At 40.4% G+C, this 144,179-nt stretch overlaps 1 protein-coding gene across 1 annotated transcript; it reads left to right on the top strand.

Annotated features, from left to right (window-relative positions):
* The first annotated feature begins 30,050 nt into the window (after window positions 1–30,050).
* Window positions 30,051–114,953, top strand: ARHGEF28 (Rho guanine nucleotide exchange factor 28). Its single transcript, XM_054288140.1, has 32 exons — window positions 30,051–30,217; window positions 31,431–31,611; window positions 34,806–34,878; window positions 38,556–38,602; window positions 40,111–40,171; window positions 60,276–60,406; window positions 62,881–63,182; window positions 65,639–65,783; window positions 67,076–67,187; window positions 71,461–71,500; window positions 72,042–72,165; window positions 73,487–73,619; window positions 73,997–74,052; window positions 75,545–75,596; window positions 76,128–76,275; window positions 76,385–76,506; window positions 77,383–77,523; window positions 77,987–78,237; window positions 79,137–79,259; window positions 79,652–79,769; window positions 80,645–80,899; window positions 81,770–81,846; window positions 82,490–82,668; window positions 83,337–83,431; window positions 84,314–84,496; window positions 86,830–86,961; window positions 87,591–87,673; window positions 91,005–91,043; window positions 91,133–91,180; window positions 92,980–93,459; window positions 96,671–96,971; window positions 113,625–114,953. Exons 1-32 carry the CDS (start codon window positions 30,069–30,071, stop codon window positions 113,783–113,785), a joined length of 4,542 nt encoding a protein of 1,513 aa, XP_054144115.1. The 5' UTR covers window positions 30,051–30,068; the 3' UTR covers window positions 113,786–114,953.
* Window positions 114,954–144,179: the final 29,226 nt, after the last annotated feature.

The raw sequence follows: 144,179 nt of genomic DNA on the forward strand, positions 1-144,179 counted from the left end.
TGTGGCTTGCTGGAGGCTTGCTGGAACAGCCACAGAGCACAGAAAAGTTCAGTGAAGTTTGTGCAAGCGACTGCTGGATTGCAGAGCAGCATCAAAGCCAGAGTGCCATCTTTACATTCTCTGTCTCTTTCTTCTGCAGTGATATGCTTTATTTACAGGGAAGAGGAGAGAGTTAAGTCACTGGTTGTGAGCTGAGTTGCTGTAGGATCAGGAAATGCCTTTCTGTGTTTAGGAAAATGCTGCATAGACAGTAAGTGCTAGGACAGCCAATAGTAGTCGCAGTGTTGGCTGGAGGGTCACCTTGTCAACTGGTAGAAATGCCTTTCTGCTGATAGTTAAATAATGCTTCCCCTTATTTAATTTCTTGGTGTGTACAGAATAAAAATGTTTGATAACTGACATCTTATAATGCAGTTAAGTAAATAATGGATGTCTTTATTTTCCATGGGTTTATTTTCTGACTGTAGTCCTTCTAACATATCTTGATAATTGGGGAACCCATACTGTAAAATGCTAAAATTTATAATGTTGAAAAAATTTGAATATATGACAGTCCCATAATTGACAACCAATAAATAAAATATTGGGTGAAGAATATCGGAATTACATATTCCAGCTATGAATGAAACATCTGCTGCAAGTCTTCCCAGTTTGCACCATATCACAACATATGTTAACATATTAAATTAACTGCTAAACTGGATGCTGAGAAGGTTTTTTTTTGTGTGTATAGATGAATTCTGCTACTGCTGTCATCGGCAGTGTGGGCAATGCCTGAAACCAGACCTGTTTGTTAGATGTCCGTCGTGCTGGTTTCTGTGTCAGAGGCACAGATGTCAGAGGAAGGGATCAGGTGTTGCTCTGTGAAAATATGTGCATTCATGATGTCGGGAGCTTGACCCTGCCCTTGCTGTGTGGGGCAGGACTCTGCCTTAGCACTGGAGAGGATTTGTCTGTGTGGCACCTTGTGTGCTCTCCTGCCTTTTGGGGACGCGGGCAGTTCTTTGGTGTACAGAGGAGGTGAATGGTGAGTAGTAAGCTGCATGTGTGGTGTCTCTTTCAGTCCCAAGATCTGAAACGGAGATTGCACAAGCGCTGTGCCGTAGCCAGAGCTGAGTATTTCCTCCCTACGTGCATCCTCTTCTTCCTGCCTCTCCCAGCCACTTCCAGCAGCCAGGCTGAGTTACTGTAAGCCCCAGACAGAGGAAAGACGTGAGCCATACACGTCGAATTTTTTCTAAACAGCCAGCATTCTTAAGAGTGTGAGAAAAGCAAAAGAAGCCACTTAGTGCTGTGTGTTGATATTTATTGATTCTTCTGCAGAAAGCAACAAGTACCATTAGATACTCCTTTGCATCCAGGAATCTGTTGTAAGCTGCTTTGTCAGGCAAGTACACAGAGAAAGTACTGATACTCTTTCAGCATGGTTCTGGTCAGTGCTGTATTGATTATGATGAGCTTATTCATCTACTCAAGATTCATGTTGAGCTAGGTACTTAGTATTTCCAATTCCTCAGGCTCCCAGGGGATCCACAGTGTGATGCAAGCAAAGGGTGGAGGGAAGCTAGGACGGCACCACAAGTGAGTTGTGCTTGTATTTGCCAATACAAAACAACTTTGTTGTGCTGGCGATGGAATTTTTATCCTCCAAAGGAAGAGCTAAGTTATGTTTTCTTGCTCATGCTTTCTGTAGAGTAGGTAGACTAGACTGAGTACCTGCCTATCTCATCCTTGCAGAGGAGGCAGATGTTGAGATACATCTCTTAAGGCTTTGGAGGTCAGAATAATAATTTGACAAAAGCATCCAAGAGTAGTTCTTACTCCCTTGGCATGGTATAATGACTGGAATGTGGTCATGTTTTCTTGAGAAGAGAGGAGATGGTGGATTTTAGTTCGGATGTGTTCCTTTAAAGATTGAGAACCATTGTAGGTGGAGGAGTTTTATACGTAGGAATAAAGCAATGGTGTCGGGTGGCTGATTGATGTGTCTCTTGTTTCAGACAGCCAAGAAGTAATGCCCACTTCAGAAAAGCAGCCGTAATTGTGAGGCCTGGGATAGATATTAATGTGCGTCATCTATTCTGTCAGCTAACACTTGTGGAAGGCTCTAGCTTAAACTACTCCTTGTGGAACTAAGGTTACTGTTTCTTAACTTCTCTTGTAACCCTGTTTTCTTCTGTACCAATAGGGCTGTGCTTCACAGGCTGGTGCTCTTAAGGCTGGGCTCAGGATGCTGTTGCTGGAAGCTGCAGAACTTTGTCTGGTGAAGTGAGATGCCTTGGAGTCAGCTGGAGGATACCTCCTTTCTGCACAGAAAATAAGAAACCCCTCTGCCTGAATCTTGCTGCTGAATAGGCTGGCTGGATTAGTGTTCGCCTTGATATCTTTTTCTTACAGTATGAAAGGTTTGGTTGTTTTTTGGCTGAATCTTTGTGATCAGTGATTTTGTAAGGGACTTTGCCTTGTTTTATAACTGCAGGAATGTGTGGATTTGTGAATGTACTTGAATTGATGGGCACCCGAAGATGAAAATTAACAAATTTGAGGTTTAAAAGGACTATATGCATGGATGGTAATCTTTGGCTTCAACTGAAGCCATGCATTTAATTTCTGCATTTGTAGGCAGGGAACTTCTCAAATCCTATCTGACTCATACAATGCTGTGTATATACATTAGCATGCAATGAGCTGCACAATTGTGTTGTTCTTGGAAACTGTTTAGCTGTAAAAACAAGGCCACATCTGAGCTGAGACAGCCCTCTCTTAAGACAGGCTTCTTTTGCCCACCTTGCTTCTCTGGTATGCTTTTCCCATTTGAAAGGAATACTACTTTTAGACTATGAATTTTGAGGGTGTAGTGAATCTCAAATATAATTATGGAAATCAGAGTTGCTGTGATGACTGTTGCTGTATTAGATCTGGTGAAGACTTGTCTCAGTAGTTTGCTGTTTATGGTGGTTAAGGTAACCTGCCCTGGGGATGACTTCTATCAAGTTGCTGAAAAAAATCAACACCAGACACTTGGGAAATTGGTGGGGAGTAAAAGTTGCTACAGTGCAGTTCAAGTTCAATTCTTTACTTCTAGGGATAAATGCTGAAATTCCTGCTACTTAATTGGCTGCAGCTAGGAGTGTCTCAGCAGCTGGGCTCAGCCTGACCTGTTTTGTTCACTGTTTCTATTATCTGAAATGCGACATGTTAACTAACACCAGCCACCCCTCCTCCAACCTTACGTAGGCATTATGTGACTCTGGTGAAAACCAGTGTTTTCTCATTCTGGGGAGATGTGGGGCAATTGATAAGCTTAACATCTTTTCCCCCACCTTGCCCCCCCCAGTTCTGGAAGATGTTGACCTAGTTTGCAGACATGAATTGCACATTATATCAAGGCCTCATCATGGGTGTGTAATAATTCCACTGGTTTATTCTGTTTGTAGATGCTGTGACAATGGAGTTAAGCTGCTCTGAAGTACCTCTTTATGTAAGTCCTACAACACTAGGCTTCTGCCTGGAGAGTTGCTTTCTTTCGGGTAATAGCTCATTCAAAATCATGATGAATGAAACTAAAGTCCATTCTCTGTTTTTCTGAGACTGGAGGATGTTGAATGTTGCTGTCTGGTGACACACATGTGAAAGTGATAGTTTCCAGTAGTGCAGTTCAGCTCTCTGAAGGAAGTTTTAAATTATTTCTCTTTTGTGATAATTATTTTATTCTCCTTCAGTATTCTCAATTGCAATTTTCAAAATCAGTTTTACTGCCTGTGAAGAGACACCTCTCATTTGCTTTCCCACAATTTTTGGTTGTTTTTTTCCTTACAAAATTCCAAATTACTATTCTCTCAGTTTCCACAAAGCAGGAAATTTTGTGTTATGTAAAAAAATAAGTTGAGATTTATAATGAAATGGATTTTTTTTCTGCAAAACCATAATTGCTTAATTGCTTAAAATAGATGTAAAATAGAAATAATTGCTTAAAATAGATGAACTACAAGTTAAAAAACAAGTAGTAGCATGACTGAGGACATACATTGAATAACTTAAATTTTTTTTGTGCCTTCAGGGGGATGTGATTGTGAGTATTAAAACTTGGGAACTCTTAACAGTTATTATTTAAACAAGTTATTGTGTTTTTTATACCTGTTCTGCTTTGCAATGAGGGTAGCAGGGATACACGGATGATGCCTAGTGGAAAAATGAGAGAACAGTGAATGGTTTTCAAAAGGGTGGCAAAAGATGAGACAAAGAAACAAAACAATTATCTGCTTATTGTGGTGAGATGGGGATGGGAAAGGAGGAGTACAAATAATCTGTACCCTGGAGTATTTAAGGAAAATATGATTGGTAATGCACCAGCACGATTTTTCGTTGTTTTGGTCAGCTTCAGACTTGGAACCTCAGGCTTGCAAAAATTAGATGCAGTATCTTTAAAGACATTGGTAGAAATGTATTTTTGAGGCCTGCTCATGTGATGTTTGTTGTGTGATGCAAGGCTTTAAAAACAAATGTTTACAGGAAAAGTAGTAAGGGACATGGTGATATCTGATCTGACTGATCTGGTATCTTCCCATAATAATGTAACTGACCACTTTGCAAAAGGCAATTCAGTGGTTTTAATCCATGTTGTTGAAAATGAAACATTTGGTACTGTGTCTCACAGGAAATTCTTATGGACAATAAAGAAGGGGAAGATTAATATAAAGAGATAAAGAGGTATGGGTACTGCAAGAGCTCTTAGGGTAGAGAGGTCCTTAAGTGTCATCCTTGAGGCTACTTTATTACTTTGATTATAACCCTATGAGTCAGATGTAGGTTTGCAAAATATATGTAAATTTATTGACATCGTAGTTTTGGGAAATGCTGGTTAGTACCGAAAAGAATTCAGTGATTATGTGGGAAGATTGAATTTTCCCACCTGTTATTTATGCCAGTGAGAAGTGCAAAGAATGATACAAAACGGTGCATTTGAAGACTAATAATGGTACATCTCTTATGAACAAGGGACTCACCAGGGGAGGCTTGGAATGTTTTAGTCACTTGTAGTGTGTTGGATGAGAGAATGTGATTTCAGTTGAGAACATTCACCCCAAGCTTTGCACAGGTGAGAGTCTGTACCAGATCTAAGGTTTGCTGATTGTCGTCCTGTGCTTTGGTAACTTTCCAGTTGTGGTCTTCAGCCTCTCACCAACCCAGGTGGATAAATTCCAGAGGGAGCTCATAACTTGCTAGAAACCCAGTGAGAGCAGTTTGAATTGTCACCAACTCATTTTCTTGTGGGGGCAGCAGATGGAGATGGTGTCTTTCTTGTGGGTCCCCAGTGTCCTAACATGCCTGAGGTTAGTGGAGAAAAATGGACTACCAGGGACTTGCAGTGGGAGCACCTGGGGTGAACTTCTCAGAACCTGGGATTGTAGTAATTTTTTAACAGTCTCCTATATTTATTTCTGTGTGTATGTGTCGGAAAGATAGAGAGTTTTCTTTCAACCCACATCTGAAACTTGGAGAAATCTTAGGAGATCTTATACTGACCATTTGAGGTTGATGTAGTTAATCTAATGAGTTGGTGCCTGAAAGTGTTGCAGCTTCACAGTCTTGCACAGCGCAGTATTGTTCATAATGGAAGTGCCTTTGCAGTGTGTTTGGGAAAATCAAAGAGTTTTGAGTGTCCTGAAAAAGTCCTTGAGTAAGGGCAGTTATCTTCTTTAGTTAGATCCAGTTATTCCGTAAGTTCTGGAAATGCCTTCCAAGTGTTTCTGCTTTATTTAAGTGACTTTGTCGGAAAACACAATCAAATCAGCATTTAAGTTAAACATGAAGGCCCTTTCTGATTATTCAGTTCCTTTGTCAGTTTTTATTAAGCAGTTCTTTGACAAGCTGAGCTTGTCTAAATACTGTTCCATCTCCACCGCCTGAATGTTGCTGCCATGTTCCATAAGCAGGGATAGAGAAAACATCTCTGGAAAACTGAGGAAACAAGACAAATATTTGCCCTGCTGTGAATTTAGCTATCTGTCTGATGTATTCCAGTCCCTTCTAAAGGGCCACAGCAGAACTGCAGAATACCATGTCATGGCAATTGCACACTGTTCACACGTGACTTCAAATATGTCAGCATATGGTTCTAACACATTGTTTTTCACAAGAAAAGTGAAAGACATCGAAAGGTAGGAAGTAATGTCTTCCTTCCAGCTTCTGTGAAAGCATAGGTTTTGTTCATTGAGGGAGGGAGAGATCTGCTGTATGCTGGGTCCAAAATTAGGATTCTTTTCACACTGTGTGTACACATGCTTAGCATCTATATCCACTGGATTTTACCCTCTTCTTTGTGGTAAGGATGCCTGTTTTGAGAGGTTTGTATTTCATGCCACATTATCTGAGAATAACTGCAGTTTTGTGTTTATAATATGCATTTTTAAAGATTATATGTAGGATATTTTGTTGATTCACTCTATGTGAGCAGCTGTTAACACAGCTGGAGCATGTGTCCATACAGTGTGGCTTCTTCAAACTGTCACACTTCAGCATGAAATGTGACACTGAATTACTGAATTTCTTGGCAAATCTAAAATAGTATGTGTAATCTTGTTGGTCTAGTGATGGCTGTTCTGGTTTGTTACCTAAGAGGGAATGCCTTCCAAAAGCTCAAAGATCTTGCTGATTTGATATAATTTTTGTGAAATATCATTTAAGAATACTCTATACAATTCCTCTATTGTGAAAATGCATTATTTAATACACTTCTTCTGTATTTAATTTTGGTGGCAGCAGTACATTAAAATCTAATTACAGCACACATCGGTGCCATGATTTAAAAACAAAAGGTAATGAAACAGAAAATCAAGCATTTGAAGCACATTTCCTCAGTTAATTTGAAGAGCTTGTTTCTGCCTTCTAGGCAGCAAATTACTGTTAACCACTCTATAAAGTTACTCTTTACAAGCCAATCTAGTGTTCAGGACTGAGGACACTGACGCAGTTCATAGTTCATCGTTTTTCAATGCTAATAATACATCATTTAAGTATATAGAACTTGAACATAAGTAGCTTTTGCCCTCCTAAATTATGCTTTTTTAAACCAATACAAATAAAAATATATATAGCTAATTCCATCTGTAAGAGGAGCAGCAAGCTGAGTTTTTAATTTCATTGTGCGCATAAGACACAATGTGGAATAAAACCTCACTATCTTCTGGAAGACACTGGTCTCATTGTGGATGGAAAAAAGGCTATTCATGAATGATGAAAGATAAAAGCAAAATATTTGATGAATTATTCTTCAGATATTTAAGAATTTATGTACGGCAGTTGTTCCTCCTATTGTAAGCAGTTTTTAGTGTGGAGAAACAAATCTCCCTCATGGAAAAGCATTCCATCTTATTTAATGGTAAGTAACTGGGTTTTGTTAGTTTTAAATAAATGTTATTGATTACCAACTTTGATCTTTGATGTTGGCAAAGAAATACCTTACTGCCGTGGGGCAAACATACTGTGGAAGTAGTGAGCTCCCAAGAGCAGTAAATAAGTGTTCTCAGCAGTTTGTAAATTATTTTCTGCTGGGAGCCTTAGAAATGTTTCCCATGGGAGCAGGAGAGACAAATAAATAAATAAATAAATAAATAAATAAATAAATAAATAAATGCTGAGCCACAGGGGGTATTCCCAGCAGTTTTGTGGAGACACCAAAGGGACCTCATCTCCCCAGGAGATGGTGCTGAAGGGTATGTATCTGTCTTTCCAAAGGAACTTTTGGAATTCTCTGTGAAGAGGCAGAAGAACAGGCTCCTGCCTTAAAGACTCAAGATCTCCTGGAAATTAGAACTTTTCATTTGCTCTTGTGCTGCAAAGTGCTTACTATTCTCAAAATGTACACTCCTAAGGTATCACATGTTCCTGTGTAACCACTGGAGCTGGCTTAAAGTCCTCAAGGTTTAAGCTTAATTACCTTCTCTTGTGTTCTGTTATACAAAGTCTTCCTCTTAAGGTGCCTGTGCTCCAATGTTTTTACTGGGGGACAGTTTTGTTTCTGACACTATTACATCTTCCTGGGCGAAGCATGAGGTGCTAAGGAGAGAGAGGTGCTTAATCCTGATGTATGGAAGTATTCCTACAGGGAAGTTTTGGAGGGATTCTTGGCTGGGTTGGGAAGGGCAGAGAGTAGGATGTGGCACCAGGCTGCTTGCAGCTACAGTGTCTGAGGGCCTGGAGACTCTCAGACTTTGGGTAAGCTCTCAGTGATGGTCTTAGCCTGGGCTGGGTCTGCAGAGTGCCAAACTCTATTCCAGCATGATTTTGTGTGATTTGGGTGGGAAGCAGCAGTAGGACTTAGGTATTGATTGTGAGTAGTTGATTGTCTCCCTTGCCCAAGCTGTCTGCCTTCCCAGTTCCTCCATGCTGTAGTTGATGTTTGAAGAGGGGTGGAAAGGGATGATTTTCCATGGTTGAATACAGCTTGTGTATTTGCTGCTCTTGCCAGCTAGTCGGTATCTTCTAGCCAGCCCTTTGTGGAAAGAAGATGGTTTCTGGCCTGTCTTGCCCCTTCTGTGCTTTCACATTCTTTGCTTGCAGCGGGTCTGGCCCTAATTCTGGGCCTGTCTGTGTGTTCAGGGAGGCTGAAATGACTGCCTTACTTAGACTTCAAAACACAAAAAGTAAGTGTGGTTTAAAATGTGAATTTGTATTGGCTTTTCAGCATACCTTTGCTAATGCACAGAGCTGTGTTGCACGGAGCTGATCCAGCTCTGGCTGGAGTCAGGAGCAATTTGTTGTTGTCTGCTCTGGGAGCCTGGTCAGGTCCATCATGGAATGCCTGCATGGGGATGCACAAAATAGTATGCACAGGCTGGCCTTTGGATGCAGGCTTGCTGCCAGAATGAGACTGAGAAAATGTACCTGAAAGTATGGGACCTATTTTAAAAAATATGAAAGAAAAGAATGGCTGCTTCCAAAGGTGTCCATCAGCAGACAGATAATTTTTGTTCCACTGGTATATTAATTTTTTTCCCCTCAGTCCTTAAACTGAGATTTTTCTGGGCAAGGACTTTGAGTTTACATGTTTTTGTGTAGTGTCTGCAGCAGTAGAGCCCTGATATTACATAGGACATGAGAATAATAACTGGTCTGATTTGTATATTTTAAACCAAGTCAACTGAAAAAGATTACTCCTTTTCTTTTAGTCAGCAGTTGCATGTCGGAAGGGAAGTTAATTTTCTTATTGCAGAAATTTTCTGACCTATGTTAATATCTCTTTATTAAGCTTCCTAATTCCACCATATTACTTTATGCATGAACATAAGTGGTGTCCCTGACAGCAAAACACTGAATGATATTTTCAATGATAGATGAGCAAGAACAATAATGTATGTTTAAGCAGTGGGTTTAAAATTTTTTCTATTTCTTCTGCTTTCTCCCCTCTCCTTTCTGATAAAAGCATTCCAGATATTTTTATTTTTATCCAGTGTTTCCAGAATGAAAAGATATACCATTTATTTATTTATTTATTTATTTATTTATTTATTACTTGTTTATGTTATGTTGCTACCAAATAGGACTCTGAAAATTTTTCTCCAACTTTGCTGCTGTCTCATTTTGATAATTAGCTACACACAGCTTTAAGACTGGGGGTGGCAAGGTAAGGAAAATAAAGTCAGTTTGATGTAAAGTGCTGATTTGCTGTAGACCTGTGCTGCAGTTCAGACTGTTTAAAAACACTGGTAGATTAATTCTGCATGAATGGTCAGTTCCATGACTGCTGCTGACATAGAGCAGTCGCAAAAAGCACAAAGCCAGCAAAAGCTCTGTATCATATGCTCTCACTGATGCCTTAGGATTTTAGCTTTAATATTTTTCATGTATTTGTAATCCTGCAATTCTTTAGTGTATAACTCTAAACTCCATATAGAGTGCTATTTAGTGCTTTCCCATTTTGATCAGACAAAACAATTCCTCTCCAGGCCTGGGGATAAAGAGTTACTCACTGTCTCAGGCCCTGAGAAATGTGGACAAAATGTGAACAAAATGTAGACAATTGCAGCTGCAAGTAATGAAGTCAATGCTGGGCAAATAGGGGTGGGAGCAAACTTGGGGTAAATGACTTCATTACTTGCAGATGTAATTGGAAGATTAACCCCCAAAATGCAAACAGAGCAAACTTATATAAGTACAAAACCCTGTGACCCATTGTCCATTTTGGGTGTAGTCCCTGGGGAGGCCTTGTCTGCCCAAAATGTACCTGAGGGCCCTTCAATAAATATAATTGCTTTTTCTTCCCTTAATTTTTTCTGGTCTCTGTTTTAGGTAGCTCCAGCAGACACCATCACTAATTCAGCAAAAAAGAGGTTGTGTACCCAGGGTCTGACATGAGTCAGGTTAGTGTGACTGGATGTTGCTTATGGTGACGTGGAAGTGGTGGTGGTGCCAGCTGTATCTTAAATTGAGTAAAGGACTGGTTGAGAGGAACAGGGGTTAAACAGAAGAAACTCCTTAGAACTGAGGAGGACAATTTTTTTGTGGTAAGATAATGCCATAGAAAATAAAGATCTGGAAAGCATCTGGACATGTAGCATGTGCACTAAATGAAAAACATATGTCTAATACATGATTTTTAAAGTGGGTAGTGTTAGAGGCAGCTTAACAGTGCACAGTAGCATAGAGACTTGCAGACATATGTATGTTGTGACCTGTTACTTTCTTATTAGAGGAATTTTTTTTTCTTCTGGTTTTTTTTTTTTTTTTTTAATTCAGTTGGATTCTAATTCCTTTTGCTGGAGGCAAATCTTGCAGTTGTCAACAAAAGCCCTTGTTTTTCTGTCTGTCTCTGAAGAGAGCAAACCTTTGTTGAGGCTAGTGAGGAGGTAGAAGGTGTAACTCATTTTGAGACATCAGCTTTGTGTAAAAGCCAGTGTATGCAATTTCAGAAACTCCCAATACATCGGATGCATTTCAGTCTGTCACTGAAAGGGGAGTATTGCAGTAAGCTTGACTGAAAACCCACAAGGTTTAAGGATGGCCTCCTATTAAACCCCAGCAATATAAAACAATCCTTTCTCTCTTCCCCTGATCAAGGCCAAAGACTTGTTAAGCCATTAAAGAAGCACAAAGTTTGTACCAGGCTGAAGAGGTGGGAGAGGCCGGACAGGGATTGTTTGGGTGGGAGGAAGTTCACAGTGCTCTGTGTTAGGGGACTGTGTGAGTGGTGTTTTCAAGCAGGGTGAGGAAAATCCATCTCTGGGGAGTAAACTTGGGCAGCTTTTATCATACTGTGAGGCAGGGGAGTCAGCTAGTTAATTTGTCAGTATCTCCTCCATCCTTCTTTGCTTGGAGTGTACTTTTGTGGTCAGTTTGGATTTAACATAGTACTTAATTTTTTTCCAGTTTATGTGGGCTACTTACTCAAAAAGGTGGCTCCAACTTCTACCAGTACTTACTTTTTCTTTAAAAAACTCACTTCATCTGAACCAAAATGAGGAGCTTCCTGCTTTTTCATATCAAAAGAGGGAAGCTTATTAGGGAAATTAGCTTAATTAGGAAATTTCTCTTTCAGTGCTTTTCTATTCAAGATTATGCTGGGGCCTTGCTAGAGGCATCTTTCAGCTTTTGATTTGGTGGTCACTGAACACTTTCTTTTCTCACTTTTTTGACAAGAACAGAGAGCTGCCTCAGCTGCTAGTCAGTGGACTTCCTGTGTGCTGTATTGCCTTGAGCAGCTGTGGAGGTGATGCTTCTTACTTGTGCTGGAGATATCTGTGCAAATGCATCCTCTGCATTTCTCAGAAACCTGCCACATACTGAAGAAATACCTGCAGGTGGTTGATGCATAAAGCTGATGTGGTTTGGAGAATCTGCCATGGTGCACTTTGGATATTTTTAGCTGTATAGTTTGAAAGCTAATGCTTCTAGAGAAATTAGAGAAATGTTCAGCTTTTCTCTCTCCTTTTTTTTTCTTTTTTTTTTTTTCAGTTTGTAACTTCTTCCCTTCCCTGAATGCAGTATTGCTGTTTGATTGTGTGCTGAATCCCATTGCATTCAATTCAGTTGCAGTGCATGCTTTTAAAGCAATTCCATAACTGCATTTGCTGCAATCTGTAGACAAGGTCTGTCTGGTGGACACTATAAAAACATCACAGAACATTGGAAAGGCATGTTTATAACTTTTTTCTTGCTATTAATATTTTGAATATGATTGATTTGGATTCATTTAGAATTTTCCTACTGCTAAAATTTCTGTATTTTAGCATCTTTTGTGTAGAAGTGTTCACAGTTGCAGGTGAGTTGCAGAAGGGTCATTAAAACTATATGGCTGCTACTGTTCTTGTCCAGGCACAAGTAAAATATAAACATTTTCTGAAGTGAACCTTCTCAACAGTGAAAAAATGTGTATGTGAAATTGCAGTGGCCAGTAGCAGCTGACATAGAGGAAAATATTCCTATTATTGTTGGCAATACTTGGAGGTTTGCATTTGCTTCAATGTGTTGGGACTTGTGTTTTGGGAACAATTAAGCCACTGTTTTACCCCAGCGCATAAATATTTTTCTTACAGCATGTAATTACAAAGCTGGTATTTGTTTGTCCTGTTACATTTGGAGATGATATTCTTGAAACCCTGGGTAAAACATTACTTCTCAAGCTATTACACTATATGCTTAGTTTGGTAAGGAAATTTTTAGCATACTTTAGAATGTGTTATTTTTCTGGTAAAAATCTGCTGGGAAAGTAGATTTTTCCAGGCCATGTATACGTGGATACGTGTATACGCAATTGTTGAAATTAAGCATGGTGGCTTGGATCTGGTAGTCCTGTAAAGATCTTTTTGTGCTGCACCTGTTTTGCTGGGGCAAGTTCCTGGTGAGGAAGATGGTGGTATTCAAAGTGGAAGAAGCACAGTTCACATTAATGGCCAGTTATTTGTTGAGGCATGAAGTGTCTTGCAGCAGGCTGGGGATGAGGCATAGTGGAAGTGCCATGGTCAAACCTTCAGCCCCTCCTGCCTGCCTGGATGCTGCTGTGTTTCAGCTGTGAGGGATTCCTACCCACACTGCCTTCTTCTTCTCACAAAGCCTGCCTCAGTCCCCTTCAGGGAACAGGGTCATTCCTCAGACCCTGTTCCCCCACAGAACAGGGTCAGATGGGTGTCAGGAGGTGGAAGTTCTCCCAGGTCTGGCCCTTGCTGTTTCCTACCCAGGACAGGGGTTCAGTGGACCCTGCTGCTGCACAGCTGACGTGGTCAGTTCTCAAGTGCCCTAGACAAACCAAGGGGAAATGTGTGTCTGGAAAACCTGATTGGTGATGCTGAAAGAGTGCATAGACCTATAAATCCTACTAAAAATACAAACCTTGCTAATCTGCTCCCTGGTGCCAGTACCAGGACAGTGCCTTCCCTGGTAATGAAAGGTAGGCTTTACTTTATGGATCCCAGAGAGACAAAAATCAACACTTCCTCAGCCACAGGTTTAATGTGTTTGGAGTTGAGTCTGTGTCTCACTTAAGGTCCCCCCAACTACAAAGTCTTCTCCCCAGTTCCTGTGTATGCTTTTCTGGTTTTTATTTGAAGGATTACAATGACAATATTGGCTTTCTTTAAATTGATGTCAAAACTCCTCTTGGCTGCAGTAGGCTGAGGACTATAGGTTGAGTCAAAGGTGTTGCTGCCTGAAGTTCTCTTCTGTTACAGGTCTGAGTGGTGTTTGAGAGATCTCCAGTTTTCATGTGCTCCTGTGGTGATTCTCTAGAAATGAATACCTTTTTTTTTAGCCATGCCTGTGTAAATCTAAGTAAGATAATGGCTGGTCAGTGTCAGTAAGTGCTCTTTGACTTAAAAATTTGTTTTCTCTACAAGACCATCAGAATCAACACAGTGTGAGCTTGAGGCAAGGACCTTCCCCTGCACCTACCTGACAAATGGGCTGTGGCCAGGGGCTGTGATTATTTGCTGAGATGGTGAAGTGGCACATCCTTCCTCTTGCTTTGATTAAGTGGGGACTGAACTATCTGAGGTTCACAGGGACCCTGAAAGCATGCTTAAGCATACTTACACGTAGAAATCAAGCTCTTTCTGTTACATTTTCCCAAGTCTATGAGGATGCAGGTAACCTTATTAAGGCAAGGAAAGACTTGGGAGAGATGTTAGGCTGTTGTTAAAAGAAAGAACCTGTGAAAATGGTGTCAAAGACATCTAGCAACGGGATTGTCAAGAATCTGGCTCTTCTGGATCCATGCTCTCACAGCTGCTTTGTATTCAGTGTATTTGGCCACTTTTCCAAAGATGAGGTGCCAGTGTGACTTATCTCATTTGGGTTTTGGTATCTGGAGGATGAGCTTAAATTTTATGTTTAGAAACGTAGAAGAAACAGTTGAGATGTGTTTCCAGTTTCAGTGTCTGGAACTAACTCAGACCAAACAAAATTTTGTAGAAAGCCAGTGTTCTCATTTCAGGTGGTGTGTACACTGTAATCTATTTCTGTTGATTTTGCTCTTTTGTACTGATATGTGAGTTAGGGCTTAATTACTTACTTTTCAATGCCAATAACTGTAATTTTAGTTTCTTTGTGCTTTATTAGTAAGTCAGCGCCAGGGCTTTTTTTTAGACTTGAGATGGTGCATTGATCACGCCTTGCAGAACAGGTTGTGAAGCAGTGGAGAAGGCTTGCTCTCACTTGAGGTGACAGTGATGCTGGGCAAATGAGTTTCGTAAGTATGAATTTCTCATGGAACACCTGGAAAAGTGTTTCATTGTTGTTTATGTAGACCATTTAATTGCTGTAACAGTTAAGTGAATATGCTTTGATAGAAAACCTGGATTGAGCACTCTGGCTCTGTCAGGAAGCCATGCTTTTACAAAAGAGGTGTCATTTCCCAAAACCTCCATGAAAGCCTTGTGAAGCAGACAGACATTTCTTTGGTAGAGGACTAAATTACTGCATCTCATTGCAAGATCTAGCCTGCTCCCCTCTTGATTGTGTGCCTTGTTAGGGAAGGAGAAGGAAGAAGGGAGCTGGAATTGCTCCCACTCCTGTGACTCTGAGTTAATTTGTCTGTGGTGAAAAGATCTGTTCAGGTAGTTCCTGCTGCAGCCTGCCCCTGGGGCTGGACTGACCTTGCATGAGGGACTCAGGATATAAATACTTCTGCAGGGAATGGGTATAAAACTTGAATTACATTCTCAAAGTATTTTTCTACATAGGAGTTTTCAAGAATGGACTGCAAGTGATCTTTTTGGAAAAAAAAAGTGATTAAATAGGTCCTGTAATATATTTGGCTTCACACAGAGACAATTTGAAAGTAAACTGATACATGTTTTAGTTGCAGCAGTGGCAGAAAGAAGAAATATTTTTGAACAGAGCAACATGAAACAGGAGTATCTGAAGGCAGGGTAGAAAGTGCTGGAGATGATGATAGGAACTTGTATCTGATGTCAGGTGTGATAACCATACAGCATCAAAAATAATATTCCACTATTACTTTCTGTGTTGTCTCTGAATCTTATACTGTAATATAGGGTTTAACCTCTTTTTGGATAATTTGGGACTTTCCAGTTGAATCACTTAATTGTTTGGCCAGATACAAGGTAGCTGCCAATTTCCTTCTTTTTGTAAAATCTTTGCTTAAATGACCATGACTTGAATTTTCTTTAGTGTTGCAAGGAGTGAGCTCTGTAGAACTTTTCTTTTTATTACGTATGCACAAACTTTCCACTGTCTTTTTTCCTCCAGACAAGGATTTGTGAAATTCTCTCTCATGCTTACACATTATGTAATGTAATTAGTTTGAGATATTTCTCTGTCTTTTGTGAACCTGCGTTAGCATTTTTTAAAAAGGAGCAGTATGGCTAAAATTTGGCTTGAATTTTTTTCCCTGCCAACAGTGGCTAATTAAGTGAGAATAGTTTCCACAGAATATCTCCTTTGTTTTGCATAGTTAGGGCAAAGAAAACATGAAAACTGTGTGGCTGTGTACTTTCTCTGACTCAGGGGTCCAGAGGGCATAGAGATGGTTTGGGAGCTGTGGCCTCAGGCACCCATGTGGAAGAAATTCTGCTGTGCTCCTGTTTACTAGGCAGCTGAACTCACTGGGGCACACTGTGGAGGATCTTCAGAGACTTACCCTATTCCTGTCTCCCCACATTATTACTCAACAGACCAAAATGGTTATTCACAAATACAATAATTTCTTTTAAAAGAAGACTGTTTTAATAACAACAGTAAAAGCAGCAACTGCAATAATCGTAACACATTCTGGTTATAGTAGTGCAAAACCCAAAGACAAATAGGAGAAACACTTTGCAGCTATAATAACACTTCAGGCCTCTTTAAAAAGGGGTGTTTTCAGTGTTTGGGGATAACAGGCATGTTTGCTCTTGATACTGAACTCATAATGTTGTTTCCATTTGTCCTTACGGGAAGAGTCCTATCTGAGGAAGATTTTGGGTTTGAAACCAGCCTTTGCTTCTTGACCCCAGTTCATTAGATTTGTCTGCATTGAAGAGGAAAACACCTGCAGAGTTTGCATTGTTTTGACTGACGAGAAAGATGTCCTTGGGGAAGGTAGGCTGAGGTGTGAAGTTGTTGAGGGTGGCAAGAGTCACACTGCAGTGAAGTGTTTGGCTTATAATGACCAGGGTAAGGACAGTCAGAGGTGTAAGTGTGGCTTTCAGCCACCGAAATTTCTGTGTTACTGTGTTATGCTTTGTTTTTTACAAGACTTGTCTGTCGAGCTGGTGGAGCCAGTGCTGTGGTAACTGTTTGAATAGAGCAGGGCAGGCATCTTTGGAAATATGGCTCAGATATTCTTTTGTAGCATGCTTTCTGCCAGATGTTGGGGCAACTCTGCCTTATTTCGAACAACTGTGGCAGTCAGGAACTATGCTGTAGCACATTATCCTCCTCCTCAAGGAAATGCAGCTTGATCTAAATTTCCTCCCTCAGATTTGTCAGGCATTTGTTATTGTTTGCCCTTTCTTAGATCCTTTTCCTGTTCTTTTTTGAAGCTATTGTATGACAGGTTTTTCTTGGCCGGTTGCTTTCTATTTACTATAAAGAAACCCACAGACAAATATCTGGGAACTAGTGTTCTTTGAAACCATTTGTAGAATTGCATTGGTGCTTCTTTTTGAAGACTGAAGTCTAAGGTAATTTAAATAGCTTCTGAATTTTTAAAATTTTTTAAAACAAAACTTGCTTTTGTAAATAACAAAATATTTGGGTTCAGTTATTCTGATGCATTTTAAATAAAAAGCCAATTGTATTTGTGTGGGGTAAGATGGAATAAATTTCTTTAAAGATATTATTTAAAAAGCATTTTTGAAAATTAACTTTGCTGTTGCAGGCATAAAACCAGTGTTGTTTTCTAAGTGGAAGTAGGAAATGGAAGATTTGTCACTCTATCAGGGCCTGTGTATAGCAGAGTTATGAAGATTACAATAAGCTTAGACCTGAATTACACACCAGTGGGTCTGTTGAAAATGAGAAATTTACGGGATGTTTCAGAATGCACTTTCAATTTCAGGAATGAGTGACTGTATATGCAAAATTTGACAAAGACATTTACCTCCCAGTGGATGCTGATTTTCTTTTTTTACGATGGATCCCTGAAGATACACATAATGTTTGCTGAGTGAGTTAGTGACAACACTCTTCAGTCCATAGCTCCAGGTGAGCCTTAGTTCATGTTTATATTTTTCCACTCTTTGCTCTACCCCAACCCCATTTCAAAGCTCAGCATGACTGGACAGTTTGATAAAACTGTTTTATGTCTCTGTAATGGAGAAAATGCAGGGATTTGAATGATGGGCTTTAGGATCCAGGTTGAGTTTGACTCTCCATAGGTGATCCTACCTTTTGTAGCAATCCATGCCAACGCAGTATCGGATTAAGTTTTACTGGACTTGCACCATGGGGTGTGCATTAAAGTGCAGTCTTCAAGGATGGCAGAATTTTTAATGTGACTTGATCCTGTGCCACAGCCATTTGCCTCTGGTAGTCCTAACACCTGCAAAAGTCCTGTTATTTCTGCGCCTTCTGCTGGTGCAGCTGTCAGCCTGGCTTGCAGGACCCTCCTGCTGGTGATGCTCAGAGCTCTGCTGGAGCTGCACATGGTACAGAAGGGTCTGGGAAACTGTTCCAGGGTGCCTCGCTGGAAACAAGGGACATCTGTGTTGCCTCCCAGCTGGCTCTCTGCCTTGGGCTTGTCTGCCTCATGGATGTAACATATACCCTGCTTGTCACCCTTATTGTGTGCTTTGTGACCTTTTCATTTGTGTGAGTAGGAGGCAGTAAGATGTGGTGTACCTGTGCAATTGGATCTTCTTGTTTTCTCTTGTGTTCTAAAGGGGATTTAGAGTCTGAAAATAAGTGCAGAGTATAAAAAAAGGGAAGTTCATTGCTGTTACATAGTGACTCCTCTGAACCTGTAAATGCTAAATAGTTGTCATGGATTACAACTGGGAAAAATACAATGCTAGACTTGTTCCAAGTGGGTTTTAATTTTGTTTTTAAGATCTCAGCATATTGTGTGACACTATTAAATGGTTGCTTCTGGGGGAGGAGCAAAATCCAATGGCTACAGGCAGCCCTTAATCATGACAGAAGCCATGAACACATTACAATAAAATGTGAGGTTAAACTATATCCCTGCTGATATTAGTGTTATTTTATGGTAGCCAAATTGCACATAAGGGAACACAGAACGCTTTAAAAACAGCTAGTTGTGGCAAGTACATGCTTCCTCCTGCAGTTACTAGATTGCACATATACTCATAGCTTTTCAGAATACATTGGAAAATTTAAACTTGGGCCCTTAGTACATTGTATTTAACTCTCCAGTGAGAGGTACAGCTTGCATCTCATTTAGATATCCTCTTTTAGGCGTCCACCCTGCCTTAGATGTCAAAGGAGTAGGAGAGAAAGACAAAATGCTGATGAGGTTAAAGGGATAAACTCCCTTGGACTGGGAGGGTCCCAGCTGTAAGTAATAGAACTGATACAGCATTTAATCAAGTTTGCCAAGACCCTGAAGAGTGCATTAGTTAAAAGCTTTTGGGTTCTGGCCTGGGTAAATGCAAAATTAGTTTTAATAAACAGATGTATTACTCAGAATTAATTTTGCAGGCCACAACCCCACTCTTTTCAAGAGCATCTAATTTTTCTTAATGCTTATCCAAGAATCTTTATTTCTTTCTAGTGTGGTTGAAGAACCCTCACCTAAAAAGACTGGTTCTAGAATTAATCAAGTTGGTATAATTGGGAGGACTATCAGTTCAAGTCTAGTTGAATCCAAGTTCATCAGTATAAATTCTTGGTGGATGTCTAAGACGAATCAGTGTAATGAAAGGGAAGAACAAAATAATTCTGAATGAGCAGCCACAGCTCTTAGATGCGGATGAAATGAAAAATAACTGATGTATTTTCTGAACACAGATGATGTTAGTGATTAATTTACATTATAATTACAGGCCACAGATACCAAGAAGCAGTTTCTGTGTCTGTGTCAAAGTACACAGTGGGTTTCTCACCTGTGGTCCTCAGCAGCTGTCCCATCACTTACAGAGAGAATCTGTCATGAAAGTTGTCTCGCTTTCTGGTTGATCATGCAGAATGTGTCACTGCCAGTAGTCACAAGATGTTGCTGGATAAGTGTGGGCTAAGGATGAAAGATCTGCAATCACTGGATAATGACTTGATGATGGCTGTTGCTTATGAAAAGTTGCCTTCAACTTGGAACATCCTTGGAAGCTGTCCAGAAGGTGGTAGAGTTTTATTTGAAGTTAGAAAGCTTTTATCAGTGGTTTGGTGCACAGTTCAGAGCAGAATATCTCACTGTTTGGTCCAAATTCTCTACTCTTGTGCTTTATTTTGTGGTTAATGTGAAAAATTGTTCAAGTGCGAGAGGGGTAATCAGAGATTTGGTTTGTGCCCAGAGAGTTAAAAAGGATGGTTGTTGTACCTCTGTGTCCCTAGAAGGTTTTTCTGCCTTGACTCACTCTGAACGCAGTTCTTTATTTACAATTAAAGCTGTTTAAAAGAAGCAAGAACTGGATCATGAAGCTTTGCAGCCATAATTCTAACCAAGCGAGATATTTTGTCTTGGGAGAAAAAGGTGATAGAGGAGAGTATGTTACCGTAGGCATTCCAGTGTGCAGAATGGACATAGTTTTTGCCATTGTTCTGTCAATGTTTATCCTTCATTTATGATTGTGGTCATTCTTTGGGGAAAATATCATTAAATAAGATTCTAGTGTTTGTTTGGGTTTTTTTTTTTTTTTTTTTAGTTGTAGGGGAAGTGGAATGAAAATATAGCGTTTGCTGAAGAGTTTATTTTTCTTTTGCAGAGTCAGCTGATTTATAGCTGAGGGTGGAAACTGTGTTATACTTGCTAGCTTCACATGTTTTTCACTGAAAATTTGGTAGTTTTGGCTGTTTTCCTTTTAGTACTTTAAATTGCTGAAAATTAGAAGACAGGCAGTTTCCATGTCAGCCAAACTGAAAGAGATGCATGCAAGCTTTTGGGAAATAAAAACATGTCAGTTAAGCTCATTTCTTTGGGTAAGGGCTTTTTTCACATCTTAAATCTTTCTAATTCTAAATGACAGATAACTTAAAATCTGAAGAATGTTTTTTGTCTGTCTGTTGCAAACAGTTGCAAAACCAAATACCAAGTCTCATTCAAATATTGGCTAGACAGGAGAGAAAAAAAAGGCTGTTAGTTGTTTCATTTTATGTCGAGTAAATATTTGCTCAGCTTCTGGAAAAACTGTTGCATTTTAGCAGTGAGGACTTTGTATCAAAACCTGAAGAAATCAGCTGTAGTTTTGGTCACAGGCTTATCTAAGCATTTAATCAGCTGAAACCCAACCCAGAAGCATCAGCAGGATGTCAGGGGTACTGAGAGATGCTTGGGCATAGCCAGCTGGGTACCTGCTTGCTTGAAACATGGGGAAAGGTTATCCTGGTTGTGTTGTGGGCCCAGAGAGTCAGAGATCATCTCAGCCGGTGTCTCAGAGTAAGCTCTGCCAGGGCAACTGCTATCCACATAGCAAAATTGTTTAATTTTCAGTTGTGCTAATTGTTAATTTTCAGGTGTACTGCAATGTTTATATGGAAAAAGAATATGTTGCCCTTGCAAGACTTTTATAGGTCTTATATTTTTTGTTTCTATGTATTTTTCATACTTTGTTCACTTTTCAGTTTAAAATACTATACATAAATGAAATTTCATTGCAGCCAAAAAAGCTGGGATATGTGCCCCTATTGCCATACAGAGTCTTTGTGAACATCTGAAGTGTTAGACAAGCATGTCTTCAGCATACTGGGGTGGGGTTGCCTCGTGGGCACGGTTGCACTTGAAGAAGTGACATCTCTTTCTGTACAACAGATGCTGCGCTTAAATGAAACCGGGGTCTTTTGCCTGGTTTCTGAATAAACTAATTCCTGGGACCTGGTAGCAATGCTCATTTACAGTGGGAGTGTACTCCTGCCTGGGCAGTGCTTGGGCCCACCTCCTTTCAGGGGGACTCCTGAAAGCTTTTGGACAGCTTTTCCTTCAGCCCAAGGGAGGCTACTCCTTCCCGTGTCTCTCTCTGAGGTCCAGGCTTGGGCTGGGCCTCATATCTATTTTGCTCTCCCCTAGACAGTTTGTATAATATTTCTTAAACTTCTGTATCCTTTCTTTTTCCTTTTGGAAAGTATAGTTTTGATCCTCTCTCCTGGCTCTGAGAAGCACCGACTGGAGTTGCTTCCTTGTGCTGTCCCCGTCCCTGTATTTTTGTCCCCAAAGCCAAGAAAGCCCAGCAAAGCTGAGGGCTGTCTGTGGCTGAGGGAGGCCTGTGCACAGAGGGGAAGGACGGGGAGGGAGAAGGGGATGGACTGAGTCTGGAGAGCTTCATGCTCAGCACATGAGGAGAAATCCTTCATTTTCAATAGTGAGCTAATCAAAGGTTATCCCTGTACTTTTCTACATGCTCTGAAAGTTCAAAATGGGTGAGAAATAGGATCTAGAAATTTATGAGTATTTAGAAGTAGAATGAGAACTTTCCCTTCCTGCTGTCCCTACGACTCCTCGTACCAAAGATTGGAGATACCTTGACACTTGACATTGTCAGGATGTTCTTTTTAATATGAATGTTATAAAATATATGGGTGCTATCATCCAGCATTACTTAGGGCATAATACTTTTGTGATTCAGTCAGTTTTCAGAGCTGCAGGGCTATTTTTGTTGGAAAAAATACTTTTGAGTGACATGTTGCTGGAGAAAACTATTGCACTATCTGCTGTTTTTTGACCTCATTGATTTTTATGAGGATTTAGAAATGTAAGGGTTGATGGAAAGATAGGGGAACTCTTTGGTCATGGGAGTTTTGGTATTCAGGAAAAATGTTTGAATTCATTTATAAGGTATAAGAAGGATTGGATAAAGAGAGCCAAAAGATTATCTAGAGAGCATTGCAAATAATTCAGGAATTTAGTGTAGTTGCACAGGTCAGGAGTTGTTTGCCACATTATAGAAAGCTGGACAAAAGAAACAAGAAAGCATGACCCTCTTTGTAATCCTGACTTGTAATAGATGTCTGTGTGACAGCTGTGACAAGAGCTGCTCACTCCCACACAGTGGTCAGATGCTGAGATCAGCAGCCTGGTGCTAGAGAAAACTGGGGACTCAGCAAATGTGCTCTGCTTAGATATTTATTTGTTGGTGGGTTTCAGGAAAGGGGAAGGAGGGGTAGGGAGGGAGGGAGAGGCCAATTTTGCTTATTGCACCCTGATAAAGGATATTTTCCTTCTGAACCAGATTATTGAATTTATGGAGACAATCAGTATTAAATAATAAGCTAAAGAAATTGCTAGTGCTGCCAGAAAAAAAGAAGAGAATTTTCCCACAGTATTTTTGTTTACAAAAAAAAATTAAAAAAAAAAGGGAAAGATGCAAAGAAGGAAGGGAGGAAAGAAAGATTAAAAAAGAGAAAGAGAGAGAAGGAAGAAATAAATCTGAATGAGAAAAATGCTTCCAAGTAACTCTTTGTTTTCTTAGCATCATCAGGTTATGGCACCCTTCCAGTACTGGCAGTCCCAAGAACCATCAGACATAGGTTCAGCATCTTCCCTGCGGCTTTTTTATCCTTACAAACCTGTGTTTACCTTTCTCAGCTGTCAGAAGCAAATGGGAGCACAGGAGGGCACTTTGCAAGCAGTGCTCTTTGTGGACAAGAAACTGAGGGCATCTTAGTTTCTGGTTGTTTTGGAGGCGCTGTCAAGAGAGTGAGTTCCTGTTGTCTGGGTTACTTAACTGTGCTGGTAAACAAAGAACACTTGCTGCCAGTTTTGCCACCATTTACAGTTATTTTCCAGAGGACTGCTCTTTTAGGTTTTTGTCTATTAATGGAAGCAATAATGTTACAGCCTGAATTAAGAAAACTAATTGTGGATCGAAGAGAAGGAAACAGTGTTTAGTTCCCTTTTGTGAACAAGGAGATTTTCAATTTTTTTTCATAAATGCATTGTAATTGTTTTCTAGGGATAGGTCTTGCGGAATGAACTGAGCTGCCGTGTTGCTTTATTGTTGCTTTAGAGTCTGCCTTTGGGGGACACTTTCCCATTTTCTGTGGCACTTTTTCCTTTATAGCTCTTTCCCTCCCCTTTTCTTTGTAATTAATGCTACTCTTTTCACTTGGTAGTCTTTCTAAAGTGCACAAGCTCAAACCTGACTGATGCATGTCAGGATTGTGTCGTAAATTAAAGAAAATTCTGTCTGTGTCTCCTTTCAGCTGGAATTTTAGATTACTTTTTTTTTCCATTGAAGGAAATGGAAAGGAGTGCAAAGTGCTTGTTCTCCTTCACAGAATTAGAAAAACACTGGGAACAGTGGATAAGTGTGTCTGGGTCTGGTGAGATTTGTGAGGACAGGTAATTGTATTTTGGTCAAAGAATTCAGGAAGTTAGAGAAACAGATAAATCCTTGTCCCAGTTGGATTTGTCCTTTTGGAAACCGTGCCTGGCAGAGGGAGGAGGATGCTAGCCTGTGCGTTGTGAAGCAGATGTGTGTCTTCTAGAGCCTGCTGCTGACCCAGAAACCTGCATGGGGCAAGATATTGTCAAGCACATTATGATTCTCATCTCCTGTTCAGTGGAAACAATGGCAGAGAGGAGGCATTTGGGGTCCCTTTGACCATGAGGAGGCTTTTCTGGGAAAAGTACTGAGCACTTGGAGATACACAGAATGACAGGAGAGTGACTACTCTAAGAGATACAGAAGATAAAGTTTCCCATTGAGGGCAGTAGAGAGAAGTGGGGCTCTGGAGCCACACTGCTGCTGAAGATACAAAGCTGTGCTCTGACCCAGACCAAAGCCTTCAATCAGCGCTGGGCTGGAGCGTCCTGCTCTTCTCCTGGCTGAAAAGGGGTCCCAGCTGGCACTCTGCACTTGGATGGTGCTCAGCAAACAAGTGTCTTACACCAGACACCTCGGGGGAGTGTTTGGCTGCAGTACTAGAGGACGAGGACTGTCCCTCCCAGCAACAGACACCATCTCCTGTGGTGTTTTGCATCCTAGCTGGGGTTACCCAATCAGTAGAGTCAGGTGGAACTCCATCTGAGGCGTAGGTGTGGCTCCATGACGCGTGGGGCTGATGGATGGGAGCCTTTTCTGGCGCCCCTGCTGCTAAAACTGCTGGGGCAAGACTCCCTTTGCAGTGGACTCCCTTTATCTTCTCTCCTTTTCTTCTGTAGGGTTGATGCCAGTCTCTGGGAGTTGGTTCACGTGGGTATGCTCTCAGATGGTCTGTCACGTACCTGACTTCAAGCATTGTAGCCTGATGTCCCTCAACAGAACCACTTGTGTGGGTTTTTGCAGAAGTGGGATGCACTGGAGACAACTTTATAAATAATCTCATTCCTAACAGAGAAATGAAAAAAAATAGCAGTAATGTATAAAAGTATGAAGCCAGGAAAAAAATTCAATTTGTTAGCCAGTTTTGATGTCACCTCCTGCTTTTCAGTCTTGGAGTTTTTAGTCTCCTTTCAGGAAATGAATGAGATTCAGAGCCCAGAAGGGGCTTAGTCATTTCTGTCAGAGAGAAATATTTGGTTTTAGTTTGTTTTTTTGGACAGAGGAAGGGATTCAGGTGCAAGGAAGAACAAAAGGATTTTTTTTAATGTTGAAAACAGACTGTTTGAGTCAGCTCTGTGTAACCCAAAGAGAATGTTTTGGCTGGAAAACAGGGATGCAATGCAAAACAGTCTTGATAGTGCCTGTCATTTACAGCCCCACCTACCTTGCAGTAGCTGACCCTGTCTGAATCAGCCAGCAGCATGTCCTTCAAATCACAGAAGTGGTTTTGTTTGTACATTGATGGAAAATGGCATTTTATACCATTGAAATTAAATAGCATTTTATACCATTTAAATATGAATATGTTGAAGAAGTCTTGTGCTTTCCTTCTTTTCCTTATTTTATTCTTGCTTGCCACAGAAGGCAGTTGAATTATGTTGGGTTTTTTCCACAGTATTGGTCTATGTGTATGTTTATTTCTGGATAGTTTTCTTTCTGTTGTGTTTTCTTTGTGGTTCCCCCCTCCCTGCCTTTATGCCACACTTGAATACTTCCCTGGGGTATGGGAAAATAAAGTGAGAAGTGTAGAAAAATGCCATTTGTTCTGCCACAGTGAGGAAGTATAAGAGAAGATGGTAAAAGTAGAGAAATTGTTCCTAAGGGGAAGAATTGCTAACCTCCTGTTGTTTCAGAACTTTACCATCTTTTAATGAAAATATTTTCTTTATAGGCAGGTCTGTTTAAAAAGCTTATTATCCGTCATCATGTCTTTTTGAATTTTTTTTGGTGGTTTTTTTTGTTTTGTTTTGGTATTGCTGATTCTGGAATAGGACAACAGCAGATTTTGGATGTAAGTGTCCCTGGAGGTGGCCAAGCCCAGTGTTCCTGGACGTGATCTGGTCCTACCCTCCAGTTGGAGCAGGGCTAGCTTTGGGGTTGTATCAGGTTGCTAAGGATCAGGTTTTGAACGCCTCCAAGGACAGACAGTCTGTAACCTCTCTGGGCCACCTGTCCCAGTGCTTCACCCTCCTTGTGGTGAAAAATCCTTGTACTGAAAAGCATACTTACCTTTCCATTTATCCTTCAGAGTAGACAGCGCAAATTTCAGATTTTCCTTTTGTGAAGGTATTAGTAATTGCTTTATGTCATCGGTTTCTGTTCACTTCTGGGCAAGACATGTGGGACTAGTAAGAAGAGAGTAGCCTAGCAAATACATCATCTAGAGAGATAAAGGACGGGGAGGAATGTGAGTGTTGTTTCTGACTAAGTATATCAGGGCTGAGAGCAGACTCTGAACCTGCAGGGTGGCTCGGCTACCATGTGCATTCAAGCTGGCCATGAACAAATTTAGCATAAGGTTAGATGGAGGTTGTTAGGTTAGGCAGATAAAGATCAGTTACTAGACTATTTGTGGTGAGATAGTAGAACTTATTGTTTTTGATGGTGGTTTCAGAAGACAAAGATTAATTACTGTTATTTTTAAAACTTGTTCTTTTGCAGCAGACTTACTCATACTGCATTGTTTGTAAGATTTGGCTGCCAGAAGAGTAACTTTATTTGCTGCAGTGTTGGAGCAGACAGAAGGCTATTCCTCATCAGGGCTATCTAAGGGCTCCCTTTTTTGCTGAGTGGGAAAGTGCTAATCTTATCATCCTCAGAGCAAGCTTATCTGGCTTTTTTTTTGCATTGTTATAGTATACATTGAAATCCAGTGGCCACAGGCCAATGTTCAGAGTAAAGTTTACCTTTTTGTTTCAATGCATTTAGTCTGAGGATTAGGGTTACATCTACAGATATTTGGCATGTTTAATATTGAATGATGTATTTGCATGTGTTTTAATTAGATTAGTGTGTCTGCTGTCTTATTACTAACAGTGTAGTGTAGTGTAGTATGGTCTGCTAGAAGCATCTGAAGAACACAGCTTGACATCTAAAGTGTTGGCACTTTACACATCAAGACTTTAGCAGAGTTTCAGTATGCCAGATCAAGAAGCAATTCTGAAATTATTTTTTTTTCCTGTGAATGCATAATATTTGTTCAGGGTCTGCATTTTGGACCACATAATTTTCTGTGTATTTAAACATGAACTCCCTGGTGTACATATAAACACTCCAGACAAGGTTTTCTGCTGGGCTCCAGACGGGTAGCACAGCCTTGAGTCTGCTGAAGTCCTTTCAGGGGAGACTCTGAAGTACAGAAATAGCACTGGGGCCAGTGCTGAATATGCAAAGCACACATGATGTTATCAATCTGTATTCAGATAAACAGCTAGGGAAAGGGAAGATACTGGCGCACATTTTCATACTGTGACTGAATTGTTAGGTCATTCTCTGAGTGAGTGAGAGATCCGGGCTTTGAGCATTGTTTTTCATTTCTGACAACAGTATAATGAGAAAGGCATCCATGTCTAAACAGCAGAGACTTCTAGCTGATTGTTGCATTGTAGTTAGTCCGCTAGTTTCTTGCTTTGTGCCCTGCATCCCCTGGATTTCCCTCTGCACCATGCCCTATTTTCAGTTACTCTGCAATGGAGGGAACATGGTATGCTTCCATCAGATGAAAACAGACTATTTTTTTTGAAGAAATTTGAAGATGTGTGTGTTCAAATCACATCTGCCTGGGGGGGGGGAATTGTACTGTGGTCTCTCATTTTTCAAGTAGCACATCATCCACAGGTTTTGAGAAGCCTTAACTGTGCTTATTTAAATGTCCTCCATAGAAGAAGGTCTCAGGTCCAAGCAGACCATGGTGTTTGATGAGGAGTGTTTGACTGGGCTTCGAAACAGTGAGTTGCAGTCAGATCTTCTGGGCTGCATTGGTCAAGGCCAGGTTAGATGGTGCTTTGAGAAACTTCCTCTAGTGGAAGCTGTCCCTGTCCATGGCAGGGTCTTTGGAGTAGGTGGTCTTTGAAGTTTACTTCCGAACCAGGCATTTCTGTGGTTCCATGTTGCTTGTGGTTCCGTTAAGCAAAGCAGTCTGCAAGGGCTTCAGTTGGATTCAGTGGCGTAAAGATTGCACATGCTCAAAAACTTTGAAACATCTGTGCTGTCTTGTTTCATAGATGTGTAAACGCTATAGATCATATTAGTGTTGGTAACTAAAATGTAGCAATGATCATCCTTTCCAAAGACTGAAATAAGAAACGTTTTGTAGACCTTGGAGGAAAAAAACTCCCCCATGATTCATTACTTTCCTCTGTGGCTCTGGATCCTACAGCAGATCCTGTGCCCAGATGGACATATATTTTCCTATAATCTGAAATGGGGAGACCAAGAAAAAATTTTAAAGACTGAAACCTGTGGAGAAAATTGTTGCATAGGCAGGCTAGCAGGTCACATATTGGCTAGCCACCGTAAGATGAACTTTAAAAAATAGTGGTGTGACATTTTATATGTGTGTTCCACAAATATTTAGGTACATATTATGTAAATGTTTAGCGATATTCTGATATAAAGAATTCTCCCTGTGCCTTGTTAATGTGTCCACTTCTGTTAGAACTGCAATAAAAATAGTTTTCAGACACTACATTCAGGTGTGCTGGCTGTTAAAGTGCTCAAGTGCCCTGAAGCTCCCTTTTACTCTTATGCCTGGAATTTCTTTCATTTATTGAAGGAAGCATGGTGTCTTTTTCTGGGATTTAACTGTCTGGAAGTTTTGATTCCATCTGAAATGGAAGGGTAAAGAGTCTGGATAGGTTGCCACCAAATACTCAATACCAAATACTCAGATAAAAAACTGTATTACCAGAGGAGATCCAACAGTGATTTTCCCTCTGTAGTGGTAGGGAAAGTTTCTTAAGTTCCTTGCAATTCTGGCTCTATGGGATGTGGAGATAAAGGATTTTTTGGAATATAATAACACTCTTGAGTCCAACATTTTTGAAAGAGGCTAATGACTTTTCCCCCATTGCCTCCAGAGAAGACATTCAGCTTTGTAGAACACAACTCTTCTGTTAGAATGTCCAGAGAGGATGTATTTGGCTGAGACATGACAGCAGCCTTCAGTTATGCAAAAGGAAGCTGTGAAGGGGAAGAAATGAAAATTTCAGTGACATTTATTAAATCACTGGAAACCTAACACATTTTAGCTGATTATTCTGAAATCTGTACAGTGATGGTCCCTAAATAATTGACTCTCAGGGAGGAACACTTGTGTTTAACTTCATACCAAAATATCAGTGTAAGAAACTGGTTGAGTGGCACTTGAGAATATTTTATTTATTGCCCTTAAACTGCAGAGACCTTTTGTTTGAGAATATAGGTATTGAGGCAAATAAATCCTTCCTTGGAAGACAGGCCAGGGAATGGTGTGAAAGATGATTCAGCATCTAGTGACTAAGTCATGGTTGTGTACTCCTTTATTTTAAACTTCATCCCATTGAACTTGATGATTATGTGCTAAAAAAGTGGAGAGGAGAGAAAGGATTGACACATGCAGTTAGCTTTTGAGAAGAGAGAAGCAGGAATTATCCAGCATATTCTATGTATGTGTGTGTTATTTTATAGATTTCTTACTGTCCTGATAAGCAGCCTGCCTTGAGAAATCATATCCCTTGTTTAAATATTTTTAAATTTTTTTAGTTTAGATACTTGGCTGTGCTGCTGGATTCTTTGTGTTGCTGAGGCAAGGCAGATTGCAGGAAAATTGCTTTTTAACTATTTTCTCCATTGGGGCATTTACTGGTCCTGAGTGCTATATTACGTACAGAGAATGAGAGAAATAATAATTAATTAACAGCTGGAATTATCTAATTTCAGCTGATTTCTTTGATGGAAGAAATTATATAGCATTTAGCTATTCTTTTGCTCTGCATATGCAATTAAGTATGTAACTGGTGTTTTCAGTGAAAGACCTAAAATCTTCTGCCAGAAGGATTTTGTAGGTCTGAACCTGAGCTATATTATTTCTGCAGATGATAATAAGTGTCTTTTGATGCTTCCCAGCAAGTAAAATGCTGGGGTTTGTTACTGAAGATTTTGATCTGCTTGCTGTGTTTTTTTTAAGAGCCTGAACAAAGAGAAACTCTTCTCCACCTTGTGATGAAGTTGGGCTTGGTTAAGCTTTCCTTGTTCTTGGCAGCCCAGCCTGGAGGGTCATCAGCCTTAGCATTACCTAATGAGGATGGAGCAGCACCCTTAGATTTGGCCTTGCAGAATGGACACTCCAAACTTGTTGAGATCTTTACAAAGTGTGTATAATGCTTTCTTTGCTCTTTTCTATGAAATGAAAATTATTGTCATATAAGGGATGTGGGGAGTACTGTTATTTATCTGGAGAGAGTTGCCTATTTTGTGCTGGTTTCTGCTGCTTTTTGCCAGTATTATAATTTTAAATGGTAAATTTGCATTTACAATTGTAGGGAGTTTATTATTTGTGTCCTTCATTACATTTGAAGTCAATTAATAGTTAAATGATGGAGGACCGGCTGCACCATCAGGTACCTCTCTCAGCACTGTATCAGTTGAATCCTGACACACTAAAAACATGCAAAGACCTTCCTTAAAATATATATAAAGAAATATTTATATACAAACAGAACCATAGGAAAGCTCAAGTTTGGACAACAAATAAGAGAGAATTAGCAACGAAGACAGTGCTGCAGTTATGACTCTGTTTTGCCAGAGAGCTGCCACACTGACAAATAACTCAAAGGACAAGTGCTTTCTGGCACCTTTCAGCTGTCTGGAGCTCTGTCTGTACAGTCCTGAGGAGCTGCATGGGGTGTATGTATGTGTCTTGGGATACCAAATGGTAAGCATCAGACAGACCTTCTTACTCTTGGCTTTTCTTTGCAAATAGAAACACACGAGAATTAGGATGCATTTTTATTTTGGTATGTGGTTCTTTCAATTTTGGCTCCATGCAGCCTGTAGTTTATGTGAGACTTATCTGTACTTCAGCTTAAAAAAAAATACAGCATGGGTTCAGTACATTATGTCCAAACAATGCTGTATTCCCTTGAGATAATTTCTGTTTTTCACTCTTGTGGGATAATAAATCTGCTAGCTGCCAGTTGTGTCCTACTGCTATATATGGCAACATTGACAGGAAAAGGTACTTTTTTGCTCATTTACAGCAATAAGGAGAAATAGGTATTGTCACAGCTTGTTCGTTCCGGCTTCTTTAAGTAGTAACTGTCTGAAGCTAACATTGTTTTTTCCCAGTTGATAGCTAGAAGTAGCTCTGTGTTCTTAAGGCTGAAAAGAGTCATTGGTAGGTTTTTGTTTGCCCAGCTGTGTTTTCAGTGGCTGTTTCAGATTTTCTGACTCTGGTTTTTGCGGTGGGTGTGTTGGGGTCCTGACGGGCTGTGCTGGAGGCGAGCCGGATGCTCCCTGTGGCAGCACTCTCAGTCTGCCTGTGCAGAGGGCATCTGCTGTGGCTAAAAGGGTTTGTCATTTCAGCTTCCAGGGCAGTCAGTCGCTTGACATTTCAAGAGCGGAGATCAGCGAGGGTGCCTGCATACAGTTTGTTCATTCATCTGGAGCTCTGGCGCTGACGTTCAGTCACACTGCACAGCACTTGCTGGAGGCAGACATTAAGCTCTTCAGAAAATACTTCTGGGAGAGACCTCTTCTTTACCAGGTACCATGGATTTTCTTCATGATTTTCAGCTGTAGACTTTTCAGGCTGGATTTGTTTTCATTGAGTAGCCTTGTAATTTAAGCTGCCGTGTCACTGATCGCCAGTATAACTTTATGATTACTGGTTTGGGTTTCTACTTGGTGTAGGTGCAGCACTTTGTAAGTCTGAAGCTGGAGCATAAGAGGCGTTGAGGACTTTGTAAAAGCCTCTTTTGCCTCCCAAGTTGTTTTTCAATCATGGTGGACTCTAAAGGGAGTATCTTTCCCTGAAATCTCTGTGTCTTCAATTGCATTGCCATTGTATTTATGTTTGTACTTGAAATATTTAATTTAGTTCCATTCTTCCAGTAGTGTAATGCCTGGGAGCCTTTATCAAGAGCCAACCCTGGTCTGTTATTTTCAGCAGAAATACAGAGTACAGACTTTTTCTATGGAGTTTAGTTTAGTTTTTCTTATTTTAATGTAAAATGTCTGAAGCACTGTTGACTTATGCTTCAGGACATCTCTTGATTCAGTAAAATAAAGAGAATGCTTGAATGTATAAGTTCTTTAATAGCAATGCAAATGCTTACCTGTATTTTTAGATTGAGACTGCACAACATATATAAAACTAGTTAACACACTTAAAGTTGGCTTTTTTTCTGGTCTTGAAATTCAGCTCTTCTTTTCCATTCTTAGCTTTGGGTTTCCTCATTTGGGCACTGATTTTCCTTGTGTTACCTTTATTTCATGCTGCATTTTTTTAAACTTAGAAAATTATTTAGATGCTATGTTTAATACAGAAATTTAAGGCGTGGCGTACTGTAATAGTCCTTATGTATATTATTACATAACTGCATTATTGAGATTTTGATTTGTTTCCATACAAAAGAGTTATTCTCTGTAGTTTGCAGAATCCCTGCAATTTGTGTGTGGCTTTTCCATTAACAATAATGAAATCAAAAGGAAAACCAAAACTATAATCAAGAACGCATTGTTATTTATATGATTGCCTTTTTCTTGCACTCACAAAGTCCTTGTTTTACATTCAGTCTTTGAAATGGAAAAAGAAAGTGTGGCATGTTAGGTAGTCTCAAAGACTCTGAAAAGCTAGAAAATTCTGCATTTGGTATTTTCAGGAAAGAGCCTACTGCCCTGGATTTGTTGGTTCCCCTTTTGTCATTCCTCTAGTTGCAGCAGTCTAGGTTCTGTTGTGGGGACCTTATTCCCCTCCTGCTCAGCATCAGTGTTGCGGCACTTTGAATCAAGTAGGAATAGACCAGAATGATTGGGAAGATCCCATGGTTCATTTATTTAATTTTTTATAGAAAAGCTGTTGTTTTTAGACTATGTATTATGGCCAAAAGCAAAGATAAAATTAATTTTCCTTCTGTTGCAAACAAGAATTTTGAGCTCTTTGGTTGTATCCAAAGCATTGGGAGGCAATTATAAATCTTGGGTAGGTATTAGAGATTTCACAGTACATAGTCTTTTAAAAATAGAAATAGAATTTACTGCTGTCCTAGAGTATTCATGTAATCTATGGAAGACTAAGGCTGTACATGTGGTGTCTTGAGACTGTACCAATGACCAACATTGCTACTTTATGCTTGAGTCAGAAAATCATGAACTGAAGAAAGGGAGCTTTGTCTCAGTTATGGTGGCATGTAGTGTTGGATTTGTGTGAGATGATTGCCTCAGACAGCAGCACATCTATTCATGCAAGAAAAGCATGAATCTTTCCCAAGTATATTCTTCACTCTCTGCTGTGCCAGTTCTTTCAGTTAAAACAGTAATGGAGAAGTTAAAACAAGCTGCCAGTAAGCTAAAGTCACTCATATGGGAGCCATGCCTTCATTCAGCAGTTCAAAAAGTGGAAACTCTGTGGCCACTCTAGGCAACAGAGATGGGGGAAGATAGCTGAAATTGCTGAAAAAGAATGTGAAGTTGCAAAATTCTGTGTGACCTCCTTGGGGCAGAGATTGCTGTGCGGTAGTGGGGCCTGCCAGTGGGACGATGTGGTTGGTTCCTTGTGCACCTCCAGTGGAGACCTAGGCAGCAGGAGAAGGTGATCCACGGGCAGTCTGAGCTGCGGCAGGCAGCACAGCCAGTGCAGGGCCCAGGGCTCTGTGGGAGCAAGTGAGATCTGGGGACTGATGGATACATTTGAAACATGTCAGAGTAATAAAAGAAGCCAGAATTGGCAAGCCAGGCTAATCGTCCAAAATGATTACTGTAGTTTATGGTCATTTAAGTAATTTTTTTTTGCCTGGTGATGGACAGATTTAATAGTTTCCCAACTTTCTTTTGACTTTTTCTGCCTGACAGGTGTTTAAGTGGGAAACTGCCTAGCACAGCAAGAGATGAGCAGAGAGAAATGTAACTTGCCCCACTGAGGTGGGACTTCATGGCTTTCAAATTAGTTTGGCTGCAGTATTCAGCCCAGGATCATCCCTGGCTTTTTCTTTTGTTCAGGTTACCATGTCTTTTCTCTGTTTGGTAGTTGGCAAATACACAGACAGTCTACTAGAGGGAAAGACTAGAAGCAAGCAGAGTAGTAGATGAAAGGACACAAAAGAATCCATTCTTTCTTCCTCCCACTTTGTTTTTAATTTCTGAGAGTAATTTCTAAAATAGGAGACTGTATCCCAGCCCCCTCTTCCTTTTGAGCAGGAGTTGGTGTATATCTGAGTGATACGCACTAGCAGCCTGGCCAGAGGCTACAGACAGGGGGAGTGGGATGTCTCCTGGCCTCCCGACTGGATCTGTCATGTAGTTAGTGTTTAGTCCCGGTTTATTCTCTTTGTATTACCTATCCCTCAAAATTGCTTGCTTTACAGGATGCTTTTAATGTAAACTAGAATTCTGAATGGAGTTGTTGTGCAAAGCTGTTGTGCTGCTTTTCTCATAGAAAAGAAGGCTGTAAGCAGTGAAATGCAAATGGCAAATCTGTTCCTTTAGATCTTTCATGTATTGTAAGCAGGAGGTGACTTCTCTCTGTGGTTAAAAATATTTTATTGGTTTTCCTCTTGAGGGATTGCCGTCAGTTTCCTCTGGAAGGTAGCCAATAAAATATTCTTTGTGGAATTTCTCTCAGTCATCTTAGTATTGCTCATAACATAAGTGTTTGTCAGTCTTTGATACTGTTCTTGAGTTTTCAGATAAATGTCATGGGCATCAAATACAGTTACTGTAATTTTGACTTTTTTTTTATAGAGTATTAATTCAAATGAAGTTGAGACAGTGGAAGGTCCAAAAATGCCCTGCAGTACAACACGCTTTGTAGAAGGTACAGTTTTTTATTCCATAATGTTGCAATCTTTCAAAGCTCTAGAAAGTTGGCACAGATTCATACATTATTTATTTATTCAGAAAGATCGTGTTTCATATGATTTTAGAGACCTGTTAGTACAGAACAGTGGAATAGGTAAGTCATACATTACAAGAGTTTTGTAAATCATGATACTCCCCACAGAGCTTGGTTTTCCAATGTCAGACTGAAACTGTTCACAAAATATTATGACATTTATAGTGACTGGAAAAGCCTTAACTGATTCCGTTTTAAGAGCTAGAAAAATGTCAGGTGGTTCCAGGAGAGGGCAGTGTTTAACTGAATGAACTCTCCTGCAAATTCCAGTAAAGCCTCATAAGTTAATAAAGATAGGAGCAGAGTAATGATTTGTACGGATAGTTCTGGGATTCAGCCTAAACTTCTTAATGTGGCAAAATCCTCATTTGTTTCCATTAGATGTTCACTATTTTGGTGAGCAGTTTACCTCTGCAAGGATTGTGGGACTGTTCTTGCGGGTGAGAATGCTCTTTCATTACCAAAATACCTCCCTGTGTACCTCAGAGCAAGCAGGTCTTAGAGCTGAAGAGAAAATCTCAAAAAAGTATCATTCTTCAGCATCAGAAGCATGAGGCTTGGGGATATATGATTCTTAGGAATGAATTAAAAGTTTTTATCAGTTATCCATCAGCCTTCCTTGAGGGCAGCAGAAATCTGAGCACCTGCACAAACTGCTGACAGGACCAGGACCTGATGCAGGGAAAGAAAGGACGGGCACTAGTTCAAGGAGCATCAGCAAGTAACTTCAAGTGAATGGGTAAAATAGGGACAAAGTCATGAATTTAAATGTATAAGCTGCCATTGCTAGTGCTGAAAAAGAGCTTTGTACCCAGTTTTTCTGTCCATCTTCAGGCAACAAGTATTCTGCCATTAGAAGTTACATTTGCAGAGAAATAATAAACAGTTGTTAACAGTTACAAGCTACATATCTGTTATTGTGAGTGCAAGTGAGAATTTATTGTACTGGTTTTGTGAATGACCTTGCTGATGCAGTGTGAAAATGCATTTACTCTGGGTGTTCACCTGAGAACTCCACTCTGATCAGGGTGGTCTTTATGCTGGTGCTTGGGGATAGAAAGTGAATGGCCTTCATTGGCAGTCTATATGTGGCAGTCACTTGGCCAATGTGACTTGTAGGTGGTGATTATTTCTATATTTTTCACAAAAAGCAGCTTTAACTTGGTCTGACTTGCACAAGCAGAATGCAAACATCAATGGGTATTCATAGCCCAGAGAGAGAGCGAGAGAGTCTCCAGTTCAGGACATCTACTCTCATTTTGGATTCTGATAAGCACCAGAGATATTTGGCATAGCTATATGTGTTTTCAGTGGAAGCTGTATACTTTTGTGCCTTCATGCATCAGAGTTACTTTGCACATGTTTAAAAAAAAAAAAATCATTTCAACACCTTGAAAAGCAGTTTGTAAGTATTGTAAATACATTTTGTAAGTATTCAGGACCAACACAAACAGATTGTAGTAACCATGTTGCATGTTCTATGCTCTGTGATATCTACTTGTAGACAGGAGAAGTCTATAACTACTGTTTGTATGGTGTTAGTCAACAAAGTTTTTTCATCTTCTGGTATTTTAATATTTAATTGGTTGCCATATTTCTGCAAGGACTGTTTCCTAACCACCAAGTAAAAAAAATTAAAAATCACTGAATGGTGGTTACTGGTGACTAGTGGTTTGTCTTAAAATTTCCATTTGTCAGCACTCAGGAGATCAAAAGAACTTTGTTCCAGATTGAGTTAAAATTGTTGCTGCTGGAAGCAAAAATTATATGAAATTATTGTGCTTTTTTACTACATTCTGAGTTGCATGCATTGAACTCCTTTAAAAAGTGTCTGCTAAGTTCAGGATTTTATTTTGGCAGACTCATGTCATGAAAGTATCCCCCTCAGATTTTAAAACTGCTGCTGTTCCAAGAAGGAGTAGCTACTCGCTCCTAAAGTCAAGATCAACAGGCCTTTAAAACACCATGCTATCAGAACCCCTCAGCTGTTAATGAGAGGGGGCTGATATAGCCAACTTCCTCCATTTCTTGTGAAATGCCATCATATGAAAGCAGTGGGTCAGTGTAAGGTGATGCTGCTATCTTGATCTCCAATAGCAACTTAAATTCAAATACATGGAGTGATGCATTCTCCTGACAGGATGCAGAACAAAAAGTGAAGTAGGTGGTATTTTGGCTAATTTTGTACTTTGTGCTTTTCTTTTCTCTTTTCTGAGTTTGAAATTCCGTAGCTGTGAGTTGACTGAACACTTTTGCTAAGAATATAAGCCAATTGTTGCTACAGTATATATGGTATAGAGAAAATGGCTTTTTATTTCTGACAATTGTGGAACTGAATAATAATAATAATAATGACAAGTGCATGTCAATACTGTAGAAAAATCTTCTCATGGAAGCTTTAAAGTAAGAAGAAATAGTCTGTTCCTACTAGCTGAAAGGTGGAGTCTGGAATGTTTAGTTTGACAGCACCAGGAATTTTGTGTTTTGTGGTTGTGCTGTATTAGAATTCAAGGGGAGATGTATTCATGAGTGCTGCAGGAGTTTAATTAAAGAGGGTGGATTAATTCAAAATGAATCACTGTGGTACTGATCAGCATGGACCCAGTCCTAATTCCTGCCAGTGTCCAGGTGCCCTGCTGAGGTCAGGGACAGCATCTTGCAATGGGCACATAACTGCATCTCAGAACTTGTGTGATTTAGGTAATGGGCAGCATTCTTTGAATGGTTTTTTCCAAGATGTATTGATAGAATTCTTTTTTTTAAAACGCTGAGTGTATACTTTGTTCAATGCCAGTAAAGGTCCCCAGGCTCCATATACCTCAAGGCACCCTATGCTGCCTGCTGAAGCATGCTCAGTTTAACTGTTTGCTGGAGCTGGAGAAATGAAGAGGATGTCTGAGAACAGATATTAACCTAGAGTTGAAAGATTCAGTATAAAATGAAGCATATCTACCGTGATGATTCTATCCATATGATTTCAGCATCATTTGATTTTAAAGTATGTTTGCTAAACAATAATGTTCCTGGATGCACGAATGAGGCTTGTGTTCATTTACATTCCTGTATCTTTGCTGTTTCACAGTAGTCCTTCAGGCTGCATTTGTGCAAAACTTGGAAAGTGTGGGAGGTGTTTTTTTTGGTGTTGCTGTCTCCTTCTCCACATCCCTTGGAAGAAAATATAAACCAAAACCCAAACAAACAAACAAAAGAGCGACAGTGTAGTGAAGATGTTTTTTTACTTTTTGGGTTAAAAATGCAAAGTCCAATTTCAGAAAATGCATGACATCCCTGCAAAAGAAAAGCATTGGTGTGAGGCACAGTCCTGGAGCTGTTGATTTTCTGAGTGTGTGGGGGTTAATCAGCCCAAACATAACTGTGACAATAAAATAGCTCTTGTTGTGCATCCAGCTTGCATGCTGCCCACGGGATCGCTGCTGCGGGGAGATGCATGGGCTGCCCATGTCCATTGTTCTGGCTTGCCTGCGTGCTTCTTGTGTCCCCTTTCCTATCTAAAAAAGGAGAGAGACCAGCAGCAGAAACTAAAGCAGACCCAGACTGAATTTCCTTGTTATGAAAGGCAGCAATCTTTGCTCTTGCAGGTCCTCTGAGCTTGGCTTCTGATGAGTTGTCCCAGGATGATACAAAGGTACAGATTTCTCTTTTTACCAATAGCTAAGCTTTATTTAGGGTGAGAAGCAGCAACCTCTGCATGCCTATCTGAGCTAAGAAATAAGATCTAGCCTGCCAGGCAACCTGCTATTTCTAGGCTGCAGGAGTAGTTATGTATGTAGATTAAAATTATTTGAAATAACCTATTCTGTAGTTGTGGGTTGGAATGCTAGGTTACAGAAGCAAACTCTGCTTTTGGACCGGAAAGCTCTTGTGTTTATGGTGAAGCTTAGTGCCTTTAGGGAGCTGGCAGCTGCCAGTTTGGGGTCAGCACCAGACCTATGTCCAGCGTAAGTTTCATCCTGCAGACAGCATGGTTCCTTACATCTGAGGAGTTAGTCTCTGAGGGAGACTTTGTGGGTAGCTGTGAGTCCTTAACAGGATGCAAATGGCAATAATGCTTGATGCAAAAAAATACTGCAAGTTCCCATTGTCATCTACTTGGAGGTATCTAAACAGCTTAGGGGAGAGACCAAAATATGTGAGAAATGCCATTACATCTGTATTTGTGTCAGTTGTACTTGATCTCTAGTCTTATATTCTGCTTTTTATTTATATGTATTTGTTTACAAAACTAGAAAATCTTTGTCTTGGTATTTGTTAAGTACCTTTAAATCAGGAGCTTGATTAGTACCTCAGTGGGTATGAAGCTAAAATTGTAATTTAGATTAAGAGAAACAAAATCTGGTCAAACCAGGTAAATCTAGTAAAAGTTGTATCCATACCAAGTGACTACCGCTGTTTTGGGTTCTTTTAGTAACATTTGAATGTAGTGGAATGTTGCTGAGCTGACATGTTAGGTAATTTTTATAAATGTGGTGACCTCTTTAGGCTTTTTTTGTTTGGTGTCTTGGATTTTTAAAATTTTTATTGCCAGCTGTGAGGGAGAGTAACCATTTGTTTGGAACTCACATTTTTGGTATTGTAATCTGTGACATCTCAGAATTAAATCTGCAGCATGCACACATTTTGGAGTCTATACTGAAAGTGTGTGTTGGAGCACAGTGTTGCAGCTCATGAGTCTTGCTGGGGGGAAAAGATTCTGGTCCCATACTGATTGTCTCTTGTTTTGATCTAGCAGAAAGAATATAATGAACTTCTAATTAGTGAACTGAACTGTGACATTTCTATAGGTATGAATAGCTCAGGCATTAGAAATATTTCTAATCTTAGAAAATATTGCTGTTTTCTCCATAGCACTGTATATTGGCTATAAGCCAATAAACTTTGTAAGAGGCTGAAAATCAAAGTTTACATAGGAAGTAAGATATGATTTGGTCTCTTCTTTGATTATGGTTAGGATTTGAGTCCTTGGAGTTCATTTGCATATGGAAGTAGCATGCTGTGTCAATTGCATTTATGAAAATGCCTAAATTGAATAGTACTTGAACTGAATTATGAAGGCCTGTAGCACAGTTTGCAACTAAGCATAAATACAGTACAGTGTTTGTCTTGAGAAATATAGATCACTTTTTCTATTTCTAGCCTTTCCAAGACTCTGGGGTTCCTTCTAAAGAAAATGAAGATAGTGTCTTGGTGGCCTTAGGTAAGAAAGAATTAAAAATTTTTACTTCCCGAAAACTGCTGATAGGTAGTGTTATGTCAGCTACACACAAGACAGTTTCTTTTAAAGAGGTGAAGGTAATTGACATTGCAGAGTAACTTGCTGAAAATCAGCCAGTTGTATCTACGTATCTACCTCTTTTGTCTCTGGCTTACATAGATGTTGTATCCAACAGTACTGTGATACCACGACTTTTCAGTAATGTGTTAGGTGTTGTAGGAACAGCCACCTTGAAAATAATATCTGATGGAGAAAACATATGTGACTGAAGCCATATATGTGACTGAAGGTGAAATAAAGTCTGTAGAAATATTTAAATGACACAGCGAGTTGTAGGCCTGGTAGGATAATATAGCCAGCTGTGCTAGACAGCACATTTATAGGCTGAAACTCCACTGGAAAGGTTTTTTCAAGCCTTGTGGAAAGCTACAAGAGCAATAGACAAACATGGGCTCGTGGAAAGCACAGCAAATTGGAAAATATAATAAAATAAAAAAATATAACTAAGCTCTGCAAGTGGGAGCTGCCACTCTGATGTCACTGGCCTGTGGTCCCGTGCTGAGCTCAGAAAGAGCAGCCCAAATGGAGGCATTCTGTATGCAGATTTTGGTGCTGCAAAGTGAATATTCACTTGGTGTGTGCCGAAAGGAAGGGGATAGATGTGCATGCATAGGGGGGATATATGTTGGAGGGAAATGAGCTGACATAAACTCAGAGACAGTTCTAAGGTAAGAAGCTGGCAGAGTGTTTTATTGCCTCTCACTAAATCAGCATTTAGTTATGTATTGTTTTAGTAACAGTTATGCCAAATACCTGTACTTCAACTATTTGATGATGATTTTCCCACTGTCCCATACAGGGAATACGAGAGCACCATGAGGGATTTAGGACTAGTAGCAAAAGCCCTAATATTCACGGTCATTCTAACTTTAGTACTTCTGAGAATAGGACACCGTACCACTCTTTGCCTTGCTCAAAAATGCAAGGTATGTGTGATGTTAGTGCCCATGGGTTCAAATCTGTTTTGTCAAGCAAGACCAAAGTATTGCGCTGTATCTCAGTGTAGGAGTGTGTGGAGCCACTGGGGAGTGATTATGGTTTGTTAATATGAAAACCACATTTGCTCTGGTCTTTGTTCTAGCTATACCATCTGGACAGAACATAAAGTAATTTAGAAGCTGACAAAGTAGAAGTTCTCCACCCTGAAATGATAGCTGATATTTCTTTTTCTTACTTCTGAAATACTTTTTCCTTCTAAGGCATCATTTGCACAGAATTGCTTGTGACAGTTGAAACAGAAGCCAGGCCCTCTGGCTTCAGACCTGCTCATTCTCTTGTGCTTGCTTGGGCAGATGCATCAGATCCTGTGTCCTCTTGGAGGAACAAGCAAGTGACTTTGGCCATGGTTCATACTGTTAGGAGTGGTAGTGCAGATTTTTAGAGGAGCTAAGCGGGTAAAAAGAGTGGTGAATTTGAGTATGATTTGAACAAGTTTTAGGTGCTTAAAATTTGATTTAAATAAATTTTATTAGGCATCTTATTTGCATAAAAGTAAAATTATAATGTGTAGATATACCTATACGTGTTCATACATGTGTGTATATGAAATGTGTCCTCAGCACAGGATTATCTTGTATTAAACTAAGAAAAACTCCTTGTTGTAATGCCTATATGAGAAAGAAGCAGCCCTCTGTCACCCTCTTTATCTTAATTACTTTAGAGTGTGTTTAAGAAGTTGAATGGTTTGTGGAAAAACTGCAGTGAAATCAGTTCTACTCATTTTAGAAGTCTCTGTAACTGAGAGTTTGACTGCCCTGTGTAAGGACTGGAGCATGGACTTACTGCTGGCCCTACTGTGAGCTGTCCTTGCCCATCTCCGGGTTGTGCTCTCAAGTTGGCCAAAACACTCATTACGTAGACATGCAGTGGGAGTTTGCCATTGACCTCAGCGGGGCCTGAAAGGCTTCCAGTGAGCACTGTGCATGAGATCTGATGGGGCTGGATTGCAGGCTAGGGAATGAGTGGACCGTTGGGTGTGCAGTAAAAAGTGGAAGCGGGGAGGGATGAAGAAGGGTGGAAATAGTTTGGTGACAGCCAGAAATTTTTTAGTTTACCGAAGCTGTGTTTACTGGTTTATGTGAATGTAAAAATCAGCATATGTTCTAACCTGACTCATTGAACCATATTGCTGAATATCATAGTTTTCTGACCCTGAATTGTTTCAAACTATTCTTAAAAAAAAAGTTTGCTTGGCAGTGCTGTTAAATGGCAGTGGTTTTGGCAGGAAAAGCACACAGTGGGGGATAAGAAGAGAAATTCAAATAGTTGTCAGTGGGGGAGAGGGAAACAGCTAAAGGGGATTGAATGAAAAAGAATGAATAGAAACAAACAAACTCTGGCATCTCACTAGTAGCTGGATGTGCAAATCAGAGAGTACTTGTAAAAGTGAGAATGCGAGTGCTCTTTGAATGGGGGTACAAAGTCCCCCACTTCTGTTTCTCACTCCTTTTCCTATGTGGTTCTTGCTTTAGAAATCTTCACCAAAAAATCAATGTTGTCATGGAATGGTTTTCATTGGAAGGGACCTTCGAAGTAGCAGCGACTACTGGGAGGGCTCTCCTGTTCCTGCTCTCTGTGTTCTTTCTCAACATCCCTTTCAAGCATGTTGTTCATTATGGCACTTTCTCCACAGCGTTTGGGAAGTGCCTTTGCAGAAGTGCTTTCAACGTTTGGTTGGGCGCTAAAAGGGCACCAACACTCCCTTCTCCCTGTTTTCTTCATCTTTGGATTGGGACCTGGCTGCCTTAGGCACCAGGTCTAGTAGTGAGTCTTGTAGTTTGGTTTTGAGAATTGTAGTTCAATTTTTGTTATGCAAAATGTTTCTCATCCTCCGGGATCTCTGAAGAGCCCCAGGGATATCAGTCCAGGAGGGGTGATGGGCCAATAAGAAGCCAAGAAGATGATGAGTTTTGGCTTTGCACTATTTAAGAATGGAAGGAGTAGGAGTAGGGCACAGCAGGATGCTAGACCATACTTAAGGAGAGGCTGTAGGGAGATGCTCCAGTACTAGTCACACCTGCCTGTGTTCTTTCCCCTCTTTCTGTCTCCTTTGGAAATTGTTAGAGATCTGTTTTATGTATACAAGAGAAAAAGCTGCTAAACAAAACCCAAAACCAGCCAACCAAACCTCACCCTTACCCTGCCCCCCCCCCAATGGACTTTTTTCCTTTTTATCATTTAAGGTAAATGTTCTGGAAACATTGTCAGAAAACCAATATCTATTGGGAAGAACGAATAAAAGAAATAAATGGAAAGCAACAAAAAAAGGATTTTTTTTTCCCCTTTCAATATTGTGCATGTGTTTTATTGCCAGGCATTGTCATCCTTAGAATCAGCAACCCTGTATGTACATTTTGGGAAAAGTCTAGGAGGTGACAGCTGTATGCTGTCCCTGCTGGGCATGTAACAGTGTGAGCAGAGCATGGGTTTTTAAACATTTTTAATTCCTTCCTGTTCTTCATAGCTGGTTGGGAAAGATAATGTTCACAGGGCCATTTGTAAAGCTGCAAAAGTTTCTCTTTCCCATTAAGAAAAAGTGACCCAAACACCCAGTTTTTCTTCCAAGGAAATAAAGCTTTCCCCCACATCTCCCCTAAACTTCAGGAAGGGATGATGATGACAATTTTTCAAAATAATTTCCATTATCTCCACGTTACATTGCCAAAAACTTAGTAGTGTCTGTCTCTTCTCTTCTGTTTGCTCTGCCAGTGATGAAAAACTCCTGGAAGCCATGTTTTGCCAGAGATGAAATTACTGATGCCAAATTTTTGGCAGTTCACTGTGTTACCAGGCAGCTACAAAATATTTTTAGTAGAGTCTGCCCTTTGATTTTCATGATTCCACAGAAATTCCCATTTAGCCACACATCAGTTTAAGGAACAGAACATAATTGCCATAATGATCTTCTTTTCTGTATGGGCCTGTACTGAAATATGCAGAAAAATCTGGTTTCAGTGTTGCTGTTTTGTTCTTTTCTTTCATTAGATTTCCTCACCATGGTGGGTAAGACTTAAAGTGGTATTTTTTTTTCTTTTAAGATAGAAAAAAGCATGGTCCTGCTGTCTGGAGTTCTACCTTTGTGCACTTTTTGTTATGTCTGTAAATTTATTATATTTTGTACTTACTGCAGTAATATATTTTGCTCCTTTTTTTTTTGGTTTTTTTTTTTTTTTTTGTTTTTTTGCCCTTCTGGGGTTTTTAGGGCAGAATGTTTGCATTTGGAAGTGTTTGGAGTCAAGTGTGCCTGTTTTGACATTGGAACTACAGGAAATAATTTTATGGTTACCGATAGGTAAGAGTGAAAGTTAGTGCGTTAAGTGTTGCCTATTTGAGACAGTTACAGGAGTTCTCTGATTCAGGCTGTGCAGATCTTTTCTGTTTGCAGTCCTTTTTATGTTCTTCTGGCAGCTTTCCATCCTATCTTTGCTTTATGTATGCTTTGAGAGAGGTGGAGTGATCCAGAATAGCGTTTCTAGTCCAAGACCTGCAGACTTCTGCTTCAGTTTCTCTCCTTAACAGATTTCTCACAGGACTTTGGGCATATCGCTTATCTTTTCTCTGCAACTCATTTTTTCCTGGAAGTAAGAGGACTGTAGAGAGCAAGCTGATAAAAAGGCACTACAGTACTTGGATGATTGGAGATATGCAAATACTCAGATTGGTTGTGCCAAAGAAGTTCAGTGTGTGGTAAAGGAAGATTTAAACCCCCTAATTTTTAGTCAAAAGGTAGATGATTTGTAAGTTGCAGAGAGAAACATCAACTGAAGAAAACTGCACAGTTACCACTGCAGCTAATGACGGTGACAACTGCACTCTGGCATTTTGGGCTGCAGCTGTGCTGCTTCTTCCACTTTGCAAAATCTTTGCATGGTTCCTCACATTAGAGGCATACCTTGGGGTTAGCCTGTCACAGTACTGCCAGCACCACCAGCCTTTGAACAGCATTTAAACATGACAGTAACGTATTTCTGTAGATAAAAATATTCGCATTTGTTTGGAGTGTCTATAAACAATGCTATATTGAAAACTGCAGAATAGTTAAGAGCTGCAGAAGATACAGGAAGTCACATTTTCCTGGGAAAATGTTCCACAGTTCAGGCTGTGAGCCCGAACTGAGTTTAATTAAAAAGCTAGGGAGAAATCTGGAAGAAGCAGCATTAGGCATTGAAACAAGCTTGTTCTTGTTGCTTGGAGTTTCCTCCACTCTTGATTTTCTGAGGCAGTATAATTCAAGCTAACCTCAAAAGGAAGAAATAAAGGAAGAAAGAAAAATCAACACACTACAAACATATGGTTTCTGGCTTCCCAGAACTTGTTCTATTCCTCTGCCTAAAATCCCAAACAAATTTGCTCAACAAAATAACCCTCCATAAAGGCGCTTTTTAAAAATGGATGTTTTAATTACCCTTTTTTCAGCCTGTCTTCTACCCAGTTTCATTTCATGCTAACATAAATGAGCACTCTGGGATGTATCTAATGTCAAATTACTCTGTAAATGTGAAATATAACCCAAAAATATATTATGAAGTAAACAGTTGTAGTCTTGAGAGTACACACAAGAAAACACATTTCTCAGCTTTCTTCCTCCTCAAGAGGCAACCTTCCCTTGAAGTCTTCCCTGAAACATAGAAAAATTGATTTTTAATGAGGTGGGTGTTTGGTGAACTTTTTGGCATCACAGTCTGCCTGTGTGAGTGTAGACTCAATACCCAAGTCACTGCCACAGCTTCAGTAGAAGCAAGGTCCAAGTCAAACTTCAGTTTGCTTTCACATGAGGCAATATGCATGCTCCCTGTTCCTGCTCTCACAGGCCTCCATGGAGCTGAAACAAGGAAGGCTAATCCCTTAGTCCTCCTGCTTTTGCAAATAATCTCGTATTTTCATCAGGGAGCTTTTCATCAGGATACTGAACAAAAAAGTGACGAGCTTTCCACCCACATTTGTTCTGTGTTTCCCAGCTAGTCTTTTGATCTGAATAGATACTGGACAAGGAGATCATTTAGGCAAATTATCTCTATATGTGCTGTGCTTACTGGTTGTTTCAGGGCATACTGACCCCTGCCACGTGAAAGTAGTATTTATGTGCTTCTTATCCTTAACCGAGCTTGCTTGCTGCCCTACAGTGATATTGGTGTTTTATAAAAAGGGTATAAAAAAGAAAATATCTGCCATCAGCCATGAACCAGATATCAGAAAGGTCTGGGTTGGAGGAATGCTGTGAAATCCTAGCAGCATGTGAGTGAACTGGGCAACACAAAGAGTTTGAGACAAAACCCAAGATTTTGTGTGTGCCCATGGGCTTTTTGGAGCTATGCTGAGTCACTACTAGGCACAGGTCATGTTCTTGCCTAAGTTTTGTAAAAATATTGGGCCCTTCTCTATCCCAGTCTGGCCAGTGTTTTCCAAGGATCTTGGAGTACTAGTACATTTTGTGCAAAGCCGTTTTTTTTAAATTTGTGAAGGCACCTTGCTTTTTAGTTTATCAAAGAAACAAGCCTCAAGTCCCACCACTTACAAACTGCTGCTTTTCAGAAGAGGTACCTATGGCTAAGACCCCTTTGTAGGAGAATGAATCATTCATTGAATATCACAAACATCATATTTTTATCATTTATAACAGTGTTATTCTTATTATAGGTGTTCTAAGTGTAGTTGTCACCCTGCTTTCAAAGAAAGCAGTAAAAAAGTAGCCTCAACAATTAATTTAGTAATTCACATTAAAATTAGAAATGTATCTGCTGGGGAATAGTAAGGAAGTCGATGGAAATTTAGATAGTATGGTCTTCTCTCAGTCTGGATGATTTGCTGCAACACAGTGATTCCATGTGCCTTGTCTGGGAATGATAAAAAGATATCACTACCTTTGGAAGTGGATATATAACTACCTTTGGAAGTAAATGCAATTAAGTACAAATACTTCTGGACTGGCAGTCCAGCTTAAAGCAATCCAGAAAGCAGTGTGCACAAATTGTCTCTGCTTTTCCTGCAGCCTGCCATGATTGCAGAGTGTTTCAGACACTTGCTGTGTCTTAGAACAGTGCTTTTGGAGATGGATAGGATGCTCTCAGCAGAGTGTCTGTGAAGGCAGCAGCTGCTCTGTATTCTTTCCAGGCTAGTGTCCAAAAATTGTTCAAATAAGTAAATGAAAACTTGACCCAGTTTCTGGTGCTGTACTGTTATCTTATGTTTTTCCTTATTATTTCTGTTATCTGTCTACACAAGATCTACAGAAGATCTACTTGTTACAGTAAGAGGTCCCAAATGGGTATGAGTTTTATCTTCAGCTGTTTGAATGGAAGAGTGATGAACAGAGCATGAGGGGGACATGTGAGCAGGAGGTTTATGGGCTGGCGGTCAGGGCCATTTAATCTCATGTCAGAATGTGGCTGGCTTTGATACCTAAGTCACCCAGGACTGTGCTTTTCTGGGAGTGCAAATTCTGCTGCTTTAAACTTGTAGTAGGAGGAGCAGGCTCTGTGATGATGAGTGGCTATGATCCTCCACCCTGTTGAAACCTGTGGCTTCATCAGGGTTGAAAGTATGGAGAACAGGCATATACCCCGTTAATGTTTATAAATTACGAAAGGGTGGGTGTCAAGAGGCGCTTCTCAGTGGTGACAGGCAATAGGACTAGAGGCAGTGGGCAGAAACTGATGCACAGGAAGTTCTACCTGAATTTGAGGAAGGACTTCTTTACTGTGTGGGTGACTGTGCACTGAACAGATTGCCCAGAGGGTGTGGAGTCTCCTTCACTGCAGATACTCAAGAACTGTCTGTGCTCAGTCCTGTGCCATGTGCTCTGGCATGACTCTGCCTGAGCAGGGAGATTGGACCAGCTGACCATTGTGGTCCCTCCCATCCTGGGGTTCTGTGATTCTGTTTGCAAGGAAAGCATGCAGTGCAAGAAATTCTGTGTTCTTCCTTCCCCTGCCCTTCCCAGCTCAGATCCCCTCTGGGTGATGCAGTGTGGGTGGGCTGCCGCAGGGTGCTGGAGAGGGAGAGGGAGATGGAATCCACCAAATACTGCCCTGACATTGGGTAGTAGTGATGGACAGAGACTGGCTGCCTGGACCATTTGAAATCCACTGCTGAACAGTTTAAATCCCAAACTGCTTTGTTACTTGTGGGAGACCTCTGCTTGCAAAATAAGAAGATAATGGGTCAGTTCCCTAAACAAAATGCCTGAATCTCCCATCAGAAACTTAGCAATAAGGAGCATCATAAAGAATAGGTGAATGAGGTTATCAACTAAGATCTCAAGGATCTGGACTTGGTCCTTTTTTCTTTAGTGATTGGTTCATCAATGATTTGGGAAAGGGAGAGGGAGAGCATAGTGATGTGGTGAAGCTTTTCTAACTATTCTTGTATAGAGTTCCATAAGAAAGACCCTGGTCTTTACTAGAGAAGAGAAATGGTAAAACTCATGTCGGTGACAAACCATCTTTCGAGACATATGAAGATGTTGGCAGCCACAGTCTGCATAGCCATTGTGTCATTGTTGTGGGCTAATAGTGTTACAGTTGGCAGTTGCTTGGTGCCTGGCATCTGGTTGGTAATGTTTTCCTTTAGTTGCCTTTTTGCTGAGTCTTTTTAAGTCAAATGTAGGGTAAAGCAGATAGTTTGTGTAGGTGCATTGTCTGATCCTCTCTGTGGGAAGATATGCTCTAATTAGTAAGAACAATGGAGTGAAGAAGGTAGGGAAGCGATGTGTGCCTGTGGATCACGGAGACCAGTGGTGGAGATCACCTAACCCTTTCTACTCCATTTTATTTGTCAGATGCTTTGATGTACTTTGGGAAAGGATTGCAGGCTCCACTGGGCCTAGGACAGAATCAAGCTGGGGGAAATAAATTTCATTGCTGATACCAGAGGAGGCTATTCCCAGAACAAAGTGAACAGGGTGGTTTTGGCAGAGCTTTTGTTTAGGTGGCTCTCATTCTACCTGTGTCCAAAAGTGACCCCCTCCTGCTCTGTTTGTGGTTGTTAATCACATTTTCCATCCTGTATATGTCCCTTCTCCATCTGGGGAGAGGATGGTGGCTCAGGGTTTTCCCCTTCTGTTCTCCCTGAGAGAGAGAACTGCCAGCTGTGGTTTAGCAGTGTGTGGGGACAGGCAGCCCACCCACTTGGTACCATAGTGCTGTTCACTGCACGTGCAGGGAGGCAACAGTGCTCTTGCACGGAGTCTGCGGATGTGGTGACATTCCTTTCCTTCCTTCCGTCTTGCCGTGAACCACAGGAATGGTATGACAATAGACAATACACTGTACTATCTCTGAAAAACATTTAGATTTTATGAATGTATTTAGGTAAGCAATGGTTGAAAGAATTTAAGGCATTACATTATTTATCAAAAGTGTTAGCTCTAGATAATACACATAAACCCTCATAGTTGTTCTTTATCTTCCCATCTGTATCTTGGTCTATATTATGAAAAATATTTTGTCAGTGGAAAGAGAGGTTAATATTTTCCAGCTAAAAGCACCTTTTATCTCATAAGCGGTCAGATCTCTTCAGTAGCTGCCTGCAAATGCCACTACTTTGGAAGGAAGGAGTGGCAGGTGAAAAGTGGGTTGGATCACCCTACAAAGTGCAAGAAACAAAATATTTTTAGTCAAAGACTGTACGGCAAAGCCCTTCTTTGTGGCAAAGAACAGCATGACATCTTTCATGGTTGCATAAAGGAGTTTTACAAATAAGAAAAAAGAAGCCTTTCACAAGGCCCAAACAGAGCAAGTAATGTGAGTGATATTCTATTAACCCTTCAAAAGTAGGGGTTAAGGTTGACAATTTATCTTCAGAGTGGCATTGACAAATTCTTGTGCAAGATCCTGTTCAGGAGAGGTTGCAGTGTACAGGTGAAAAGCCTAAGAACTTGGACGAAGAAGAGATGATAAACAGCAGAAGTGCATGTTCAGGGTTTTATCACTGCTGAAATTTAGTTGTTGGATTCTCTGAGAATTATGTAATAGGCTTCTGTTGAAAAATTATTTAACAATCTTAATTACTTGTTTTTGTTAGAATGTTAAATGAACGTGGCTTGCTTAAGGAAGGTAGGGCAGGCAATAGCTGAGCAGTCAGTGCAAACATTTATGCAGTGTACAGAGGTCATTCAGGAAAGTAAATGTCTAGGCATGTAAAATATTTTAATGCCATTAAATACATTGGCTGCATTTCCTCATGGTGAGTGTTTTGTTCAGCTCTAGTCACCCCTCCCTAAACTGAACAGAAGTCTAGAAAGGCCAATGAGAGTGAGTTCTTTTAGCTGAATCTGTAAGTGAAAAAAGCCAGATTTGCAGAAAATATTCACAAATGGAGGTATCACAGAAGTAAGCAAATTTTACCATTTCTTGTAAAAGAGAACAAAAGAATAATTGATAAAATTGAAAGGTGAGAAATTTTACAACAGCTCTCTACATTTAAACTGCCCTTTGTCCATGGAACACTGCCATTTGTGCATGTCTGAAATGAAAACTTTTATTCTGGTTGGCGTGAAATATATCCAATGAGTCAGACAGCACACTTGTGTAGGGAAAGTTACTGTGTAGAGGGGAAATCTTCTCTGTTGGAGCAATTGGGAAGGCTTTCCTTGATATGTTCTGTGCTCTCCATTTCTCAAACTGTGGCCATGGTGGGAGGCAGGCGAGTGCCCTGGGTGGTGTGCAGGTGGGTAGGGCTACGTCAGTGCCTGCGTTCCTGTATGCCCAGGGGAGTTATCAATGCAATTTGAACCTGACATTCCAGGGAGTGGAGATATTTTGAAGTGGATGCTTAAAGCATGGATTTATATCCTCCCTGTATTTTCCATTGTCTGTTGTAATTCCCTGGGGCTGTTAATTATACATATAAATCAAACAAAGTCTCTAAGAGTGTCTAATATTTAAAGTGAAAGTCTAAGGCTTCCAGTGTCTGGGGTGAATTATTCTTTTCAGGCCTAACAAAGCTGGCAGAACTTCAGTTAAGGGAAGGGCAGAACAATGATGTGTTTCAACTGTGTTTTATGTAATTTGTGCACTTTATGAAGGGCTTGTATAATTATTTTATCCCTGAAAATATGATGGATATTTTTCTAATGGGTTTTGAATTAAATTTGCATTTGAATTGCATTATTTCCTTCAACAAATACATTGTTATCTCTGACTGAAATGTGGATCAAAGAATCACTTGAAACATAATACAGGAGTAGCGCTGCCGACCCTAGCAGCCTGAAAAATAATTGAAGTGAAGTAAGGAATGTTAACAAGCTCAAATGTCATCATCTTCCAAAACCTGACATTTAAGCTGATCCACATTCCCTCTCCTCCTTTATGTGGAATACAAAACCACATACATTGTGGGGTAACTAAAAGAAATGTTTGCTGGCGTTGATTAAGAAACAGTGGACATGTTATTTTTGTATTAGCTCTTGTATAGCCACATATAAGCCTGTTTGAAAAAAATGTAGTTTGTGTAGCGTAAAGATGTTGGGGGAAGGGATAATGAGTTCCTACTGAATACTAATTGCCTGTGAGTTGTTCGGGGAGACTGTATAAGAATGGAAGATTTGTTGTAAATTAATCACTAGCTGTATTGTGTATTGCAGTGAGGTTAGACCAGAGCTGTAAAGGTGCCAGCTCTACAAAATCCTGATGATTCACTGTCTAACTTGGTGATTGTGTGAAGGAGAAATTAGTGTGCAGACTAAATATTATTGGAAAAAATGCTCCTCTAATGACAGTGTCATCTTTCTTCACGACACTTAAGTTTTAAGATCATTTGAGCTAGAAAGATGGGAGTGACAGATTTTGAGTGAGTTATCACTGCTTTTCCAGCTGCAACATCCCAAGGTCTGCCAAAATTATAAACGCTGAGAGGAGGGCTATTGCTCTGGAGTGATATAGAGCCCAGCAGATTGATTAGTCGTCATAGCTTGGTGTTCATCTTTGGCAACCTTAGTTCCAGCATTTTGCCTGACCTTAATTTGAGATCTTCTAACCCCCACTTTTAACATGGAAACAAAGCTTTGCAATAGTTTATTTGCTTTAGAGAAGTATTTTCTCATTCCTTACTTGGCTTCTATTGTTTTCATTTGCATCAAAATGGAAAGGTGAGTTAATGATTCATTGGCACACAGTGACCTTTCAAATAGTTCTGGACCACGATGCAGCAGCTCAGCTCAAAACTCTCATACTTCAACCTTCTTGCTTCTGCTTTAATATTTGCAGCCCGATCTGTCTACATGCCTGGACGCCTGAAGAGAGCAAACATTTACAGCTTCTCCCTCCCCTGTGTTTAGTGGGCAATTCGATCCTTCTTTGTCCATTCGTTTATTCCACATTACTCTTAGGCTTCACTTGCTGTTGAGAACAACAAAGTGCAACTTTGGGAATCTGCTCTCTGTTTATTTAGCACAAAAATGGACTCAGACTCTGATTCACCTTTTAATTACTCTTGGCCTTCCTTACCTAAAATGAGGATTCGAAGAAGGGCTTCCAAACCAGGTAGAAAAAGCTATCTTCTTTTAAATGACTCTTGCTTTCCAGCTCTGATTCCTTTTCATTTTCTGCTTCTGTGAAGGTGGCTCTATAAACTGCTTGTGTGAGGTAGATTTTTTCCCTATCAAAAGCCCATCTCACTGTTTTTAATGCCTTTTTAGATAATGGAGTTGCAATTCTTTAAGAAAAAAGAAAGTATTTTTCTCCAGATTATGTACTGTTCTTTGCGATTGTTTTTATTTCTTTACTCTCTTAAAGCTTTTTTTTCACTTCTTGATGTATGTGTAGCTCTAACTGAACAATTCTGACACCCTGGAGCTGCATGGGATGGCAGCAGCTGAAAAAGTTCTGCTGGTTGCAGTTATTTTCACTTAGGGAGAATTCGGCAATTCAATTATGCCTCAACAGCTAACAGGTTTTTGGGTTTTTTAAAATAATTATGAGAAAAAGCATACCAGAATGAAGAGAAAAATGAAATGGGTCAGTTACTGTCTTTGCACAGTTAGACATTATCCTTCTTTGTGGAGAAATCTTTGGGAGGTAGGGATTATAAATGCTGTCAGTATGGGAAAGGGGGGTTTTAAGGAGGCTCAAAGACACTGACTGGTAAGTTTATGTAAGGAAAAGCTATGATTGGAAGTTTTAATGAGGAAAGAAAAAATTTCACTACATATAAAAGGAAAAGAATGAAGAAAAGAATGGCAAAAATATGATTTATGCTTCCTTTCTTAGAATTGGGAGGGTTTTTGTGTTTCAGAAAGGGAAAAAAACAAAACAGAGAAGTAAGATGCATCAGTGTCATTAAACACAGTAAGCCAAGAGACTCATTTTTACACAGACTGAGACTTTGACCTAGTTTAGAGTGGAAAATGTGTACAGAATTCATGTTTTAATGTGCAAGGCACTTCCTCAACTTTTTCCTTCTTTTCATGAGGAAATCCAGTATTTCCCAGCTGCACAGGAGTTTCTGCTGTGTGTATGCATGCACATGCAATTTGCAGAGATGAAACGAGTTGCAAGTTGCAGAGTATGTGTTTACTCCATCTCAAAAGAGGGCTTGTTTTATCTGTAAATGCTGTAGCTGTGTGCTTAACTGTCATTCACCTTTGTTTAGACAGATCTTTTTAAAATACTTGACCAGTTGTAAAGCACTGGATACAGATGTGGTGTTTGTGTGTTACAGTATTGCACCTTATTTTCCACCCCTGCTAATAGTATACCAACACAATACCTACACTGCTGACCTTATATGTGGGGTTGTTGGAGCAAGAAGGTGCTTTTGGGTACCTGTGCATATTTCAGTGGCAAAGTTCAAGGGTTTGTTTGTGCTTGGCTGATTGAAATTCTGTGTGTTGATGTGGTGGGAGAAGTGCCTTTGCAAGGGGAGAGCAGGCTCATGATCTAAGCACGTGATCTGTGTTTTTTTCTGCAAGTGTTTGAACGTGACCAGTTGATCCTGGCGCGTAGGTGTGGGGCACCTAGCTTGTGCCTGCATTTCATTCCTGCAGGGCTTCAGGTCTCAGTGAACAAGAGACTTGCAGTGCCTGGCAGGAAACAGTGCAGGGTTCTTCCAGACACTCCACAAATCATGAAATCTGTGCTGGGTGCTCCAGCTGTTCTGGACCATGGCATTTCAATGGCCACCCTTGCCCTCTGGAACATCAGGCTGTTGGTATCCTGACCTAGGGTTGCTCCTCTTGGGAGTCCGGGGAGCTGCACAGACTGTCCCACTCTTCGGAATGGAGAGTCAAAGTTATCACACATCACTTCCCATCATGTACATCAGCGTTTTCACGTTTTAAGGCCCAAAATTTCATCGCTGCTCAGGAACCTTCAGACTGTGTGTTCAGCCCCTGCCCTTCCCCTGAACTCCTGGAGTCTGTCAGGAGTCAAGTGCAGACTTATCTCCTTTGGGACATGCATTGCAGATTGCCCCCTCCTGCTGAAGTTGCTGGGCATGGAATATTTAAAGGGTAATTAGGCTATACAGAGAATGTGAACATGACTCGGTCTTAGTGATTGGACTGGGGAGAGGATCTAGGGTTTTCTCCTTGTTGCAAGACACCAAAGGTATTTATTTTGTTATTTTATGTGAAATTGTCACCAGGCATAGTCCTTGCTCTGCACAGTCCTACCTGCTCAGAGACAGTGACTCTCTCAGGCTTTTTGTGAGCTTTGAAAACCTTCAGTGGTGCTGAGAGTATCTGTGTCTGATATGTCTGTCCTACCGCAGTGGGAGGTGGGAGTTACACACTGAGTTCACTCATGCAGAGGTGTGAAGTGAAACCAAACATCCCATATCATGGGAAAGTTTGTTGGGTTTTTTTGTATACTATTCTGTAAAATGAGACACGAACTTATTTCTGTTTGCATGTTCATTTGTGTAGTAGGTAAGGTGCCTTCTTCAGGGAAGGTGAAGACTGTGAATCTCATGTTGAAAATAGCCCACATTTAGGTGAGCCCACATTTAGATGAGCAAGACCAAAAGTCAGATTGACAAGTGATTTTATTCTTAGTGGCTACTTTGGGATTACATCTTGAACATGTTGGCGTTATTTTCCAGCATCTATATGCCTGATCCTCCTTGTTTAGTATACAGGTAACACAGTGCTTTAGTTTCCACTTTGTAGATTTAAGACAGTTAAATGTTCATCCATGACGATAGCACTTCAAAGCCTACCTCATTTTTCCTCCATGTAGGCTTATTCTCAAGTACTTGCTTAATTTTGCTGTCAGGAGAAGTTGTGCTGTCTGAATGAAGGCCTAAGAAACCTCACTTAAGAGTGCAGTTCTCCCCCTGAAACTGATTGTATGGTTCATTCTGTAGATGTGCATGTTGCTTCAGTTGGACCTCTGCTAAGAACTTCTTTTTAAAAATTCAGGTGACCTGTTTTTAGAGCAGTAGTTCTATATGACCCATGCACTTAGCTGTCTGTATTTTTCCCTGACTTCCAATTATACATTAACCCCTGTTCAGATTGCTGGGGGTAAATGTGATGAGCTGTCGGAAAACTGTTCATGGTATTTAGAGAAGGGAATTTGTAATTTCTTTCCTGGCTCTTGGCTTGGTCATGTTGATGCATTTCAATGCTCTTTTACTGTGTGTTCTCCCATGAAACAAGTTAAGTTTTGATTTTTGTGAAAAAAAATCAGTGTTATGTTCTTGCCATTTTCTGACACAGGCCATTCAATGCTATGTGTTTTCTTTCACCAACATAAACCATGTTTTTAATTACTGCTATGATGATCTTTAAAGTTACAGTATTTGTATTAACATTGTGGCTGGCAGAATACACAGACCTTGCTGTGTAACTCTACCATACTAGAGAAGATGTAGAGAAGAGAAATTGTGCTTAGTTAGTCTTTGATCAAGGTCTTTTATTTTACCCATGTTTGGAGATTATTCTTTCCAGCATGACATTTAAATAACACGTACATCTATCTTGACTGTTTATCAGGCAGATGGCAGAGAGCCACAGGGTCTTCTAAAGAAGGCATGTCTTTATTCTTTTTCTGTGATCACAGAGTAGAGCTAGAGGGTGTTTAGTCCTGGCAGAAGGATTAGCTCGTTGAGCTGTGCTTGCTAGGTTGTTTCGGTAGCAAAGGTAATTCTCCTCTGTTCTATTCAGGTAATTCTTACTGTAGTAAGCATCTTGAAATCCATTTCCAATACCTTACAGAACCGAAACCCTTCTGGGGACACCTTTGCCAGTTTGCTTTGGCAGTTCTGTCTTTTCGCAAATGATGCTGAATTTTTGCATCTGCAATGTGAATAACCTTATTGAATGCTCAGGGAAGATCTTTGAGGCATTTTATTTGAAAATGGATTTTGTTGATATGCTTCATATTTCAGGCAAGTTCAGCCTTGCTGCATATTACTGCTGGCGCCCAGTACACTGAGCTGTTACCTGCTGCCATGTTAACCTGGAGGGAAAGGTGTGCTGATGGTCCCTGTAAGATCAAGAGCACTTGTAGCCAGCAAGGCAGGCCGGAGGCAGCTAGCAAAGCTGTAGGAATGCAGTGTGTGATTCGGACATTTGCAATGACTTTGTCACTTTTTAAACTATGTGGGCCTTTCCAGTGGAAATAAGTTACTAGCACAGTCAATGTGTAATTAATATTGCTCTCCCCCACATTCAGCAAGGCTTTAAACTTCTCATGTTACAAAGTTAGTTTGATGTTGTCATTCCTTCACATGTTTGAAATTGAGGGGGCGAGAGGGCAGAGTGGGAGTAAAGAGGTACAATGGGGTCATACTGCCATTGCACTCAATGATCTTGAAGAACTTTTCCAACATACATAATTCTATCATTCTATGAGGCCTGAAATAATTTGTTACCATTTAAAACCCCAATGAATATTAATTTAGTCATCTCACATTTAACCACAGGCTAACTGGGGCATCTCCAGGAAAACATATGATATTTAATGTGGTTAATTAATAAGGGTTTACAGACTGAAGATACTGCAGGTAGCATATTGTGCTATAGCTTGTACTTGGAGCATCTTTCTCCAGAATTTGTTACTTAGGTTTTTATTCTTGTACAGAATTTTAAAATAATGTAACATATTAGAAGGGGGATGGCTTTCTGGCTTGGGATGTTGCAGTCCACTAAGTGGCTGTGAAGACCCAATGTGACATCCCACCCTGAAGGGGAAGAGATCACCCGAGATGCTCATAGATGGTCAAAATGAATGGCAAAGTCAGAGAGCCCATAAAAGCTTACAAAATTTTAGTAGTAAATTACAATGTGGCATGGAAGATGTTATAAAGTATTTCCTGGTGTCATCCTGTGTAAGCACACAGCAGTGGGTTTTTGATAAAGAGGTGGGTTGAAAAGGGAGATCACAGTCCTGGCTTCAATGTCAGTCCAGGTAGTGGGCTGTCCAGAGTCCTGGGGCTCATGTACAGCCCAGGTTTAGAGAAGTATGTTTATTTATATAATTTTTTTCACACCCAGGAGCTGAGTTTCTTGCTTCCTATACAAATGAGTTATCATGCACAGTCCATTTTTCTAGATCTTTCTTGACCTGGGTAAGAGGGCTTTGGCGGTCTTGGGATGTCTTGACCTTTGTCCTGCAGTCCATGCCTACTTCTTTACCTCTTTCCTGTACTTGAGCTGTATTGTGTTGTGCTTATCTCCAGGATCCAGAAGAAGGATATTTGTCTCAGAAAAGTGCTGCCCTACCTCTTGAGCCACATCCTGTTCCTTCTCACAGCATGTCATTATGGACAATCCTTGGCTGGCTCCACAGCTGTCTGTCTGTTGGTGTTTGAGATATACACATCAGCCCCCTTATCTTTGAGGTTTCTGCACCCAGCAGTAGGGACTATTGCCGAAATCAAGAAACTGACTTCTTAGGGTGAGGTTTACGCTGTGGTGTGGGAATCCCTAATGCCTGGGCTGTTTTTTGGGGTATGTGTTGAACCTTTGCCAGCCTAGCACTGGAGGTGTACACCACCCTTGCCTGTTGTACCCCATGGGTTTATATATGAGAGGGAGTGCAGGCTGGAGGCGGCATTAAGCATACAAGAAGCGATGGAGACTCTGACACTTTTTTGCCTCATTGTTGGTTTAAGACCAACCCTTGGAAAGCTTTATATGCCACAAGAAAGTACTGTCAATTTTGCAAAATCACATTTCCTTATGATGTGAGCTGCCAGAGTTTGATGAGCTGCTGTAGAAAACAATGCTTTTATATTATTTATAAACAAAGGCTTTGGGATCTTGTCAGACACAAGGAAATGGTTTGCAGCTTTAGCAGTTCTCAATATGAGAGTCACTAAAATCATGTTAAAATTCTTGCATTGATGGAGAAACAAAATGAGATGCGTAAGGATGTTTTAATGGTATGAGAACCCACAAGGCCTGCCAGGACTTGAAACCAAAAATTCATATTGTGCCATTTCTAAATGGGAATTGCCATCTTTCTCTAAATATAGAAGTTACTGTTCTTAGGCTTTATGAGATAGAATCGTAAAATTAAATAAAAGCTGTGGTGTATCATTGCAGATTTGGCAGTGGTCTGGGTCTTTTTTTTTTTTCAAAGCAACAAATGCACCAGATCTTAATAAGTGTTGTTTCTAATCCAATTCTATTTTTTTTATTATGAATTTTCTTGCAATCTGATTCCTATAAGCATCTTGGATGGGCTTTGAGCAACCTGATCTAATGAAAGATGTCCCTGGGCATGTCTAGGGGGTTGGGTTAGATAAACTTTAAACTTCTCTTTCAACCCAAACCATGCTATATGACTCTGTGACCTTCCAAAAGCAGTTACATTGCTATATTAATATAGCAATATAGCAGTGTGAAGAAAGTCTTTAGTGGTATCTTTTCCTTTACACCTCAGTAGAAAGTAAATTTCTGATGCAGCATAAAAAATATTTTAAAAATAATATTCAATAAAAGACAAACTCAAATTAAATTTATTGAGTGGTTTGATTTTGGGTATTTTACTGTGTGGAATAGTTTCCTCTATCACATCATTCTTATGCTAGTGTGTCTCCATTCACTTCCAATGGCAATGCTTGCCTTACAGCATTTTAAGGAAAACGGTATTATGAACTGTATTTTTTTTAGCCCATTTTCACACAGTCTATAGCAGCCTGGTTTTGTGCTTTGTTAAATTTTACTTGTTTTACATTTGGAAGATAACCCAGCTCAAATGCTGGACCCTTCATTCTTATAGCCAGTTTTAAGAGAAATGGGCATGTAGGACAAGATTTCTGCTGCTCAAAGGCATAAAATACACAGCCTGTCCAGCTTTTTTTAATATTTGTAGTCACGAGCACACTTTCAAAAACTAAACTCTGGATTTGTGTTAATGATTTCTGGTGAAACTGTTCAGAAGCAGATCAGATGCAGTATTCATCCTAAACATCCTCTTAATGGATCAAGTCTTGCTTGATTGCTGTCACTCTGTAAAGGCAGTATTAGTGGTATTTTATTTATATCTGTTTTGCAATTTTATTGTGTTTTTCTAAATTTTGGATTTTTGTTTGTTTGTTTGGTTTTGTTTTAAGAACATTAATTTGATTCTTTGGTCTAAGATTAATATTTATGTGGTTGCCAGTAGGTAGAATGCTTTAGGAGAATCATTATTTGATTGCAGTTGAACAGTATTTCATTTATTTAATGTATCAGGTGTCAGGCATTTAATGTATAGGCAGAATCATGCATAATTCTTCCCAGCCCATAAATCTTGCCCTGTGTTCTTCTGCAACCACAAATCTCTGCAAAGTTCTACTTAGGTGGAAAATAGTAGCTTTTGCTAGCCAATACACAGGAACATTTATTTTTTATTTATGTGAATGATTCTGTGGTACCCTTGAGAGTCTTGACAGCTGTAAGCTTCCTGGAACATATAGCAAATGTTGGGCAGTTATGAAATGAGCACATTTTGCTGTGGTCGCACAAATATTACTCAAATTGTAATGCTAAGATTTGGTTCTTCATGCTTAACTTTGCAATTTTTATGGTAGTGCATATACATGAGAAGGAAATGGTTTGAGATTTAATGGAAAATTTCCCATACTTTTTATTTTCCAGAGCACAGACACTCTACCCTTGATGTTCTTAGGAAATTGAAGTCTGCCCCTACTTTCTTTGCTGCAACCAGACTTTCTCCCATGCTGAGTGGAAGTGATGAAGTATATGCAAACTGCATGGTAGTAGACCAAGTAAGCTTATATTTGAACTTCTGGCTAATTTTTCTTCATTTTTGGTTAATTTAGTTGCATAATAGTAGGATCTTCTGGATCTGTCAGCAGTGCTGCCAATTAATAAAATTTTAAATTAAAACCGGTAATATCTTGCTCTTCTCCGCTATATTTTGTAACCTTTCTATGAGGTCTCTTTTAACAGATTCAGTCAATTATAGGAATTACTCTCCCTAGACTGCAGGAAGAACTCTTAAGGCAGGCTGTCTCTTCTGTGTGTTTGTGAGCTAAACAACATGTGCTTCTTAACAGTATTACTTGTTTGTGTACATTTCAGATTTCTGAATTCTGTGTACATTCACAGTACAGATGAATTTGCTGGATAATTTCAGAAGTTAATTATAAGCTCACAGTGAGGCCTACAGGCTCAAAAAACCAAGACATTGGTGAAAAGGTGAAGTTGGTGTCCTAAAGCTGTCATGGAACATTCTGATATTGGAGGTCCTCACTAGAATTCCCATTTCTGATTTGTCACCAGCACTGGAGATGACCTAAAATGACATTTTACATCACTGTGTTGCACCTGGAACCTTTCTTTCATGTTGCACTCAGATACCATAATTTAGAATGTGGGCATGAGTCTGACTAGTCACAACTTGTGTGTGGTGGCTTGGTCTAGCTAAAGAGATGCCAGATTCTGGTGATGTGTAGCTATTTTTCAGTGATGCTTTAAGATATTTATGTATTTGTAACCTGCTTTGAGCTCTCCCTTGCCTGAATGTTGGAATATAGGAATAAGAAATTATCAGATAATGTTAGAAGTCTAAGATATTGCAAGTGTGATTTCCCCCCCTTTTTTTGCCTCCTACCCACCCCTACCCCATTGCCTGAAACACTTCACCCAGTGCATTCACTGCAGATCCAGTTCATGTGACAGCTGAGATGGAAGTTTGAGTCAGAGGCTTTTTGTGTTCAAAATGCACAGAACAGATGTAGTATAGATTACATATATATGTGTAGTATATCTATATATTTATCTATATAAACATATCTATGTATCTAATATATATTACAGATGAATGTAAGAGATGAATGTATGCAATAATGACGCACAAGTGAGCATCTGTCAGGGGGCTATAAAGTGCAGTCTTTGAACCCTTGATTTGAACAATATCGAGTTTGGAAGGACAGAGCTGCATCTCCATTACAGATGGAGATGTTACCCAAGTGTATTGCTCAGGGAGCCTTCAGCTTGGGTTGCTAACCTTTGCTTGCTATGTGGCCACATTCTGCTTTTTAAAATTACTGACTGGGGCCAAATTCTCCCTTAAGCACCACTCAGCAGGAGCCAGAGTGGCTGCTGGAGAAGGTCCCTCTGGTGCTGAGGAGGAACATTGCCCAGACAGGAATAACTTTTCAGGGGGAAACAGCTGCATAAGACCTGGGAAAAGCATTTTACCTTCGTGCATGTCATGCGCACAGCGCAACAGAAGTATTTCCAGACTTGCATGTGCTGTAGCTTTGAATGCAAATGTGGGCTGCTGTAAAAATGCCAGCAGTTCTTCCTGTCTTTTACTAAGAGAAGCATAATTAAGAAGGGGATGAAAGCACATCTCAAGAGGAACTCAAAAAGAGGAAGTAGCAATCAGAAACAGCAGGGCTTTAGAGATGCTTGCAATCCTTCCTTTATTCTTGCCTTTATACAGGTGCTTTGTGGAGATTGAGTGTTTTAACTGGCAATGTGACTTTTCAGTATTATTCAGTATCTAATTACATGACTGTTGCCTCAAGCTAAAAGACTAACAGTGAACTGTATTTTAGTAGCTTCTGCAGAGTCAACAGGGAATTATTTGTGACTAGAGTCTAAATCCTGATCCCTGTACCTGAGAAAATAGAATTTCCAAATCCATTCCTGTCTTTTTGCAAAAGGAGAGGTGCTTCAGGGCCCAAATTGCTTAATGGCAAAAAATAAGAGTAATTTCCCGTCCTTCCCTGGAGAAACTGTGTTCCAGATCATGTATATTTATCTCAAAGCTTAGGAAACTGGTGCTGAAAAATTAAAAGTGCATGATGTGTAGGCTGATTTTTCCAAATTAAATTGCACAATGTTTGAATTCTCTTCCATATGTCTCCCACATGAATGTATTATGCATATTTTTTGCTCAACTTAAGGATAGTTTTTAAATAAAATCTATAAATATTTGTATCAGTACATTTAATAAAATGTATTTAATAAAATATGAGTGATAAATTCAGAAGACTTGGAAATACTAATTAATTGCTGCTCTAATTAGGAAAAAAAAAAGGAATGCAAAGTCCAGAATCCCTTAGTCATATAAATTGCCTTAAATTCATGTAGTGTAGAAAGTAATAGGGAAAAAACCCACAAAACATATAGCCATAAATAAAATGGCAAACTTCTCAGATCCTTGCTTCCTGACAATATGTCAACAATATGTTGTTGCCTCTTACCAGCACTCATTTTTTACTTGCAGGCTGGAGACTTAAAGCCTAACTACATTCATGGAGATGGTGTCAGCAGTGAAATGTGTCTGAACCCTACCAACTCAGTCCCGATGGATACGAGCTCTTCGTCTCCCTCCCTTGAGGAGAATGATCAATTTATGTATCTCCCAAATGAAGAAAGTCAAAGGCCAGTAAAGAGAGAAGAAAACACGGTATTAAGACATGGCATTTCACCTTCTCATCTGTATGTAGCAGATTCATATCTTCCATTCAAGACCCATGGATTTATTAAGGATCGGGGTCAACTTTATGCTGACATGAAAAGAAGAAGGTATGGAATTGACTTGATGGTATGGCCAGAATAAGGATTATTTATTACCACCTTTTGTTTGAAAAGGTGAAGCAGAATCTGAAGTGATAACTACTATTATTGGGGTGAAATCTCTGTTTTTCTTCACTAATATTTATTGTCCTAATAATTTGTTTTCATAAAATAGCTGTGAAGACCTTTTTAGTAAATGTATCTTGAATGCAAATGGATACTTTTATACCTTTACTTCTTGTATGCAAATAGTCTTAATAAATAAAAAAAAAGAATCAGCCCTTCACTGTCACTGCCATTGTGGCATTTATGACAGGTAACAGAATTTCACTGTGGTTTTCCTCAGTTATATGTTCCATTAAGAAAATTATGAAAAAATCTGTTGAAATTTCTGGGAATCTTTCAAGTCTTTAAATAGGCCTGTAGAAGGCCTCCTGATTCCATAGGTATTTATCTCAAAAGACACAGTGCAGAGTGTATCTTCTGTTAGGTTCAGACTGTTTTCTTCTCCATTGCTGGTACACAAGGTTTGCTGCCATTTGTCTGAAGACCCTCCTCCAAACGGCTTCAGAAATGCAGAGAGCTTTGAAGATGGAACTATAATTTTGGTCATTAAACGTGGATTTTTAACAATAAATTTAAAATTAAACAATTTAACAATAAATTTTCTTGATGAAAAAGCTTTATTACTTCTCTGAATAGATGAGATTCCTTCTTATGCAGGAGGAAATCTGACTCTTGCTCCCACCTTCTGGAGAGTATTAGGACTTGTTGGAAGTAGAGCATCAGATCTATGTAAAAACAGCAAGGAAGAGAAGGGCCAGCCAATTATTATTTAAAATGGGCAATAAGATTTTTCTCTACCTTAATTCTGAGTTTCTTATGCAACTGTGAAGTGCCACTAGCAGGAATATTTAACACAGATAATATAATAAATGTCAGGCAGAGTTTTTCTTTCACACTCCTTTTTTGGTGTTTGTTGTTGTTTGGGTTTTTTTTTTGTTTGCTTTTTCTTGCTAGCTACAGGAATGTCATGTAGAATACTATAATCTTCCTGTGCCTCTAGTCAGAACCATTTTTATCCCTATGTATTTTTAAACAGCCTTTTTAAGACCTTGGTGAGGTTCCTGTATGAGAACTGTATATAAATATATACACCTGTATGAGAGTGTATATAAATTTTCAGAGACATGTGATTTGCCTTAATATGTCATATGACATATGTAATTGATCCAAATATTAGGCATAAAATAAGACCAGTAATATGTTATTCTGTTTTTAAACCAGCTTTTTATGTCAGAGAATTTCCCTAGAGAAGTTACCACAGTAAGTCATGGACACTTGTCTGTTGACACAGACATCTACTGCTTTTTCAATTTTAACATGTGACAGTAACTGATAATGCATTCATATAAGTTGCTTCTGATATGTCGTGTGGGCTGTTATTCAGAAACATTGCAAAATATTGTCCCCAGAATTGTAATAAGGAAGCAGTTTCAGACAGTAGTGATAGATTTGTGCTTCAAAAAAGTAGTGGTGTGTGAAGGAATTTTTGTGCGATTATCCATGGTAGGAACTCTGGCTATTTAGAAATACCACACATAATTTAAAGTTTTATGTTGTAAGGCTGGAATGCTGTTGCAAGCAGTCAACCATTCCTTTCAGACACTCTGATGAAGAGACCATGAACTTGCTCTTGCAAGTAACAGGCCTCATCCTGGAAAACTCTGACACTGCTGAGCAGCTTTGGTGCACTCTCCTGTTCAGGAACCTTTTCCAATAAAGTAGTCTCTGTGTGTTTGACATATTGATTTAGCCAGAGATTTTTCAGTCTGCTTGTTGCTATGTTTTTTGATGTCTATCTTTTGAACTGAATCTCATAAACTATCTCAGGACCCTCCTTAATCTCTTCTTCGTGTTTTTCTCTTCCATCTTCTGTCATGAAGTCACAGATGTAGATAAAAATGTCTGTTAACAGCCATGTCATATCTTCCAAATACACACACGTACATAGTATCCATCTATACTCACATTTACTAAAATCTGAGGTAGTTCTCTCAGTTCCCCTTACTGTCTCAGCTCTCCTTATCTTCTATGATGTGAGACAGGTTTATGCCTGGAACAAAAAATCTCATTTTTCAGGAGATGCTGAGCATGTGTCTAAAACTCATGATCCAGAGGTGGCTGGCTGTGGTGGGAGTGTGTGTGATCCTGGGTGATGCAGATGCCTGCACTGTAGATCCGTGAGACTGCGTCAGAGGGTCCTGGACAGGGAAACTGACTGCCTTGACCAGGTGGCTGCAGACCTGAGAGACACCTCAGGGCATGGTTTACCTGACATAGTCATGGTGCTCTGGGCTGTCATTGGTCAGAGGATTCAGCCATATCTTTGCTTATTGCATTAAGGTGGAAGTAAATTGCCGTGAGGAATTCAGGGAAGTTAAAGACTTTGTTGTCTTCTTCAGTTCAAGTCTCGATGACCTTGAAGTAGACAATGGAAGTGGAGGTGTGTTGGACAGATCCCATGTTCACTACCGTCCCCTCAGCTCTTCAGAGGCCATGGCTTCTAGCAGAGATGGATTGGACTTAACTACCAGTCTGCAGCCCAAGGTATTTGACCCTGTCTTGGTTTGAATTGTTTTCCTTTTAAGTAAATCACTGAAACTGTGCGAGAAACATCTGAATCTGAAGGAGAAAGATGAATTCCCAGCTGGCAGTCTTAGTCTCTCCAGGGACCACTCACATTGAGTTGTGAAGCTGAAACTGGGTGTGGCTGAGCTGGGCACCTGCCATGGGAAGAAAGTGTCCATCAGAGATTTACCTCAGCTTTAAAAAACACACCATCTAATGGAAATGTTTCAAAGGAAATATTTCAGTTTCAGTGAATCAGCATTTTTTTAACCAAAATATATTTAGCGAGAAAATGTTTAACCAGCTCTAGTTATGTGAGAGAGTAATGGTTTGTAAAGAGTAAAACTAGCCTGCTGCCTGTTTTACAACAATTTCTACACTCAGGGAAATTCAGTTGGGGTATCCACTGATTGATGTAAATCTCTTTGTTATGGCTTTCTGAAGTATCCTATCTACATTAATTTTCATTAGACCATGGTGTCATTTCTGAGGTCTTCAGACACATACATAGAGTTATTTCTTGTTTGCAGAGATTCTTTATGATTTTTTTAGATGCACTTTCTGCCACTATAGAACTTTATCTGACCTTCAGCAAATGATTTCATGAAGGGAGAAAAAGAGTTTAGCAAAAAAATTAATTATGATAGGGCTACTTTAAAACACAATAAGGTAAGCATTTTATAGGAGTTTTAGGAATAGTCTCTATTTAAGTCTAAATGACATATCAAAAATTAGAGGATTTCCTTTCAGGTTTTATTGTTGAGATATTTGGTAAGTGGAAAATGTTTTCAAATATGATAATGATTAAAAAAGCAAAAAACAACGTAGAGAAAAGAAAAAGAGGTCAGCTCCTTTCTTCAGAAACTCTGACATCAGTAATTACTAAGGCATGGCCAAAGTCTCCATGAAATGTTGTTCAAGTATTAAAGTAAGATTAGTGCCTTCCTTGGTAAAAGGAGATAGCTTGGTCATCAGAAATAATGGCCAGCAATACTGTGTGGATGTCACCGGTTACCAAATTGGAGAAGAATGTAAGCTTTCTTTTTTTTTCTTAGTCAAACTTGCACCCACAACTTATTTCCTGTAGCATACAAAAATTTGTCATGGTGAAAGTATGGCAGACTTCCTAGGAATTCACATGAAGTTGTCAAAAATTCAACTTGAAGCCAAGAAAATTGATGCGGCTGGTCAGTTGTTCCTGATTTGTTTTGGTTTTGTTGCTGATGCAGTTCAAAATGACACAAGATTTCATTTGCTGCAATTTCTCATAGGAATGCACAGTGTTTGGAGTTCGGTCACGCTCCTATTCCTACTCCTCATCCAAAGGTGTAGTGGGAAGACCTCGCATTCCTCGTGATTTTGGAGCTGGGGATTCAAATGGAGGTCAGTTCTCTGGCTTTGCATTATTCAATACCTGCCTACTTCAGGCCCAATGCTGATGTTACTTTACAGAGCTCACCAGTGTGTATGTTTGGTAGCTCCTTCAGGGCTAGTAGTAGCTACTGGATGGTAGCCCCACCATCATCCCTCCATTTTCTCCCATCTACAGTCCCATCATGCCCCCATGATACAGCGACTGTCCTTGACAGGGCATACAAATGGAGAGAGCAATAGCCACAGAAACGAATGTAGACAAGGGCAATAATCCTCTCATTGGAAGATCCTTACCCTAGCCTCCTGCTAAGTGTCTGACAGAGACCAGGAGGAAGCCTGGAATGATACAGAAGAGGCATCAAAGAGGACAGATGGTTCCAGCTTCCCACAGATCCTAAGCAATCTCTGAAACACAGGTGGGCTGTGGTACCTTTACAGGCTGGGAAGCAAAACCCACCCAAGTAGAGTCAGAGATGTCTCTGAAAGAAGTTTGTAATTTTTTATGACTTGTGTCTGACATGCTTTATTTCCAGACACATAGTTTCATGTTTAGAAGACAACACACACTTTTCTCAGTAAGGATATGGGTTATATTTAAAAAAAGCCTGTCCATTGCCATACTTCCAGCTTGTTTCTCACTCCAGTATACCTTCAGTTTTTTGCTAGAGACAGGACATGTAAGCCACAGTGGACAACTGGAGAAGTTTTGGCTGCTGTATCATTGGACCTGTTCAAGGCCAGGTTGAATAGGGCTTTGAGCTGCCTGGTCTAATGGTGACCTCTCTGCCTGTGGCAGAGGGGTTGGAACTAGATAGAATAACCTAATCAAGATTGGGAATGACTCCAAGGTCTACCCATTCAATGAGGAAATTCTTCCTTCAGGATGTCCAACCTGAACCTCCCTTGAAGCAGTCTGAGGCCTTTTCTCTTGTGCTGTCACTTGTTGACTTGGAGAGCAGGCCGACCCCCACCTGGCTGCACGCTCCTTTCAGACAGCTGTAGAGAGTGAGACCGCCTCTGAACCTCCTTTTCTCCAGCCTAAACAGCCCCAGCTCCCTCAGCTGCTCCTCATATGACTTACTCTGTAGAATCATCACCAGCTCTGTTGCCCTTCTCTGGACACGCTCCAGCCCTTCAATGTCCTTGGAGTGAGGGGCCTAAAACTCAATACAGGATTCCAGGTGTGGCCTCACCAGTGCCCAGCACAGGGGGACAATCCCTGCCCTGCCCCTGCTGGCCACACCATTGCTGATCCAGGCCAGGATGCCATTGCCCTTCTTGGCCACCTGGGCACAGCCTGGCTCATGTTCAGCTGCTGTCACCAGCACCCCCAGGTCCTTTCCAGCCACTCTGCCCCAGCCTGTGGCACTGCCTGGGGTTGCTGTGACCCAAGGGCAGGACCCAGCACTGGGCCTTGTTGAACCGCACACCATTGGCCTCAGCCATGATCCAGCCTGCCCAGATCCCTCTGCAGAGCCTTCCTGCCCTCCAGCAGATCAGCACTCCCACCCAGCTTGGTGTCACCTGTGAACTGACTGAGAGTGCATTTGATGTCCTCATCAGATCAGTGTTAAAGGTACAAAACACAATTGGCCTCAGTGCTGTCCCCTTAAGGAACAGTGTTGCTGACAGACTCAAAACTGGATATAACTCCATTCACCACCACTCTCTGGGCCCAGCTGTTCAGACAGTTTTTTATCCAGCAGAGTGCACCTGTCCAAGCCATGAACTGCCAGCTTTTTCAGTTGGCTGGGCCTGATGACCTGGTTGTCGTGTATGTGCCAGTCATCACTCTCAAGATACTCTGTTCCATAACCTTCCCCAGCACTGAGGTCACCAAGGTCAGGCTGACAAGGCTGTAGTTCCCCAGATCCCATTTCTGACTCTTCTTGTAGATGGGCACCACACTTGCAAACCTCCAGTTATCTGTGGTGTCCCTGGTTAAACTAGGATTGATCATAAGTGATACAGAGTGGCCTTTCTAACACTAACCACTCTGATTCTTCAACATTCAATGTGAATGAAACATACAAAAAGTGTGAAAATGGTGTCATTAACTTTGAAAGCATTTAACAACTTCAAAAACTGTTGAGGGGGGGGTGAGATACACAGTGTCTGTAGGCTTCTTTTTTCCTAAGAAACTGAATTAAGCAGTGCAGCAAATAACTTCTATCATGTTACTCAAACTCACAGTATGATTTCATGTCACCTTGTGAGGAGGAGTAAGTATTGCAGTCTGCAGGATGCAGCTATGTTGTATTTTCATCCATCTCCTAAAGTATTTGTAAGTATTTATATTCAATGCTTTAGGTGAAAAGTCTTTGAAAAAGACTAGAAGAAAAACCTAGAACCTCGCAGAATTAAAAGCTAGCAGAATAGTAAAGCCCTGCATCATGCTTAAACTTAAAACAGAATTCCTTTGACACCGCAGCTGAGGGACTTTCTTGGTGTCACAGCCCCTTAAGTTTCACCCAGACATCATTACTTGCCCTGATTTGGTATGGGCTTGGGTCCATTTTCTTTTCATTCTTTCTCCTCTTCCTTCTGGGACAGTCATTGTTGGAGAAGGTGGAAGCCCATTCTTGTCCAGACTTTAGAAGCAGGGTGTTCTATGCCTGCACCACAGATGCAGTGTAATGCTGGGAGGGAGGGTGGTGGTCTGCTGAGCTTCCTGCTGGCACTTCCTTCCACCAGCACCTCCTGCACTGTGCCTCTTTTTGCCAGCATTTTCGAAGTATGGGAGCATTGAACACAGTGTTTAGCAGCTGGCAGTGGTGATTACCGTGTGAGGCAGGCACACCTGTGCTCACTTTGAGCAGTTTTATCTGGGTGTGTAACTAGCCTGGGAACTTGGTCCAAGAAGTTGGCTCAGATAGTTCATCCTGATCTCTGTGGACTGTAGCAGGATTATGTCTGGGCCTGTGCAGGAGTCTGCACGTGGAAGACCTCCCCCTTCACCTCTGCCTAGCTGCCAACACTTTGGACATCTTGCTTAGGGCTTAGCTATGCAAAAAGGAGATGCAGCTGCCCTTGCACATTGCAAAAAAAAATCTAAGCTAAAGCAGATGAATTCAGAATGACAACAGGACATTTTTTTCCACACAAAATATGAGGAAAAAAGAGGCAAAACACCATCCTTTTCTTGTGCAAACTTTAAAATGTGCTCAGGTTTAAAGCATATTACCTGCCTTTATTTGAGAGGGTTTTACCAGGCTGTAACAGTAAAGGATTTGTGCCTGCTCTGTAGATGGTGTGCTCATGAACAGCGGTTCATTCCTCCTCCAGGCCCTTACACTCTCCAAGTCTCAGCTCCACGGTGCTGTTTGGCATGAGACATCTCCTATGATTATGTGGTGTTGGTTTCTTACAGAAGCTTCCTGTGGCACAGATTGTGCCTGACAGCTAACTGAAATGCCCATTTTGTTTTGCTGCCTCTTTGGTAAATATTCTAGCTCTTGCTAACCTGATGTCTGCATTTCTCTGAAGAGATATGGATTCAGCAAAGAGTGTTTAAGCCTGTATCTAACTTCAAAGAAAGCACAGTCTGGTGCTTTGACTTAGGCAAGCACGTATCTTTCTGAACCGTACCTATGGTAGCTTTGCTAAAAACATCTGCAAAAAGGAAGTGGCTTTTAATTTGAAAATGGTAGTGTTCTCTACAGTTTTGGGCTTATTTTCGTCCAAAACAACCCAACTGAGTTGTTTTTCTTTTATTTTGCTTTTTAGAGAGCTTGTGAAAAGTATCGCCTTGGGTCATGTGTTTATAGGATCGTAGAATTGTCGAAGATACAATTTTGTAGAACATTAAACATCCTAGGCAGTACTTAAGGTAGTAGTATTCCTCTTTGTGTAGAAGGATTTTTTTTTTAATAAAGCTGCATAAGATATGTAGCTGCAAATGATAGAATAATGTCATTAAGATATTTCATAACAAATTATATGAAAAGCAAAATGAAGGGAGAGTCATTCAAGCCTGTGTTGTTAAGAAAAACAAAAGAAATAATTTATGCTGTTCTTAAAAACAGCATGAATTGTTTGCAGGGACTGACATTCAGTGATACCCTTCTCAGTTCTGTCAGAGCCTGTCATCTAAAAGTTTAGTAGGAAGTGGTCTTAACCTAGAAAAAGCTGTCTCTAATGTATGTATGCTTTTGTCTTCCTGATTTTCAAATGACATTGCAAACCCTCAACGGTAATCTTACGGCTTGGTGGAGGTTGTGAGTTTGAAATGAGCCAGATGAGCCTGCAGTGTGAGTGCCCTGTGGCTGTTTGTGTCTTGCAGAGCGTGCATACAGCCTGCCCGAGCAGTGCCAGGAGCAAAGGTACGGGTGCGTGTCACGGAGCGCCGGCAGCAGGTCTGTGTCAGAATGCCATCTAGGGAGCCCTTGGGCAAGAGACCTCCCTTCCACGTGGGCTTTGAGCAGTGGGGTAGAGGCCCCTGGCTTCTGTGAACTCATGCTTAAACCGTGTGCCAAGCTCAACTCAGCTCTCACCGCACACATCCTGCAGCAGGGATTTTCTGGCATGTGCAAAGCAGGGATGGGCTGCTGCCTGCTGCTGGGGCTCCTGTCCACTGTAGGAATGTCCAAACCACTGCAGTGAAAGCTGGGCGGCTTTTGATACCAGCTGTAACATAGGCAAGCTTGTTACACATTGCACATGCAGAGTGCTTATTGGCAAGTGTTACTTCTTTTTGTGTAGGAATAGCAATCTTTTTCATAATACATTAAACCCACAACAAAGCATGTAATTGTAAATGTTAGGTGAAACGAGCACTGTCTGGATTCTGCTATATGTTAATTAAAGGAGTGTTGCTGTTAATTAAAAGAGTGAGGAACATTTTTTCACTGGTCTCTGTTTTAGGATACAGGAAGAGGGATGGAATAAATATGTTGTACCCTCAAAAAATGAGTCTGAAAAATATAAAGTGAGTCGGACTTTCAGCTTTCTGATGAACAGGATGACCAGCACACGGAATAAAGGCAAGGTAATTTGGGATTTATGTCCATATTATTACATATGATTATGTCACTGTAATTAAGTGTATTATAGATGGAAGCTGATTTTTCATGTAAAGATAAATTGTTTATTACAAAACCACAAAGGTCATAGGAAGACTCTTTTCACTTTTCTTTTTTTAAACTTAAAACACGAGCAGGTTACCCTGAAATGGCATTTGTATTAAAAACCAGCTTTGCTTTGATGTCATTAGGAATTCTGTGTAGTGATTTAGCAAATATTTAAATGTATGAATTACATTTAAGAAATATTTTCTTTCTTAAATAAAATTAAGAGATATGGGCCTGTTCTTGGAATTGCTCTTAAAACATAATTGAGTATGTAAAATTCTACATTAGGATGTAATTAGTTGAATTTGCCTTATTTGAAGTTAATGCGAATTCTTGCATAAGTAAACAATGCATAGTGTTAAAGAGTTTGAGAATTGAGGCCTGCACAGGCGAACAGTCCTACTATAGAAGGTAGATTACAACACTGTAACTTAATTCTAAGACATATTAATTTTAGATTATTGATATCAGTCAGCAGCTCGAAAGACAGGCTTGGCCTCCGGGCTCTTTCTGGGTGGCCTTTTGATGGCTTTGCAGGCTCCCTAGTATGCCCTCCTGTGCCCCAGGACAACCTAACAAACACAGATGTGAAGGTGTTTGTCTGAGGCAGTACCTTCAGGACTGACCATGAACATGTGAACATATATGTCTGGTTGTGCAGCTTGTGTCTGTGGGTTCTCCTAAGGTATAACAGTCAGTAACTAGAAGTATAAGCTGTATGCCAACTAGGGTAGTGGAAAAATAGGCAGAATTTATTAAATTTTTTACCACTCATTAAAAATAAGTTGTTTCTAATGTCTTCTAAGATCTAAAGATAACTTTTCTAAATTTGCATAACTGCACCTCTATCTGCAGAGGCATGAGCTATATACATGTGGAAGACATATATATAGTGCGTACAGTGAATGATCAGCACTTCTAAAATTTTGTTTCCTGTCCCTCCTCTCTTTTTAGATTTCTAAATGTATTTCTGCCAGTTGTCCTTGATAATGCTTCCAGGCCTAGCTGCCAGTAAAAACAAGGCCTATGTGATTTTAGAGCTTTAGCAGTATTGGGTATAAGAGTACAGTATGCTGTTGCAAGTCTTCCAGGACAGGGACTAAATATTCTAGAATCATTTGGTTCGATAAGGGAATATTTTTTTTAAGATTGAATAATTTTTATTTAAATAATTATTTTTTTTAATTTTAAAAATTTATTTATTTATTTATTTTCCTGCCTCTGTTTTTGGGGATGAAGACAAAAAGTAAAGATACCAAAGATAAGGAGAAACCAACCAGGCACAATTTTACAAATGGGACTTTCCCAGGAGTTATCCCATGTATGGTCTGTGAAAAGGCCCTCCTAGGAAAGGAGTCACTGCAGTGTTCTTGTAAGTAGCTCCTGGCTTTTACTTGTGCATTTACAGTGCTCTAAGTGCTGTTCTGACATCCTGGTTCAGTGTGATGTTTGAAACCTTGTCATCATTTGGATGTACCTGCTTTATGTAATGAGCTGAGCTTGACAAGGGAGAGGGAGTAAGGACAGCAGGTAACAGATTCAGAAAGACGTGTTGATCTCCTAGCCCTAGCACATTAGGCAGAAACTTCCTTCTAGCCTATATCTGTACTCAAAGAATCCTGAGGATCATTTTAATAAGTGAATATCAAGTTTTCTCTGAAAAAAGGAAAACTGAAACCTCAGAGTACATTTTCTGCAGACCGGGGACCTTGTTTGGTGCCAGGCTTTGAAACATACCTTCTCTTTCAGATTGCAGTGTGATTATGCATAAAAGCTGCAAGGAGTGCGCTCCTGTGTGCACCAAGGTAACCTCCTACACTGATCTTACTAGAGGATAGTTGCTTTCCAAGGGGCTGGAAACAATGAAGGAAAAAAGAAAATACACTTAGGCTGCCCAGACCTAATGGGCAGTGTGTGTGAAGGGCTGCAAGGGTGCTAGAATGGCTAATGTGAGCAACAGAACAAGCACTGTTTGCTCTATGTGCTTGAATAACAATTTTTACTAGGGGTTCGAAAAACAGTTTCACAAAGTGTTTGTATTTTTGAAGCTCAGACTGTGAAATGGTGTGCCTGGAGGGTTACAGAACAGGTTGAAAAGAAAGGCTTCTCAAAACCTCAGAGAGAAAGTGCCCTTGTATATGGGGGGGATTTCATATGTTTGGAATAATGGAAAGCAGAGATGGAAGGGGCTCTGGCCGGTGACCTCATCTAGCTCCCCACCCTTGGGCTGGCTCACTTCTTGGTAACAATTTGGGCAGATGTTTGTTCTAGGTAGCAATTTGGGCAGATGTTTGTTTCACCCATTCTGGGAAATCTCTGGAGGAGGAGACTCCACAGCTGCCTGCCTAGGCAATTGCTCCCAGTGTTCAGCTGCTTCTGAGCAGGGCAAAACCAGCACTGGAGCTGATGGATACTACCTTAACAGTTAAGAAGGAATGCATGCATGGTGAGGTTATCATAACAAAGGCATAATCTTGAAAACCAGGTGTAAAGCTACTGCCCTCAAGCAATAAAATGGGACACAAAGAGAAATGTGCCACAATGATGCAGGTCATTTTTCACATTTGTGGAGTGTGTCTTTCTGGTGTAGCTGAGTTTTGCATGATGGTGGCTTTCAAGGAGAGCACGATTCCATACTGATTCTACAAGCCTTAAACTGTACATAAATCAAGTGGGTTTAATTTTGTTTATAATTTTCACGTCATGGTCTTGCACTAATTTCTGGGAAACTTTAGGCATTAAGACTGCTGAACTGACAGCTTTGGTTCCTGGGGATGGTGGGTTACTTGCAAGAGGACACAAGAGCCCACAACTCATCTCAGCAAGAATGCAGTGCAGGAAATGTTCACTGACACACCTGAAGTGAAGTATATGCCCAAATACAGCAGGCTTTTAGTACAGATTTTGCAAAAGTCCCCTTTGGAAGGGGGAACGGTTCTGCCTTTGGTAGCCATGCTTCAGATAGTGTACTACCACAAATGCTTTGATCTTATTTGAGTATGAAGCCCTGAATGTGCACTTTTCTTGCAGCCTTTGCAGCCAATACTCATATAGAGAAAGTAGAATGTTGTAACTCAGTCTGCTTAGAAGAAATAGTTATGTATTGTAGTACAAATAATATCCTACTTTGAATATTATTATCTATCAGTGACTAATAAAATTAGTTATTGGAATTAATTAATACCATAATTTAGGACCACTTTCTTGTAGCCCTTTGTGTGATGGTTATTGAGTTACTGACTTGACTGTTAAATATATTATCAGCTATGTGATTTCAAAAAATTCTTTTTTTTTCAGAAATCCCAGGAGAAATACCATAGTAGAAACAAGGTCCAAATTGGTGTAACAAGTAGGTATAAACCTAGCATTTCTAAGGTAGGCCTTGATTAAAAATCAATGGGGAACTGACAGCATGAACTTTCCCATGTAATTTCTCTGTTTCTAATTCTTCTTTCAATATCTGTAAGAAAGGGCACACCCTTTCTTCTACTAAAGACACACTCGTCTTCTATTAAAATGAGTATGAATTTACTATACCTTCAGTGAAAACAACAAAAAAATTAGCCAGTTCTGTCTGCGTCATTTATCTTGTACACAAGTATTCATACACCTATAGAGGATGTATGATTTGAGATTACTTCTTTATCAAGTGATAGTCACTCTGGGGCTATTCCATATTGCCTACAGGCTTATTTTTATATTGTGTGAGAGAGCATTGAGGTCATGTACCTTGGCAAGTGGGCATTCTTGATGTCTGATGTAGGTCAATGTGAACACCAGATAGCGTCTCTCAGTATAAGTGTGCTGTTGCTGACATACGCTGTCAAACAATGACAAACTCTATGTTTCTCAAAATGTTGCATTGTGCTTTGCCTCGCAGATTCCCTGCCTGGAGACATTTCACAGATGGTGCTGTCCTCAGTGTATCCTTCTTTCTCAGTGCCTATTGGACCATCTCCTGGAAAGAGGGAAGCCTCACAACAGCCCTACCTCTTGTCCAAAAGTGTCCCCAGTGCCAGTTTGGAAAGGTAGAGGGGCAGATGCCAATGGACTATGCTAAATACATCCTTCAGGATTTCTAGGAAGATTTAAACCATGAAATAAATGTGGGTTTTTGTAATTTTATTTCTGCTCTAGAAGAGCTACACAATTTTCTGGACAAGACTCTGAGACTAGCACCTGGAAGTCCAAGTCACAGTCTGAAGAGATGTTACAAGCATTAGGGACCTTTTCTTCAATGGATGCTTTTATGATGGAAGGTGAGAATATTGCACAGATGTTGCGTCTTATAGCTAGTATTGGAAAGTGAAAACCAGAAAAACTCCTTAGCTGATTTAGGAAGACACTTCATCTTCTCAAAGAAGAGCACTTACTTTTGATAATTACATTTGCATCCCTCTTTAAAATGATGAAATCAAACACATTAATCTTAAAAATGAACTTTTCCTTTATTCCTTGTAACTAACTATTTTATAACTTTTGGAATATTTTAGTATGCTATTACCATTTTAAAGTAATAGGGATAAATGTACTGGCATCCTTTCAGAAACAGAACAGTAATACACTTTTCTTTTGCACTCATCCAGATAACCCTGTTGACAGTGTCCATTGCAAATTGTAAACCTGCAACACTTGTATTTCCTCAGTAGCCCAAATTCTTAACTCCTGATAATAAGCTGTGCTGTTACAATAGCGGCATAGCCTTATGAAGCAAATAGAAATCGATTTTTTGTGTAGCTAGGTGTGAGACTGAATTTGAAAGCTGAAGGGCTTTCACTCACGTAGGATGGTGCACGTACCACTCACTGGACATCTGGTATTGAAAATGTTGAATTTTATTTTTAAATTTTAAAAGGTTTATGCCAGCAAAGAGTTGTAAAAACGATTTGAGGAAAGAAGAGTGTTTTTTACCTATTCTCCTCCCCTTCTGTCGCAAAAGCATTTCAACACTTTGATAATAGTATTCACATCTGGCAAACTTTGCTGTAGTAAAGACAGTGCCAGCATTTGCAGAAGTCTTACCTGTCATGTTCATCTCTGTGATGTGTTCCCTATATGAATAGATCTACATGTGCCAAAGGACTTCCCTTACTCTTTGTACATGTGGTGTTAAAGAAATACAAATTTTGTCATAGATGATGTGGATTTGTCTCAGTGGACTGATCTCTGCACAGATGCAGAAGAGTTTGAGGCAGACTCCTGGAGTCTTGTTGTGGATCCAATGTTCTGTAGCAAGCAAGAAAAGGATGTCGTCAAGCGGCAGGATGTCATATTTGGTCAGTATTTCAAAGCTGTGTGTAGGTTTAAATGCTATTTGGTGTATCAAATAGAGAGGGAATCTACATGGTTTATGGCCAGAAGAATGAGTGCTTCAACTCAAAACAATACGAAGGTTCAAAGAACATTTTTATCGCAAAGTATGTCTCCTAAACTAAGGAAATTTATAGTAGTGGCTACCAGAGACATACCTAGCCTGTTCACAGAATGGTTGAAATTAGAAGGGGCCTCATCCGATCCTCAGCTCAAGCTATTAAAACCACAGCTTGTTCAGTGGGATACAGAGAGAATTGTGTCAGAGCCAGATAAATTAAGTCTTCCTGCTGACATAATTGATTAGGTTTGAGGCTCACACCCAAAAAGGAATTATGACTGTGTATTTGATAGACTAAATTCTGTCTTATAAGGTGTGCAGAATATTCAGGGGATTACTACACTATCCTTTTTTCTTTTATACCACAGAGCTGATGCAAACAGAAGTACATCACATCCATACCCTGTTCATTATGTCTGAAATATTCAGGAAGGGGATGAAGGAAGAACTGCAGCTTGACCACAGCATAGTGGACAGAATATTCCCCTGCTTAGATGAGCTACTGGAGGTGCACAGGCAATTCTTCTGCAGAATGAAGGAAAGGCGGCAGGAATCATGTATGGCAGGGAACGAGCGTAATTTTGTCATCAGCAGAATTGGAGACATCCTTGTGCAGCAGGTAGAAGCATCAGTTCTGTTAATCCTTTAAGTTCTCAGAGTTCCAAATTTAAACAATTTTTTTACTCCAAAACTTCTGTGGGCAAGTAGAAAATTATGGTTGCTCAAAAAGATTTAAAACCTGTCCTCCCCTGATTATTTCAGGATGAAAGAACAATGCGAAAAGATATCATTATTGTGACGTAGCTGTGTGAACTTGGGGTGAGTGACAAGGGAAGTGATGAACTTGGTCATGTTTGCAGTAGAAGGCTTCTGTCATACTACGGACTGCAAAAAATGGAAGTAATGGATTCACTTTATCAGCTGAGGAGAGATGTGAAGAACTGATGATGGAAACTACCCATTAATTTCTTGCAGTAATCTGGCATCCCAGATCAGTTACATCCCAGGATACTGCTCAGTAAGGAAGGTGTGGTTGCAGGGTGTTTCCTGTGGCTGAAGAACAGCTAACTGATGGCTTGGCATTCACACCTCAGTTCCTTGTGAAAGGGAGGTGTCGCTTTTCACCTTCTGTCAGTCTTTTTTAACTCCGCTAAATAAAGAGCTGAGATGTTAGCTTATCGGGAAACAATGTGGAGATGGGACAAAAGTAAATGAACCTCAGAGGGTTGTGTTTGAAAAGAGGTGAAGGAAATGCTGTTATAATGTTCTAGCTGTTGCTGGCAAGAGTACAGTGGAGGTTGCTTGTGCTCTCTCCAGCCTGCGTTCCTCTTCTTGCTCCTAAAAACAGCTAGCATATTTTCATTCTGTAGTGACAGACCTACAGACAGGTTAGTGAAATTCAGAGAACTTGATAAACCCTTAATGTAAAAGTTCCCAATTTGTACAAAATTCACTAGTTAAAATTCAGTTTCCTGTTAGATAGAATGTTGAGCACAATCCACTTATGAATTTCTTCAGTTTTCAGAGGAAAATGCAACTAAAATGGAGAAAATATACGGAGAGTTTTGTAGCCATCAGAAAGAAGCTGTTAATCTCTTCAAAGAGCTGCAACAAAACAAGAAGTTCCAGAATTTTATTAAAGTAAGTTAATGTGGAATCATGAGCACTACTGACAAAGTGCTCAGGAAAAAGGTGCATAGCTATTACTTAGATTTAGGGTTGGAATTATATTCACTAACTCACTTTAAATGGCTAATAAAAATGGCAAAAGTTTTTTTCTCCTTAACTAGTGAGCTGATAAATCACAGTTTTCTTTCAAATTTTAGAATGCTTTGGCATCCAGTGTGTATTACACACATGTTCCTGTTACAGTATGCCTCATCCCTCAGCACAGCAACTGTTCCTTGGGGATGGTTCCAATTACCCAGCATTTGTTTTAACTTATTCTAATGCTTTTAGATCATATTTCTTATTAGTCAATTGGTGGTTTAATATGCATTTACTACCTAAGGTATATATTTACATTTGTGCAGCTGAGAAATAGCAACCTGTTGGCACGACGCCGAGGAATCCCTGAATGCATTTTGCTCGTCACCCAGCGAATCACCAAATACCCTGTTCTGGTTGAAAGGATATTGCAATACTCAAAAGGTAAATAAAAGCTAAAGTGTTGCTTCATGTCTGAAATCCTAGCACAATTCTAACATAAGGAATTTGCACAGCTACAATATCAGAAAAGATTAAATTAACTGCTCTGTAGAGATACAACCAGAGCAACATAAATACGTACTGTTCAGGCAAATGTCACCTGAACAGGGCTGTCTGGTCTATATAGGTCTTGTCTATCTTCTAGGTGAAGATTTCTGATATTCCAGCCAGGTAGGCCACAGAAGTCCAGAAAAACATACTTGTTTTAGGAAAAGACCTTGACTGAAGTATGTGAACTAGCTCAGATACATGTGTACCTTTGGAATTTATTCTGGAGGAGCTTTTTCTAAGTAGGGCTGGGCAAACATTTTGTAAATTAGTCTCTGTTTTTTCAGGCAAAGCTTGAATGCCCTCTGGAACTTAGTATAGCTTTTTGCAATTGCTATTAACTTACAGGTATTGCCCCCTAAATGGGCAGTAAATAAGCATTGTAGAAAGTTGTATATACAATGCAAATCCTTTGTACTTGCAATCCTGTTTCAAGGGTACTTTGTTTAGCCAGAAAAAAAATATGCTATATGATTTACTTGGCCACTGATTTATTTTTTGAGCGCTCACACCTCATAAATATGTCAGAAACTATTCAACGTGGTTTTTGGGCTAATGAATAAATCTGAGGTACTGGCCATCTTTTAATAGGTGAGTCAAAGGTATATACCTCTAATAATTCTAGTAAAATGGTTGCAAGGTTCAAATTTAAATTGATAAATTTATCAATTGAGGTTTGCATCATGCTGATTGTTTCTAGAAATCAAGGAATTATATATTTTCTTGAACATGGTGACTAGTGTCGTGTTATCTTTTTTTGTTTCATACAGAAGGAACAGAAGAACATAAAGACTTGTGCAAAGCCCTTCGTCTAATTAAGGATATAATAGCAACAGTAGATTTGAAAGTGAATGAGTATGAGAAAAAGCAAAAGCTGTTGGAAATTCTCTGTAGAACTGAAAACAAAACATACACAAAGCTGAAAAATGGCCATGTTTTTAGGAAGCAAGACTTGATGAGGAAAGAGAGGATACTTCTTCATGAAGGCTTAGTGTATTGGAAGACAGCGACTGGTCGGTTCAAAGGTACTTCATCTGAGCAGTAAAGTCCTTTAACTCTTTATTTGCAAATAACATTCAAAGACTGGTTAAAGAGTGAAAATACTTTCTTGTGCTATATTGAAAATAAGAATGTCTGAGGTAATGGTATTGCCAATTCTGGATGATCAGTTCCAGAAGCTGTGAGTAAACTGTGTAAGAACACAAATTCACATACAATACCATTTGCATTTCTTCTTCCAATCCCCTCCTTCAAGTTTTTTGTTTTTCAATTTCATTTCATAATATAATATTTTCACTTGTACATTTTATTGTTCGCAGTATTTGCCATTGAAAATAGCTTATTAACAATTCAGTGGTAATGAGACATCCGTAGTAGAAAAGAAATTCTGAAGCCACAATTGGCTGGAGCACAATTTTTACATGCAAGCTCAGATTTTGATTTTTGGTGTTAATCGTGTATTAGGGTTTGGGCTTTTTTTTAGGAAAAAACACTAGTTTTTGCTGTACAACTTTATAAAGCTATCTGTTGATCATTATTCTAGAAATGCTTTTACCAGTGTAAAAGTGAGTTACAGCACAGACAAAGCAAGGTTATGTAAGATAGTCTTTGTCAGGCTTAGGGAAGTTGTACTGCTGTTGGTGCAAAGCTTTCTTTTTTCCCTGGGCCTGTTGCAGCATGGTGCACTTTCCTGGGAGATATCAAGCCGGGATGTGCAAGTGCTTCATGCAGACCATGGGCTAATTCAGATATTTCCTGTTCAGTTTGCTGTAGGATTCTGCAAGATATTTCTTCATCAGGGCTTCTCCCTTTATTTTAAAAAGATAAACTAAGAATTTAACACTGATTGCACTAATTTTAATTAAAAGCCATTATTTTCCATTTCTCATTTTAAGACACCTTAGCTCTGCTTCTCACTGATGTACTACTGTTCTTACAAGAAAAGGATCAAAAATACATCTTTGCAGCTGTTGTGAGTATATTATCAGATATTTTAACACACATGTTGCACATTTACTTGTATCTTTCTCAAAACTTAGGTCGTTATCCAGCTCATTCCCACATAACTTATGTTTTTTCTAAAATCCTGGTATTGTATGTCAGTATAAAGAAAATTTAATTTCTTTTTAAAAGTAAATTTTTTGTGGAGAAGGATAAAAATAACAGAAGTTTATCTTTAATATTGTGCCTTACATGACTGTGAAGGTGGGAAGTAATGCAGGCTCTTTCAGTTGTCTAATACAAATTTTAATTTTTTTGTTCTGTAAAACAAACAGAAGAACAGTTTTTACTGAAAATATAGTAGTAAACACACATAAAAGACATGAAAAGTCATGGAAAGAAGTTCCCAAACTGTAAAAATACAAACATAATATGAATATTGTGTCTCAGTATCAGTGAGCCTCTGAGATTTTCTTTTGAGCACATATTTAGTGCTTAATTTGTTTGTTGACAGTGTAACATATTTTAAAGAATAGTTTAAAAGAATGTCTGATTACTCAAAACTTTCAGTAGTCTGACTATACCAGAACTAGTGAAAACTCATGTTTTGCCTAGAGTGTGGTGTTTTATAAGAAAGTAATTTATTATGCGTGTGCTTTGACTGTTTCCTGCAGGACCAGAAGCCCTCAGTTATCTCCCTTCAGAAGCTCATTGTAAGAGAGGTAGCCAATGAAGAAAGGGGGATGTTTCTGATCAGTGCTTCATCTGTGGGACCTGAGATGTATGAGGTTCATACCAGCTCCAAAGAAGAACGTAACAACTGGATGAGGCATATTCAAGAGGCAGTGGAAAGGTAGGGAAAAAGGGGTTTGGTTTTCATGCTGGTAGTCCAAAGCAGATGGGAGGTTGGTTGGATATTCATGGCAGGATATTCTTTGTTCTCCATTGTACTGGGTCTATCTGTGAATTTGAGTTTTCCTTTGAGCTCAAGGCCCTAAAACCTCTTAATCACTCCTGCCATACTTCCCATATTCCTCCTGGTTTCCCACTGAATCAGCAGACCCTTTCTGTTCCTCATTAGACATCCTTACCAGACATTTTACCAGCCTTCCCCCACCTTTGCCTTTGGCACTGTCTGCCTTCCAGGGTCCTGCAGGTGTCCGTACAACCATTTTGAGAAAATCACAATTCATGCCTGTTATCTTGGCATCAGCTCATTAAGAATGGTGGGGAAAACATTGCTTCTGATGGGCCCAAGGTTGTGCTTGGGACAGCAGACCTGTGGGTGTGCACCAGCCACTCTCTCTGCTCAGTGCAGCCGTACCAGAGTAATAAGGAGTCCTTCAGTCTGCCTGATGTCCACTTACTGCTTCTTAAAGAGGCAGACAAATGGCATGCTTCTGGATTATTGCAAAAGGTGCTGGTGTTGTGTTCTGTTTATTGTGAACAAAATATTGTATTGAAGATGAATATATGATGTGCAGATCTTGCTTTATCCACCTTTGTCTTTTATCTTTGAAGTTGTCCAGAGGAAGAAGAAGAAGTAAAAATGAGTGAATCTGATGAGGACAGACGTATTACTGAGGCCAAGGCATACAGAATTCAGAAATATCAAGGTGTGGTACCCTTTCCTGTTGCTCTGAGAGCTCCAGCATCCTCAGCATTCAGGATGAATTAGTCATGCACCTATACTGGCTGGTGTGTTCAAAGTGGCTCAACAGGCAGAGTCAGAGCAGAGACGGATGAGGTGGTCTGATGGTATAACATAAGTGTAGTAAAAGAGAATGTTTTTTCAAACACTTTAATGTTTTTGCTACATTTCTGTAACTAAAAAAAAAAGTAAAACTTGATGTTTTCAAAACAAACACTGAATTTCACAGATTAGCATCAGGACCAAGTAGTTCTGAGTTTGTGAAAATACCTTGAATCTTCGAAATTGTGTGGCTTTGTGCTTGTTTATGGCACTTTGTCCTTTGCTGCTAATATTTTTATCTGCAAATATAGCTAATAAGGATAAATTCTGGTTCCTTGGTGCCCCTACGCCTAACTCCCACATCTTTATACTGCCATGAGGAGAGACATTGCAGCAATGTCTGTCCTATTGAGAGCCACATCCTCTGCTGAAAGTAGGTGTTCTCTGAGGTTGAGGCCCTGAGTTATTAGCACGCATGAGCCAAGTGCTTTTCCAGGAGGTAGAACTAGCAGGTTGTTGTAAGAAAAGAGCAGTAATAAGGGCCAGAAAGGGCAGCCAAAGCCACCTCATTGGGGCAGGGCTTTGGCCTAGACTCTGCAAGGGTGTATGTTAGCTTTCATTTGGACAGACTGTGGGATGAACTTGGATGAATTTGGGTCCTGGCCACTTAAATGAAGCTTAACTTGAATTAGCACTTCCTACATGGCATAAAGATTAGAAAGGTGAATGGGGAGCATGCTTTCCCTGCAGCATAAAAAATGACCACAGTTTTCAATTTTTGCACTGTTCAATTTTTGGTTGACAGAATCACTGAGTAACCAGGACCAGCAAATCTGCAGTTATTTAGAAGAAAAGTTGCGTATCTATGCAGAACTGGGAGATATGTGTGGGTTTGACGATGTCCATGTAGAACCTCACCTACTTATCAAACCTGATTCCGGAGAAACTCCACAGGCTGCTTCACTGCTGGCAGCAGCACTCAGAGAAGGTGAGTTTGCACTGGAAGAGTGGATAGGTGGCTCTTCATGTGGGTAGATATTTTAAGGTTACCAAGTGCAGACATGTGGCCTTGTGTTGCAATTCTGCCAAGTCTCAAGAAGTGGCAGTGTCAAAAATTGCCAAAGGGCATAGAAAAAAAAAATCTGCTGCATTTATTGTTGTCAGATACAGGAGATGGTACCTGCCAGGTTTTAAAATAGCGGATATGTTTAGGGCATAGCATCAAAATATGCAGGCAGGGGCGTGGTGTTAGGTTCTTAGCTGTCCTCACAGTACAGCTCTGTGAAGCACAGCAGGGGAGAAGCTTGGATGCTGTATGGTATTGCACCTGGTCCCCAACTTTCACCTACCTTGGCTGATTTTGATGTCAGTTCAGAATCTTGTATGATCTCCTGCAGAGCAAATCAAATTTCTACCAAGAAACACCTGCCACAATTGCTGTAGGAGCCCTGTTTTTTCTGCCTGCTATCTCACAGGATATTGGTAGATGGCCACACCATCCATAGTGCTGTCCTACAAAGGAAGGAAGGGAATGGTATTTGTAGATACCTTCCCTAGCTGGATCTTCAACTAAACTTCTCCTAAACTTAGTGGAAAGGAGCACTGGTAAACGGAGTCCTGATTTTAGCATCACCTAAATTGAGAACTGTGTGCTACTAGCAACATTTCAACCTATAAATCAGTGGAGCTTGGTCTTCATCATCATTATAAAGTCAAAGAGCATTTTATTGATAAAATTGATTAAATTTGTGTAGGGTAGTAAGTCAGTGATGAAACAGAAAATACTTGAAATGGAAGCCTATACTTATTACACACCTTATTCTACCCAGTTCTGTACTTTTCACTTTCTCTCATGCTGTTGTTGATGTTGATGATGTCTTGGATTTCGGGACTCTACAACACTTTCTGTGAGCTTACAGTTGTTTACATTATAGACAAGTTGTGGGGATCATTTTCCAGGATGGAAATACTAAATTCCTGAGCTAATAGCAGGCTCTATGGGAATAAAGCATTGCTTACAGTAGACAAAGACAGAATTACACAGTGCTTAAGCAAATTAGGTATACACAAATCCATGAGATGAGATTGGATAAATCTAAGGCTGCACAGCAAGCTGGCTAATGTCACTGTGAGGCTGTTTTCTGTCGACTTTGAAAGTCACAGTGATCAGGAGAGGTTCCTGATGACTTGAAGAAAGCAAGCCTCACATTCCAAGAAGAAATATATAGAGAGCTAAAAAACAGTCAGTCTCATCAGCATCTCTGAGATAATCCTCCTGGAAGGCATTTTCAAGAACCTGAAAGACAGGAAGATGATTTGCAACAACTGTCATGGATTAATTAGGGCAAACTGTGTCTAACTAACCTGACAGGTTTTATGGTGAGAGAAGAGTGCGTGTTGGTTACCTTGACATTTCTCAGACCTTCCACACTGTTTGCACTGTCTGTAGTGTGCTTACATCTGAATTGATGTAAACTGCTTAACTGGGTGGAAGACAGGCTGGACTGCTGGGCTGAAGGGGTCAGTTGTATGGCATATGACATCCAGTTGGTATCATGCTATTAGGGGATTCTCTGAGGGGGTGTATCCTGAGACCAGTAGTGTTCAACACTTTTTTTAATGCAGTTAACCTCAGGATTGAGTACACTCTTAGCAAGCCCATGACTGTCATGGCAAGAGGTGGAGCATTCAGTGAGCTGGAGAGACCCCTACAGAGGAGGTGATTCTTCCTCTACTTAACCCTGGCGAGTCCTATCTGGGCTGCCATGACAAATGCGGCACTTTCCCTGGCCAAGGGAGACATTGACAAAGTAGAACAAATCCAGTGAAAGGCACCAGAATGACTAGAGGGCAGGAGGACATGATGTCTGAAGACAAGCTGAGGTAGCTGGCTTGGTGGGATCTTATTTCTGTCCACAGCAGCTTAATGGGAGGATATGGAGAAGCTGGATTTTTGCAGAGGCACATGACAATAAAAGAACACATGGACAAGAGACAGTAGTCCTGTGATGAAACACAGGTAATTCCAATTAACTAAAATTAAAAATGAAATGCTATGAGAATGTTAAAAAATTGGAACAGATTGCTCAGGGAGACTTTGAAGTTTCCATCATTGGAGGCATTAAAGGCTTGTTGTGCAACGCTTTGAGCAACACAATTTAGACTGACCAGGTTTTAGTGAAGTGCAGGACTAGGTGACCTCTGAAAGTCCCTTACAAGCTAAATTATTCCATGTTCACACATTTCTATGTCATTGAGTGCATTCATGCACTAAGGAGCTATTTAAGGGATGTGTGTAATTCTGCATGTTTTCCTCTTTAGTTGAAAGTCTCCACACTGCTGTAACAACGTCACAAGTGAGTGAACCAGACAGATCACCAGAGGAAAGTACTGAGGAATTAAGTGTGAAGCATAGATTTGCTACCAATGAAATACTGGAATCTGTTCTGGGTGGTGAGTAAAATTTGATACTTTTACATCTTTAGAATGCTGTAATAATTGATACCAGACTGGTTTTTTGGGAAGCCTCCAGGGTTTAGGACAGAATCAATAGAAAATAATGTAATAGAAGTTGTCTTTGGGCAAATGCTCAGGTAGTGTAAATTGTTACATAGCTTTGTTGAAAGTACACTTTCTTGTCATTGTTGTTATGCTCTGCACCAAGTCTATGTTGCAATATAGGCCATTTCTCTTATTGTCAGGAGGGTTGAAAACTGGGATTAATATTCCAATAATTTCAGCTGCAAAGGGTGGCATTAATTTCTCACAACAAATTTGTGACTAAAGTTGTGTAAAAAACATTGCTACAGAGCATTTTTTGTGTTATGGTTACACTTATCTCCAACCTTTCATAAATGAAATAGTGCTAATTTGTATGGTAGGAAAATTGAGTTGGGCCATGTGTGCCATCATGGCTTGCAAATTAGTTTTTCCCCAGCCTAAGATCCATTATGTAACTTCAAACTATAAAAATCACTTTCTCATAGTCCTGAGTAGCTGTAGAAAAGCATGCTCTTTGTTTTTCTAGTCAACATATGCTTTGATACCTTTCTTATGAATTTTCTTGGGGCTTTATTTGTTAGATGCAGAAAGAAAAGAAACTGAAGAATCACCAGAAATTGATCTCAGTGTTGAAAAGGAAATGGCAGGTGATCTTCAGGATAAGGTATTGCAAACAGTTTTTCTTCCTGCATTGCACACAGCAGTCTGGGCACTGTGCATGTACATGCTATTCAAATTTTTATGGGGATTTTCACTCAGATCCAGGTAATTCAGTGTAATAGAGGTCCCAGCAATTGATGATAAAATTTTAAAAAGCAGCCATAAACAATCCAAGCACAGAATGATTTTTCTGCAAGGCTTAAGATCAGTAAGTTGTAATAGCAGGCAGTGTTTTCAAACCACTTGTATGGGCTGTTCCTGTTCACAGGATGATGAAAGTCTCCTGCAGTGACAGAGTCCTCAGCTAATGCAAGGAACACTTGTGCATTGGAAGAACTTCGTCCTCAGAACAAGCACAAGATAGGATCAATGTTTTTACACCAGCTTGCTTCAGAATTTGAATCAAAACAGAATAGAGCAATTAGAGAATAGAAGAGAAAGTGCCCATTTTTCAAAGTCCTATAGCTAATAAGCAAATCTGGGGAGAAAAGCAGAATCAAAAATCAGTTCTGGGCAAGACTAGGAATGACAAATTTTATGTAGCAGCGGAGTGTTGGAGTAAGCAACATGAATTACTGTGTGAAAATAAAGTGAACTGTAACAACGTAGTTCTTAGGTGGAGAATAAGAATCGCAAAGGGAATAAAGGGGAGAAACAAGAATGTAAGATACAGACTTTGAAATGGAAAGAAAACTTTGTTGAAAAGTTTAGCAGTAACATACTGTATTTGCATCAGCTCTGAAAGAGGGCATGTGTGCCCAAAACCTTGTGTTTGTTTGTTTTCTATATTGAGAATACTCTTGCTAATACACTAATCTCTCTAGTCCTAAGCAAATGTATATGCTTAGCACAAGATCATCTTACTTATCAGAGTGCTGGTAGAAGAGAGCAAGATGAAGAATGTGAATGGAAAAAATTGTTTGAAAACAAAGTGAGGGAGCAGGTGAAGAGGAATAGAACCTAGAGAGGGTGGAGGGGCTCAGAAATAGCCCGCTAAAAATTGCAGTAACTCTACATGAAAACTTTGCCATTGGGGTTATAGAGAAGGTAGAGCTGGGCTTTTTTTCTTTTTCAGAAGCGTGCAGCAAAAGGATTACAAGTTGCATAAGGGAAATTACAAGTTGCAGCAAGGGAAATTATGAGTGTATATAAGGAAAAAAAAATCAGTGCAAGGATGATCAAGGAGCAATGCTTGTCCAAAGAGGTTGTGGGGGTCTCTACCATTGGAGGTTTCCTGGATTTGACTGGAGAAGGCCTTCAGCAAGCTCCTCTAACTTTGAAGTTATGCCTATTCATAAAGCTGGAGGGACCTGCCTCCAACTCTTCCACTCTAAGTCATCATCCTGTTATTTATGGCCTATTGTTTGGGAAGGCATGTATCACATCTTCGGATACCATGTCAGAATCATAGTTACCAGGAGGTGGCAGAATGAGCAAAGAAAACAAGCAAGGCAAGGGCTTTCCAGAGAGGTGGGTGTGCCGCCCAGGGTTGTGGGGTGACGGCTCTGAACTCAGCCCAACTAGCTTGGGAAAACAGGAGCTGGACAGGGGGCCAAGAGCTCCCAGCTTGGAGCTAGATGCTGACTAGATACTGGAAGGAAGAGGATTGTCCTTGCAACGTGAGGGCTCCCCAGTGGGCAGCTGTGAGAAGTGATCCCCGTCTTGTCTCCCCTGCTCCTGCCTTTTAAGTGTATCTGCCCAGGCATTGTTCAAAGCACAGCGCAGCCTGCCCTGGAATCTGACCATCCTCATCTCTCTGAACCAAGGTGATCAGGAGGAGAGGCAGAGTGGTGGCCTTCAGCACATTTAAACACCTGAAATTACTGCTTCACTCCTAGCTGGACTTGCAGGGATGTGCCAGCTCATCTAAGCCTTCCTCAGCCTCATGTCCTAGCACTCAAGTGGTGCTGCAGTGAGGGGACCATGGGCACTGGGACTGGCCACTTGCAACTCCTTGGTCAAGCCAATACCAGACAAACCTTCCCCCTGTGCGCATCCATTTTCAGTTAAAAAGAGCTTAACAACCTGAGGGAAACCCTGCTCTTGTTCAGTGTGCAGGCTCTCCCTTCACTCTTCCTCACCCTTCCAGCATTATCTCCTTTCTCTCCCTCCTGGCCCTGTGCTGCCTCCTTACCCACTGCACACCATACAGCTAAGGAGGAGCAGAGCTATCTTGAGTCCATTGCTAAGGAGGAGCAGAGCTATCTTGAGTCCATTCTTGTGCTGCACAAAGTCATCCACACAAAATACTCAGCTTTCACAGGAGAGCTGAGCTTTTCTATGGCTTGGGGATACAGTGAGAAGGAGGAGGTTAAGATGTGGAGGAGGAGTGGAAGGAAATACTGAAGAGATATAACGAGAGAAAGAGTAGTGGAGGAAATGATGCAGCTGGTACTCCCTTTGCCTCAAGGGTGTCTGTGCTGGCTTGTGTTTAGGGGGCTGGTCTTTCTCATTTTCATTTTCAGTTATTGCATCTAAATGTAGCAGATGCTTTGCTCTCTGTGGCGGAAAATGAGACTCAGTAGAGAACTTAAGAGAATCAGACAGAAAACAAATATTCCCCAAACTCTCGTCAGCTTCTTTGGAAAAAAAAAAAAAAAGGAAAAATCATACAGGAAGTCTTTTCAGTGTAGTCTCAGAAGGGATTGTATTTGAAACAGTTCTCACCATTTCATCTTATCTTTCTCAAAGGAGCTGTTCTTCATGCTGAAGGGACTATGGGTAGCTTCACCCCATAAATTTTGAGAACTTCTTAGGAAAAGGGAGCAGGATGGAAAGTGTGAAGCAGCTGTGCCTTGCTGCAGAGGACGGTAGTGACCATGCTGGTGCCTTTTGTAGCATGTACAGGGCATAGCATCTCACAGGGTACCTAAGGCATTTTTTGTGATCCAATAACGTGCCTTCTTGCTAGTTTCTTAGTACATTATTATCTCTAATTTTGAAGATTCTTATGCTGTTTCATCCTACTGTAATTAATCTTAACCTACTGGGCTGTATATACAACAGATATATAAAAACTCTCAAGTAAACAAAGAATGAATTGAAGTGTCTTTTCTGTGTAGCATTACTCATAAGGGATTAAAATTGTAGATGAAATAGTTTAATTTGTACAGTTGTGTTCAGAATCTCTAGCAATTTCCATGGAAACTCCATTATTGATGTATTATTATTCTTCACAGATTGTTGCTTCTGCCTTTTTTAATATACCCACATAAAGGGTTGACTCAATACACATTTCCTAGCCACATGTCCCCACTAGTTTAAAAAAAAATTAACTTGATGATACAACTTTAAAATTTAAAACAACTTTTTAAACCTACATGTGTTTATTTTAGGGAGCAAATATGAATTTTTCAGAATCTACAGGGACAGAGGTGAGTTAATTTAAACTTCAGACAGAATGTAGTAATTATTTAGTTAACAGTGGTCAAACCTTTGAAAATCCTTCTCTTTTATTTTCTAGATTGTACAAGCAATCCAGAACTTAACCCGTCTCTTATACAGCATGCAGGTGACTACTCCACTACTAACTTCAGAGAGTAATTAGTTTGTCCTAATAATTTACTTTTAAATAATTGTTTTCATGTTGTCCTACTTTTAGACATTATGTTAATTGATCCTGATCTCTTTTGACTGTTGCATAAGTTGTCACAGGATACAGTTTTATTCTACATCAGTGGTGGGTTTCTTTTAAGACCTGAATAATACTAACCTGCTTGGAGATCAGTCCCTCCTCCCAAAAGAGGATGTCTCTACAGTCCAAAAACCTAGCAGGAAAGTAAAATGATGGCTTCACTTGAACTGATGTCATTCCACATACAGATTCCTGAAATTATAGTTCAAAGAATTGAAAAAAAAAATTGTATTTTGATTAGACTGTTCTCCTGGCTAGTAATCAGCAGTAATTTGGCCAGGTAGCTCAGGTAGCAAACTCAGCCCATTTTAGGTGCTTAAATCTCACTTACTTTGGGCCTTACTTACTTTATTACTTACTTCACTTACTGTAGGGCCTTAGTATGAAGTATTTGCCTCTTTTATGCTAAGCTTGAATATCTTAACTTACTTCTTCTTATTTAGCTGCACTTTTATAATTCTATTTTTAAATGTTTCATCTAAGTATACCTAATTTTTAGACCCTATTGCCCTTAGCATATTCCATAATAGTCCTGGAAACCTTGGGCTTAGAAGTTAAGTGTATTGAAACAATACAAAAGCAAAATAAAAATCCTGTAATTCATGCAAAAAAATTTGAGTAATTGAAAAACAAATAGGGACAATAAAGTAAGGTTAGGATCATGCCTTAACTGCTCAGACCATGAATGAACAGTCAGGTGCTGAGAAACAAGCAGAGGATCTTGTCTTGTTAACAAGTCACTGGAACTGGCTCAATACTGGAGGAAGAGCGAAGAAAAGTGCAGATGGTACATTGCATGAAGTAAAAAACTTTCTGGGGTGAACAGCATGTGGCAGTGGGGCTATGTGAGTTCTCTGGGAATGTCTCCTGAAATAGATTCCCATGTCAGTTTTTAAACGTAGTGCAATAAGTACCTCAGCAGATCTAGGGTTTTCTTGCTTTTCTTTCTTCTTAATCCCAGCTATTTGTTTTTGCGTTACTGGAGGATGTCACAACCTTTATTGCAAACAGTGTCAAAACATCCTTGTGACAGATGGAATATAGAACTCCCGACTGTAAAACAGGAACATCAAACCTGAAACCATTACCATCCTGCAGGTTTATGCTTGCACTGACACCTTGGTCAGGTGTGTGTAGTGGTACAGTCCTGGTGACATGACTGTGTTGGTAGGTGCCGGTAGGACTGGTGTTAGTTGGACTGCAGTGTTGCAGGTTAGCGAGGAGAGCCTTAAAGCCAGAGTGAACTCACTTGGAAACAATACAGTTTTATGAGTAGAAGTCACAGCTGTGTTAGGAATACTTGGGTGAATATAGCATTCCCAATGCCTTATTGCCCTCTTCAACCATGAAATATCGTTTTTCCTGTGTGTCTTTACATCCTCTGACAGAACAGGACCCCAGCTGTAATTGAAGTGCATATGCACAGCTGTAACATAAACATGTATTATAATACTAAGTGTAAACCAGAAACTTTTTTAAAAGTGCTCAAAAAAGTTGAGTTTTATTTTAGAAATACCTCTATGTAAAGGCATTATCACATAATTTTATCTATCTGCTTGAGGAATAACCTCCCAAAAAAGTCCCAGCATTTTTATATAATGATTCTATGTAAAAACACAGAAATGTATTAATGCTGATATTTAAACATTTGTGTCCGATTTTGTTGTTGTGTCTAGGCAGCACTGGCTATCCAGGACAGCCACAAAGAGCTCCATAGGTTACTACTGCAAGAGAACGAGAAGACCAGTCGGAGCCATGGTTCTCGGCTGAACCTCATTTTGGAACAAGAGAAATATCAGAATCTGGAAAAACAAAGGTTGGAACTGGCCAACATAGACAAAACGAGGCAGCAGTTCCAGCAAGAGCAGCAGCGGTGGCTGCGAGAATGCGACCAGCGGCAGCGGGAGCAGGAGGCGAGGGCGGGCCGGCTGCAGCAGCGGGAGCGGGAGTGCCGGGCCCAGGAAGAGCTGCTGGAGCAGAGCCGGCAGAGCCTGGCGCTGCAGATGCACGAGTACCAGCAGAGTCTGGAGAGGCTCCGGGAGGGCCAGAAAATGGTGGAGAGGGAAAGAGACAATGTGAAAATGCAGAAGAAACTCGTGTGGCACTGGAAGCGTGGTCAGCAAAACGACCTGTTTCCACACACAGGGGACTATGAGGTTTGTGCTTCCCCATTGTAACTGTACCCCTGACTGCATTCCTAGAAACCTGCCTTGACGAATAGGCCAGGATCTCTGTGTTTTGTTGGTTCTTAAAGTAATGAGTGAGCATGTGGGAAGCTGAGATACAGGCATATCCTAGCGTTTTCTTTGAATGTCATGAAGTTTAAGCGAGGAAAGTGTGAAGTCCTGCCCTTGAGAAGAAGCTACCCCATGCATGGGTAGATGCTGGTGGTCACCTGCTGGAAATCAGCTTGACTCTCTACAGCCACCTGAAAGGAGGTTGTAGCAAGATGGGAGTCAGCCTCTTTTCCCAGGCAGTTAGTGAAGCAACAAGGGGAAATGACCTTGAGATGTGACATGGAAGGTTTGATTTGGACATTGGGAAGAATTTCTTTGCTGGCATTGAAACAGGCTGCCTAGGGAGGTGGTGGAGTCACCATCCCTGGAAGTGTTCAAAAAGTGATTTGACATGGTAGTTAATGGTATGATTTTGTTGATGTGATGGTGGTGTGTTGGGTCAAAGGTTGGACTTAATGATCTTGGAGATCTTTTCCAGCCTTTATGATTCTATGATTCTGTGAAAATGACTGGAGTCCTGGTGTAGAATATAAGCAAACAACGTGCCCTTCTAAAAGGGCGGCACATAGTGTCCAGGGCTGCTCTGAGTAAAGTATTGCTAGTAGGTCAATTGAGAGGATCCTTCCTCTCTGCTCTGGACACACCTGGAGTCTGGCTCCCCCAGTACAAGAAAAGCACAGAGCTTGGGGTGGAGAGGAGGTAGAGGCAGGAGGATGGGTGTCTGGTGAAGTGCCTGTTTGAGAGGCAGGGATATCTCTCCAGTTAGGAAGGCTGAGACTGTTCAACCTGGAGAAGAAATGGTTCTTATTAATGGGCATTCCTTATTAATGGGGGTTCCTTTTAGTGTATAAAAACACCTGAATGGAGGTTCTGAAGGAGATGGAACAAGGTTCTTTTCAGTGGCACCCAGTGACAGAACCAGAGGCAATGGGCACAAACAAAAACACCAAAGATTCGTTTTGAACATCAGAAAACTATTTTGTCTTGTGGGGGTGATGGAGTCCTGGCACAGGTTGCCCAGGGAAGTTGTGGAGTCTCTGTCATTGGAGATATTTCAAAAGCCACCTGGATGTGGTCCTTGGCAATTGTGTCTATGTGGCCCTGCTTCCGCAGGGGGGTTAGACCAGATGTCTTCTAGAGGTCCTTTCCAACCTCAACCATTCTGTGAGCTAGATTAAGCTAGATACCTAGAAAACCCAAAGTTAGGCAAGTGTTTTTTAAATTGAGAAGACAGAAATTATAAAAATGAGAATCTGTGTTTTATTCTGCTTTACTACTGTGTTTGTAAGACCCATTGTGTCTCTGCATCTTGTAGAAATATTTAATTATTGTAATGCTTAAGCATATAAAGTGCTTAATGAAGTTTTTGGTTGCTGTTTTTTTTTCCTGGACCACTAGCTCCAGGGAGGAAAAGGTGCACCTCCAGGAGTAACAAACATCAGGCTCTTGTTAACCCCACATATCAGGCCCTGCTGTCCTGTTCCTTGAAACAACCAGCCCCCTAGGGGAAGAGGTTGGTGTGTGGCACCATCTCTGACAGTATAAACCCTTGGAGATGCTTATTATTTGGGGGTGCAATTTAAAGTAGCCCCAAAACTGCTTAAGTGTTTAATAATAAAAATTATTAAGTTTTTGTTGAGGTTGAAGGGTGCAGTCTGCCTCTGAACTCAGCTGTCTGGGTGCTCACCTGCCAGGTAGGTCCTCATCTCTAATACCTGCTTCGTGGTTGTGGTCTTGATTTCCATAACTGTTCTCTAAAGTACCTGAAAATCAAAACATTTTGTCTGGCTTTTCCACGTATGGAAAGCTCACTGACCCAAACAGCTTCTTTTTCCCCGCAGGTTCTCCTTTTCACAAGAAAGTCTGTAGAGCCTTTCTTCAAGCCATCACCTCCATAGTTTTTCAGCTGGCAACTCAACCATAACCATTTGGCATCTAAGATTGTGCCAGCCTGAGGGGTTAAAGGATTGGCCTCTGACCTCCCCCTTTTCATCTGGCTTTTGTGAACACAGTGTGTACATGACTTACCCATGTATGCTTGCTAGCCCAAACAATGAAGACACTTTTTACTAGCATAGCATGTGCTGCAGTTTTGACTTGTTTGGCAGTGCTTAAGAAGTGGATGATAAATCCAAAACTGAAGTTTCCCATTAGCTTTAAGGAATGTGACTTCTGAAATAGAGGAGGGGAAGTTGAAGGATAATAGTCTGATACAGAGATATTCAGATGCACAGAGAGGCAAAATAATTCAATGCTGAGTGTCAGAGAGTAGTAGTTTTTGTAATCTAATATTTCATTTGTAAGTCTGCTTGTATTTTTTTTCAAGTAGACTACATGGCTTTGAATCCATCCAGACCTTAAGATTGTCTTTCTCCTGTGTTTCCACTACCATACTCAGTGCAGCACTGGAACAGGTTGAGTGACAGTCATCTGGTATTCCCCTCCCAATGTTTTTGTATTACACGCAGCCTAGATAATTTTGTGTGACCAAACAAAGCAATAAGTCACTCTAATTCTCCTGCTTATTTTTGGTGAGATTGGCCTTAGTAAACACCTGCCTAAAGCTGTTTGCCATCCCCAGTTTGACTGCTGCAGCCCTGTTCTCTGTGATTGTCTGTCTATGTGAGGTACAGTGTTATTTTTGGATTGCAGAGTACACAGATTTACGTATGAGAAGTGGCACCTTGTTGAGCCATGAGGCAAAATATTAACCCTCTGGAAGTAGTCCACAGAGGTCAATGCATCCCAGATAGTGGTCCTTTTTTATCTGTTACTTTGCAGTTATTACTTCTTTCAAGGTGTGCTAAGACCAGATCTGCTAGGTTATTGCTGTTTATAAAATTTAATATGTTTTGAGGTTAACCTCTGGCAGATTAGATGACTATTTGCAATGAATCCCTATTCTGTCTGGCAGGTAATTTTCTGCATCCTGCTATATGTATTCTTCAGGATGATGCTTATAGTCATACACTTCAGTTTTACATAGTGAGAAGCAGGGAGCTGGACTCCATGATTCTAATGAGTCCTTTCCAATGTGACATACTCTGTGATTCTCTGGTTCTGTTACTTGACAAAGGTGAAAGTAAAATTCTCTGTTTTGTTTTTTGCTGTTTTTTTTCCCCTTCTGCAGATAATGGGACATAATCAATTGGACAGCTTACATGGTGAAAATGCATTCTACTTCAATGAAGCTGTAGTGTGTGTGTCTCTAAGAAGAATCAACAGATCAAATTCTTCTCTCGTTTATGAGGACGGTGTGTATGGGATGAATATCTCAAATTCTGATGTAGCAGGGACTAACGAAAATCAGATGGACCTCAAAATGGACACTTCTTGTCAGCCAGCATTAACTAGTGCAGTGTGGAAATCCACTAGTCCTTACCAGCAGATGTCTTTTTCCTGCAAAAGCAACAAGGATTCCTTTAATAATGGTAATTAATATTTTATTTAATTAAGAAGTAGTACAGGCAGTTTGCCCCCTCTCTGGCTGAATAGTCCTAGGAACAAAGCTTAGTAATAGCAGAGGCAAGAGATTTTGATAAAACAGTTGCATGTTTCTTTGCAAGATTTTTTCATGATAGGTGAGAAAAACAGCAGAACAGAAATACAGAAAATTACTGAAAAATCCCATGAAACTCCTTTTTGTGTCTGCATAATAGTATTCAGAATGTGTTTTTCTCTCAGTGTTTTCTCAATGCTTTTGGACTTGTTTTTTGTGAGCAGAAATCACTCTTTGTCAAGTGCATCTTATTGATTCTTTGAGAACATATGTGCATTACTTGATGGTTTCTGGTTAAAATAGCTTTTGATTTCCTGTCTTAGAATGACAGTCAGTGTTTGAACACCTTTTCTTGCTTCATTAAGGAATGAAAATATCTTGAAAGATCTGTGGACAGACAGTAGTATCTCTTCTAAGGAATAATATAATGTTTGAATAAGTTACATCAGTAACTCTTACTGCCTTACCTTTCTTTATTCCTGCATTTTACCAGTACCCCCAAAGATACGTAGGCTGCATGGCAGTTACTGATGGTGGCTCCCAAAATGGGTGGAAGAGGCTGCCTATCTGAGCACTGCATGCACTGAAAATTCCTTGAAAGTCTTAAAAACTTATGAGAAACTCTAAACTATCAGGGGTTTACTTCTCATTTTGCACAATATTAGTTTTAATCTAACTTCTTTCATTAGTATGAGTTGTAGACCAGGATGTAAAAACACAGCAGCTAAAAGTCTTGGGGGCCAACGGTGCACTTTTGGGGTAAGGGATTAAATGATCTGGTGGGGTTTTCTCCACAGTTGTGAAATTTAGGAGACTTGGCATGGCAATGCTGCAGCAGTGCCTGAGCTCCCATTTTTGTGCAGTTGGCAGTGCAGAATAACTTCTGTTGTCACACCAGCTTGCAGATCACAGCAAAGACCAGTGGGCAGCAGAATTAGGAATTGAAAACATACACAGGCACAATGGTAAATTGTCTTACATCGGTGATTAAGGAACTTGCTCCTTAGTACTCCTTGTAATGAATTAAACAGACATCCAGTACAGCCTTACTAGTCTTTGGTATGTGGACTGCCAAAACAGCATGTTATAACCAAAGGTAGGGCAGGCTAGTCACATCACTACAATCAGCAAACCAAGCTGATTAGTATAAGAGATTAATATTTATAAAAATGCCTAAATAAGTAGCCTGGTGAAACTCGTTCTAGTTTGGCTGCGGTTGTCATTTTAGTTAGTGTGAATTTGAAAAGGAACACATATGTGGGTTTAAACCTCTCAAAAGTGGCTTAGCTTGCACTGGCAGACATACAGATAGAAACTAACCAGGATACTTTCTGTTGAGCCCACATGAGAGCGTCTTTTTTAATTAAACTGGCTAGTACCAGTTAAATTGCACTGATTCTGAGATAAGCTGGTGGAGCGTCTTTGTCTCAAGACACAATGGACCGGCTTTGTGTTCAGCTGTTGACATGCGTACTGTGTAGGCATCGTTATCTTGCCCGGGTGGCAGGGCACCAAGGCAGTCCCATCACTCTTGGGGACAAGCTCTGGCTCCAGAGCCCGCCCAAGAGGCCAGTGTGTCTGACCAAGTTGTGTTGGCAAAACGTGCAGGTACTGCCTGAGTGGTGACACAAAACACCTTATGCAATGGAGTGAAGCAAATCCTTGCAGCATTCTGATGGTTCAGATGATGCTGTGAAGCCTACCACTGCTGGAGCAGGCAGGGCTGGAAGCTTCCCCTCAGAGAGATGTAACATCACATTCTATGGTTGCATTTGTTACTGAGAAGGTGACAAGAATTTTATGCTCTGATCATGCAGTGCATGAGTCTGCATGATTCAGACTTGCTTCTGTCTTGCATCCGGACCACTGTACAGGGAGGGAATGGGGAATGAGAAGAGTGATGAATTTCCCCAAGGGACCATGCACGTGGAAATTATGCAAATCGCTTGTTCCTAAGCTATGTCAATCAAATCAAACAATACAAACATTTCATACTAGAAAACTGATTTTTTTTTCTTGAGTAATTTTGGACATGTTTTCTTCCTCAGAGAATTTAGCATAGTTTCAGAAAATCTCCAACTTTTGCCTCCATTTTCTGACACCTCTGCAGGATATAGTCAGTTCTAATCACTTTGAAAGAAAGCCATCTTAAATTCAGTGAGGGAAAGAACTTAAAAGTTAGCTAAAATCATCAATATTTTCATGTGGATGAATGTTTCATGGCATTTTTGTGTGTTTCCATGCATTTTCCACCTAGCTTTGTGTATAAAGTCTCATAATCATCTTTAAAAAAACATTCTTAAATAATTTCTCAACATAGAACTAAGAAACAAATACTGAGTATAGTTTACTGCATATAGCCATTCACCACATACATACATAGCCAGAGCTAATATGTAGTTAAAGTTTTGTGTGCACACAAAAGAAATTTCTTGGGTTTGATTAACTTGCACAGAATTATTAGGCATTTTGTAAGAAGTCAGTCAAAAAAAACCCCTTAAATTATTTAAAGAGAAGCACCATCTAAACTCATTTCCAAGGAGTTAATCACACTGCATTCTACCTTATGTTAAGTAGTATTCAATTAAGCTTCATAAATATACAGAAATGGAAGCGGCTACATTACTGTAGTGCATAATTTTCCATTCATATTTCCTAAGGTAAGACATAGGTGTCTTCCCATAGCTAACATCATGATTATGTATCATTGTTCTATGTGTATGGGAGGGAACTTCAGTAAAGACCTTCAGGCAAGTTCCCACTGAACTGAAACTGGCATAAGTAACCTCACTGGAAAAGGTGTGTCAGTCAACAGGAGGAAAATATGATTGAAAGAAAAATGTGTTAATGCTTTACAGTAATGGTTATGAAATTATCTGCATGAAAGAAGCAAGTACTTTGGCTAATTAGGAAGGAGGGGAAGTATAGGTTTTGTGTCAGACTAGACTGAGAATTGAATAAATTAGTGTTGCATTTAATTGACATGTCAAGTTAACTAGCCAAGGTGATGCCTGAGGATTTACCTATGAATTCACCTCTTTGATTTCAGGAATCAGGGCAAGTTTAATTCTTTTAAGCTTTGACGTGAATAGATTGTTTGCTGCTACCTTAACTTCATTTATTCAGACATTGTAGTTGCAGAAATAGAATTGAAAAGTGATATATCTGGAAAACTGCTGAAACTTGAATGTGGGAAGGTTTTACCTAAGACATTTAGTATGAAGGATCTATACATGTGACACAATGAAAAACATAGTTTAAATCTTTATGGGGAACATAGGAAAACCTGTGATCTTCATAAGGCGCCAAATGCAAACCCAAGGAGCAAAAACAGGACTCTATTTGACTAATGTAATTTAAATATTTTTTAAAGGACAGAAATTTGTACATAGCTGAGTATAAACAAATGAGATTGTTTGATTTTGGAAAAATTATTTATTTATAGTGGCTTTCATCAAAGTAACTGGTTTCTAGAGATGTAGAATATTTAATTTGCAACAGAAAAAGCAAAGATTCCAGAAACAATGTGTAGTATCCTGTAACTACATATAGTTTATATGAAATTTCCTTCCTATTCCCTAAGGCAGATTATGCTAATGGCGATTACTCTGTTTAACCTGATCTTAAAACTGTGTATCAGATTCATTTGCTTTGATTTCCCATTGTTAATTTAGATGGCATTTAGAACAGTGCATTTTTGTCTGTGCTAGTTTCATCTGAGGTAGAGTTAATTTTCTTCTCAGTGGCTGCTATGGGGCTGTGTTTTGGATTTGTGCTGAACACAGAGTTGATAATACAGAGATGTTTTTGCCATTGCTGAGCAGGGCTTGCACAGAGCCAAGGCCTTTTCTGCTTTCGGTACAGCCACACTGGGGAGGGACTGGGGGGGCTTGGCAGGCTGGGAGGAGACAGAGCCAGGACAGGTGACCCAAACTGACCAAAGGGATATTCCAGACCATGTGGCACCAAGCTCAGAGTATAACGTGGGGACAAGAAACAGGAAAGGGGGGGACATTTGTGGTGATGCCATTTGTCTTCCCAAGTAGCCATTTTGCATGATGGGGCCTGGCTCTCCTGTAGATGGCCAAACACCTGCCAGTGCATGGGAAGCACTGAATGAATTCCCTGGTTTGTTTTGCTGGTGTGCACAGCCTTTGCTTTCCCTATTATACTGTCTTTTTCTCAGCCCATGAGTTGTCCTGCTTTCACTCTTCCCCAGTCATTTTGGTAAGAGAGGGGGCTGTGTGGGGCTTGGTTTCTGGCTGGGGTTAAGCCACCACTAAGGCATAGCTAACCTAAGTTGTGGTGTAATGGCATTGTATAAAAGTATCTGCTCTGTGTTTACAATATTGTTCTCTGAGAACAGTAGGCCCAGCTCTTTTATCATATTTGTGTTAAGGTGAATTTGTTGCAGTCAGGAATATATACAATGTAAAACTGATGCAAGTGTGATAAAAAATAGGTGAAATATGCTTTGTACCCCAGTGTTAAAAAGCCATCTGAAGTGGTACAGGCTCTTTGTCTATGCTTCCAACTCAACACTGGATTTTTGCAAGGAGCCTTATTCAGATAGCATAGTGCTGCTGCCAGTGCTGGAAGTGGCTGATGGGATACCATGATGAGAACTTAGTTAAATAAGATTACTTTAATCACTTGGAACCTGGTAAATAATGATTAGCAACATCCCCAAAAAAGTCACCACAGTTCTGCATATGTAATCATTGTAAACTAATTTTTATATTGTTGTTGCTGAAAGAACTACTCCTGATTTTTCTAAGCTGGAATGTAACTGTGTCCCATACAGCACACACTTTAAAACAGCATCCTTTGGAGTCAGTGACAGGACAGCCCCTTACCACTTGCAGAATTGCATGTGAAGATATGTTTCAACCTATTTTTTTCTGGTATGTTTAATAATATTTTTAGTAGTGCCATTTTTTTCACTGTCTCACAGTGACTGAATTCTTTCTGATTTTCTTTCACTTGGAAAGATGGAAAGAGGGAAATTTTTAAAAAGCAAAGGGTGATATGACCCACGGAGCTCCCCGTTTGTCAGGGAGCCTCCTGAACAAGTGTCATATTTTGAGCTACTTTAATTTTTTTGTCTTTTTTAATTGAGTAGATGCCACATTGAGAACAATTCTAAATTGATTTTTCTGTGTTTAACATTTCCCTACTAATTTAAGTGCAGATGGCTACAGGTGAGCACAGGGCCCATTCAGTGCTCACTGTAAGTTATAATGAGAATAAAATTAAATGGAAATATATAAGAATATGAAGTTGAGGAACATCAGCACCAGCATCTTCCAAGTTCAAAATCTCCTTGATTTATTAGAACAATTGAGCTGTTACTTTTGACTCTGCAATAGGCAACAGCAAATTCTCCATACCACAAAACACTGATTTTCATGCTCTGCTGGAAGATTTCCATGGCTCTGAGATACTTGGAGGAAATGAATCAGAGAGGAAGTTTTTTTTTTCTCTATCCTAAATAACACTGCCATTTGTTTAAAGCAAATGGCAAAAGGGATTAAATCACACAGCAGTGTGATACCAAAGTCAAAAATATGTCATTATATGTCACCTGCAATTAGTATATTTCAAGAAACTCTTGCTTTTCACCTCTGTAGAAGTCAGATTTTGTTGTTCTGTTACTAATTTTCTCATCTCAAAACACTTTTCTAATTTCTGAAAATAAACCACAGTAGGTGCAGCACTGTAACATAATCCTTTAATTAAGGCAGCTAATGTTATTCTGGTTTTATTTTGTACAGTAATGTAAGTAATGCCTATCCTGTGTAATGTCTGTCTGATTTTATTCTTTCTATTATCTTCTCCTTTAGAGATCATTCATTTGTGGAGGGAAGTTTAAAATAGTGCACATCTTTAAGGTTACGAATGGAGTAAAAAAGATTGCCTGACCCTGTCTTTTGAGATACCACTGGTGTTGGTGTAAATCTGCACACCATATTCAGGCTTTCGTTAACTGCAGACTTACTAACAGCAACAGGATGATGGCTGAATCTTTCTATTTTTTCTCACACTTATGGTTCCACCAACTTCATTGTTGTGGTTTATGGAATCAGTGGAATTAGTGCTGTCAACAAAATTGGAGTTTTGTGGATTATCCCTCCTATATGCAGATTTATTCTTTACCTGTATTGTGTTTTTTCCATGGATAGAAGTTTCAGGGAAGTAGAGGGATGAAAGGAGAAAGCAGAAAACCATGAGCAGAGGGTTTTTAGTCAGACAACTGGTTTATAGTGAACTGGATCCTAAGCTCCAGCTCTGGGATGTGCAGAGATGTGACTTGGATAGCAAGTCTGCAGGGGAAGAGATAATCTCTCAGGAAAAGGGCCACAAAACGGCAGTCTTGCTGGTTGTTTGATGTTAAGAAGATTCCTCGGGAGGTCTTTGTTTTCCTTGGGAAGTGCTCTCTGTGGGTGGAGACCTGGCTGCAGTACCCTGCTTCAGTACATTAAAATATTTTGTATGTATTTTGTAATGAAGTTAGATCCTGAAATAGAAGCACTAGTGTAAATAAATAATTCATTCTAATAGCTGAGCGAAGCTGTTTATGGATGATCAAATTTTGCAAGATATTGAGTATGCAAACACACCCTGTAAAACCATGTAGCTGAATCACCAAGTGTATCTGTCTGGCTTAGTTTGGAAAGTACAACCTCATTTTAATTATTTAGTATAATACTTTACATATTCCAAGAAATGGCCTGTAGCATGTTGTACAAAAATAATGAAGTGTTAGTAATATGAAACCTCCTCATCATCATCTGCTGTTAAATATTTATTAAGACACTGGGGAAGATTGTCTGTCTTGTGCGGGTATTCATCACAGGAGCCCCCAACTGCCTTCCAATAAATTTCATTGGCTGTTAGCAAACTGGTAGAGGAGATTTCATGGAATATATTGTTCCCCCTTGCCAGATGCTGTAGAAAACTTCTTTTGGGGGTGAATTTTTAGTGGGGCAGTAGAGAGGAGGAGCCTTGGTGCTGGTATGGAACTTAGTTATAGTTTAATCAAATAGGAAGACTTCCAACAGTCACCTGCTGGGATTCCTTGAGTGTTCCTCAGAAGTTTGATCTAAAACTGGGACATAAATGATAAAAAATAGATATTATTTTTCTATATTTGTTTAGGATCTGTTGTAGAAAAATCAAACCCATGTAGTTTAAAAACAAGTCATTAAATATATTCCATGATAAAGAATACATGAGAGACAGGGAAAGCAGGGTTTTTGGCAAGGATGATTTTTTTCTTTCTCTTCGTTAATTGAATTTTAAAATATAAGGTAATTGTTGCTGACAGAAAAACTGCAGGGAAGCAGTCTTCTGTGCAGAGCAACTTGCCATTGAAGCACAGTGCCACTGGGGAGGGGATGAAGGTCTAAGGAAGGCTCCTGCATTAAACACAGGCAGTTTAGAGCTGAAGTGAAAATGAATATAGGCAGGTGTTTTACAACTTGTAGTAAAGGTGAGGTAGAAGGAGGAGGTGATGAATTCAGGCTTAAGGGTAAGACCAGTATTGCTCATACACGGGAGGAGTGGGAGCAGAAGAGAGGAAAGTGGATCCAAGTGCTCTCCACACACTCGTGGGATGGACACACATGCTTATTTGAGAATTGTAGGGTTTAATGGCTTTGGTGTACAATTTTTCCTTTACCTCTTGTGCAAACTGTTTTCACAGCAGTTATATGTTCACACAACTTTTAGCAAACAGTTAAAAAGGGCATTCATTTCAAAATATTCAATCACACTGAAAATTCCTATGCTTACAATGCAAAATATGGGGAATGTGCAACTTTTCCATTTTTTTCTTGATTTTTTTTGAGGACTCCAAGAAGAAAACATAAGTGCATATACTTTTTGCCAAAAATGAATAAAAATGGCTGTGCTAATACTCAATATGCAATAAAAATGTAGTGAATATTTCCCTCAGTTTTGACCTTGGGAGAGAACAAGTATCTTTGCGACTGTAGATAATAGGCTTCTCTCAGATGCTCACTCATATAGTCGTGCTTGTATTTTTTCCTGTATTAATCAACAGCAGCAGTTTCTATTAAAGGGTAAGATTAGCATGTAATTGATTTGAAACAGGTGCTTTGCCTGATTTTTTTCTTCTGCAGCAATTCTATATATTGACTTAGTGCTCTTCTGCTGGTCTCTTTGAGTTTTGATCTTGTCAGCTTTTATGAGTAAGAAGTGGTGGATCTGGTCTGTTGTTGGGAAATTACCCTATAAAACCAAAGTGCTTAGGAGGAGACATGAGTGTTTTATAAATTACCTCACCCTTTTGGCTCTTGTAACAGAGCTGTGCCCTTCTGCTACTCAAGAAAATGTTTGCCAAAGTCCAGAGCACTCTTCTTTATGTTGCACCTGAAAGACTGGCCAAACGCTGGGGTCTAAATTGATTTTTTGCCGAGGTCTTTGATTTCACGTTTATTTCAAAGTGAAAAAATAAAAACCCCAACAAAACAACCCGCAACCAAAGAGTGTCCATAAAATATGAGGCAGAGTTAATCAACACTAACATCTGTCTGTGGTAACAGTTCAGAAGAAGAGTTTTGATGTGTAAATGTCCCCTTTTGTTTCAAAGGGAATGACTTAATGTTCCAGAGACTGCTTTTTCAGGGTTAATGCTGGCTGTTTCTCTTTTTTCGGAAGGGAAGGAGATAAAACCTCACTGCAGTGTTTTATCTTCAGGGTGCAAATTGGGACAGTGGGTGAGGGAAGTGTATGGATGTGCTGGCAGGCGGCAGAAAGGGGAACTGGTTCATTGTCCCTTGAGTCCTTGGTAGTGCTGTTTGTGTCTGTAACTTTATGGGGTTTCTGTTTCTCCGTTCAAGCAGGAGCATTCCCTACTGATGGCCGTTTTTTTTTGTTTCGACTTCAGCCTGCTGGCCAAATGACTTCAGCAGATGATGGGCTGGGAGGAAATGGTTGCAGACCACTTAGTTTACACCCGCGTTGGACACCTGAAAAAGGAGGCTGAGGGGGTTTTCAGTGCTTCCCCTCCACCGTTGTCATGGGCAGGCGAGCTGCCCTGCCCCTGGAGAGGTGCTCTGTGTGGGTGTGCTGCTGCCCTGGGCGGGCAGGGGCCCTGCGGCAGCAGCTGCTCACGTTCCTTATGATCCTATGTAGGAAGAGTGTTCTTGGGGTTTTATGGCTCTTCCCTCTTGATCATCTGAGTGCAGCTGTGTTTAATGAGCTGGAAAAGAAGTAGGTCAATAAAACATGTGTTCGTTGTTAGCAGAATACCTGTTGGACCACGTGTTTGTCTGTAATTGACCATCTAAAGCTTCAAAGCTTAGCACAAAGACAATTTAATAGGGAATTCATACTTAAATAAATTAATAATAAGCAGAAGCAGACAGCTGTCAGGCAGTCTGCCCTCCCAAGGTGAGACTGTGGGTACTTAATGCACAGACAAATTATGATTTTAAGTCAGACCTATTTTTAAGTCTCTCTTATTGATATGCATTAGAAAAACAACATGCCAAAAATAGCTTAGAACCTGTGTGCTTCAAAAACCAATACATCTGATAACATAGCCATGTAACTTGGTTAAAATTTTAATCAACCTAATCAATTTTAATCAGCATGCTATGAATTTGATGTCGAAGTGACACTATCAGTGTTTGAGCTTTAGTTAGTTTTAAAATATTTTCTTTGGTAAACACCAGTGTTAGAAATAGTATATTTATTGGGCCTTAATAAAAGGAAAATGACTGCATCATCACATTACTCCAAAACCTGGAGTATGAGTTGGAACTTTATGATAAATGCAATTTTGCTGGAATAAATATGTATTTTGTGTTTCTGGTGCCAAGAATTAAGTCCAAATTGTCTAGACGAAACTTCTCTGAAGACTTATGTGGCAAAGCCTGAAAATGGACCTGCATTGTTTTACCTAAGCCAGCAATTACACAAAGAGTGGAAACATGCAGAATAATGGCAATCCCAGTAATTTTACCCTGATCAAAAATGCAGCATTCAGATACAGAGAAGAGTTATGTTTCAGACCTTATTCATCATACACTTTGAATTCCTTCTGTTCTCTATCTTGTAACAAAAAATGCACCAAAATATGCTAAGACTAATTAATGTAGGATATCTTCTGAAATAATTTCTCATCTGATTTTTTGTGTAAAGATCTCTTACTCATGAAGGTGCTTGTTTGCTTAAGAAATACAGTGGCTGCTTTTCCACAGGGTTGGGCTGGTCAAAAGTAAATAACAGCATTACAATTCCCAGACCGATTTTCTTGACTTATTCAGTCAGCTGGAAATGGATTAGGCTCCTCTTTCCTTGGAAGCTTTAGGGTCAAAATATTTTTTCGCAGTGTTTTTTTGAGACCTGGTACCAAGTTCAGTTCCTGCTGTGAAATCAGCTTTATTGAGTTGTGAAGGGCCTGGTTTGTTGATGGTATGTGAGCTATGTTCAACTGCCAGTGAAACTGCTGGGAATTGTGCTCAAATCATCAAGGCCCACACATAACTTTTCTATAGCAAGTGTTGTGTTCTGTATCAGTAGCAGCAGTATCTTGGTTGTTCCAGGTGTTGCCCTGGTGTTCCAGGTGCCCAATACCACTGCATGGTGTTCCCTTTCTTCCACTAACTTTAAACAACTGAACCTGCAGTATGGAAAATCCATTGCAATCTGGGAAAGTCTTAGTAGGCCTTAAAAAAGGCAATCAAAACTGGTCATGGTGCCTTTCATGGTGAGGAAAGGGAGAGAGGCTGAGGTGCTTGGAGTTCCCGGGGGAATTGGCTGTCTGTTGCAAATGAATCTGCACGGAAACCGCTGGGAGCATCATTAGAGACAAAGAGCTGCTGTGGGATTTGCCAGTGGGGTTTTCAGTGGATCCCATGGGGAGTTAGGCTGCCATTTGCTGTTGAACTGTGATGGCAAATGAGAGCCTCTTACCCTTGAATTCCTTTGAATATCTCAGACCCGGTAGACTTAGCACTGGTTGTTAGGTGTCTGCTTGTGCTTTGCATTATGCATGAGTGCCAGTGTGGGGATTAAATAGAGCAGCTCTGCCATTTCAAATAGCTGTGGCCTGAAGCTGATGTGTCAGCTGTCAGTCCAAATGAACTTGGTACCAGTTGTTATAAGTACATGTAAAACCAAAACCCAACTGTATTTATTAATTCAGAAGGTTAGTGGTTTTGTGACTCTTCAACGTATTTGTTGCTAAAAGTGGCATAAATTGCTCTTCATTTAATGCAATTTTATTATGCAGTTTTTATTTTGTAAAGAGGGCCAATGTGACAGATCTTAGAGAGTCACAGCAAGGTAATTGTCTGCAAAATCCATGTGGTGCATTCCTTCCACCCTCCCCGCCCCCCCTTCCCCCCCCCTTTCCCCCCCCCCTCCTTTTTCTTCCCCTTTTTTTTCCCTCCTTCCTTTTTAGAAATGACTAAGAGGTAAAAAAGTATCCAGCCTTCCCTAACTTCAGAGCTTACCCTGCTTTGAGGAGGAGTTTGAATCTGAGGTTTTCTGAGGTCCCTTCCAATTTGAATTATCCTGTGGTGCTGTGAAATCAGGGTCAGAGCTGAAGGAGGAACACTAAGGGCTTTCTGTTCAAAACACAGAGACTTGAGAGGTTTTGTGTTTGGAGTGTTTCTTAGTGCCTTGGTTCTTCTGTCCTTCCCACAATCGTCACTGCGTGCAGTCTAGCCTTAACATCAAGAGCTCTGATCCTGGGGGAGAGAGAGGAGGGGTGAAGGGGGTGAAGGAGAAAATCTGTGGCATTTATTTGATGTGGAAGTGCTTACATCCTATGACAACAGACAGGAGGTGAGAATCAGTGTGACTAATGAGTTGTTTACTTGGCTTTTGTATCCCCTGCCCCCCCCCAGGTACATGGGCTGTGTTTGTTTTTGTATGTATTGATTTCAGATTCCTGCAAATACCATTCCTTTGTCCTTCACCTTGTCAGCAGTTTGTGTGATACTAGTAATCCTGTCTCTCAACGCTGTGGAAAAGGTAGGGTAGTCAAGATACAGAATGCTACTTGTTTTTTCTTTCTTTTCCTGTACAACAGTAACATGTTTTTAGCCAGGAGCTGTCATTTCTCAGAGTTTGGACCCAGACCCTGTTTGAAAATCTGAGGTCCCCTTATAAACTCCCTTGAGAGCTGATCCCACATATGACAGGCCTGCCATGTGCCATTGTTTTTATATTGAGGTGGTCTAAAAAGGATGGAAAGAGTAGAGTGCCTCTCAAACAGTTCCTGATGTTTGTCCTCATGGTACCAGACCTAAACCCAAGGAAAATGGGGAAAAAAAAATTGAATTTTAGTGTTGAATTTGACAGTGTCTGTGTGAATGAGACAATTTGTGATTAGATCCAGAATTTGTTAGAAACAGCCTCTAACTCCTTTTGCAAAAATTGGTGAGGAAGACTGCTAGGAATGCCTGGGGTTTCTTTGTTCAATGAAATGGTCTTGGCTGAGATTAAAAGGAGTAAAAGCTGTACTTTAGGAGTATTTAATACTGAGGTGTGGCACAGGCTACAAGTCCCAAAAAGGCTGAAGTGCCATCACAACATACCTAACATTCGCTCACCAGCCTCAACACACCCTTTTTTCCCTTGGGTGTTTGACCAGCGCAACTTTGAAAGAGTGGATTTCTCTGGTCTGCTGTTCACTTTTACCTAGGGTATCCTTGATGCAGCTGTGGATCTGGCCTGTTCTTAAGGAAAGACTTACCTGGAATATTGTAGGAGAAATATGTTTTATGTAAGTGAAAAACAGGTGAAGGGGGTTTCAGTTTGTGCATAAATTCTGGGGTCCATGGTACAGAGAGATGGTGACAGCTCTTGGCTGGTGCAAAAGTGGGAGGGAGCAGAAGGCTGTGCCAAGAACGGACTGTGGAAGGATCTGAGTTACAGCTCAGTTTTGGTAAAGCTTTGGAAATAGTCAGGGAGTATTTTCTGCATTTATCTGTGAAAGAAAAACAGTGCAGATGAGCAAGTGGATGGCTATGGCCAGGTACAGTGCTTTGGTTTGTCCTCTCTGGGAGGGTGTGAGAGCACGGCAGCAGGCAGAGCCCAGGGCAGCAAGGGTGTGGGCAGGGGCTGTGTCCAGCTTTTGCCCGGAGCTGGTGATGTGGGTGCTGGTCTGGTGGGCGCGCTGTTGAGCCAAACACAGCCTGCCAGAGAGAGCATCTGCCGGTAGCTTGGAGGAGAGCAGAAAAAAGGGTAAGTAAATGCTGAATTTAAACAAAGGGGATAACACAGAACTCATTTTATGGCTGATTTTCACAGGTGAATTACAATCACATTGACAGAAGCTCATAAAAGTCCAATGGTCTGTGTTTGCCTGACTCTTGATCCATAGTGATTTCTGATGTTTGCCTCAGTGCAGCAGAGAATGGGCCTGGAGAGGGACTGGGGAGTTCCCATGGGTGCCCCAGCTGCCAGGGGATCGTTGGAGAGCTCTCTTGGGTGTCACTTTCTGATAGCAGCCCCTTTGCCTTGCTGTCTGCACAAATAATCAGTTTGTTTTCCTTTTTTACTTTTATTAAGCATCCTCAGCTCTCAGAGTTCTTTAGTAGACATCAGCTGATGTTTTCAAGTCTTGTTTCAGAAGTTTCCTCCTTGTTTTGGGAGAGCATTTCAAGAGGAAGGTTTCTCCCACCTTTCTCCTGCTTGGTGACAAGGGCAGCTCAGTTTCCCCATGCTACATCAGAGAGCTCAGGGGAGGCTTCTTGGCTGCTGTTACTGTTCTACATTACAATAACCAAGGCTGACTGGCAGCTCAGTCCACTTTTCTCAGTCTCCCTTCACCTGAAACTGTTGTTACCATTTTTAGCACTTCTTCCACACTTCACATGCACTACCCTTGGGGCACATCACGCTGCTGCCTTCGATACCAGCTGGTCTGCTGGCTCAGCTGCTTCCAGCATGGCACTGGGCAGAGAGACAGCAGCCACCCTCCCCGATGGCAGCCTGACTGTGTTGGCCTTGGGGACACATTGTGCTTTTGTTAGGCAGAGTCTGTGTTGAGTGCCACCTGAAGTGCATCCAAAACCAGCCCCTTCCCTCCTCAGTTGGATTAAACACAACCTTTCCAGTCCAAAGCCACTCAGTGCCCCAGCAGCAGCTGTGCTCCTACCTCCTGGGTGCTCTCCTGCTGTTCAGGTTTCCCAGATGCAACATATTTAGGAAAAAAAAATAAAAAAGAAGCTGAACTAGTGATAAATCATTTATTTTGATAGTGACAGGGTCTGATTTGTTTTTGTAGAATGCTGAGAGTTTTCACTGCTCAGCTCTGCTGCTTGTAGTTATAACAGTTAATGAGAAATGGTTTGGAAATAACTACTGTTTTAATTGCTGAAGCAATTACTATTTAGTTTTGATGGTGGAAAATAATTGCATGTAATGTGTTTCTTTTCTGCGTATTTTCAAATTTGTAATTAGGCTTCTCAAATTATGTACTTCATAAACTTTGGAAACAGATCTTTCAAATAAGTGTTTACTCCCTGGTATTCTTATGTACATAACTTGGGTAATGTGAATAGACTCACAGGACTTAAAAGAAATATTAATGTGGGTAAAATTACCCAAAAATGTAAGTGTTTAGAAATAGAGGAACTTCTGCTAGTAGGGCTCTTTTTAATAAATAAACAACTCAAATGCATCCAATTTCCATAAAGGTAACAGACAGACGTATTTTTACTTTCTTCTGTGGGCTCTTTTTAATAAATAAACAACTCAAATGCATCCAATTTCCATAAAGGTAACAGACAGACGTATTTTTACTTTCTTCTGTGGGCTGGAAATTGCAGTAATTTTCTAATATAATCATCAAAAAGAAATAAATGCAGACATCATCTTCAAAAAATCAGGCCTGTTTGACTAAATTAGGGAGTCAAGATTTTCTGTGTTATGTATTGCAAATAACTCACAATCAAGCAAGACTTACTCTGGATTTTCATTAAGACTGAAACTTAATTCAGAATAAAACAGTAAAAGAAAGACAAATGAAGACTAATTTTTGTAATATTCTGTGTCATCCCACTATGACTAAGCTCATTTACAAATACCTTGCTCCTGCCATTGGCTGTGCAGTCTTAGCAGCAAGAATAAGATGCATGTGGTTTATGCTGGGAGCTGCAGCCCCAAAGCCTCTTTCCTCCCCCCAGCTGTGAGAATATCAAAGAGGAGAAGATGCTGAAGGCAGAGGCTGCGATATGATGTGTTCCCACATGCCCATTGCATAATCATCCCACACTGCTCCGCACAGCCCATGCCAGGGAGCAGACAGAGAGCCTAGGCTTTTCAGAGTGCCAGCAAGCTTGTTTTGCCTTGAACTCCTGCCTCAGCAAACAAGACTGATGAAAGTCTCATTTATTTGGGGAATGCCAAATGTGGGCACGTGTCAGTATGAATTGCCACCAGCTAAGCGACATGGTGTGTAAAAACACAAATAGATCCTTCACAGCAGATTTCCATTGCACATACATGTGAGAAGTAGGGACCAGAGCAAGCATGAAATGTCTCTCCAGCTCTGCATGAGTGATCAAGGCTCAGAGAGCCCCAGTTCTTGGTTTGTGTGCTTCTGGCATTACCATGCTGTACAAGGAGTTCAAATCTCCCTTTCTTTCTACAGAGTCCTTTTTTGAGAGGGAAGAATGAAAATTCAAACCTCCTGATGTAATAGAAGAGTCGGTCAAGCTAAGATCACAGTGAAAAGTATTGCAGCATATCCATTACAGATATTTTTCATTGCTATGCATGAGGATACACATTCTTTGTTACCTAGCTTGTTTTTATGGTAAAGTTGCTTTGAAGAAATACATATGTAGAAAAGTCAGGTACTGAGATGCAGGTCCTGAGGGCCCAAAGTGCTACAAAGTGCTGACTAGGAATAAAACCCAACTGTAGTCATGTTGTTTTGGTTTATAAAGCTATATATGGATCATCATAGAAGTGTTCATTGTGGAATGCTGGAAAACAAGTACCTGATTCTCTGCATTTGTGGGAGAAAATTGGAAAGATTACAAGATTGTTGTGAAATAATGTTCTAGTGTTTGGATGCAAGTGTTTCTCTCCACGTCACACCAAAAAGATCAAGACAGAGTGGAGTAGGTAGTTTATGTCAATAAACACAGGTAAACTTGGTAGAAAAAGCGGAATGCAAATGCCAGCCATGTAGACTTCTAACTTTGGTCACTTGATTCTTTTGCATCCATAAAAGGAAGGCTTACGAGTAAAATTCTGTGTAATGATGAAAACTGTATTAATGTTACAACTGTATTACTACTAGCAAAGATACTGATTATATGCTGTGTGCTTCCCTCCAGCTCAATTCTGACCTTGTTTATGTCTTTCCATTATTGTGTATCTGTTTAGTAAAGTATGGTTACACATTTATAATAATTATTATTGTTAAGGTACCTCTCACCAGGCCGTAGTATAATTTGTACTAGAGTATTGTTTTCCTTTCCAGAAAGATGCAGCAAACTATAAAATGGTGCTAATGAAAAAGTCAGAATTTGCCTTTTTTGATGGCAGGGGCATGGCAGAAAATGGATTGTCCTTCTCTTGTGTGTTACAGATCTGAGCACATCAGAGACCCAAGGTTCCCAGACAAGTGTTCCAAACCAGGGATCCATCCAGCCACCACAGGTAGATGAACTGCTGCTGAACCACCAGCCTGAGAGCCTGCAGGATGCAGAGAGTGGAGCCAGAGTAGAGGAAAAGATTGTTTACCTCTGATAACTTTGTTTTCTAATCTCAGTAGCACTTTGGAAAGACAACTGTATTTGCTTTTCTAAATTTCTGTAATTGTTCTCTGTATGACCATCTGGCTTTAAGGGTAGTATTTAATAGTAAATGCAAAATTTTCCCCATGATAAATATAGCAAGTAAGTTATTTTGAAGCCATTGTTGTATAATCTTTAATTTATGACATGATTTCAAATGCTTTGCAAGAAGCAATGAGTAGCAGGGGAGACATAACATTTTGAAATTGTAAAGGTGGCACCAAGGACTGTGAAAGCTAGTGTCGATTTTCTTGAGTCCTCTTCTTACAAGGATGAGCTAAGAGAGATGGGCCTGCTACTTGAGATTTCAGTGTGTATCAGTAACAGCTGTGATATAACATGAGAAGACAGCAATGTAACAATGATGGCTCAAGTCTTTGCTGAAATGTGCTATATACCCTTAGCTGGTGGGTCATTTTCCTTATCTTCTAGCTCAGGAACTGCTCAGAAGGGGATGATTTTTATGGTCTGAGCATAATTGCATAATTGTAAGTGTTTTCTCATGTCCCAGGGCTTATTACTATTTTGATACTACTGCCAATTTCTGTGCAGAGATGCACTAAATCAGTTATTGTGTTATAACTGTTCCTCATTTCAGTAAGTGTCCTTACACGTTAAAATTTACCAGATGAAACTATCTCACTGGTCAAAAGAAAAGAAAGGGGATAAATAGTAGGCTTCAGTTAACTGAACTCTTCTGAAACTCCACTGCTTTCCTATGTAGAAATCAGATAACTTTCTGCTTTCAGATTCCTGGGATTCTCTGTCTCTGTCTGTACAGGCAGTAAGAAACCTGTCTTGTGCCTTTTTGTGCCTTTTTGTCTTTCTGAAAAATTCATACGCTTCTGTCAAACTAAATAAATGTTATGTGCATTTCTATGAAACTGTAATTTTGATTCATTTTGAGATCCTCCAGAGAAATAAAAAAAAACTGGAGGAAAAAAAAACGTGTCCAGGCCTTGTTTGCACTGAGGTGTGCTGCAGATGTGTGCTGCTGGTCCAGCACAGCCAAAGCTGTGTATTTCAGCTGACAAAACCAAGGATGTGCCTATCACCACTCAGCATGGCTGATGGCATTGGCAGGGGTGCAGCAGAAATGCAGCTGCACAGCTCCTGGATGCTCCTGCACAGCTGCCTCACATCTGCCCACATCTGCCCAGCTCAAGGAGCAGAGGAACGCAGGATTGCTCCCACCCCTTTGACTGGGTCAGCCCCAGGTGCCAGTGGTTTCCATTTCACCCTAAGCCTTGTGTTGTGCAATGTCTTTTCAGGGCACAGAGTCTTTCTTAGGTGTGTGCATTTGTCAGCAAGTGTGTCCTGACTGAGAAGGATTCTCTTCCAGCGACTTGGGTGCTTCAGGGAATACCCGAAAGCAGAGCTTTCTGAGCTGCATCTTACTGGCCTCCAGAGTAGTAGTTCACTTGGTATTTTGGGCAACCAACCAAACACCTGGCGTGATGAGCAGGATGTGATTCTCAGCTGTATTAAATGATGTGCAAATGCCATCAGGGAAAGACTGGACCTGCAGATGTGGTTTCTGGTGTCTGTGTTCAGCTTTCAAGACTCCTGCTAACCTGACAGCACTTTAAAAACATGTCTCTTTATAAGAGAAAAAAAAAAACAAACCAAAAACCTCTTTTATAATATCTAGAACTGTTTTGTCTTCTTTACTTTTCACAATTAGATTAAAATTAAAATGTGGATCCAACTTCTCTTAAGGGCCCTGCAGTAGGGACAGAGAGTCAGCACTGAATTCAAGGTTGCCACCTTGAATTGAACAGCTTCTTGGCAAATTTCTGAGTAGCCAGATTAATTTCTTGGGATGCTGTATACCCCAGGATATGTGCCTTGCCCAGAGACCCATGGGAAATTGAGAAAAAATGAGCAGTTTTCTCCACAGTTACTCTCTCTGCATTTTATTATGCCTTGGCTGTAACATCTGGTATTGGTTACTGTCAAATCCGAACTGCTGGATGGATTGCTGCTTTCCCAGTTCGGTGTGGGAATTCCCACATAAGTGTCTTGCCACCGAGAGAGGAAGAGATGATGCTGCTTCTCTCATCAGTTTTAATTGAGGGGCTGGGAGCTGAAAAGCGGCTGGCCCAGACTTCAGCTGTTGTGCAAATTCTTTAAGTCCCTTAAAATCAGGCAGCATCTTATTTTGCTCACCTGTGTTTACAGTAAAACTTCTGGCATTTCAGAAAGGCAAAGGCAGGAAACAGGTGGCCTCTAGATTTAGGTATTTTAATTGTAGAAAATGTTTTAAGTATAGGCCAGTATGGTCTTGGCAGGTGCTCTTTGTAACAAGATGTATTATGCACCCCTGAACTCTGTCCATTATTTAGGCATTTCTTAATACTTAGCAGAATTTAAACACAGCCCCAGTGAGACTCAGCTATTTTAGCAGTCTGTGTTTTCAGTTGCCATCAGGCATATATTAATGCTAGGTCATCTTTTTTAATTAGAAAAATATATTCAGAAATTCTCTTCACCTTTTTTATATTATTTTGAGTCTGGCTTACTTACAAAGCCTGTTTTTTTTCACTCATCCCATATTTGGTATTTTCTTTTTGCTATGCTTCTCAAAGCATCTTGCCTCTGAAAACTCAGATTCTAATTTAATCATTTATTTCAGTGCTTAAATTAAGGGAACAATTGCTGTACTACAAATATCCATCATACCAGGATGAGGTTTGTTTGGTTTTTCTTATTTTAATTTTTTTTCTCTATCTTCTAACAAAGAATGGATTTCTTTGCTGTAGTGCCTTGACTTTTCCAGCATTTTCTCCTTAATGTTGTATGCTAGTGAAGTTTTCATACCAAGCAACTTTAAAAGACTTATAAGAGAAACTTACAACAAATCTTTTCTTCAGCAAGTTTACAGTAATGGTAGAGAAGAAATTAATAAAGAGCTTGAGCTTACAGTGTGCTGGATCCAGACCCTTGGAGTTGTGCATTCAGTCATTCATAGAAGGAGGCCAAAAGGAAGGAAATTCTTCCCTTGGATGCTGTTTGAGTGTTAAGGTAAACAACACAGCTGCATTTCTAAAAGATTTTTCACAAAGGTCATACATGTTATTTTCAAATTACTAAATTAAATACAGATTAGGCTATCAGCAAAACTCCCCAAAGTTTGTTTACTGAAATGGTTGAAAAAAATATGTTGGTGTTCCATGTAAGGAACACAAATAATTTTACTTGGAGAGGGCTGTTAGCCGCATTAATTTATATGCCACCCACTTAGTTCAAAAAAGTCGGTAAGATTTTTTGCTGCATCCTAATGAAGTAGGTGCCAATTTTGTTATGTGCCATATTGCTGCTAAAAACATTTTTGCAGTGTGATGGTGTTCATTCAAAGAAAAAGACATTGTGCTTTGGTAAATAACATGTGCAACTTGCTCAGGCTGAATTTTGAAAGCACTGGAGAGTTGCAGATGAGGCAGTTTTCCTTGTGCATTTGATGACAAAATGGGAAAATAGTGTGACTATTGATGACTAATGGGATAGGGTTTGGATAACTTCTAATGAATATTCTGTGACAAGAATTCCAACCCCAAATCCTTCCCATCCAAAACCTTCACTGTGACCCATTTATATTACAGAAGTAGAAACAGCACAGGTTGTGGAGCATTAGCATACTGTAACAGGCTGGTTGTCTGCTTTTACAGAATTGTGGGCCTGCAGTTGATTTCTTTCATTTTTCCAAGGCAAATGGATACATTTGTTGTTTTCTCATCCCTAGTAAAGATGTGCATGTAGAAGCACTGCCAAAGTATCTATGAGTGTTCTTGATAATCTTAGTCATAAGGACAGCTACATGTTAACCTCCAAAAAGATTTTTTTCTGAATTACTGCAAAATAGAGAGATAAGTCTGTGAGGATGGCCTGAATTCAATGGCTTGAATTTTGCATAAAGGCTCCCTTTGGCAGGCTGATGTCAAAGAGTGTTTCATTTCTTCAATATAAAGGAAAACCCTCAAAGGATAACCTTAGAGGCATTATTCTAAAGTGAGGCTGGCATTATCCTAAAGTGTTGGCATCAATCCAACCCTTTGCTCTGAAAAAGTGCATCAGACACTAATCTACTAGACTTCTACGAGGAGCTCATCAAAGACTACACGAGGAGCTCATCAAAGGCTTCCACATTGTGGAAGAACTTGCAAGGGCGTGAAATGATCCAGGTATCTCACCTAGAAATGTCAATGTCTTTCCCTGACATGCAGAGCAGAGCTGGAAGCAGCTCTGTACCTGTCAGTAGTTGGCTCACAAATTCCGGGAGAGCTATGTTTCTTATTCCATGGATCATCTCTGCCGAAGTTTCTTCCTCTTCTCCTCAGTCCATCTCAGGCCCAGATCAGGATGTTGCCACCTCTTATATGGAAAGGTTCTGCCAGAGGGAGGTCTGCAGCACACCCCAAATTCTGAGCTTGAGTCTTAAAATATCCTGGGTGGACACCAGGAGAAGAGAAAAGAAACATGAAAAAGCTTCTCTGGATGTAGAAAGGGCAGGAAGAGTGCCCACTCTAATTAGATGTTTCTAAGCTCCTTCATGGAACAACATGGTTTATTCAGAGAAAAACCTCTCTATTTATCACACTACTATTGATTCCAGTGCCAGAGAGACCAAGTACCCTATATGTACGAAAAGGACAGTGAAGAATGTACGTTCAAATCAAGAATTTCTCCTGTGGAGGCTTAACAGACCCAAGGGAAATTTCTTATCAGATTTCTGTAAAACTGTCAAGCCTTACTACAAGAGCTATGCAGAGACATGAACCTTCCACTCACCCAGGTTACCACTGCTAATAACAAGGACCAGCATGGGTAAATAATTGCGTAACTGAAGACAGCTTGTGAAGATCAATGTGAGCCCTGGCCTTCCCATGCAAGTGAACAAACAGGATATCTGAATTCCCTGTGTCTAGCCCATTGAAGATGCTCAGGCCAAGCTGTGAATCCACTTGTGCTCCTTTTGAGTAGTACAGGAAACGTGAGAAATTGGTGTTGCTCCAGATTAAAGTAAGTAATGTCTCATCTGAAATGAAAACTGTCCCCATTTCCTACATGCACACAGCTGTACTAGCATTGTTGAACAAATGCTAAAACAAGCCATTACAGGTAAATTCCAGATACAAAGCAGCCAAGTGGACAAAAAGAACTTTATTAGCACTGACTGAGCATCTCCTACTTTCAGTCAGGGGAGACTAGCTATCCTTATCCTCTGGGGTTTCTTTCCAGCTTTTAATTAAGGAGCAAGTTTTCACAGTGTCATACTTGAATTGTCAGTGAAAAGAAAAACATTAAGAGTGAAAGCTACACGGATATTCCTCTGGATGGCCCCTAAGAGAAATGCTGAGTGCTGAGGGAAGGGCTGCAACTCTGGGGTTTGTACATGGATATCATCAGTTCAATGGTGCTGGCGGCTTGGTAATCCAGAAAACCAAATCTGGCTGTGGGACCAAGACATTTGGTGTCACTGAAGCTGATGCCTGGAAGCATGGCTGCATGTTCAATCCTGCTTTGCCACACAACAGAGTGGTGGGCTTAATCTGTGCATTGCTCAGGTCACCTCCCTGCCTGGCTCCCATCCTTTCAGTGCCTATCTTGAAGCTGAATGGTTGTGTGCAGCCTTTGAGAGATGGCTTGCAGCCTTGGGAAACCTCTCTTGGCATATAAAATAAATGCTGAGCCCTGAAGAATATTTCACACAAAGAAGTTATTGACAGGAGTAGGATGCATCTGCTGTTTTACTGGAAGTCACCATTTGCTCAGCAGAAGTTCAATTTCTAATCCTGACTCCAGCTGTTCTCATTTAATTTACAGTATAATTCTTCAAAGGGATCAGGATAACAACTTTCAAGGACAAGATATGGACCCACTAAAAGGCAAAGAAGTTTAGTTTATTGGTAGATGGTTGGTTGTCCTACAAGCAGGACTGTTGGAGTCTCATGAACTAAAAACCCCATGAAATGGCATAGTTCCAACATATTTCTGAAGGACATTGATCATGTGTAACAGCATGGTTTGCAGACACCAAACCCAGAATATTCTTCTTTCTGGGAAGTTTGAAGTTCAGAACACCTGGACTATTGAAATTCACCAGAATGAAGTCCTTCCATCTATAATTTCAATTAAATGGAAGTCAACTATGCTCAACTTAATTTCACAATTGCCTTCTGATAAGCAGAAACATTTCCCTAAACGTTGGTCAGATGCTTCCAACCTATTATTTCTGCCACTACCATCAACAGTTCTGGGGTAATTATAGAGATGGGCCTGAACATAAAAGAGATGTCAGATCCTTGGAACATGCAAATCTGGGTCTGAACTTGACAGGCTCAGACAAAATACTTCACTTCCACATAAAGTTAGATTATTAACTGTCAGACAAAGTGATAAGGACTCAAAAATAAGTGTAGAAATAAGCAGCGCAAGCAATAGTGGAAACTGCTTCTTTTGTACAGCATTCAGGGACTCACTAATAAAAACACCTGTATAGGTATTCTGTGAAATTACATTATTATAACAATGATGTCTTGTTATTTGATTAAGGATTTTGTTAATGTGTATTTAGTGTATAATTAAACTACTAGGTAGCTCTAGTGATGAAAGTAAAGCTGAAAAAGATGGACTGGGATATAAAATGTTATAGCCAGGTAGCAGGAAGTATTTTCATGGATCAAGAACCCACAGTGGGTAGAGAAGGAGAATGAGATTACATTGTCTCATCTCCTGGAGATAGTCTTGCCTTTTTCTGTCTACTGCTGTGTCTCAATTGCCTCCCCAACACAAAATCAGGGTGCTCTGGGCCCATTGCAGCAAGCACCTGGCCTGGGTTTGTCTCCCCAGGGACAGAGATGTTAGGGTGTGGGGAGCCCACAGATGTGCCCCATTCTGGTCAGGATGGCTTCCCCTCTATGCTAAAAGGGGGATTTTGCTCTGTATTGCAGAGAAACTGTGCGCTACACATATCACACACTCAGCCTTCTCGTATATTTGGTGCTCTCTTTCATGTTGCCATGTAATAAAATGCAATTGACAAGGATATTAAGTACTACCTTCTAAAACACAACATCTCTGTGAAAATTCAAAATGTGTTCAAATTTTTGCAAAGTAACAAGGGTCAAGTATGGTTATAATAATTAACAACATGTGTGTTGTTTAATCTTCAAAGCAAGCTTTACCTTTTGACGTCCATAATTTACTCAGTAAATATTGTTCCTCTTACTTCAAAAGGAAGCAATAATTAGATTATGCCTGGACTCAGATTAACATTTAATTTGTGCATAGTTTCAGACCAACATAGTTGCCTGCATACAATAGTGAAATAATTATTTTTAACTCTGTATGCTGCCAGTGTTTAAAGTTGTAATTTAATACCCAGAGGAAAAATATGGCAGAGTTAGACATGCAAACACTCAGAGGTTTTCCAAGCCAACAGTCTCTCCATCCCATTGTCACTTGTGCACTGTCACAGACTAAAGTTGCCTGCTCCTGCCTCCTTCCCACCCACTGTTTTATCAAAATCCCTGCTTGAGCCAATTGTCAGGGGTTTTTTTTGGAGATTTTTCCTGTTTGTTTTTTTGGTTTGTTGGGTGTTGTTTTTGGTTTTGGTTGGGCTTTTTAAAGGGTTTTTTGGGGGGCTTTTTTAATGTCCTGCTCTAGCCCCACCAAGGGAGCCTGGCCCACAGGCACAAGAGTCCTGGCTGGTCCCTTTCTACAGCTGTCCCTGAGGAACGGGCTAGATGTGCACAGTGGGAAACAGCTGAGGTAGCAGTCCTCCGTGCTCTGAGGCTGGCCCAAGAGGATTTATCTAAACAGCCTCCCAGTGCAGTGCTGGCTATGGGAAAAGATGGCTTGTGGGCAATGGTTTGCGACTGACCTTTGGCCACCAGGACTGCCTTCCCTAGGCAGGGCTGAGACAAGATTGTAATTCCTGGCAGGGAGTCCTGGCACTGTCATGATGGAGAAATCCAATTCAGTGCCTCTTTCAATGTAGCTGGGTACAAAAGGAAACTGAGAATGGAGGCCCATTGCCCACAGAATAACTGAAATAAGCAGCTTTTCCATTATTGGAACAACCTCTCTTACTCCAGCCTCTATTAGCATCTAAATGATGGGGATCACACCTTGCCAAAACATGTATTTGGAGCCTAAGCTGACAAGATAAGAGGACTAGTGAGATAAGAAATACACCAAAGAAGTTCTTATTTGCTACAAATATTTTCATAATCACCTTTATGATTTGAGTTGCAGATGCACTGCAAAACATTCCTATCCGTTTTATGAAGCCTGATTTTTTTTTAAAACATAAAAAAGTGGTAATGGACTTCTTTCTAGGCTTTGAAAAAGAGCGTGTCTGCTTTAATGTGACTTAGCTTGAATGCTATTATACATTTTAATGAGGTAATGTATGAGGAGGGGTCAAGTAGAGCAAGGACTCATTCTGTTCACATCAGCACTGACACTACTTTGCTGGCACAGGAGTAGTTCTGCAGCCACAATTTGAATAAAATATGGAATGTAAAGTGCTGTATTGAATATTCCAAATCAGGGTAGTCTGTTGAGCATTGTTGCCATGGGGACTGCATGAAGGTTGGATTAATTAAGGCCTGAGCAGATGCTCTGAAGTATGTGGTGTCATTTGTGCTTTCTGCTTGTAATTAACATGCATGTGTGCAGGGTGAGAAACAGGGGAAGGGAGAGATACCCACCCTAATTTGTGTGTGACAGCTTCTCAGGTAACATGAATAATTGGTATATGAAAAGCAATTCCTGTACACATACTAAAAATGCAGATTAAAAAAGAAAGGAAAAAAGAGACAACAAAAATCAGCATCTAGCTGAGTCACTATGTTTAGTATGAGAATGCCTGAATCAATGATACAAGCTTCCCTCCTTGTTACTACAAGATTTAGGAATTCAAAAGAGCCACCTCATCTCTGAAATAGATTAAGATGAAAGAAGAGTATCTTTCAGTGTTATCATATAATGTTAAAATTTATCATAGCCTTGAGGGGTATTTTTATGCATACACAACTTTATGCACCCAAAGAGAAAGGGAATAGTTTATTCTAGGAATGTGTATGTAAAGTTAAGTCTCCTTTCTGGTTTTTGGAAGGCTGTTTGAGCTACTGACCTCGAGGGAAGCAGTGAAATAAAATTTCAAATCACTTTCCCTATGCTCAGTAAGCATTCGTTGTTGTCATAGCAGGGCTTGAAACTTTGAAGACAATGTTAAATCTTTTCTGCTTTGCCTGATGATGGAAGAGTAATGTCCAGCTCTTTATGAGTACTTCAGCACATGCCCTGAGCTTCACAGGGAATGTTTTTGGGATCAAACATAGGAGCACCTAAATAAACACCTTCCAAAGAGGGTGGTGAATATGGTGGTGGTCACCTACTCTTCCACGGCCACTCCTGTTCTCTCTCTACCTTTACACAGGGACGTGGAGATTCCCAGTTTTTCAAAGCATCATTCGAAAACAAGAGAGAGGAAAAAATTCATAACTTATCCCATGAAAAAATATTATATGAACTTTTTCTTTTGAGCTTTTAGAAGTGGGAATATAGTACCTCAGATGAGGCACAGTTGTGATGTGACTACCTGGTGGCACTGGAATCACAGCTGCTAGAAAAAGAAATGCAAAGAAGGGCTCACAGTGTTTCCTATGAGTACTCAGTTGAAAAGAAATCAACCTCTCAAAGCTGCACACATTTCGTACAGTGAATGAAAAGTCATCACAGTGCTTCCAGGTGAAATTTTACAGAAGCCCAACAGTTCCCTGTTTTAGGACAAAAAGTTTCCAGCCTTTCATGATTAGAAGATGAGTTTCTACCATTCCTATTAGTAAGACAAAATTAGGCATTTTCATCTAAATATGTAGAGGGCAAAAGCAAGGATATTAACTTGCTGACTGCTATTAAATGAAATATTTCTGTAGGACAGTTATCATCCTGGGTTCTATTTTGAGAATTCATTTTGTAGGCACTCTTGGTAAACTTTTATACCTGAGCCAACTGCTTATATAGCAATCAGGGTTTTGAAATACTTTTCTTTTTTAAATAAATTTATTTCCAGTGTAAAACTCTCTGACTTGACTGTGTGACTGTGGAATGAAAAGTAATGGATGTTTTTCTCCAGATTGTGAGAAAGAATAGTCAAACTAATGAATGCTGAAGCATGTTTCTTTCCCAGGTGCTCCATACTCTCCCACTCTCTAATTTGCCTGTGAAATCTGCTGCATTTTCCTCTCATTTCTTAATGTTTAAGGATTATCTCATATGCTCTCTTGGGAAATGTGGCTTGCTTGGGGTTATGGAAGTAATTAGAAAAGATTGCAGCCTGCTTTTTGAATGAGTCTGGATTTATTTCTGTTTTTCTTTTTACTAATGGGAGGCTTGCTTGTTCTTGCTTTGATTTAGAATTTTTTTTCCAGAAAGAAAAGTACAGTCTAATTCACAATGTGAAAAAATAAATGCTTCAGTGAAAGCTGAAAAATCCACAGAAATTGCTGGATGCTTTTGACCAAATGAACATGTTTAAATTAAACATAGACACCCTTTTAAACAGAAGGGACTGGAAGAGACTGGAGGTATTGATTCAGTTACCATGTCACTAGGAAAGTAAGAAGATAAATGAATCATCTAGGAAGAATATCCCCAGATTTGTGATGAAATCCAAGTAAATTTACACTTGTCTCTGTCCCAGCTCTGAATCTTGAAGCAAATGAAATCTGTACCCTCTCTATAAGCACATGTAGACTTGTCTCTTTAGACACATAGGACAGTTTCATCAAAAGTGTACTTTCTTACTCCGGGCTTTCCTTATGTGAATAGTTTCTGAACATGTATATTTAATTACCACCTTGATTTCAATGACAATTTAGATATTTTCTCTGTTTTAGATAAATGTCAAAATAAATTTTTGCCGTGGTCGCTACTTCTTGGCTCTGGTTTTGTATGTTGTTGGCTGATCTTACAGATACTTGACATCTTTTCTGTAAATAACTGTTTTCCCCTTCCATTAGTAATACACAGCGGGATACTGTTATGTTTTTATAATATTTTCAGGAAAGCCTTCCTTGAGTTCATTATTAGATCACCCTCACATACTATTCTTCCTTCCTGGCCTTCAAATTAGTCTGTATTTCCCCTGAGGTTCTTATTTGTCTGTCTTCCTGAATGAAACACTAACTGAATGGTAAGTCTTGAAATTATCTGTGTCTGAAGGTCCTTGGAATGTACCTGCACCAACCACCACCTTGAAAAGGATTAGAAGCCTTCAGCTAGGTATAACTCAGCTGGCTGGGAAACCAGACAAATTGTAGCTGTGGCCAATGTGCTTGGCAGGGAGAACGAGCTGTAGTGAGTGCCATACAGCTCTGTCTGCAGTGTTTGTGGTATCCAAACTAACTGGCTGAAATAGAGCTTGAATGTTGGCAAGGCATTTTGCATCTTACATGTAAAAAACGCCCCGGGATGTCTCAGGAATTGTTTGGTGCTAGAACTGTTACATAGGGCAGGCATTCATGTTCTGTATTTATACCTTAATTTCTTTCCCTGGCACTTATTACTAAATTTATTACTGGACTTATTTGTCAAGACTTTTGACATGACTTTTCACGTTACACATCCAGTCAAAATGGATGGGGTGTTTGTCAATAAAGAAAAATTCAAAGCCTTGCATCTGTGCTGGAATAATGCTAAACAGCAGCAGAAATCTGAGAGATCCAGACCCAAGGGAGCTAGAGACCCGGAAAAGGAGTGGTGGGCCCCAGTGGAGCAGCCAGTAGGTCAAACAAAGCAATTATTTTTTCTCTATTTGATACTTGCCAGGCCATTTTGAGATGCTTTGTCCAGCTAGGGGACCCAGCACAATGTAGTTACCAAAGCTCAGGAGCCCAGAGAAGGATGCAGTGGGTGCTGTACAAGAAGAGCCTAAGGCAACCCCGATGGCTTGGTCCATGGACGACAGACCTGCGCTGGGATCTTACTGCTGTCTTCACCTGCCTAATGGGGAACAGAGAGGAGGGGGAGCTAGATTTCTCACAGTGGAAGGACAGGAGGCAACAGATGAGAACAGCAGCAACGGGAATTCCTACAGCATTTGAAAGAAAAACTTCACCAAGGTGTAGAACTCACCAGGTGTAGAACTGTACAGAGAGGAAACAGCTTGCACAGAGAGGCAGTGCCATCTCTGTCCCTAGATATTTTCAAAACATCTGTAGCCAAGATCCTGGGTTGCAGGACTTAACCTGGAGTTAGCCATACTTTGAGATGGAGATTGGATCAACTGCTTCTAGAGAACTCTGTCCACTAAGATTACTTTCTGATTTTGTGGAAACTGCCATTAAACTTAATCTGTCCCATCCCATGTACAATCATATCAAAGCTTTATTGTCTGTATTGCTTCATTACAGCCTTAAGGTTCCATTTTGGGCCTTCACCATCTCCCTACCTCTGATTCTGATTTAGAAGCCGTTTAACATACATTTGCTGCTGTGAACAGATAAGTCTTTACTCTCACTTCAAATTACATCCTCTGCAATTACACAGAATTATTTTTTTTAATCAATACAATTCTAGTGGTCATCATTTTTTACCCTGGATTTTATTATGCACTCACTGTTCTCTGAATAGGACAATATGAATCTGTGTTACCTTAAATATAATGCCAAAATGGAGATTTGCTTCTCTGGATGATTTGTTCTGTTTCATTTTCAATTTTGCTAATCTTCTGAGGACAGTAGATTCAGGAGGTGGACTACAATATTTTCTCTTAAGATACCCTTTTTGGACTCAAGAACACAAGCCTTGGCTTCACATGCTATGTAGAAATAATACCTAAGGCAAACAAGGATCTGTAACATGATAAACATCAGTCTACATTGTTTCACTGAATAAAATCTTAGCTAACCTAGACTTTGTTGCTGAAAACCTGTGATCTTAATAGGTATTTTTGCATACCAGCTGTGGTATATACTCAAAGCAATTTGTGCCTCTTTTTTATCATTTAAATCCTACTAATTATTTTCATAACAGAGTGTTGAATTTCAAGTTCTTTCACTTGCACCAACATGTAGTTTGAGGTTATGTAGGGTTTTCTTTAAGCTTTTAAAGAAATCTAATGAAACAAAGGGGAAGAGTCATGCTGACTTTGACGAGCCCAGCACAAATACCTTTGGGAACTTTTGGGAGAGTGTCAGCCAGATACTCAGTTGTCTCCTTATTTACCAGGGACAGAAACAGTAGTGGTGCAAAAGCCATTGCCAGACCACACATGTCACCCATAGGGGTGACAAAGACAGTAGGGGAATTTGGTCCTTCTGCCACTGACCTTGAAGGGGGTGCCTGGGACTGCTGGCTGCAGCCACAGCTCAGCGCTGAGTTTCTGCCTCCCCGGAGCAGCATGGAGATCCGTAGCTCCCATGTGGAGCTGACAGAAGGGGATGAAGTCACGTTATTTAATGACCAGCTGGCCAGTGTGTGAGGAATTGGTTTTTCAAGGAGGTTAAAGAATTTGGCCACTTCTGCTGGGGCCTGTTCAGAAAGACAGATCTCGACAGCTGGACCTAGCACCAGCAAAAGGAATGTCTGGTCCCACATGCTGAGCATGGGGAGAAAATTTTCAGACTCCTCCTGCCACAGTGTGCAGCTTCTACACTGGGGTTTAGCACACAGCATTAGGAGATGCTGCTGAGGCCCGGGGCGTGTGAGCAAAGACTCCAGCATTTGGGTACTACACAGTTCTTAGCTGGTGGCTTAAGGATAGGCTTTAGGGATGGATGGAAGAAATTAGCAAAGCATAGCAAAGAGAAGATTATCAGCTGTTTGACAGACAGTGAGCAATTAGTAACCGTTTTTTGAAAATCAAATCACCTCTACTATTCTTTGCTGTGAAGACTAGGATGTCAGCACTGCACTGATCTGAGATGATGTATTATTTGATGTCTTCAAGATGTTTTTTCTCATTAATCATGAAAGTTGGGTGTTTTCACACCTTGCTAAAGGAAAGAGCAAAGGCTAATGGCGTTATGTCTAGCATCTGCCACATCTGAGGATGATGTACCCATTTGTTCAGTTTCTTAAATGTTACCACTTTTGATATTCGAGTATCAGTATCTAAGTGAGTTTCCCTTTTGACAGCCAGGAAAAATTATTTGGAAAACAAAAGCAGTTACAAACTCTAAAGATTCTTGGGTGTCTGGCCAACATAACTGCATGCCTCTCCCCTTGAAGCCCAAGTGGGCTAAGATGTGAGAAAGAGAGAAAATGGGCACTGGTTTAGTGGTGGTGTATCATTCAACTGTCCACGTGCTAGAGGGAAATATGGGACATCATGCTTCCTGTCTTTCTGTGGTTGTAGAGAGTCAGGAAGGGTAGGATTTGCCTCATTCCTGACTCATCCTGGCCATGCCTTGTGTGACCCTTCTCTCACCAGTTCTAGTTTTCTGTGGGAAATAGGGTGCATGATTAATCCTCCTTGGGTTGCAGGTTGCAGACCTGGGTGTCTTGCTGCAAAAACAAACTTTATGCAACTGCAGGAGCAAGGGAAACTAATTTTCACTTTATGCTTGAGAGCTGAAGAGCTGATTTACTAAAGAAAATAGTGACAATGTTTTCAGCACCCATGACTGATCTCTAAGTCTGGTCCTATTCATCACAGAGCAATGTGATGAATAGCAATGCTTCCTAGCACAGAGCCAGTGGGAGGCCATGAATGCTGTAAAAGCAAGGGCCTGGGGAAGCTTTGATGAAGTTCTTGGGTCCATTGAAGGGCTAACAGACAGGAAATCTTCTGTATGGATTTCCCAAGACTTTCCTATCTGCCTGATCAGAGCCTAGCTCTTTAGCATGCGAGACTATCAATTTTTCAGGAAGCACAGAGATAAGGTACACTCAGGGAAACAATTGATTCAAAGTCCTGCAGGTGTGTCCTTTCACACAAGCAGGTGCATTTTGCTAATTGAGAGGGTATACATATAAACAACAACAACAAAAAAAAAATCAGAAAAAACCACAGCTAACAGTAAACCTCCTGTACTTCCACTAGCTGCAAGGGTTTTAACCTGCTATTTGCACAAGAAAGCTGATACTTCTGCCTATAAGCGTTCTCCCTTCTGCTGATTCAAATCAGCACTGTACTGGTCAGCTGGACCTGCTGACAGAGTAGGTATGAAAATTCAGGTGTATTGCTTTCTCTCTCTCTCTCTCCAGCTCTCTCTGCTCTGCTCTCTTTTCCTCTCCACCTCTGTATTTGCTTGTCTGACCATGTTTTACTGAGCAGATATGGGACCAGCCTTGATTTATGCTGGTGTGAACCTGTAACTCTATCTTTAACTTCCATGCCCATCTACATCTGTGGAGAGTGACACATTTGTTCCAATATTTTGGCACTTCTCAAGCTACCTCCTGTCACTCAGGTGGGAGGCATGAAATAACAGATTAGCGTCTCTGCTGAAATGCTTTCCCTCCATAGGTTATCCCTTGGTGAATGTATCTCAGGCTGCAGAACAAAAAAAAAATTGTTTCTGTTTTAGCAGTTTTTTAGTTTTGTTGCCTTTGAACACTGTCTGGAAACAAATACCTTTCTTCTTTATTTTCCTCTGGAGGTTTTCGGGAGATCTGCTTTCAGGCAGTTTAATGAGAAACAAGCCCCTGTTGACAATGTTTAAGGAATGTGATTAATTGCTTCATTTGAGAGTTTCAGCATGCCTCCATCTAATACCTAGAAGAGCAGGGGTAAGGGGCAGGAGTGTGCCTTTTCAGCAATGTATCTGTGCCTTGGTGAAAAATAAGCCCACGCATCCCCTCCTTCACATCCCCAGCTCTAAAATGTGATGCTGCAAATAGGCAATTACTGCCCTTTTTGGGTCCCATCCCCACATCTTTCTCTTGCAGGTTTTCCACCTGGACATTTCTGTGCCTTGAAGACTCGAAGCTGTGCCTGCATGCTGAATGTCCAGGGGAAGATGGGCCAGGTGAGTTGCAGCAGCCTTGCTACAGGGAAGTGAACAACAGCTTAAAAATCCTGAATTCATGGAGAATTGACGGGTCCTTGGTTCTCCCAGCTCTGCTAAAAGCAGCTGGGCAGGCTCAGATCATGCCTCTAAATTTGCAAGGGTTCGAGGATAAACTGAGTAAGCTCATGGTCCAGGATCACCAGGATGTGAGGCTGTGGTTCTGCTTGGGGCTGAGGCCACCTGGCTGTGGGATCATTCCAGTTTCCCAAAGCAGAGCCTGGCACACTCCTACAAACAAGTACCATGGAAGGAAAGAAGACTATCACTGGCTTGCCCCCATCACCAGGTCTCTTTAGAGACTAAAAATTCCTGGAAAATACTAACAGTAATTTCATGACATTGGGACCTTCAGGGCATCACTTCTGGTACTCTTGCTTTCCTGATGTGTGATGTTCCTGCTACTTCTGAGGTAGAGGAGACCCTTAGAGAGGATCCTTGATATTTCAGAGGCTGGTTTCCTCCAGGAGTCAACTTCCCTCTGTCCATACAAAGATTTTCCACCGCAGAAGCTGAATCAAAAGTTCTGGGGTCTATCAACAGGGTTTGAACTTCTGACCTGTCTGCTGAGAGCAGGGATGCGTGCCCTGCACACCAGCATTTTCCTTCCACACATGTGAGCATTTTTAAAATTAATTTATCAGTTCTCCCCATCTTGTGTCAGCATGGCAAAAGGGCTTAGTGTTTGTATTTGATTGATGGCCTAGAAAATGAGGGGACAGTTATGATTCTTCTGCCCTAAAACAGACTGTCAACAGAAACGTTGCCATTCATTTCCATAGGGACCAAGTCTTTGCCTTTGCCTGAAAGGAAGTGATCAAGCTTTGAGCTGGGTCTCTGAGGTCGTGGTTTTGCAAGTCAGTTTTCAGCCCCTCAAACCCGGCCGGGTTTGTTTCCTTCTGAGGAAGCGTCCTTCTCTGTGCTATTTTGGAGCTGGAACTGAATCACAGCATTGCTTTCCAAACAAGAACTCCCAAAGAATATGTATAGATTGAGAAAACGGTGATTCCTTCTTGAAAAACTTGACAGAGACACAGTTAGAGAAAAAGTCTCTTATAGTTTTTTGCACAATTTTAAAACATCATAAGGCACCAGGACATGAGTCCTTACCTCTAACATAACTCTCTTTAGTTTTCTTAGGGACAGTCTAAAGTAATTTATTTCTTTTCACCGCATGTATTGTGCTTGAGGGAAAATAAAAAGCAAGAAACAAGTCTGCAAATATTCACCGGTTTTCACATATGATTACTGGATGCAAAACATAATATGGTTCTTAAAATGGTGATTGACCAATTTGGATTGAGGAAATATGTTGGAAAAAGAGCTTCTGAAAGATCTTTTCATTTTCTCTCTTGCCACTGCTGGCACTTATTGACATAGAAATCAAGAACTGTTATGAGGGAAATGCAAAGGCTGACATCTGACATGAAGAAAGCAGCACAAACACTGGGTGTGAGGGAAAGGTGTGTCTAACACTGTTTGTCTCTGTTGTGCTGGATTAACTCACCCTAGTGTCTATTGCATGCATTTTAAAATTAGAAATGATATTGCAAAAATGCTACTGGAGCAGGCAGGAAGATTTTCAGAGCCAGGTGTAGAGTTTGCTTCATTCATGGGACATTCATTAGGACTTAGGCATGCAGTAATTCTTAGTTATTAATATGTGATTCATTCTTCTGGTTGTATCATACAGAGTTATTTACGCTTTTGGGAAGAGTAAGCTCTGACTGTAAAACATGGAGAGGGTTTTACATTCATGCTTTTCTTTCATTGCATATGGATTGCAGAAAGCTCAGAAATCACAGATATATAGATATAGATATATATATGTATGTATTATTTCTGTATTAATTATATCCTCCGTAAATTCTATGGCATGCTTATAAAGCTTTGATTACTCATCCCACCCCAAGCTGAGAAACTGCTGATCCTCACAAAAATAAAAAGGGAAGACTTTGAAGTCTTCCAACATTGGCTTGTCATAGAGTGAATGAACTTGAAAGAGAAATGTAAGCCCTTACTTCTGATATAGTAAAGAGCTGGCAAGTTCCTACAGATTTTTACTCCCAGATGACATCACTTACTCTCCAGCAACTTGCAGTTTGTCTAGCACTGCAAGGTAAATATAGCCATGCCACATAGTGCTCATCACCTCAGAAAGCATCTTCATGTCTTCCCATTCTGAATCCAGAATGCCAACAAGCTGCAGAGCAGATGGTGCATGAACCTGCAAGGGCAGATCTACAACCGGTGGGCATTGGCATATCTCCCATGTAGTGGAGACAGAAGTTATGCTCATTTATACCCTTTGAGATTCTAGCCCAACGTAATGGCATCTTCATTCCTGACTTTAATAGGAGCAGGTGCTGGTGTTGGGGGTGAGGCTTCCTTCCACCAGAGAAAAACACAGCTGGAACACAAAGTTGAAGGAAGAGTAGCATTAAAAAACTGCCACAGCAGCAGTGGTTAGATTTAAACACTGTGCACACCTTTAATGTTCCTAAGAGCCAAGTTTCTGATGTGTAAGTGCATTTTTTGTCCAATGCCAAGAAAACAGATGTGAGAGTTATTTCCCAATAGCCAAAGGCATTGTCACATGACTAATTCAGCATCTTCCAAAACTGGGTGCGTGCCTAGGCATGTGATGGAAAGATGGAAGGAAATTGCCGGCTATGTGGATTCCTTGTGGTAAGGCAAATTTAGCTCAGTGAAGCCCATGACTAACAAATAACCAAGCACTCAACTTTTCAAATAATAGAATCGCAACACCCTGAAACCTGTTGATAAGCTCTCACAAAGCTTGGAATTTTTTGATGAAAGCAGAGCATTATAGGATTCAGAAAGAGAATTTCATGGTGGCAAATAGGTGTGTGCCTTAGATGTTCTATTTTGGAATTAAGCCACAGCAAAATCCATTCGAGAGAGTATGTTCTGCAATTGTAACTGGTTTAAGAAATAATATTTTAAAAAAGCCACTCTCTGAAGTTTATTCTCTGCTTTGTAATTGTGAAACTGGTAGGAAAGAATTTGATGGTACCACCTTCTGGCATGGAGCTGTGGGAGTAGGTCACTCTCAGAACAAACTATTTCATAGACCATTAAAGTTTTTTCATTTCAAGAAAATATCTCAACATTAATGATGGACCTAGAACATCCTCCTCTGACTACCTTACAATTTGTCATTCTCTAATTACCCAGTGAGGTACATCCTGCTGCTTCATCAACTCTCTGCAGCACTCTGTATAGCTCTGCTGTTGGCCACCCTTTTGTTTCTCTGCACCCCTTATCTCTGTGCATGCCTGGCCAGGAACAAATATTTAACCCTGTCAACTCTGCAATGCTTCTTGAGCTACGTCTGTGCTGCAGAATCATCTCCTTCAGTCCAAGCTAAAATTTTGACTACAGCTCTTTAAAACTGTACATGATTCTGATCCGCAGTGTACTCTTGTCTCTCTGAAGCCAGCTTTTATTTAAATGTCTTTTGTCTCTTGTTATTATATTTGGATTGCCAGGTTTTTGTCATAGAGCTTGTGTGTGCTAGCTGTGTCCACCACATGGTTCTTGTTTGAGGATTGCAACTTAGAAGAGCTATGATTCACAGATGACTACCATAGAGTAATAGTAAGTTTGTAGTTGAGGTGTGTATATCTAATCTGTGAGTCAAACTCATAGTGAGAAAGTTGTTGATCTACATTTGTGTAAAATGTACAAAAAAGGCACTTTTTACTGAAATTTATTCCCAAAAAGTCTAGCCTGTGGAGAAGCTTATATTATGCCCATAGGCATATGTTTAAGCATCTCTCACGTTAATGCAGGGAAAAGTTAAAAGCTTTCTCTTTAATTCTTTTTATTCTGCTTTTAAACTTTTATTCTTGCTTTTCCATGTTTTTATATTCTCATTCAATAAAAATGATATATAAATTCACAAATCAAAAATTCACCCAATATGATCTGACAAATCACACTTTTAAAAGGTTCCTGGTTTCATTAAAAAATCCATTAAAATGGCTGATGAGAACATTGTAGTGGCATCAATTATTTTTCAATAGATCAAAGTCAAGTCCCTGTAATAACATCTTTTGGTCAGCTAGCTGTAGAACTGCCTGTGGCGTAGAACCCTGGTATAATTTTCTTTATTTATTTACCTCTTATTTATATCAGATAGATTATGTAAGTCCCATGGAGGAGACAAATGAAAAAGACAGGTTGAGAAACCCATGTCTTGGGTCTGTGATCTTTTACAAAAAATTGAAGTTAAAATGCCAACACTGCTGTGGACATTTGGAGGACTCCCTTTGTAAGGCTGGTGGATCCTGACAGGTGCAATGAGGTTTTTTTTACATCTGGAATTGTTGTATTTTGCACTTCCTGAACAACCTGCATAGACACACAAGATAGACCAGGTCTTCACCAGGACAAAGGTGGTGGTGTGGACTGTTACCTACAGGAGATGAAGGGTTTTACCAAAACTGGGGTGAGGTGGCCTTCATGTTGTCTGAAGAAATGGAAAAAATAAAAAATTATCAACCTGAAGATAAAGAGAGACAACTAAAGGCATCACTCTGAGGAGCACAGGGGAAGCTAAGGACACAGGGGAAGCTTGGTGACCATAAAACACAGCTTTGGCTGTCCTTCTAAACAGGAAGACAGGCCTTTATGGAGTTCCAGGGATCCCAGAGGAGAGTGTAGCTGGCTTGGGAGGTTTTTCATTTAAGGGATATACTGGTTTTTGTAATGGTATCTGACCTCAAGTGGTTTATTTCATAAGGAAATGTAACAGTGTATTTACATAGTCTCTGGAAAGGCTATTTATATCCGCATGCCTGTTTCCTTCTCCCTGTCCAAGGCCTCACATAGGTATTTTTTAGGATAGAAGATTCAGCCTTTTGTAAGCCCAGATGGGCTTTTGCTCAAGAGGCAGGACAGCATCTGAGAAACAGAGAATAGAAATCCAAGTGTTGGGCAGAGGCTGTGTACCAGAGGCCTCAGGGTTAAAAGGAAGGTACCTAGGCATGGCTGGACTCAGAAGCTCTCAGACACCCTGGGAAACAGGGATTGGATCTCACAGTACCTAGGTGATGAGCAGTAAGGACATTTGGACAGATGCCATCACAGGTGAATCATTACGTGCAAAGCTGAGTTATTACTGGTCTTGTTTATAAAAGTGGCTACTTCAGGAGCATGTACAACACCCCATTTAAAATTTCCCATTTAAATAAACATATTGGCATGTGAAAAAAATTGTAGCTGCTTATGTTTTTGCCCTGCCACACCATTGTGTGCCTGATGCTAGATTAAAAGGCATGAATCTAGTAGTCACTTGTCAAGAAACAGACTGTGCTGCTCCTGGAACTGCAGCAGCTCTCCTCAGTAATTTTTTGCAAGAAGAAGACCAAAAAGCAAAGGTCATCAAAGGAGAGAAGTGAATGCAGTGCTAATATCCCCCATTACTCCCTGTCCTGCCTTCCTCTTGGTGCCATGTCCTCAGAGCTGTCACATCAGTGCAGATCCTCTGCAAAGGATTGTAAGCTGGTCTTGCAGTCCCCAGCAGCTCATAGCCCTCCACAGCATCCCCAGAGCCCTGGCAAGGGAGACAGCCCTTCTGCAAAATAGCCAGACAGGTTAGGTTGTTTAGTTTCTATTCTTTTGAGCCCCTTTCAAAATATGCTGTAGGGTGATGGAACAGTAACTCACATTAGTTGTAGCCCTGATGGTTTTAAGGCATGAGCAGGGCTCAGGAGAGACAATGCAGTGAGGCTGTCTGTAGAAGGCTTTGAAGTGAATAATACTTTTGTTTAAACACAGAGTTCACATCCCACCAGTTTTACCACTGTTTTAATACTGAAAAATAATAGATTCATTAGGAAGTCTGTTAGTGTAACGAGTGGCATTTGTTATATCTTGGTCCAAAGGCATGTCACTCTTCTTAAAGAAAATGCCTTTAATTTTGGATGAAAGCTTTGAGGTTTCTTTTAAAAGTAGTACAGTCCCCTTGTTGAGGTAGGAGATTTTTTCTTGCAGTGTGCTTCATCATTTCTGCTCTCATGCATAATTTTTCAAATCTTCCCTCATCAAATTACCACAGCTTTAGGGGTCCTGAAGAAATTAGTATAATCACTCACTGTAATTAAATGTTTCATATTTTATTAGACACTGCATGCAATATGCTGCACGGAGATCTCATACGAGGCCTGCCATATCTTTGTGTATCTCTCACACACCCCATTGAATCTGTAAGTGCAAATTTATTTCCCTCACATCTTTTGTGTTGCGGAGATGATGTATTGTATTGTGTCAGGGAGGATTTGTCATAGAAATTGGCAGCTGTCATGAATGGCCTCACCTGCATCAGAGCGTGAGGCAAAGGGAGACAGCATGAAGTCATGTTGCATAGACAATAGCCTGCTTTTCTAAAGGTGGAGAGATGAAAAGGACTAAGTAGAGGCCCACAAAAACACAGCTGCTTTGTTATGCATCTTGGTACAAACAGCAGTCCTCAGCTGAAGTTTTAAACATCTCTAAAAGGGATTTTTTTCCTTCATCCAGGACTTGGTCATCCAGGCTAAACAATGAAAATTGTCCTTGTAAGTCTCAGAAAACTGTCAAGAAGTTAGGAGTTTAGCATTAAATTATATTTCTGGGAGGATTTTGGTGGTCTCAGCTTTCAAATGCTGAAGTGTCATTAGTGAATTTATGGGGTACTGTGGAGAGAAATTTTCGTTGTTGCAACATAAATTACTGAGAAGCTCGAGAGAACCGGTTCAGAAATAAACTAAGAGCCCACAACCGTCAGCTCATAAAATAAGGAGAGAGTGACATTAGCTATAAATGCCTCATCTCCTGTGTGGGTCCTGAAGGACCTGCCCAGGAGTTCCTAGGAAGTGATGCTGTTGCTCCAGAGAGAATGAGGCCCTTCCCCACATTTATTTATCACTTTAGATATTTTCTTTGTTTTCCAGATCTAGTTTTCTTTATCTCCTGGGTGTAAAATAAAAAAGGAGAAACAATGTGAGAGCCACATGAAATGTATTACTTGAAACCATGATCTCCAGAGAGAGAGGAAACCATGCAAGCAGACCAGTAAAAGAGAGGAAAACAAAAGCAAATTTAGTAACTTGCAACAGAACAGGAAGTTCAATGACATCAACAACAAGAGGAAAAAAAAGAAGAAAAAAAAGAATCAGAACTGTAAAATTCAGAATGAAAGCAAAGAAACAACATGAAATATTTATTCCAGAACAGAAGGAGAAAAACTAAAGGAAAGAACAACAATAAAGGAGATACATTACAAGTTACCTTAAACATAATGTTGAATTTATACCATCACACTAGTTTGCTCAGGACCTTTATTTTGTGACATCAGCACATTAAGCTCCGGATATTGCTTCAGAAACCTGAGCTAGGGTTGTGTACTCCAGCAACTGTGTCCACATCATTGCTCCTGAAGTCCTGAAGTCCAGGCTGTGCAGTGAGAGGGCTAGTATCCTCCTCTTTGTGCATTGCCAAAGTTCTCAGCCCTTTTTTGCAGCAGTCATAATTTAATTACAGCACACTGCTTGAGTTACAGGTTGCCATCATTGTTAATAAGCTTCTTTCCCATGATACTAAAACGTGCAATCCTGATGACAAGGCTGAACTGGGAAGCAGGGAACCTGCCTGCTCTACCCAGACATACCCTTGGCCTCTTTTGGGAGTGTGGGTACACTTTGCCGCCTTCTTAGCAGGATGCATGCTATGATTGTGCTATACATAAAATACAAGGACATATATAAACGTCTTTGTGTGGATGCATATATATATATACATAAATGAATATAAGAAGTATTATGTTTTTGCCTTCTTGATGTTTAATGCAGGTTGCTTGTATGAATGGAAAACCATATTGCATCACCCCATTGTTGTTTTTGACTTAGTAGCCCTCTTTAAATCAGTAATACTCAGGAGACGCCACACAGATATAGGACATTTCCTAGATACTGTGAATCCCAGCAGCCATCAGATCATGCTCTCCTGCAGTTCAGATTCAGTCTGCTGTCTGTGCTAGAGCTGGCTGGAGATGTCACGCCTCAGCACTGATGCCCATTTGTGCCTCCGCACCTGGGAAAAGCAAGGAACAGAGATCAATTACTTCCATCACTCCCTCCTTTGCAGGTTTTTCACCCAGAGAAAGCAGTTGAAAATGTCTTTCCTAGGTAAGAAATCCCATTTCCAATCTCAGTCCCATAATCAGACAGGAGAAAAAAAGATTGGTCATTTCAAGCTGCCAATGCCACTGCCAGCAAATCTGACATAGGCAAAGACGGGCTGGCAAAGTTACTGGCTCAGCAGGTACTGATAAAATGCTAATTTTAACAAATCATAATTTTTTAAAGCATTTGGAAAATACATTGTGGTCACATGTCTTATTGTGAGAGCGTTTCAATAAAATCTACAGCTTTACAGCTTTTCCTTATTATTTGCTGAGACCCAGTTTGTCACATGTTTGTTTCTGGATGATAAGCACCTAAACATGTACACACTGCCCTGGAAACCTGAGTTGCCTTATAGAATATCCCTGTATAAAACTTTCCAGAAGAATACAGGGCCAGCCATGGTGAGCTCGTGCAAATAATGTGATAAATTGATGGGTGCCTTTTTTCCTCTGTGTTTGTATCACAACACATGCACAGACAAGCAACCATGCTAAAGCACATTATTAAGATTATTTTATCAATAAACTCAAATGTATGAAAGGTCAGAGTGAAGTTTGCCTGTGTGTTCTTATTTCTGTTGCTCTTTTTACCTTATGAAGTATGCACAATTTTGAGACTATCCTGTATTAATTTTCCCATATGCCTATGCTTTATTAAATGTACAGTGTAGATGAGCCCCCTTAGTGAGCAATTATTCAGTGTTCTATTCCAGCCTTGCTATTTAATATGAGGTTTTACACCTTATTTATTACTCATCCCTATAAATCCTGCTGCAAGAATGAAGTTATTAATGACTTTATGGGCTTTTCTGTGGTACGTACAATAATGAAGCCTGAATGTTTTGCAAACAATAATGAATATATTCTCCCACTAGCTCTGTAGGACAATAGTAAGACTTATCTCCATCTTAGAGTGGGAAATTTGAAGTACAGAATTAGAATCAGAAGTATGCCCTAAGTTCAGCAGCTTAGTTTTGAGTACATGGACTACTATACAATCTACTGCAGATTTTCTATGTCATTATTGGAACAACGTGTGTTTCACCCTTGAGGGTGAAATGTGCAAATTAGATACTGTTGGAAAAAACATATATTGTTACCATGTACCTGAGGTTTGTACTATGTTGTAGTTGGTGCCCAGATGGACAAAACAGCGTTCCTTACAATCCACTGCTTTTTGCATTAGGTTTTTTTATTTGTTCCCCTTACACAAAAGATGAATTTTAAACTTTTTGGCAGCCAATAGAGGATGAATAGTGAACAATTACAGCTTATGGCTTAGATCGTAAGCTGCTCACCCCATCTCCACTTTTTCCCCACACCAAAATTCCAATCTCTGTTTTTGAGGTAGTCATGCTGATTCTGTCTTTTATCAGTCTACCAGTATTGGTGCAGCCTACAAATGCAGCCAAGAAATGTAGCTTCTTCCCTAAGGTTAAAAAGCAGCACTGGTGTGAGAAAAAAATACTTGCCAACTTTCCACTAAGACATTTAGGCTATAATTTAAAGAAAGATGCCTAAGTACCAGAAAAATATGCAGTACCCTTTTATCCATAGAATGGGCAAAGAAAGACTCTTTTAAGATGCAGGTGAGTGAGATTCAAGATGAGCAAGTCTGTCTGTGGTGTCCCCGAGATCTGGGGTATCTTTCCTTAGTGTGGGCACCAGTCCTTTGCTCCTGCCTCAGCCAAAACAGGTTCCTTCGTCTTATCAGGTCCCTTCCATCCCAAGAAAGGTGAGGGCAGGTGCTAAAGTATGTGCGTCTTGGTAGGGATCGTCTTTTTTTGCTTGTATCTATTGTTCAGGGTTCTGAACACTAGTCATGGCAGGGAGAATGAGAGCTTTGTTCTCCCTCTGGATTTTGTCAGTCAGCCACTGAAGATGGATGAACATGGGACCCAAGAGCTCTACAGGTGTGCACATACCATGATGTGTGTAAGACAGTTTTTGCTTAAATAGTCTTCAGAATTTCACAATAAATAAATAAAATAAAGCCTCCATTTGTTAGGGGTGACTTTTGTCCACTTACAAGCCAGACAAATTTGGGAACAATTTCCCAAGAAGGTAGATGTGTAGGAAGGAAGTAATCTTATTCAACTTGTCAAATCTTGCCTAAAGGTTACAACATCTTGGTTGCCCAGAGCAAAAGGCTCAGAAAGACTTTTTTAACAAATGCAAAGATATCATCCCTAGTGTCATGGCTTAACTCCAGCTAGAAACCAAGCATCACACTGCCCCTTGCTCACTCTCCCACCAGTAGATCTGGGTAGAGAATTGAAAGGGTAAAAGCTGGGAAGTTCGCGGATGGAGAAAAAGACAGTTTAATTGGGAAAGCAAAGGCCACACACAAAAGCAAAGCAAAACAAAAAATTAATTCACTCCTTTCCATGAGAAGGAAGGTGTTCAGCCAAGAAAGCAGGGCCCCATCACATATGATGGTGAATTGGGAAGCAAATACCTTACTCTTTCTTCTCCTCCTCATTTTATACACTGAGACAGATGTCGCATGGTCTGGAGTATCCCTCTGGTCAGTTTGGGTCACCTGTCCTGCTTGCATCTCCTCCCAGCCTGCCAAGCCCCCCCAGTCCCTCCCCAGTGTGGCTGTACCAAAAGCAGAAAAGGCCTGGGCTCTGCAAGTCCTGCCCAGCAACAGCAGAAACATCTCTGTATTATCAACTCTGTGTTCAGCACAAATCCAAAACATAGCCCCAGACTAGCAACTGTGAAGAAAATTAACACTACCCTAGCTGAAATGAACGCACCTAGTCATGTAATTTTAAGTGCCTGTACTACAGCTTTCTGCGATTTATACAACTGCAGAAACCATTACTGCAGAAACCTGATGCAAACATCTGGCATACATAAATGTCAATCCAGGCAATGTTTGGTGTACGAGGAATTGAAAAGAAGGTCATACAATGTAAAGTGTCTGGTAATCTTAACAATGGGTGGAGTTACCAACCATATCTGTAACATTAAATTTCATTGCTTCAAAGCAAGTCTAAAGTGCTCTGTGTCCTTGCTGTATGTCTTGTCCTTTTTTTACACAGATCTCTCATATTATTACAGTAAGATCTCTCATTCTCTACATGATCAGGGTACTCATATGAAGATACACACTGTATGTCATTTTTGGGGTGTAATTTTTCCAGTGGGGTTCACCAGCTGTGTACTGGATCACAGTTCTGTGTGTACAGAAGGAAATGCACGCTTGTGTATATGCAATTCATGTGAGCAGGTGTGCAAGCATGCTGCATACTTACCCCATGACTGGTTTCATTCCAGGGCTACGATTGTGTCTTGGCATTTGACAATGGGCTTCACAGCAGAGTTCCACCCTGCTGTTCCACTCCCCAGTAAATACATGCCCCTTTCTGCTCTGAACAGTTTCTTTGCTGTGCCTCCATACACCAAAGGTGGGGACATGGCCTTGGGGTTCAGAAATTTCCCCCAAGCAAGGAGGCATGGTGTAGCCAAGGCAGCAGTGCACTGTATGTGTCAGAGCATTGGCACCAGTTCAGAAAGTGCAGAGAGTTTTTCCAAGACAAAGTGGCAACAGGATGACATTTGGGCACCAAAGGCCTTGCTTCAGAGATACAGAAATGTGGAAACCCCTTCTATGAGCTGCAGCAAAGTAAGGCACAACAGCAGCATCATTCAAAGTGGTGCAGTATCACTGCCAAGCTGATAGTAGTTGGGAGGTGCACCAGTCTCAGCCTGGGGAGGCTGAGCAGCAGCTGGGCAGGCAGAGCATCACCGTGTGCTCAAGCCCCTGCAACGGGGTGATGCGCCAGGATTTCAGGCACATTATAGAAACCATCCCAAAGCATGATCCCACCTTTAAACAACCAGCTCACTGACAGCCAAGTGGCAATAGTATTCATGCAGGTAGGGAGATGTTCAAAAATTTCTTCACAGAGGTGAATGAATCTTCATTCTCCACACCTCAGGAGACTGTCCCAGCCAGTATTCCCACTCTAGGCTATGGGAAAGCCAGCGATGCCTTCCTCTCCCCTGTGCCTGGTGCAGCTGCAAGGAACACTCAGCCTCTCCTGGTGAGCAAGAGAAGGGTTGCATGCTGAGAACTCAGGGAAGGAAAAATCTCAGCCTCTGCTGCTAACACTACCTCTATATTTAATCGATGTCTGATCAATGCAAAATGCAGAAATAATGCAAGTTTTACTTACTTTATGCTTATTTAAACTACAACCCCAAATGCTTTTACAGGATTTGTGTCTTACTCCTATTGAAGATTCTGACCAGGTAGTGAATGGGAAAGAAGTCTTTGGCAATACCCTCCAAAGGCCGGTTTAAGATAATTTTTATTTTTTTTGTAGGGGGACTAAATTATGAGACTTTGTTCCTAGCACAGTGACTATAAAAATAGCCTGACCCTCTCACTCTATAAACCTATAGCAAATGAGAAAAATAATTGCTTTAAACTAGATTTTTTATAAAGCTTCTACTTGGGATGGCCTGAAATGAAAAGGAATTACTTTATCTAATTTTGCCAGGAAAAGCATTTCAGCACAGAGGAGTATGAAAGTGAATACTTGACCTTCCTTGGAGGCCAGTTTCCATATGGGGTCAGGCAGAAAGACAGAACCTGATGATAGCTGATGATAAATCCAGGATAAAACTCGGAGGCTGACTGAGAGTTCAGTCTTTGTGGTTTATGCTTGAGCCTTATCACCACTGAAAGAAAATTGAAGTGATTATATAGTACTTTGAACTTAATGGAAAGAAGAAAGATAGTGAATGGTTGATTACATCTCTTCTTGAAGTCCTTCAAGCACAGGCCACTGCCCATTAAACTGTTGCCAAGGCAGCTTTAGCTGGCAGCTAGATAGCTCAGGGTCCTCTCTCCAGTCTCTCCTAGTAAAGATTAACCATATCATCTCACTTGCCTTCATCCTCAGAGCCAGTCAGAGCAAAAAGGGTTGGAGGAGATTTCTGCTCTTCTCTGTTGCCTTCATCTGGGATCCAGCTGCAATTAAAACAGTGGGACTCCTGGGCTCCTATGGGGATGGGACAACCTTTTCACAGGAACATAAGAACAATGCTTCCTACATTTCTATAAAACAAGTTGCAAGCTGTAACACTCAAGAGCTCCTCAAGAATAAAATTACCAAGGATTACTGATGTTTTCCAAGAGACTCCCACACAGTGTTGAGGTCTGACTCATGACTGGGAATGTTCATGCCTGGCAGGATGCAGCATGCAAGGAGCAGCCAGAGATGTGTGTGTTGGGTACCCTGAGGTGCTGCACGAAGGTGTTTTCCTGGGATCTGATGTGAAGACATTGCTAGGAACAAAGGTGTAAAAGTGTTAGCCTCTACTAACAATAAAATAACTTGTTATGCAAGTTACACTGCTGCCACTCATTCAGACATGACAGATTATGAACTTGCCTATGATGGAATTTTGAGAGTCATGATGAAATTTTAATAGAGTGGACAGATAGCAGAAAGAGAACAAGTGATGATAGCAATCAAGTGTCATTGTGACCATGATTAAGCCACTGCGCTTTCATCCCCCAGGGTCACCATGTAGGGCCAGCTCAATGCCTAATAATGGTGCCTATTGTCAGCATTAAGGTTGTCACTGAAGATGATACAGGCTGTACAAGTGGTTTCCAGTTTCCTCCATGATTCTGCAGGAGTGCTGTGGGTCTCCACAGAAAAATAGTGTTCTGGGAGAAAATAAAACTGAAGCTTGTGCTGAACTCCACATCACTAAGAGAAAAAGGACCCAGGATCCAAATGATAGCGAATAGAATATCTTTGTGCTGATGCAGGCAGAGCTCTAGTGCTGAAAGTGATGTATAGACAGGTATCAGAGCTTATCATGAGTGGCAGCAGCAAAGATTTAAGCCTGTCAATCAGAGACAGCAAGTGTTAATGCATCCTCTTTCACACAAGAAATTCAGAAGTATTGGTGATCTTGCTAGCATTGAGTTGTCCTGTTTGTGAAAGACTTGATCTGGAGTTGATCTACCGGTCAGCGATGTCCTCTTCCCTCCTGTTTCAAAAGAAGGGCAAAAAAGACACTTGCACTACATTTCATTATAAAAGAGCTGAAGTCAGGAATTTGGTGAGAATTTTTTTTATTCTTCCACTGCAGAAATATACTGA

Source organism: Melozone crissalis, unplaced genomic scaffold (genome assembly GCF_028551555.1).
Source record: "Melozone crissalis strain CALT ecotype California unplaced genomic scaffold, PUWL_Pcris_2 ptg000005l_1, whole genome shotgun sequence".
In the NCBI taxonomy this organism is placed as follows: domain Eukaryota; kingdom Metazoa; phylum Chordata; class Aves; order Passeriformes; family Passerellidae; genus Melozone; species Melozone crissalis.

Bases quoted from the DNA above. Each gene is read 5' to 3' on its own strand.
- ARHGEF28 (XM_054288140.1), top strand. From the start codon at position 30,069: ATGAAGTTGGGCTTGGTTAAGCTTTCCTTGTTCTTGGCAGCCCAGCCT. The intron at 65,784-67,075 runs GTATTTGACCCT...AATTTCTCATAG, and splicing joins CTACCAGTCTGCAGCCCAAG to GAATGCACAGTGTTTGGAGT. The intron at 84,497-86,829 runs GTGAGTTTGCAC...TTTCCTCTTTAG, and splicing joins GGCAGCAGCACTCAGAGAAG to TTGAAAGTCTCCACACTGCT.